This window comes from Anguilla rostrata, chromosome 9 (assembly GCF_018555375.3).
Source record: "Anguilla rostrata isolate EN2019 chromosome 9, ASM1855537v3, whole genome shotgun sequence".
Classification (NCBI taxonomy): domain Eukaryota; kingdom Metazoa; phylum Chordata; class Actinopteri; order Anguilliformes; family Anguillidae; genus Anguilla; species Anguilla rostrata.
In genome coordinates this window covers 27,072,295-27,201,488 of record NC_057941.1, presented here as the reverse complement: position 1 = coordinate 27,201,488, position 129,194 = coordinate 27,072,295, and the positions used below count along the sequence as shown (strand labels likewise).

The following is a 129,194-nucleotide window of genomic DNA, read 5'->3' as shown; positions in this document are numbered from 1 at the left end:
TTAATTGTATAGTTTCTATTTTCCTTTTGAATGTGCCTGTCATGGGTTAACGGTAAAAGTAAAAATATCTTTTAAAACAAACACTTTGCATTTTGTTAAAGGCCACATTTAAGTGAAAATGTTTCCCACTTTCCCTCTGTTTCTTTTTGCTTTCCCTCATCTTTCCTTCCTCTTTCCCCCTTCCCTCTCTGTGATACCTATCTCTATCTTCTTCCCCACCCTCCTGACTTTCACTCTTTCCTTCTCTCCTCTCCATTTCAAAATCAGCATGCTTTATTGGCAGGACTGCAGGTTCACATAGTATTGTCAAAAAAAACAAGCATTTACCATTTCATCAGACCATGTCTCTGCCCCCCCCCCACCCCCCCATCCATCTGTCTCTCTCCAGGTATCTCTGTTAGCTCCCTGAGTGATGGGCTCTTCGTCCTGCACGTGCCCTGTGAGGACAACAAGCAGAAGGTGGGGGCAGGCTTGTTTGGAAGGTTACCAGGGTGACACCATGACCGCTCCATGATAGTTGTTCAAGGAGAACTTTCGTGACCAACCCGATTTCCTAGTGATACTGCTGAGAAAAGTCTAGATTCTATTTTTTTTTTGCCGTTGCCATTGATTGAATTTAGATTGACGTGGCTGATATTATCGAATGTTTGTGGCAAACAGGAAAAAATGAATATGTTTTCGAACATTCTTAGTAATCACAATTCACAATAGTTGTGTGACGTTTCCTTCTTGCCTTCTGACCCCTGGTTTCCAGGGTGATGTGGTTCTGCAGTGCGATCACCTGATTGAGGCCCTGACGAAACTGGCAATCTGTGCCGAGAAAATCAACAATATCAACATAAACCAGGGGAGGTAAGGGATGGGGAGGAAGTGTGCCGATGCGTTGCTTAGAGTCGTCTTAATCGTGTTTATGGAAAAGCAACCTGAGACAATCTCGCTTTTAAACTGAATCCATCCCTCCATTCCTTTTTCATCCCTATGCTGCCTGTCTTTACTCCTCCTTCCACTCTCCTTCCCTTTCATCTCTCTGTTTCTCCTTCCGCCCCTCCTCTCCATCCCTCCCTGCTCCGCCTTTTCCCTTTCTTCGTCTCTTTCGTTCCCCTCTCCCTCCCTTGGCAGTATAAAGTTCACCGTGGGCCAGGGGAAGGAAGGGATCATCGACTTCACAGCCGGCTCCGAGCTGCTGGTTGCCAAGGCGAAGAACGGACACCTGTCAGTGGTGAGTGAAGGTGGAGAAAGAGGGCGGAGCCACAGGACAGGGGCTCCAAGCTCCAGATCAGTCCCCGTTGAAATGGTGCCCGTAGAGACAGTGGTATTCAGCATTCCTGTCCTTGGAATTTAGAGCCATCAGTGGCTACATTCAATGAGTGCAGAGATCCTGAGGATGTTCAAATCACTGCTTCGTACTTTGAGAGGTGCATTCTAGACTTGGTAAATGACTTGATAGTCCACACATACCCTTTTTTATTAGACTCTTGTTGACACACACACACATACGCATGCAGACCCTCACCTCCTCTCCGTGATGCCATGATGGCTGAGTGCTTTGAAGCCTCCCAGGGCTGAGACCAAGTCAAATGGAGAATCTGATGTTTAGAAACAGTGGCGTTTGAGAGATTATTAGTTCTGAAGGGCATTGGTTGATATTTCTGTCATTCAGGGCCGGTGACATGATGTATAAATACTGAGAGGGGTTAGAGGCAGACTGAGGGTTAGTAGGGGGTAGAGTGGGTTTGATGGGAGAAAGAATGGATGATAAACTTTGTTTTTTCTCTCTCTTTTCCCCAGACTGCTCCCCGACTCAATTCTAGATGATGATGTGGGTCGACCAATCCAGGCCTGCAAACTACAGATGGTTCCTCCCCGCTCACTGGAGCGATAACAGCAGATCACCCAATCCTCCTCACTCTTGCAGCTCCTCAGCCAATCACATCCCGGCTCTAGTCATGCCAAAGGCCTGCACAAGTCATATTTTTGCTTATGTTAATAATACAATTATTATTCTGCTGTTATAATTCCACGCTTTATATTCACCAAATAGACACATGCATAGACAAAAACCAAACGGGCACATTTGTCCAGAACCTACTGATATATGCCTGTCCATTTGACAATAGTGTACCATTGATAGGACATGGAGGTATGGGAGGGGGGCCAGTTGAATTCATGGCCAGCTATATTCCATGGCTTTCTTTACACCAGTCCGTTGTCCTCTGTCATCTACTCTGCAGTGTGACTTCCTTTCCTGGTAATTGGAACGTTCTAGAAAACTGCCACAAGTCTGGGGATTTTTGTAAAATGTGAAGCTTTAATGACTGCCCCCCCCCCTTACATGCACACACACATATACATATATACACACCATAGCAATGCTTTTATGATGCTATTGCAAATTTTCTCATTTTTATTGTGCTGCAAGTTGAAGTCTACATTGTCGTGCAGAGGTTTAGAGACAAATCGAATTGGTTGAGAGATTGTGACTTTTTTATTTTGCATTGCCCTTCCCCTTTCAAATAATGTGCCTTAGATAAAGTGATTCCATTTGTTTATTGTATTTAGATTTTGTTCATATCTATAGAGACATATTTGTCTTATCAGTGAGTAGATATGTTTTTGTGGAAGACAGAGAAATCAACTCGTCTCATCTCTTTCTCAGGTGTCTTGGAAATGTGTATACGGGCACAGGCATAGATACACACGCGCACACACACACACACACATACACACAGAGGAACACACAGACAACCTCTCTCTGCTCTAGTCTTCTAGTCAGAGGACTGAACACCATCTAAAATGGGGTCCCCTAGCCCTGGAGAGCCGCAGAGCGTGACAAGTTTCGTTGCTTCTCTGCCCGTAATTGACCACTTAAAGCTGTCAATTACACACCAACAGAATTTGAACAACTCACCTCACCTGGTTTCCGAGTGAAAATAGTTATGAGGTGTGAACCAGAAGCAGCAGACTGCTCTGCTCTCCAGGACCAAAGTTGGCCGCACCCGATCTACCGCAAAACAACCATTCCTGAAGCTTCAGCCACATCCCTCTTTTAAAGAATCTGCATCTATGACTGTGGTGCACGAGCAGCAGCCATTTTGTTTCCGCATTATTTTAATGTTACCGTATTTCTCAGGCATGTTAATTGTGCGCGTTCTGCCTATAAGGAATTTTTCACTGCTTCGTAACCTAGAAACGGAAAAGCAGGAAAGACATGCGCTGACTAAAATCCGCCACTGAAACCCGCTATTGACGCAGACTGCATATATGCAGATATGTTTCTAATATCCGTGTAAGATAACCAAAAAAAAAAAAAAAGAATCGATTTGCACTTTTTCTTCCAAAAGCCACAATTCTTCCTGCAATTAAAATGATTATAATTAATTGTATTTTTTTTATATTTCTAGTACTGTAGTTTTTTGTTTTTTAGTGGTTTGGTTTAAGAACAGTTATGCCATTATGCGCACCTTTTCTCAGTGTCTGTTGGATTATCAGGAAGACAGCGGAGTAAGAGTATCGTGTAGACTAGGGTCACTGGGACGGTAGAGCGTGTAAGATGGAGAGGATCGCTGTGGAAGCTGCCGCAGTCGTCTTGTGTCCTCTCCAGCGATGTGCAGTGATCACCGTGCAAACCGCAGCTTTATTACAATTTCAACAGCACATCGACTTTTCCCCATTCGGTTCCTCCAAAATGTTTTTCTTTGTTACTCCTCGTGTAATTTTTTAACTGTCCTTTTTTCGCCTTTATTTTTTTGGCAAGGGGAGGGCATGTAGGCAAGGCACTCTACACCCTAACAGCCTTTATAAAAGTGCCCCTCCTCCCTTCTCTGTCCTTCAGCTGTTTGAACTCACCCAGCTCATCACAAACCAAATTCTTTTACCATGGTTCTCAAAAGCAGTTGACTCATTAACATAGGACATTTTACTTTGGCCTCTATTAATTTCTCCCCACAAGTTTTGATTCTTAGTTTGGCCATCAGTTCTCATAAGCGGAGTGCACTTTACTCGTATTTCGTCATCATTTGGCCTGGTCCAGCAGCCTTCCGTCCCACCTTTGCCCTATGACCTATGACCTGTTCCTCAGAGAAAAAGCCATTGAAGAGTGTGACGCATGGCCAGGATATGTCTTGCAGTGCATCCTGCATAACTACCAAAAGTAAGAAAAAAACTACAAGAGCTCAAAGCTGATTCGCTTTTACTATTATTTATTGTTAAGTATATTTACTCGTATTCTGCATTTATTTGATTGGAGACGGTTTGAAAATAATGAAAGTGGAGCCAACAGAAAATGCCAAGTGTGTGCTGTTGCTATAGTAGGCATATTGTCCCCCCTAGATATAAAGATATAAAAATACATGTAAATGAAATTTTTTTACTAAGTGATGCAGATTACTTCCTAAAACTACATCTTGTTGACGATGCCTTTTTTTTGCAGTTTTATTAGTTAAAGGGATATCACAGTGCCATCTGATAGTTTGCTAAAATTAATACTTTGCTGATATCACTTGTTTTGGGAATAGCTGGTTTGATAGTCTGATGGCTACAAAGTAAACATACATAAATAAACAAAATATGATTACATGTATGGATATATGCATACAGTGTATATGACATGTAGCAACCAGCAACAAATTTCTCTGCTCATTTTAATGTTTTCTTTGAAGTCTTTATTGTACCAAATTGTATGCTAAATGATTTTAATAATGAAAACACTTGGTATCTGTTCAGTTGTTATTGTATACACTTTATTGTATCAGATAATCAGATTAACACACTAAGATTTAAACAAATGGTAATTTTCAAAATAAAAAGTGAAACTTGACATTTGCCTTCATCGTCATGATTCTGAATGATGAGCTTTGAGTTTTCTTGTGTCATTAATGTTTTCACCATTGAAATCAGCCAATAACACTGTAGGGAGTTATAAATCTGAAGTTGTGCGCTGTAGGAGGTTGTAGATCAAGGCCCCGAATTTGGTCGAACCAAATACGTATGGGTGCTTTTGGAATTTCATATTTCTTCCTGCACATAATATTTTTGCCTCCAATAACTTTTTGGGCTTCATGGGTTTGCAATCAACCCGTTTGTGTCAACATTGGTTTGTGACCAACGTATCAACAAGCACGAAACCGTCCAGACCCACGGCCGCAACTTGAATTCTGACTGATATAGCCAGGGCAATATTTTCACTGGAGAATTGATACCGCCTTATGACTTCAAAGTCCCAGGTCTTTTGTGAATGGTTGAAATGGATTTTGAAAAGAGACACTTCATGCGACAAGCATGATAACGGCAATGACTGTGCTGTGAAGTTTAGGTAGCAAACAACAAGGCTGAATCATTTTGACGGAATGTACAAAGAAACTATACGGCCAGATTGTGTAATTTCACTCACTGTGGCCTAGCGGAATCGATAACGTTAAAAGATTTAATGCAATGTTCTACTGGGAGTTTTGCCGTTTATTGAGGGTGTGACAGAAAACTGTAAACGAAAGTTTTCACATTTACTGTTTGATTGAGCAAGTACCATGCGCAGTACATTTTTGTGGGTTAGTGCTGTCAGATTGTGCTAGCTACTTTACATGAACCTTGTACGACGATCAATAAAGGCTAACAGCACAGTAGCATTTACTGCTTGTCACTTGTACCACCACAGTAATGAACCAAAAAAAGGCTACAAACTACCTTTTCTATGAAAAATGTGTTGTCGAGCTCACGCACATACACTGCTGCGACATTGTAAAGCTCCATTTTGCCCTCCGTACTACATAGGTAGCTAGCTATGGCATATGTAATGTTATTTGTTGTCTTCCGTGTGTTCATACATCTGTATCGGTGGTTGTAGCTGCGTGTCCTTAGCTCCTACTGATGCATGCAGGATAGCATCCATATGCACTAACTAGGTTAACTAAAGTAGGCAAAACGCGAGTAAAGCACAGCTTCATCGCCTAAGGTTACTTTAGCTCACTTTAGCTTTAACATGTTCGCGTTTTATGGCAAGCCGTTTTAGCTTTAATTAATTTCTAGAGGATATCGCAAATACAATTCTAACTAGTTAGAATGCAAATTCTTGATATCAGAAATTCAATTGTAACTAGTTATAATTCAAGCATTTTCCCCATTCATTTCAATGGGACCTTTCATTTTTGATATCAAGAATTGTATTTTAACTAGTTAAAATTGAATTCATGATATCAGAAATGGGTATTTTAACTAGTTGAAATAATATTGTTGATATCAGTAAATGATTTTCTGATATCAGAAATTAGCATTTTAACTAGGTCAAATTCCAACTCCCATTGAAATGAATGAGAAAAACGTTTTAAATCTGACTAGTTAAAATAGAATTTCCAATATCAAGAATTGGCATTTTAACTAGTTAAAATTTAATTTCTGATATCAATAATATTCATTTTAACTAGTTACAATTCAATTTCTGATATCAACAATTTGCATTCTAACTAGTTAGAATTTGAATTTGCGATATCCTCTATATATCATAACTCTTTAATGTACTATTAATTACCCTCAAATTAAAGCTGACAGTCTGCACTTCAACCTCATTGTCATTGTATCCTTTCAAACTCAAAGTGCTAGAGTACAGAACCAAAATAACAAATAATGTGTCACTGTCCAATGAATTATGGTGCTCACTATAAACAGTATGTGTTGCCAAATCTTCATAAAACAAAGCACAATGCATATAAACTATAGTGCAATGTCATGAATTATAAAACAGTAAACACAACAAATACATACAAATACATATACTAATGATTATTGGATGAAGATAATAAAATAAGACAATTCATCATTATGAATATCACAACTGTCCCTTAGACTGTGGCAGGTAGCAACATATTGTGCAGCCAAATTTTGGCAGCACCTTTCCTCTCCCAGGAGAATTTGATTTTTTTGAGATTCAGGTAGGTTTGGGAGGTTGGGACTTTTTCTGTGAGTTTAGGGAGTAATTCTTTCACTCGCTCTCTCATACACACTTACACACACACACACACACAAAGATCCCAGTGTAGCATTTATTTTATTTTATTTTTTTATTATTTTTTTATTGAGTGAGCAAGGGTCTGAATACAATATAAACAAAATATTTGAACATGTTACATAATCATAATTTCTTGAAGAAATCAAGTTACATGATTTGACCCTGTTTGAGTTGTTCATCCACAAGTACCCTACAGTCACATACAGTTGTCACCACAAGTAATATTGCATCCCCACCCACACAAACATATGGTGCTTATCACCACCACTTATCACTCTCACACACACACAGACATATGGACAAAACAGAACAAATTAAAGATGAAACACAGGGTTCCTTAAAATTTATGGATGCTGGGTGATTTTGCAGCTCCACTCAATCTACAGAGCTTCATGAATTGAGCTCCATATCTTATGAAATTGTTTCTCTTTGTTACTGTCCTCTGACATTGTCCTTTCAATACTCAAGTAATATTTCATTAATGTTTTCCATTTTTGAAGTGTAGGTGCTTCTTTATTTTTCCAGTTTTGCAATATTAGCTTCTTATAAACTAATGACGAAAAAAGAATTTGCCATCCAGTTGGGTATCTTATTTTCCAAACATTTTTAAGGAGACAGATCATTGGTGAGAACACAATTTTACAATTACAAGTTCCTGAAATCCGTCTTTCAATGTTCTCCCAAGTCTTTCTAATTTTCTCACAATACCAAAAGGCATGTATGAGTGCCACATTTTAAACATCTATCAGAGGAGCTGGTGTCGAACTTATGAATTCTGTCTCTACTATAGTATATTCTTGTCATTAATTTATACTGAATTAGACATAAATTTTCATTAGTGGTAATTTTATATGTGAGTTGTAAACATTCCTTCAATTTTTTTTTGCATGTACCATACCAAGATCTTTATTCCATTTGTTATACGTGTTTTGTAGTCATTCTTCATTGCCCTCAGCTTTGGTAAGGATATTGTATACAGCACCTAATAATTGTCTCTTTTTATCCCTTTTATTTAGAATTTCCCCTATCTCAGTTAAAACTCTATTTCCAAGGTCAAATTTTCTGTTATCCAGTTTTTCAACTGCAAATACTTAAAAAATTATGTCTTTTAGTTTATATTTATTCTTTAGTTCCTGAAATGAAAGTACTGAGTAGCCTAATGGTTTATAATATCTGATCATTTCTGAATTCCACAGTTTATCCACGTCTCCCAGTGTAGTTGGGCGTTTTGAATAGCTATTGATGGGTCATTCCAAATTTGTATATGTTTGGGTATATGTATTTCTTGATCTAGTATTTTTTTTCTTTTTTTTCCAAGCATTTAATGTACTATTAATTATAAAATGTACTGTTTTAATTTTTTGCTAGGAAAAAAGAGCTAGAAGTAAACTATTAGGCTGTAACTGATGATTTTCAATATCTATCCACGGTTCCTCATTTGTATTGTTAATTATATGGTCAATATAAATAATTTGAGCGTTGTGATAAAGTTCCAAATTGGGGAGATTTAGACCTCCCTCCTCTTGAGGATAATGCAATAATTTTCTCCTTAATCTGTGAGCTATATTAGACCATATAAATGAAGAAAGAAGTGAGTTCACTTCTTTAAAAAAATATTTTGGTGGGGTAATAGAAATAGTCTGAAATATGTATAGAAATTTTGGCAGCCACATCATCTTGAAAAGGTTTATTCTACCTATTAAATTAATCTTCAAATCAGACCACCTTTCAATGTCTTGCTTAAGGTGTTCAATTAATGGGAGAAATTTGTCTTTATACAGCTGTACCTTATCTGCACTAATATAGCAACCAAGGTATTTAATACTCCTTGTTTGCGCTTTGTTTTGTTTTAGATTTTCCAAATTATTTATACTTTTGTCTATTACGATTAATTCTGTTTTTCCTTCATTCATTTTATAACCTGATAGCTTCGAAAAGCTTGTCATAATGTCTATTACATATGGAATGGAAGTGTTTACATTACTTAGAGTAATAAATCATCAGTGAATAAATTAAGTTTGTATTGTTTCTTACCAATTGTAATGCCACTTATTTTTTCTGTCTGTCTAATTTTTTGAGCCAAAGGTTCGATTGCTAATGCAAACAGGGAGGGCGATAAGGGGCATCCTTGAGCTGTGCCTCTACTCAAAGGAAAGGGTTCAGAAAGAATTCCATTTGTATATACTTGTGTCTTTGGAAATTTGTAAATTGTTCTTACCATATTAACAAATTTCACTGGAAAGTCATGAACCTCAAGCACTTTATACGGACAAGACCATTCAAGTCGGACAAAAGCTTTTTCTGCATCAACCGGCATTAGTGTTATATCTTTCTTATACTTCTTTGCATACTGTATTAAGTATAGACATGTTCTAGTGTTGGTTTTTAAATCTCTGTTTTGTATAAATCCGGTTTGATTGTGATGGATAATATTTGGTAAGATTTGTGCTAGTCTGTTATTTATGACTTTAGTAATAATTTTTTTTTATCACAGTTGATTAAACTAATAGATCTGAAGTCAGAAGGCCTATCATAATCTCTGCCTGACTTTGGCATTACAGAGATTGTTGCTAGGTACATTGTTTGTGGGAGCGTGTGATTTCTTTTGGGCAGAATTTACTTCTATAAGACTTCTATAAAAAGAGAATTTATGCTTGACCAAAATGTTGAATAAAATTCTATTGGGAGGCCATCCATTCCTGGAGCTTTTTTAAAGGAAAATTGTTAATAGCATATTTAATTTCTGTACAGGTAAATTCCTTATTAAGTGATTTAAGGAAGGGAAGAGGGTCATTTTCTTTTATTTCTGATGTATATAGGTTCTCATAAAACAACTTAAACTCTTCATTAATGATCTGATTATTTCTATAGACTAAATCTAATGTTATATTTTTAAGAGATACGGGTTGTCTCTTTATAACCTTCTTGAATAATGAGGTTAGATGTTTGAGTTATGTCTAAAGTCATTAGCTTTCTTGAGTAATAAGCTGTCCAGTTTTAATTTCAGTTGCTGTAATTCAGTTAACGTTCTACTATTGACTTGTATCGTATGTTTTTTTTCTAACATATTTATGTGTTCCCTCGATTTATTTATTTCATTATCCAGGCCTGCTTTCCTTTTTGCTGCAAACCCTAACATTATTTCTCTTATGCGAATGCATCCCAAACTATACCAATTTCTGGCCTGTCTTGAGGGTCCCCCCATCTACATTTGTTTGGATAAATAAATCAATATGCTTCAAAAAATTCAGTATCCATTAAATATTTCCTATTCATTCTCTATATCCTATGAGACAATGTTTTTTGTTTCGGGGACATAACTATGGCATGATCCGATATTATAATGTCATTAATTTTTACTCGATAGTACCCTGTCCAGGCCTGTCTTAGATATAAATAAGTAATCTATTCGACTATAACTATTCTGAGGGTATGAAAAATGTTTAATATATTGTATTAGGATGTAAAGTTCTCCATATATCCTGCAGTTTGTTAACAGAAAGGAGTTTCAAGAGTTTTTTTGGTGGATTAATTTTCCTGTTTTTGGTTGAGCTATCATAGGAACTAAATATGTTGTTCAGGTCGCCCCCTAATATGATCACTCCTGTTGGTGAACTGTCTAACACAGTTTGAATTTTACTTAAAGAACACATATCTGAGATGGGAGGTTTGTAGACATTAATAAGGGTGTAGAGTTCTCCAAACATTTCACATTTAACTATTAGGAATCTACCATAGATATCTGTGTGCTGGGAGACCAACTTAAATGGTATCCTCTTGTAAATGAATATTCCCACACCCCTACTCCTAGAAGTAAATGTTGCTGCAAAGGACTCCCCCACCCATTGCCACTTAAGGTATTCTATTTGCCCTTCTTTGAAGTGGAGTTCCTGTAGAAAAACTATATCGGAGGACAGTTTCCCCAAATGATATAAGAATTTATGTTTTTTTATGCCTTCCTGTAATCCATTCACATTCCAGGTTGCAACTTGGAAAGTAATCGGAAGAGTTTGTATGGGATTTTTATAAGCCCTATTTTATATCAGGGTCAAGAGTGATAGCTTTAGAGATAGAGCTGCAGAGATGACACCAGCTGAAAACAAGAGAACCTAACACAAACTTATAAGGGAACACCTTAGAACTTAAGCACACACGAAAAGACACCCACATATACAAACATATAAACACATAATATACACACAAAACACCACAACCCCATACATATTCCCCCTTATCTATCTTTTAGGAACATGCTTTGTTAGAGCTATAAACACCTACTCTATCTTGTCGTGCAAAACAATGGTCCAGGTACATGCTCTCCCACATGCTCCAACCTACAGGTACCCACATACACACGTACAAGCACCCCTGCCTCTCTATATAGATAGAACAATACCTCTTCACTCATACAGATTCGTCGACAACACGTGTTTGCACATCTTCCACATATTTTGAGTAATAACCTTAAATTGTAGCCCCGCATATCACAGAATTAACAGAAAATGTACCATGACTAATTAAAGACACTACTGGTCTTATACTACTAGTCTTATAGGGACAATTAAGACAATAAATAAACAGAGAGAGAGAGAGAGAGAGAGAGAGTGAGAGAGAAAGTCCCACTAAGAGGGTTATATCTGTTTATCTTAAGACAATAAAAAATCTATCTACTTCTCAGCTATTCTTATTTGTCATCTGAGAGATTTAAGCCAAAAGTGTAGCCCAGTGTAGCATTTAGGAATACTGTTCTGTTGAAATGTGAAAAGTTTCACCTGAGAACAATCATAAAATGTTCCATTTATTCATTGTGAAAAATCTATGTTTTATTCTCTTCAAAAACACAAACTTCTTTGTATGGAAATAAATAAAACAGTATCCCAAACCATAAAATTAACATCCTTTAAGTATTTCAAAGTATTATCGTACCTTACAGAAAGTAACAAAACATTTTGAGTTTGACTACTCAATATTTAACTTAGGCACAAACTTACTGTACATGAATTTTGAATGTAAGAAGGAAAACTCACAATAGGAAAGACTTTGAAACAACAGATTATGAACAACAGAAACCCATTATTTTTATGACACTTCAACTTCAACAGTTTGTAGTGTTTTTCTTTTTTTGAAAACGCCAGACAGGAACATGTTTTTAGCCAACTCATTAAGGCTATTTTTCTTTTCTTATGAGGTGTCTTCTGGAAAGTTTCTAATTAGATGCCAAAAATGGAAGGTGTGTGGTGACGTAGCCTGAAGTTTTTCAGAAAGTTGTAAATCACTCCATGCTGGATAAAGCTATCGTAGGTATAGCTTTGACTGTTAGCATGGCATGAACATTTTAATGATCATTTACAAGTATGTGTTTTTACTCCTACTGGATACTTACACACTGCAATCATTTTTGTGAATATATCTCAGATACTCAAATACTATAAAATCTTTCGTTACAAAGGAAAGAAAAGTGGAAAGAAGAAGTGTGTGTGCTTGTGCACGTGACACCTAAAGTGAATTCATAATGAATACAAGGATAAATAATGACTGGATTTGGAAAGTTATTTCCTTGCTCTAAAAATGTGTTACCCACCTAATAATGTAATAATCACCTGGTAATATGATGATATTACATTATCTGATAAGTTATTATATACATGTCAAAACGTCAGTAGTATTGAAAAAGCAGCACTGGTTTATCTGTCTGTGTGATGTACATGTGTGTTTGTGTGCATACGCTCATGCGCGTGTGTGTGAGCGCATGCTTGTGGGTGCATGCAAGGTGTGCATTTGTGTGGGTGTTTCTTTGTTGAGGTGTAACATGTTTTTGACTATTTCTCCAGGTATTCACTTGGTATGGCTGTGTATTCGGCCAGCAGGGCTACCCCTGTGCTTGGCCTTCAGAAAGATGAAGTCTCGAGCTAGCTTTCCCAGGTAGTGCTCCAGGTCCCGCAAAACGATGTAACCCCCCTTCCAGCTGACCCAGAGGTCCTGCGTGCGAAGCAGGTAGGTAGGAGGGGTCAGTACCTGGGGGGTGGGGCTGGGAGATGCTTGTGGGAAGGATGCACCATTCAGGCTCCCCAGCTACAAAGACAAGAGGGAGATTTTATTTGCCGTTCCAAATTTCACCCACGATGATTGACGCTAAAACACTAACCTGTTTGTTACAAAACAAATGAGAGCTATTTAAAGAGGGGGGAAATGGTAGCATGTGTAGAAACAGTGAGGCTGAGAAAAGGAGATGCTAAGAAATTTAAGAACAATTGAACTAGCTAAGGCAAGATGCCTCAAGAGCATGGAATATGATCAGTAAGACAAAGAGAGTAAGCAGTTAGCGTAACGCACATCTCGTCAAATTTCGTTAGTAGCACTTTGGTATCTACAGTCAGAAAGGATCCATACGCAGCTTTTAGTTGAGCTGAAGCTATTTCAAATGTTTCCTTCACTAGTAAAATGGTATTATGAATTACTTAGATCTACACCCCTCTGTTTTAACCCAAAGTAAAATAAATCAATTTATTTTTAAAACAAGTAGCATATAGTTGCCAGATTTGAGCTTTAGTAATGAGTTAAACACAGTATAATTTAGGGTGTATATAGTTACCTGTGAGGTGACTTTTCCAATAAGATCTTGGAGGTGTTCTTGAATTCTAGACATAGCCTGAATTAGTTGTTTAGCCTTATTCTCTCCTGCGCGATTCTTCCAGAATTCTTTCATTTGTTGTCTCCTTATTTCAAGATGAACCCAGAATGTGTGCAGGTATTTAGGTGCTGTGCTCAGGCGTTCCCAGTCCTGTAGAAACCGATATATGCACACACACAAACAATGACTTTAGCGAATAGTAAGGCTTCCTGTTTTAATAGATTTTTAGCCTAATACACTACCTTAACTCCAACACACAAATACGCTACACACTTGTAGCATTAGTTACTTTGGTGATGACTTTCTGTTCTTACCTGCATGCTGATCCACTGAGAGTATTTCATGTCTAAGGAGGAGGGCAGAATCTTCAGCACTGTATGATCCTCATACAACCGGTCACCAAACTGCTGTTCTTTCTGGTACAGAAGTACACAAAGGATTTCAAGTTTTTAAGAATTTGATCATTTTAAGTCCACTTTTGTCCACTCATGGGATGTGTATGTGTGTGCGTGTGTGTGTGCGTGTGTGTGTATGTACGAATGCATGTATATGCATGCGTGTGTGTGTGTGTGTGTGTGTGTGTGTGTTTGCCTGTGTGTGAATAAATGCCTGAACGGATGAGTGGCTAATTATGTTGGCTAATGATGGTCTTTGCAGTGTCTGATGAGGACCCTTACATATTGTGGCAGCAAGCCTTGGACACAGGCACGAATCTTCTGGGTGAGACGCAGAGACTGTGAAAAATTTAGCACCCCCCTTTGGTGAGGCGAGGCAGGGCAGCATAGGGGCAGTAGGAGCAGCAGACACAACACCGACCAACCAGTAGTCATCCTGTTAGAGAGTGTATAGACAAGGCCAGTGTTAACGTCCCTATTTGAGGAGTACCATGCCTCATAAGAGGGTCAAATACATTTAAAAAATTAAGAAATAAAAATGATAAATAAAAATTAAGTGCACAAAATGTAGATAATAATTAGAAGAATTGAGACTGTTCCAAGCTATGTCATAGTCATCTTTGACATTGATTTACATACCAAATAAGAGGTAAACACTTTTTTTTTGGCCATGATTTTTTTCCACCATGAAGATTGATAATGACAACAAGCAAGGTTTAAACACATGCTGTGCTAGTTGTTCTGCATTTTTTATGATACATTGACATTGACACAAACTTCAGTACATAGTGCCTGTAATTACACAATTTACTATTCTAAACTGCAGAATTCCTTGTTGTTGTTGTTGTTGTTGTTGTTGTTATTAGTATTGTGTTTTTAATCATTATGTTTATTCTACCATTAAGCTACCATACATTTTTAAAGTAAATTGTAAGAGTTTACCAGTGTACTTTCATGCACTGTCTGAAGAGACAGAAAATCTTGGCATACCTTTGTGTGGATTCACAGCAGTGTTCCTCCTGTATCTCTGTCTCTTGGGACTGATGGCAAACAACATGTTGCTTCTTTATCCTATATAGCATAACTATATTCTCTTTTTTCGGTTTCATTTTTATGTGGTTTCGGAGTTTTTTCTTCAAGCCAGATTCAGTCTGTAGTAAAACTCATGAGGCAACCACTGGAAGTTCCCCTATTTTACCCATTACAGTTGCAAGCACGTGTTGACTTGAGTTGTAGCTTACTTTTCTTGGGTCTGCTTTTTTTGTGGGCAAATACTTTGTATGTAAATTTAGGCACTTCTTGTCTTGAGGGGAATTGCCGAAATCACTTGGTGAAAAATTGTCACCAATCAGGGCACTCTCCCATCATCTCATCTGATTTTTTATTTTAACTGCCCTCAGACATTTCAGTAATTGTACCAACAAAAGTTCTGAAAAATTTCAAAATGTTTAAAAAATGTGTACAGCTATTTGTATTTCTTCTTTTCGGGTTTCATGCTACCTATACCACGTTCAGCGACATAGGGGGCGACATAGCTCCAGAGGTAAGACCGATTGTCTAGCAGTCGGAGGGTTGCCGGTTCAAACCCTGCTCTGGGCGTATCGGCGTGTCAGCGTGTCAGCATGTCGAAGTGTCCTTGAGCAAGACACCTAACCCCTAACTGCTCTGGCGAATGAGCGGCATCAATTGTAAAAGCGCTTTGGATAAAAGCGCTATATAAATGCAGTCCATTTAAACACACACACTGAATTTTCACTGGGGTGAATCTTTAAATACCAGAATTATTGGTTACATTTTGAAACTAATTTCTGAAACTTGTCTATTCTATGTTTGCTTTCCTATTTCAGTTCATCAAGTGAAAGCAGATGGCCATTAAACACTAACAAACAAATCAAAACACTGATGTGTTGTAAGCTGTCCCAAATAAATAAATATTAAAGTGAGGTACCTGTATGTGGTTATAACAGTCTTGTAAAGGATTATGATGCTAACTAGATTTATAAATTTTATTTTTAAAATTTTGTCAGCAGTTAAAAACACCAAGAGCAAGCCATGAACATTTTTTTTTAAACTGAAAAAAGATGTGTTGTGGTCTTGTGTTCTTCCTTATATAAAAATAACTGCAGTGACTCACTGTACTCTTACACTCACCCCAGTTCTAGAAGTCCTGACCTCAGGGAACTCACCAGAAGAAACCTAGACCACATCCTAGGATTCCCTGGCTGACGCACTACTCTTGGTTGCATCACAGAAACAGCGACAAAGAAAAAAAAATGAAGCAAAAGTGTCAATGTAGGATGACTAGATGAGTCAAAAATCTATGACATAAGCTTCTGTTTAGAAACATCAGGTGGTCTTTGTGAAAATCATATTACCCGTTGCTCTCTATATTGCACAGGACTGTGACACACAATATAAAATGTGAATGTGTTATGATCTTACGTATAAAACATTATTCTTATCATTAAATGGTTAAATTAATTGTAATATAGTTCTGATATAGTTTCAGTTCAGTGTTTTGCCAATCTATTGTAAGAATTATGGTGCAACGTAATGTTTTCTTTTTTTGCTCATTCTTTGGCATGATGTAAAGGCAGTTACGTACAGTGAGATTGGTTTAATACATAATTGTTGGGCTCTGTATTCAGTAGTATGACATGCTGATGGGTACTGAACAGAAAGCTTATATTTATGCTGAGGTTTTTTTATTTTGTAAAACTGTCATCCACATTAATGCTGCTCTACTGAAATTCTGGTGGCTTCCACCTGAACTGGCACTTCATTGAATTCCGGAAGCTCTTCTCTGCTGTTTACAGAGATTAATGTTGCATAGTACTTCTCATTCTTTTCTCTCTTTCTTTTTATCTCTCTCATACACAGGTCCACATATGTTTTGGGGACCTTTTGGGAGCTTTTGCTTTGGCACAAGGGGGGGAGGGGTGGCCCTGGCCATGGCTCCAACCTACTTTTGGAGTATGCCATGTTAGCGAGCAATAAAGCGTACAGAATGCAAGATAACAACAACAACAACAACAATAATAATAATGTGCCCTGCAATACATTAGTGACCGGTCCTGGGTATATTCCTGCCTCTTGCCCAATGCGTGCTGGGATAGGCTCCAGCACCCCCCATGACCCTGACCAGAATAAGTGGGTATAGATAATGGATGGATGGATAATACTAATAATAATAATAATAATAATAATGATGATGATGATGAAGGGGCCAAGCAATACAGTCCCTCCATGCTACAAATTCTGTTGGTTGCCCAATTTGGGCCCATTACCATTAGCCTGTGTACTGGCTTTGATGCCAAAAGAGAAAATAGTTGCAGATATATGGCCACTCTTCCTTTTTGGAGCCTTCATTGCCAAATTCATTGGTATATTGTGGCTATATTGTTTGACTGCACTATGGGGTCCCGTTTGTGAGTCTGAACAGGAACATTTTCACATTCCCATAGCAAATTTCTAAATGTGGCAAAGTGTTTAATTAATATGTAGATTTAACTTAAATATTTAATCTAAAAGTCCCTGATTTAAGATAAATATTTGTTTTTCAACTACATACTGTATCTGTTTTATCATTGAAGTTTGTTTTAATGGAAATATTTCAAAAGTTATTAAATATTTATTTAGCAGTAAAGTATATATACATATACAGAAATTATTCATACCCATGCCAAATTTTGAGTTACAGTGAATTGTTATTTGATGAATAGGTTTCTTCTGGCTGGAAATGACATAAGGTAACAAAAGACGGTAAGACATTGTGTTAGAGATATTAATGAAAAATGTTATCTATTTCTATGTTTTTTTTTAAAACATTTTTACAAAAAATGCCATGCCATTATTCATACCCCTTGAAATTGTCGCAAATTTTTTGAGGAAATGCAAGCTTCTATACCATTCCAAATGGTCCTGGTCATTTCTACCATGTTCTAGAGCATTCTAATCAACTATAAATTGAGAACAGCTGATGCAGTTGTTGTCTAGTCAGTTTCTAGTCAATTGCAAGTCTTGGCTAAAACCAAAGAGCTTAGTGAGGACCTCCGGTTGCACCTTGTGGCTGCTCACAAGAAGAGGAAAGGCTACAAAGCCATATCCGAATGTTTTCAAGTGCCAGTGGCCACAGGGCAAAGCATCATCAAAAAGTACAAGAAGTTCCACACTGTGAAAAATCTCAAAGGGCGTGGAAGGAAGTCAAAAGTTACCCCTGTACTGGACCTTCCAACAAGACAATGATCCGAAACATACAGCCAAAGTGGTCAAGAAATGGTTAACAGAAAACAATATCAACATTTTGGAGTGACCCAGCCAGAGTTCAGACCTGAATCCCATCGAGAATCTGTAGAGGGAACTAAAGACCAGAGTGATGGCAAGGAAGCCTTCCAACCTCAAGGACCTGGAGATCTTCGCAAAAGAGGAGTGGTCCAAAATCCCAGTGGAGACGTACAAAAAGCTTGTTGGCAATTATAAGAACCGTTTGACTGCTGTGATGGCAAATAAATCCTTTGCCATTGATTACTGAGAAAGGGTATGAATAATTTTGGACATGGAATGTTTTGTCAAAATGTTTAAAAAAAACATAAAAATAGGTAATATTGTCAATTAATATCTCTAACACAACGTCTTACCATCTTTTGTCACCTTCCTATGTCATTTCCAGCCAGAAGAAAACTATTTGTCAAATAAAAATTCACTATAACTCAAAATCTGGTATGGGTATGATGAATAATTTTGGACTTAACTGTATATATATGTGTGTGTGTATATATGTATTACTAAATATTTAATTAGTAGTAATTTTTATCACAATTGTGCATTTTATAATGAACGCACCAAATTTGATGTTTTCCAGCTCCTGCTCTCCCACCGCCCTACCACCTGTGCTCTCGACCCTATCCCCTCATTTCTCCTCCAGGCAATCACACCAAATATCCTCCCATTTGTCACCTCCCTTGTGAACTCCTCCCTGTCTTCCAGATGTTTCCCCTCATCCTTCAAGAGGGCCCACATCACCTCGCTGCTGAAGAACCCCACATTAGACCCGTCCGTCATCCAGAACTACCGACCGGTATCTCTCCTTCCTTTTCTATCCAAAACACTTGAACGAGCTGCATCTAACCAACTCTCTGCTTTCTTCTCTCAGAATAACCTGCTCGACCCCCACCAGTCCGGCTTCAGGCCTGGCCACTAGACAGAGACTGCATTCCTCGCTGTCAGTGAGTCACTTCATGCCGCACAAGCAGCCTCCCTCTCCTCTGTCCTGATTCTGATAGATCTCTCAGCTGCTTTCGACACTGTGGAGCACTCCATCCTCCTGTCCTCCCTGGCAGCAACAGGGATCTGCGACACAGCCCTTGACTGGATTGAGTCCTATCTCTATGATCATTCCTGCTCTAACCTCTCCCCTCCTTGATTTTTCCATTTCCCTAGGGGACACCTTAGTGACGTCATCACCCTGTGCCAAGAATCTCAGAGTGGTGATGGACAACAAGCTGTCTCTCTCCAAGAACATCGCAGTGGTAAGCCGGGCGTGCAGATTCTTCCTGTACAGCATCCGGAGAATTCGCCCCTCTCTCACCACCTATTCAACCCAGCTGCTGATCCAAGCAATGGTACTGTCCCACCTGGACTACTGCCACTCTCTTCTGGCTGGCGTTCTGGCATCTGCCATCAGACCCCTGCAACTCATCCAGAATGCTGCAGCTCGTCAACCTTCCCAGACACTCCCACGTCACCCCCCTGCTCACTACCCTCCACTAGCTGCTCGTTATGGCTCACATCAAATTTAAAACATTGGTCCTAGCATACCAGGCAGTCAAGGGATCAGCCCCAGCATACCTCCACAAGATCTTCAAACCCTACATGCCAGCCAGACCCCTCCGTTCCGCTACCTCAGGACGCCTGGCCCTGCCCTCTTCGCACTTGCACTTCCCAGTCATGTCTCCTGTCTGTCTTGGCTCCATGATGGTGGAATGACCTTCCCGTGGAAGTCAGAACAGCTGAGACCCTGACCACCTTCAAATGACGACTGAAGACACCTCTTCAGGCTACACCTCTCCCCATCCCTCCATACCTCCCTGTAGTCTCTAATTTTACGATGTAATCTTAGGGTTGTAGCTAGGTAAGCTGTTTATCTTCGTTGACTTAGTTGAGTAGGCACTAGTGCAATAACTATTGCTTGTTTTATTTGCATAGACTGCTTTGTTGCTGTTTTTTGTTGTGTTAATCAGATTAACCTACAGGGTCCAAGTTAAACTATGCGGTCGTTCCCTGCACTTGGAACTGTACTTCCCTCTAGAGTTTTCAACATGCTTGTTCCTGGTTTTGGTTATACACTTTGTTGTACGTCGCTCTGGATAAAATCATCTGCCAAATGCCTGTAATGTAATGTAATGCAACGTTTAGAACCATTATGCTCATGGTTAGCTACACTATCTACACATGTATCTGTCCGAGTCTGCTAAATACATGTACATGTAACGAGTTAGTTCTGCCTGAGATGAGATTTCAACCAGGGCCACCCACTCGCCCAAAGACTCCAAAGACCAATGGGTTACCAATCATATTAAGGCAAAATCACCCCTGCCGAACTAGCAGAAATACACACACTACATATGCATAATCATAATTGCATGGAATCATAACATATAACAAGTTGTCATCATAATTGGCAAACCACCCAGTCCATAGCCAATTTTTTTTTTTTACAGTCTCTGGGAAAAACCCATCAACCTGAACGAACTTGAGGCGAGCTGACTGTCTGGCGTTATGTTTTAAAATATATTATCAAATTTTTACAGAGTTTAATTTCCATCTGTGACTGTTCTGTGTCATGTAATCACATTATATGTATGACATTAATAATACAATTATGTTCAGTTATTTTCAATTTATGTTTCTCAGCAAAACGAATATGCTTAGCTAGCATATCAGCTTGCCAGTGAGCTAGGTAGGCTATCCATGGTTAGGTCACGCTATTTTTTTTTCTTGTAGATCATCAAAACCAATGAAGAAAAGCCAATATACGCAAGGAGCCCCCAGGACCGATTCTGAGAACCACTGTCTTAAATGCTCTTGTCGGTCTCTTAAATGCTAAAAACATGTTCCTTTCTAAATGCCAATCTTACAAAGATGGTTAATTTCGTTAAATTCTGTGTGTGTGATTTCATTGTGTGTTTTATGTTATCCAGCAACTAAACCTTAAGACTCTAAATTCGCTTCGTGAAACTGAAATTTTTGCAGTGTTTATCCCAAAATCGTGATTATAGTAGCTTTGTCACATGCGTGAAGCATGGCCCAGGTAGACATTTAAGGAATGTACACGACTGACAAGTTTGAAAAATTGAATATTTGCCGGTTAGGGTTAGCTGGCTAGTCAAATGGCTTGGTAGCCGAAGTTTCGAACTGTTTTAGCATAGGCTACTGGACTACCAAATATAGCAAGCTGATTATGCTTTCTGCCAACTAATTATTTGGTTAAGTAGGCTAAAGGAAATTACATTACAGGCATTTAGCAGACGCTCTTATCCAGAGCGACTTACACAACTTTTACATAGCATTTTACATTGTATCCATTTATACAGCTGGATATATACTGAAGCATATATACTGAATTTCGGTTAAGTACCTTGCTCAAGGGTACAACGGAAGTGTCTTACCCGGGAATCGAACCTGCGACCTTTCGGTTACAAGTCCAGTTCCTTACCCACTGTGCTACACTCCGTCCCATTTATGATGCAGGAACTAGATTTTCATTAAAAATATATACTTATATATACACTACAGTGACTTCTGGACTCGTTTTTGTGAGAGAATTTTACTTCCGCATCCGCAAAAAAATCCCGCCAAAACCGGAAGTGACGTAACAAAAAGAGCGCAGTCAAGTTTTACATTAAGAAGAATGGGTACCATGTCATTCTACAATCAATATCTGGAAATAAATATTGAATAAATATACAACATTGCCATTGGTTTTACGCGTAGAGATGTCCCTTTTGAGTCTGAGTGGTCATATATTGTCTTGGACAATCTGTTTGTGAAATATACGTGCATTTGTGACACCTGGGTACCTTGCAAAATAGATGTGCGTAATATCACACCTGTTGTTTACGGCGTTGTTGCCCTTTTTAGTATAGTCTGGCTTGATTGACACTTCATTGATTCAGTAGGTGAGAGTATAAGCTTTCTAACGATGTATAACATGTCTATTTTTTCTTTTGGAATAGCGTTTTATAGGTCAGTAACCGAAATTTCTACATCGCATTCCCTTAGCATTCACTCTTGGTAGGCTACTCAGAGCTGAACCTGACGTCCGTTGTCAACGATGTTGTAATTTCTTGGAGAATACTATTATTATTGAGGACTTTGCATAACTGCAATGTTTTTTTGGAGAAAAAAACACTTGAACAACATCTTGTGTCCAGTAATGAATTCTCAATAACGCTGTTTATTCCAATACCAAAATAGCAATTCATTGTTGAGTCACAGTAGACAGAGCTGGGATTGAACTTGAAATGACCCAAAGTGAGATGCACTTTTGCGATTGACTAGGCTATTTGTTGTTTACAACCAGTAAGACCTAATGAAATGAAACCATATTTTGCCCTCAACACCACTTCAGCTCCCACCCCTGGACATTTTCAGCAGGGTACTGCTTCACTGTAGTTACCAATGGCCACACCTTTAAACCTGGACATCACCTTAAGTCAACAGCAACTCACAGAGCGTTCAATGTTCTGAGTATTAAGCAAACGGTTTGCGCGAATTACACGTAGGCCTAAATACGATCTCAAACTGTCAACTGATTCTTCTCATTTTATATGAAATGTCTATAGATTTTGCTGGTTTTATTAGGATTATATTTTATGGCTCGTATTTTACTATAGGATATTTTAGTGTACATTATAATGTTATTACAACCCTGACCCTTTTTGTAACAGCAGTTTCAGCGACATCTGGATCTGGTTCATTGTAGTGAACGCCATCTGCTTCATCGCTGCGTTGAGACATGGATGGAAGGAAAAGGTCTCACAGCCACCCGAATAGGGAAACTTTTCATTAACGGATATGTGTTTGTTTTATGTTTGCCTATATTTTAATGAATTGGAAGGAGTACTCTAGTGGGGAAAGCAACTAAAGTAATTGGGTGTGGACTAGTGATAGGGGTAGCATAAGGGGTTTGAAGTGAACAGAACTTGTATGGGAACATGTGTAGATTATGGTAAAAGCTACAGTACCTATTTTTAACTATAGCCTGATTGCTTTCTTGATGAAAAGGTTATTGCCCCTTGATTGCAAGTTTTTAAACTATTGTTAAAGTAATAATCTCGAAGATTTTCATGAAAATAAATGTCTGTTAAGTCACTATCTATCGCCGAATTAGTTAACACAATGGCGATTGAGTCTATTATATTAATTTATATTATTAATATAATTTATGATTAAAGAACTGGATGTCTGTGGTGACATTCCCGGGAAAAAATCACAAGCGGCGCATGGTTAGTGACCCGTTTTCCATCACCCATCAGTGGTTGGTCCGCCAGAGAGCGTAGGCGAAGCTAACGCAACAGGCTCGCTCTTCAACACACTTGTGTGTGAGCGGTGTACTGTTTTTTTCTGGTGTCTACTGGCGTTACAATAATTATTATTAATCATATTATTTGTTGATGTAGATTTCGTATTACATTTGGTGACAATGTAACGTTACTAAATTACGTAGCCTAACTATTTGCACAGCTAACTCTAGCTACCGGACCATGTCAAGAAAGGCAACATTAGTTCATACAACGTTGCGCACAGTATCCATCTCTCATATCAGGTAACGTTGCGTTAGCTAGCTAGCTAATGTAATTAACACAATTTAATGTCAGCTAACAATTAGAAAAAACGCTAGCTAATGCTACCGACTGGTACCGACCTCGCAAAACGTCTCTCGAATGCAATGCTACCTTGTAACAACGTTGCAATGTAGCTAACTAAAGGTCAGTTCAGATCAATGATTCTTAACGAGACTGGATGCAACTTGCAAAATTCCAAGACGTCTGATTTTAAACGTTCTAACTGCACTTGGCAATTTGGCATATACTCTCTAAAGCTGCCTATTTGGGGAGAGCTGGCTATATGTGATAGTATTTAGTAGCCTTTTGTGGATTAATTGTATTGATACAGTAGCCTTTTGTGGATTAATTGTATTGATACTCAAGGAAAATCGGGAAGATTCCGCCACTGCTTAGCGATTAAAACGTATTTTTCTAAATCTCATTTATCATTTAATCTCCCTGACACAATGCGAAGAAGCTGTGTCCGTTTCCATTTGATTAGTCAGATGTTTGAATGCTTGTTAATCACTGAAAATTAATTAAAACAGTTTAAGATAAATTATTAGTTTAAAGGAAAGTTTTGCGCCTCACCAGTTTAAGAAAGATGGATAAAGGAGGAAAAAAGTGAGGACAAGAGGAGGATGACCGATTATTTTCGTGGGTAAAAAAAAAATTCTCAGCATTAATGACACTCAATAAACTTGAAATATATTATGTAAAAGCTTGCATCAATAGTATACATTCTTTTTAAACCATTGTTTTCCTTAATTACAATTATGTGCACAATACATTACAGATACAACTATTTTGAGCTGAGACATTCATTGGTTTGTACCTTTTTTCACCCACCTCCCACATCCCAAATTAAACCCCTGTCTATCATGTGTTGCTATCTCATAACCGTAAAAATGCATCGTAGAAACAATACAACAGTGTGTGTGCATTAAAAATAAAATGTACTTTTTAATACTTAAGTATTTTTAAAAATAAGTACTCTAGTACTTTAACTCAAGTAAAAATTTGACTGAACAACTTTCATTTGTAGTGGAGTAATATTTGACCAGGTGTATCTATACTTTGACTCAAGTAATGGAGTTGTGTACTTTGTCCACCACTGTGTATATCTACAAATAAATTTGATGTAAAAATGATTTTACTTTTCACAAAGCAAAGCAAAGTAAATCCCAACAGCTTCTAAAAAAAAGTATTAAATATTGAATGAATGTCTTAATGCATGCATGCTAGTCCGACGATTGCCGCAGGGACATTTCTGTCCTCCCAAAATATTGGTAGGGACTTGTCCTTACCGTCTATATGCAAACCTTGGATTTCCGACACACTGTGGTAAAACCGACTACTTTAAATTCAGGACAGTTGCATTTTACCATTACAATAATGTCACATGCATGTTTCTTCCAGTACATTTGATTGCTTTTAATTTAATACTCTGCGCATATGGACTAATATCATACTCATACTTTTATTGACGATTAATCCCTTACAAAAAAAATCCTGCAGGAATTTAAGTTTTTTTGTAAGGGATGTTACCAACACAGCCTTATAACTAAGGGTGCGTGCACCTAACTACAGTGAGTAGTGTTAATTTAGTTAAAGTTCGCTACAAGAATTTACAGTACATAAAAGTAGAAAGTGGAAGTTTTTTTATAATATGCTTTTGTTCATCTATCTTTCGTCGTGTGTTTATGTATTCTGTTCAATGATTATTTATCCCCAAAATAATATGAATAGAAACCATACTTAGCACAATCAACTGTACATTTGGCGTGCTTACCTAGCTTGTAGGAATGGAGAGTGCTTGTCTTTCTGATTATGCCCAGACACACGTGGGTTCATGTTATTACATGTGCACACATACTAACATGGGAACATAGGCACACCCCTTTCACCACTCTGTTCTCTCTATCTCTCTCCTTTCCACCCTATATAAGGAAAAATCTCTCCTTTCCACCCCTCACCAATATATCTCGAATATGGAGGTTAGTTTGTTTATGTGGGATAAGGCTGTTTAAGATGACCTTTGAAGTTTAATGACTCCTGATGGGCCTCAAAAGAGCTGTAATTAAAAGTGTGTGAATGTTCGTTAACAGCCCAAGGGACAGATCTGTGCGATAGCGTAATGACAAATGTACGAATGCAAAATGGATGAATGTGTAAAACTAGTGAAGTAGGAAAGATCCTTTAATGCTTCATTTTCTCAGTAACTATGTCACGATATTTTTAATGCACATTAACATTGGTATTATAAAAACCTTTATCTTCAGCTTCTCAGTTCTGGTTTCTCCTTCAGGGACCCACATAATATTTGGGTGTAAAGTCCACAACTAAGCTGTGACATAAGCCGCGTTTCCACCGCAGGAACTTTCCCCAGGAACTAGGAACCTTTTGAGGAACTCGGGGCGTTTAAAGGCAGGGACCAGGGTCTAAATTAAGTTACGGGGACTTTATTTTACCCCCAAAAAAGTCCCTGCCCGGGGGGTATTAGCCTACTTTCCAGAAGTACCAGAACTTTTGGGGTGGGGCGCAAGTGCTGAATATTTCTGATTGGTCGACTACTCACAGTATTATTTCAACCGCCCTTTTTAAAAATCTGCGGCCGCAAACCGATTTATTTTCATACAAGTCTGAGTCTAATTCAAGTTATTATTATGTTATGCGGCGCAGTAGCCTACTTTTGGTTATAGCCTGCCAACGTCTTGGAACAGATGAGAAATTAAGATTATAACATGTGCTCTTCTGTTCTTTTCTTGCTTTAGTATTTGTTTTATAAAATGTTAAGCATTCGTGCTGGGACAGCATATTAGGTACCAAAACATTCAAACGGTTTAATTCGGTTGATTAATATTTTCTTCCGGATTTTCTTTGTTAGCCCGTTATAATTGACTCAAAAGGTTTGATACAGTTATGTGAGGTATGCGGTAGTTCTGCGTAATTTACATTGGGGATACAGTAAAAGCAAACTGGAAATAACCTTCCGCACTTTTTGTCAGTGTAAAATAACATGTTAATTCTAGTAATCGTCCCTTTGCTTTTTCAGACTGCCATAATTTTACGATTCTTCAGTTTCCACAAAAAGACCAGGAAGACTAGGGACTAATTCCCTACAAACACACTATGTAATGACAACGTTGCACTTTGGTCGTAATTTGGTAAGTCGCAACATTACCAACAGGTGACGTTGTGACAACATTGCTCTATGGTCGCAAAATAACCAGTCCTCATGGAGACTGTTCTGCAACGTTGCAGTAACGTTATAGAATTACGTAAATACGATGTAATTTAATAACGTAACAATTACGTTAGGCTATATCAGTGCTCATCCTTACTTCATTTGAAACGTTACTGGTAGGTTGTCAGAACGTTTGTAAATGACGTATTGGCTTACAGTAAAATATCTGTCTGTCTGCGCGTTTACGCTTGGACTGCTAACACGTTATATCCAATGCAGGGTTTATTATTATTATTTTATTTTTAAATATAGGATATGATGGATAAGCAGGTATAGGGTTCTAGGGTGGCTGACATGGATAGGGATTTTATAGTAGGACTAGGTGTAAAGCATGGAGGATAAAATAGTAAATATAAAAATAAGTCTGACGATAAAACCACTGTTACGTTCAGCAAAATGAAATTAAATAAGGAAAAATCGGACTGCAGTTGTCCTAAAGTATAAACTATTCGTTTTCTATTTGTACAATATTAAAACAACTTCGATTTTAAACACAGACATTGTAAAACTATTCACAACACTAATATTAATTACAAACAAATCTGTCTTAATTTTTTCTATTTTTTTCCCTACATTTTTAACAATGACAATGCAAAATTTTAAATGGAGAATTAAAGATAAAATACACCCATTACTTTTAATTATTGCAATATCCAATACAACATTACATCAGTGCATGAGTTTAACTGAATGGTAAGGGAAGAATTAGAGTAATTTAAAAAGCATTACTTCAACATTCTGTGCTACCTTGTAACATCAACTATGCGCTGCTGCCTCCCCTGGACATCTCAATGATATGGGGGTGTTTTGAAAACCTTGGACCCTCCACTCTTCAGATATGGTGTCACATATAAAATAAGCGTCATAGAAAATGTGGCTGGGGTTTGAACATGCAGTACATAGGCGAATTTCATTCACGGTATTTCACGGTAATCATGGTATTTCATATTTAGACTTACTGCACTTCCAAGCATCAACATGGCGGAAATATTTTAAAAAAGCTTTATAAAAATACACTGCCTTTTTAATTGGCATTATAATTATAACGAAGGAGTATTTTTACATATCAAAACGTCGCTAGTTTAGAAAATAAATTTTGAGATACGCGTTTCTCGCTTTCGCGCAGGCAGACTCATTTTGAACGATTTCCGACGAATCTGCCGTCTTACTGTTGCTCACGGTACTATTTTTGAGTGTAAATCTATTGTCTGATACACACTCCGGAGCAGAAGGTGGCGGCAATTCACCAATAAGCTGTACACCACCCGCTGTAAAACAAGAAGACGTTGTATCCAATCACATGCGCATATTGCTGTGACGTGCTCTTGGAAGAAGGTCGCTGTGACCTCGCAAAACGTCTCTCGAATGCAATGCTACCTTGTTGCAACGTTGCAGTGTGGCTAACTAAAGGCCAGTTCAGATCAATGATTCGCAAAGAGACTGGATGCAACTTGCAAAATTCCAAGACGTCTGATTGTAAACGTTCTAAAACTGCACTTAGCTATTTGACAAGGTGGGTCTTTTGAGACCCCGGGCAACGGCTTAAGACGCTCTGCAGCTAACCAATTCACACCGCTGCAATTTTCTCTGCAACATTCTAAAACCGTGTCGTCTGGTTGCGAATCATTGATCCGAACTCGCCTTAACGATACTGTTATTTACATTGCCATCAAGTTTAATGATCGGAATAAAGCCGAGGTATAGGTGGAGCAGAGCCGGGTCTGATTTCTGTGTAAAGATGTCAAGCCGGAGAAGACTAAATAACAGTAACGTATACTGCCGTATTCTTTTATTTTATTACGCTTCCTCATATGTTCCTTCAGCCCGGATGCCCTTTTTTTTGATGAAATCTCCTTTGTTTTTGTTTTATTCTTCTTGTTCTGATTGCTAATTTAACACCCAGCTCAGCTTTATCCTCGAACAGTTTAGCTAGCAAAACCAGAAACACCAAGGGTAACATTTTGCAAGGCAGTTGTTTCAAAAATATCACGCAACAACAACGTTACTTTTATAACAACCATTTTTTATTCAGTAAATAGTAACTGTTATAGTTCGCGTGGCCCAGGTGCCAACTGACTGACGTCACACAGGCGACACTGGTTAGATCCGGTTGGATCTCTGGGAAGTGAGGTCCAAAAACACACCTGCAATTACTGCTTTTCGCCATTGGTGCCGCCAAAGAGAACGAAACGGAAATCTTCGAGATTGTAACTTTAAGATTAAATTAGTATTTGGGAAAAATGATGCCTTAATACCAGCTGATATTGGGCTGGTATCACCATAGAAGCCATTCAAATATTTTTATGGATCTGGTAACTCTCTTTTTTTATATTATTACAACAGTTTGCAACATAAAACTTGCAAAGCCCTATTCGCACGGGACTAGTATTACCCAGAGCCATAGAAAGAGAGAGTCGCGTCAAAAGAGGGTCAAAACGCTGGACGGTCACGTGTTTCATGTAGGCTTCAGATAGTTCCAAACAAATCGTGGCGGGCAATCGTTTTCAATAGGAAAGATAACAGCAATAGAGAGAACAGCGATTTATGGTAATTAGTAAACAATATATGCATTAATATACTATATATTACATATATTGTATGTGAGTGTAGTTACATGAATATGGTTTTTAAAAAATGAAGGTAAAAATTACCTCATTAGAGGATTAGTGTGACCAGCTTTGTCGACATATCTCTTGGCTAACCAACGAGTTGCTTGCTACTGTACTGCATTGCTTTTTTGTTTATATTATGTTCTTAACTTCTATGGTAGTCACGAGTAATCACATCCTAATGTAATCTTTATGACTTTCAGATACGACAGAATCAGGCAGCAAGTACGAGAGGTGAATATCAGTGAATGTCAACAACTGACAGCAGTACGGGTCAAATGGACTGGGGCAGCAAGCATATCATAATGTTCAACGTGTTGTCATTGGAAATCCACTTGCAAATAAGCGTTTCATTGTTCTGTATATGTAGCTCCCTCCAGTAATCACAAGCAGGGGTTCTTTAATTCAACTGGCAGTTTATTCCGATTGCACCAATCATGGATTCATCCAGAATCACCATGCCGTGAGAACTTAAAGAAAATAAAACACAAAATAAACATCTTGCAATGCACTTTGTATTCTTAGTCCTTTCTTACAGATTACTCTTGACTTTAAATTAAATTCGCCATAGACTCTTTCATGTAGGCCTAAACATTAGCCTATACATGAAATGTGAAATATTTAAGAATGAAATATGAAATGCTTCACATAAATATTACAACATGAAAATGGCAAGTAAATCACATACACATTCGTTGTGTCTTAGCAAACACGAAGATTTCAAGCCACACCATCCTCCCTTCTGTATTAGCAGCCAATGAGGTGTGTTTTGAAGTATTTCTATCGTTTTTACAAGGTGTATTATGTGTTTAGGTAAACGGTAACGTTGGCGAATTTTGGGAGAATTACTAGCTCACGATGTGAGAGCATGAGACATGTTAACACGTCTCATGCTCTAATTCTCCCAAACAACGTTACCGTGAATAATTACGAGGCATCTATTAACTGGAATCTCAACCAGACCTCAGTCTCGCGGCTACGCCGTGGATGTATAAAGAGAAGGGCTACGCGAGATCACAACACAAAACAAAAAGTTTAAAGTGGCTGTAGTTTATCTAGCTATGCAAACGAAGAAAAAAGGCGAAGAAGATGGTACGTTCGCCCTCTAAATCAGAGTAGGACGGAGAATGGAGAGTTTTGCCTGTACATTCGGCAAATGCGAGTTTAGACGAGGGGTCCACTTTCTCTTATTTCCGAATGTGTGCTAGGCGTTTTGATGACTTGCTGAGACGAGTACCACCATTCATCAATCAAGCTCACAGAATTCCCATCTCCACAGAAGAGAGATTGGCGTTGACTCACCGTACATTAGCATGTGAATTCAGCCCTCTGAACTCTCAATCGTGACGTAACCAACTATGTGATATTTGGACCAATAGCTGAGAGGGGGAGGTCGGAGAACAAGAAAGAACTTTTCGAAAAGTTGTGGCCGTCGCACATTGCACCGTACGAAAACACAACACCGCGTCTTTTTGTTCGTCCGTTGTTCTGATTGCTTCGTTTTGCTCAAAAAGTTCTACTTCGTACGAAGTATACTGCCTACTTAACCGTAAAATACGACCCCAAATCACCGAGATGCCGATTCCCACGGGACTAATATTATCACATGACCTCTGTGTTTGGATGGGCTTTCTGTGAGTTTTCGCATGTTTGATGAACGGTGCTACTCATTTCAGCAAGTCATCAAAACGCATAGCACACTTTCGGAAATAAGAGAAGCGGACCCCCTTGTCTAAACTCCGCATTTGCCGAATGTAGCCTACAGACAAAGCTCTCCATTCTCAGTCCTACTCTGATTTACAGCGCGAACTTACCATCTCCTTCGCCTTTTTTTTTCTTTTGCATATCTAGATAAAAACTAAAGGCATTTTAAACACTTTGAACTTTTTGTTTTGTGATCTCGCGTAACTCTTCCCTTTATACATCCACGGCGTAGCCGCGAGACGGAGGTCTGGGCGAGATTCCAGCCCCAGTTAATAGCTGCCTCGTAATTATTCACACCCCAGCGGAACAGTGTGGGGTGTTCTCACTGAGTAGGCTATACCGACAACAGTGTTCGTGGACATCTTCGCCGGTGGTTCTCAATCCAGAAGTTCTTCTTACCGAGTATACTGCCAGCTTTACGGTTAGCTAAAGTAATGTGACGAGATAAAGCTGTGCTTAAAATCTCGTGCCGTGAGTGACCACCTGCGCATGCGTCCTTCTACAGCGTTTGAATAAACGCCCTAAGTGATTCTCTGTGGAGTAACCACAAAAAAGTTGAATAGCCTATTTCAAAAATCTGAATACAAGCAACAGTGTCTGGAACTAGCTGGTCATTTTGGTGTAAGCAGTTTGAATGTAGTGCAAAAACTGTAGGACTAGTTAGAGCTTGAAAAATCGGGCAGAAAGTGCAGATAATAAAATAAAAAAATATGCAAGATAGCAAGATTGGACTTGCCGGAAGCAAGCCCACTAATTATTATTATTATTAGGGGTCCAAGCAGTGAAGCTGGTGGAACCCTATTGTATCTGTTAGGATTATTTGGGGTCCAAGCAGCGAAGCTGGTGGAACCCTATCGTATTTGTAAGGATTATTATTCTTATTTTTCTCCGCTAAAAGTGTCGGAGGTTCAGCAAACAGAAGTCCTAGACCAACCAAATTTGGTAGGTGGGTTCCTATGGCTCCCCACTACTCAGACACTACAAATCACATATGTCGGCAAGATGGTGGCGCTATAACAAAGGGTCATATTTAAAAGGCCATTACTCCCACACCATAAGTGTTAGCGAACATTCACACACTTTAAATTACAGCTCTTTTGAGGCCCATCAGGAGTCATTAAACTTAAAAAGGTCATCTTAAACAGCCTTATCCCACATAAACTAACTAACCTCTATATTTGAGAAATATATTGGTGAGGGGTGGAAAGGAGAGAGAGAGAGAGATAACAGAGTGGTGAAAGGGGGGTGCCTATGTATGTGTGCCCCATGCATACATGTACCGACACACACCCACATACATGTGTCTGGGCATAAGCAGACAAAGACAAGCACTCCCCCTGCCTACAAAAGAAGCACAGCTAGGTAAGCATGTCAAAGTTCCAAAGTACTACAGTTGATTGTGCTGAGTAGGTTGACTATTCATATTATTTTGGGCAAATAATCATTGAACAGATTACATACAAAAGAATACATACAAACACATGACAAAAGACGGAACAAATGCATATCAGAAAAAAACTTTCACTTTCTACTTTTATATATAGCTATGTATGCAAAATAAGCACTCAACCTTCTGCTTTTTCAAAATTTGTCAGGCACTCTAATGGTTACATTGGCTATTTCTATTTTCCTTGAAACACAAAAAAACAAGGAATACAAAGATCAATTAACATGCACTGCTTTCTTTAAATAAAAACGCTGTGGAACTGCACAGGTAAAGTTTCTGTGAGTGCTATGGAGGTGGATCAGTGCCAAAAGTTTAACGTCTTGAAAGAAAGAAACATAACTGAAAAAGAACGCGCTGAAAGTAAAACATCTCATAAAAAACACGTTTTCAACGTACAAAAATGCCAAGTTACTCACACATACAAGACATACACTGTCTATAACTCATTCATTCAAACTGGCAAAATCTATGCCTGCCATTAAAAGTATTGATATAAAAATGACGCCAAGTTACTGTACTACAAACAATATAGGCTATCTTGCCTCACCAAAATTAAATAATCTGTATTGCAAAGCAATGCTATACCCAATGTTTCCTCTATAGGTATGGGGCATGCCGCCCCACCAAGGCGTAACTTGGCGGGATGGCATACCTGCCATCCCAATACCTGCCATCCCAATGTATGATTTATCCAACTGCAAACTGCTGTAAGTGGCTAAATTACAATGCACTTTTTAAGTTGCCTCAATTTAGGTCTTTGGATTAGAAATTCTAAGCTCTGGTAATAAGTGAGACAGATAGTGGTGCTGTCACCTCACAGCAAGAAGGTGTGTTGCAATCGCAGACCTCTTGTGCTCCTAAAAGCATTTTGGTCCTCCTCCACCCCTCCATCATTATCACCACCTTCATCACCATTATCCTAATCATCATCATTATTCCCATTATCATCTTCATGATAATCATCATTATCACCATTATCATACTATTGGAACAATGCATTTGTAATTATTTATCTTCTAACTTCGCACAAGGCACTGTACAAGCTTCATATCCTGGTATTCAAAATGGCAGCCATTCATTGCAGAGGCATATTCGATAGATGCAAAAAGTTTTTTCTGTCCCTGCGTAGCATTTTTACTTTGAGTTGGCCTGAGCTGTACACTAGCCTGATTCAGTTTCTCTTCCTTTTCCATGTTTCTTTGCTGGGGGCCCCCTGAATGTCAAGGAGTAAAGGAGTTGCCTGTAAACCTCAGGCCGGTTGGGAAACACCTTCGTAGCGGGGGCGGCTAATCCGCACGTCTCAGCTCTTCCCCGAAAGAGAAGCCACGACCAGAGAGCGATGCGGAATGGGGTACGTACAGTATTGTTTCACTGCGTTTGTTTCAGGGGATTCTATGAGAACACGCATTCAAAAAAAAAAAAAAAAGCACTTCCCATTTTTTATTTGTCACATGCTTCTTAAGGCGTTCTCTTGCTGTTACAGTAAAATCGTTACCGCTTTCTCTTTTCCTCTTTGGTCCTCTCTCTTTTCTGTATCACTACTACTTGTCAGTCATACTAAACTACAGGTTTCACTTTCTTTCTTTTCATTCCTTCAGGAGCACTGATTCATCCAAACTTTCTTTTATAATTTTGCCCAAACTTACACTCTCTTCTGGTTGGTCCCACGTTTTGTATTGACAGTGACTCCAAAATGAATTCTCCTGTCCAAGGATAGGATTGAGACACTCTGCAGAAGGGGTTCTCAAATTGGGGTCTGCGGTTACTCAAGAAGTTCCAGGAGTCCTCGCCAAAAATATTTGTAATTTCAAAGATATTTTTGATTTTATGCTTTACAAAAACAAACTTCTGGTTAAACATACATAATGAGGTACAGACCACCATATATACCCCATTCAATATGAAAATATATTGAATATATTACAATAAATTGAATAATAGGATCACACCAAATACATCATGTACTAATGTACTAAATGCATCACATGCATACATACTTTAAGATGATCTGTATTATACTTCTATACTAGCATGGAAAACAGCTACTCTATTGGAGCCTGTAGTGGGTGGTGAAAGTATCAACAGCTACTAATTGTATTGAGATGGACTTCCCACCAGAGAAGTCCTTTAATTTAGGAGATATTGGAGTCAACAAATTAGGAACCCATCTTCAATAGCCCTACACAGAAAATAATTTTTCAGGTCAACTTACTTTTGCTCAGCCCATCTTTTTATTTTTTCCTGCGTTTGGGTGCGCATTTAAATATTCCTCTCTAAAACCTTTTGATGTACGAAAACAACAGTAATGAAGCTGCCTTTAATTTGGAGGGGGCACTAGACTGCTGGGGCATGTGCCATTGTTTAGCTGGGTCATTGGAGAGCCTTCCACAATGCACATTCCCTTTTGCAACACAATATAATTACGCTAATACCTATCTAATATCTAATACCTTATTGGATTATGGCTGTGCTGCACATGTCTGTATTTGTATGAAACTTGGAGTGCGCAAACTTTTCCAAGATTACAATCAAGGCTGCTCAAGAAGAAGATTTCATTGCAGAATTCACACTTTATTGTACAAACTAAACCCATACAGAAAATAAATAAATTTGAAATACTGTATATGGTGGGAAATTCAAAATCTCTTTAAATATATTGTTTTTGGGCAAATAATATATAATATATGTATGAAATACATTAATAAACCACATGTATTTAAATATATGAGTTATTAACACTCTCTGTGTACACATTTCAAAATATTAGTATATTATTATATTTAAATATTTGTTAGTATATGTAAAAAAAAATATGGAAGAGAAGCCCATTTTGAGTATTTAAATATATTTTCACAATATATTTGAAATGTATATAAATATATGATGTGAAAATGTGTCGTAAATACATTTAAAATATATATGTGCAGATATTGAATGCACGTATTTCCCCTATAGTTCAATATATCATGTTTCCATATGGGAACATCCAGTGACCTTACATTGGTGTATTTAGTGGATTTTATTTATGTAGTAGTAGCCATGTTTTGGTATTTTAGTATTAAATAGCACTTCCTGTTCTTTCCTCTGCAGGAGTGGACGCAGTTGCAGAAGGCAGACGGAGGAAGGAGGAAGGGAAGCTGGGACAGGAGCGTTGGCAAGCGTCCGTCTGTCCGTCTGTTCCCCGGTCTGCGCGTCCGTCTGCGTGCTCACTGCTGCTGCTGCTGGCTGCGCAGCCGGGTGTAGTCCCGCACCACCTTCTGCACGCACTTCTCCAGGCCCCTCAGCACAATGTAGCCCTGCATTCGGCTGACCCACAGCGACTCGCGGTTGCACAGGGGGGCCGGAGGTGAGGCTGCCGTATAGACTGCTGGCTGCTGCAGTAACTTCAGCTGTGTGAGAGAGAGAGAGATTATTATTATTTTTTTCTTTTTTTCTTTAAATGCTTGTGTTGATTGAACATTAGTATTCTTGTTCTGTTTTTTGTTTATAGAATGTTCACTATTATTAGTAGAGAGAGAGAGACCTTTAAAAATACTAAGTTGTATTTTACTTTTTTGAGGGGTGGAGGGGGTCAGATTCATTGATATTTTTCAACAAAACAACTGGAATGACTCCATACCCAGATAAAATGTTTCCCAGTGGTAGTGATACGGGATTGGTTTTATTGATTGTGGATTACTATAAGTAGTCATCTGCAGGCGCCCAATCAACTGGATTGGATTCTGTCGAGCGAGGTGGGGGAGGGGGGGGCTTGGTAAATTACATTACATTGGTACGAAATGTTCTGTTGCCATTCCGTTTAAAATTTATACCGCTAGTTCTGCGATAGGGGATGAATAACGTAATTACGAAAATAACGTTATTTATCTTAACATTGGATCGTGTGGCCCCCCCAGCGGTTGTGGCCCTAAACAGCCGCATAGAGTGTTTATGCCACAGGGCGGGCCCTGGAGAAGAGAATATCTACAGAACCGCCCAGCATGAACTTCTTGCAATGATTTCCACAGATGTATACACCATTATTCTAAATTCACCATCCAAGACACAGCAAGGCAAATGCACAAGACATAGTAGCTTCCTCTGAAACAAGTGACATGTTTTTAACCTGGGTGAGATGGGCCCAAGGTCCTCGGTGTGTGACTGAGCCGAGCGCCATGTCTTACCTGCTCGGTGATCTGGACCTGCAGGTCGCGGATGTTGAGCTGCAGCAGCTCCAGGGGCAGGCTGTATTCTGCCCCCAGCTGGAGCTTCGAGGAACAGCAGGCGTCGATGTGGCGGTTGAACAGCTGCAGGTACTCGCTGTCCTGCTGCAGGCGAGCCGCATCCTGTGGGCAGAGGTGATGGAGACGGTGAAGGCAAAGTGCTGCTGGGAGGGTAAAAATTCCCTGCGGTTCTCTGACTTTCTTCTCTCACACACGTGTCCACACAAAGACACATGCACATGCATGCCTGCATGCCAATGTGTACACGCACACACACACACACACACGGAATTGCATCCACACACTGTTCCCATCATACATATGAAGGTAAGCAGGAAGCAGAGTTAGGCTTGGTTAGTACATGGGTGAGACACAGAACTTCTGGGAAACTAAGGCCCTGTTCAGACCTGGCATTAAAATGCGTCTTGGGTGATCCGATCACAAGTGGACAGCTCTAACTACAGGTGTGAATGCACCCAAGACGCATTGAGATCCGATCACTCAGACCACATTCGGAGGTAGTATGGGTCGCATATGGCCATATTCTTTTAGCAGTGTGTACACGAATACGTCCTGGCCCACATTGAAGGACTGCCTCGTCAACTGACGTCCTCTGCGTAAGCGGAAGTACGTACTCATTTGCACGCCAACGGTGTCATATTAAAGTGCTTTTGAAGGTCTTTGCAAACTTTTAATTTTCGGCAGACTAGGCACAGGTAGTGCATTGCTGCCTCCCGCCGGTTAAAAACAACAACACATTTTGGTCTTTACAAACGGAAATGATGTACGTGTTTATTTGCATAATGAGCAGGGATGTGAGATCTGATCACAAGTGGTCACTCGAGACGCATGTGGAGACGCATTCTGATGCCAGGTGTGAACTGATATCTGTCTCGACTGAATCTAGACACAATTTGGATATATCTGGATACAAAGTACAGGTCTGAACAGGGCCTAAGTAGCAGCTAGAAGTGAGGTTTCTGAGCCAGCATGGGGTGGTCTTCCCTCTATCCAAAACAAACACTCAATGCCCCAGCGCAAATGATGGGGACGCCATGCTGTGGGAGACGCTGTCTTTTGGATGAAACATTAGTCTGAGGGCCTGACAGTGGTAAAGATGCCACACATGGACAATAGAGGACCCGCAGCCCAGGGCTTATCTGATACCTCAAGTGAAAGCCAGTCAATGTAGTTGACAGCACAGGACGGCAGACCGCTCATGAATAGGTTGGGCACCTGTGAACCATTGATGCCAAGCTGCTCCTCCTATACAACAAAATTCCAATGTTTTACATGACATTCATTTTCCAATTTTCTGCCCTTCACTTAACCTGTGCTATGTCACAGTCTTAGCATAGAACATGTATAATAGTGTAAATGCATGGGCACAGAACTAACCATATAAAGGACCTGTGCAGTCACTTTCTGTTGCAATTAAACTAAATGTGCGTTGAACCACAATATTAAGATGTATGGCTAATGAACAATTAAAAAATGTGGTGAATAACAGTGTATTTAAGACATTGATATTTTGATTAAACTTAAAATCATACATAAAATAATGCACAGTTTTAATTAAATAAAGCATGAATATGTGCTGGCTCACGTATGGCGCCAGCAGGTTTAGCACATCCTGGTGTATCGCGTGAGCCAGCATCAGGCTGCGGGAGTAGGTCTCGTGAAGGCCGTGGAGCTCGTTTGGTTTGATGCAGGGAACCGCAGAGGCGAGAGTGCACGAACACAGGAGGAACAAAGTGCGCAGCATGGTCAAAAGAAAGTTGCAGGAGGTGAATCTGAAAAGAAGGGAGAAACAGAAAGGAAATGAGTTGAATATTATCTTGGCTAAAAAAAAATTGACCAATGAAACAACTGCAAAGATATCGGCGAACCACTCAAACAACAAGGACATAAAATACACAAGAAATGGCCCAAACAAGGACACCTTTCAAAGAACCGACATGCAAACAGAGGAAAAGCTCACATGCTGCTGCTATGCTGCTGGCAACTACTAGTCCCAATCAGCTACCGTTTTATCTCAGAAACAGGACTAAATCAACCCTTATTGCTTGTTCTTATGATTCATATTTATATTGTACTTCATTTCTACCAATTCTTGTGTATGTGTTCCACAGGATAGTCTGTATATTTTTGTCATTGTTATTTTTATTTATCATTATATTATTTATTTTTTTTTTCTTGTTATTTCTTCTCATCATTACATACTTCCTTGTGGGAATTTTCCTGGCATCGTGTGCATGTTTATTGGAAAATTGATCATTTGCATAATCAATTCCCTATAAAGATAACCTCATGTTGACAGTCATTCATGCCCTGATGAAGGCTGATGTGGCCGAAACGCATTGGCGTTAGACTGGTTTTTCAAAAATTCCTCATGCCAGTTTAATAAAGGCTTTTTAAAACTCATTCCTTCCTCCAACGAGAGTGCCTTGAACTACATTGAAGTAAGCCCAGTTCTATACTTTTTGCACCAAGGCACCTTCTTTGCTCCCTTCGAACTTAAAAATATTGTTGTTGATGGTACAGTAAGGTTGTTTTTTGCACTACTTAAGACAATTTAAAAAATATTGTTGTCTTTTACAGCAAGGTTTATTTTGCACAAACTCAGACAACTTTAAAATATTTTTTCCATGTTTATTACGGTATTAGAGTCATTATAATAGGTTGTTCTGAGCACTGTAAAGGGGTGATCTGGACTGATTGCCTTAAAGCTAGGATCCTGCCATGACAGACATACCGGCCCAGGAGCACAGACCCTGGAGACTGGTCCGCCACAGATGGTCTTTTCTTCTAACAAGAGTCATATTCATTAACCAAAACTTCCATTGTGGAAACAGCATCAATTAAGGGGCCCCCGATTTCTAATAAACTTATCTGCTATATCTGTATTTAAACGAATGAATAATAGCAGATCGCTGACATGGTACTCACATGTTGGTTCCTTCAGTGTGCTTTCCAGTTTTCTCTCAGGGCCCTGGGTCTCTGAACCGGTCTGCGTCTCTGGTCGTGCTTCAGCGAAGACTCAGTCCGTCTCAGCCGTCCAGTGTTTACTGGTGTACTGCTCTCTCCCCCCAGCATCTGTGCTCCTCTATTTAAACCAGTGGACAGGGCCGAGGTGAGTTTCCTCAGATATACTGAAAGAAGAAGTAACAACTTTAAACACGGTACCGTCATTACCTCAACAGGAGTATTACCCATCTGTCCCTGCAGAAAATGATTTTGAAACACACATTAGCAAAGTGAAAATGATAGATAACTGTTGAAACTGTTGTGTTTTGATTTGGGGGGTGGCACACATTTTTTTATTTTTTGTCTTTTTGTGCTCCTGGGAATGTATGTACACAGTTTTGTATTGATATATTTAAAATGTATTGAATGATAATGAAATGACTGGGGCCGAGGTGGGAGTTTTGGTGGGGATTTCTTGTAAGGCACCTTGGAATTATGTTTAAAATGGGTAAAGGAGCCTAGACCACAAAACATCTGAAAGTTCATATTTTGGTTCATAAAAAATATACAAATTGTTCATGGTAATTGAAACTATATCCATCCATCCATTCCAAATGTGTAACAGCTTGGGCTGTAATGAACAGACTATATATAATTACTACAATTATACCACTGCCGCCATGAAAAATAATGCTATTAACAAAAACATCACGTTCTTAAATATTACAGTGTTTTCAGTAAACAGTTAAAATATAAGGATCTGTTACATATATGAAACAACTGACACATTACATTTGAAATATGGGGTAGTAAGCCATTAATAATTGTACATGTATGGTAGGAGTACAAAGATATACTACTTTAATGTATAAAACACACAGCATATAATTACACAATTACTGGTCAGCCTCAAAAATACTTTCATCCCTGTTATTTGCTAAATTCATGTACCAAAATGCAACATTAAAAGTGTAACATTTTAGGAATCCCAGTTTGAGATGGGGCTGATTTCTCCTTTCTTGTAGGTTTTTGTTTGGTCTTTAAGCCAATTTTGCAGTACCAGAACCGCTTAAAGGCGTCCCAGTGCACTTTCTCCGGCTTTACTTCAAATAGAACAACGGGACAGGTCAGGCTTTTCTTCAGGCCCGGAGGCCGGTCGGGGCAGCAGGTGGTTCCAGAGCACTTGGTTACTGCAGACAGCAACGGCAGAAGTACGGTATGATAATTTTCATTCAGAAACTGTTGAAAACCAAGGCTATAGCAAAAAGCAGCAAGCTACTTTTAGTCTTCCTGGTGCAAGGAAGGTTAGTCCGTAGGGATATGCAGTGAAGTCAATGCAAAAAATAAAGACTCATTTTATGTAGCCTAAATTCCGTTTGATTTGTAGATTAATTAAAAGTGAATAAACGCCCTACATGTCTATTCGTCTCCTTTCCTATAATTATTTGGCTTTAATAGACAGGCTCGACAAAGTTTAGTTGAAGACGTAACAATAGATTAAGCACTTCATTAGCAGGGCACGGAGGACAACAGCGACAAATATGAGTCATTGTGCGAAATAAATGCGCTAAATTAAGTTACAATTAGCCCTATCTTGTGTTCCGTTTGGACCAGTACGATTTTAGTAAAAGTGGAATGATGCTTTTGATAAATGTTTTTTATTGCCATGACTATGAACCAGTGCACATTTGGTCCTTGTTTTGTATTTGTATTTCTTATTCATCATCTGATTTGTGGCTTTTTGCCTATATGGCATCTTTGAATATAGGCTTATAAGATAAAGATAAAAAGTAGTTGAGAATGTCAGTTCAAAACAATAAATATGAATAATCTATTGCATGAAAACATAGTTCCATTACATTTTTTCATAGATAAGCATGATTTATTAGATCTTTATCACAAAAAATGAACTAGCCTAGAGTGATCTCCACCATGCTTTCCAAACGGAAGCAGTTGTTGATCACTTGCGGCCCCTAGCGGCCTGTTAGGAGTTAGCACTCAATCTATTTCAATGGACCACAATGATGGAAATTAATTGAAATAAAATACTTGTTGTTGACCGATTTGCAAAATATTAGAGAAATCGGGTCCTTGGCCTGCTGTGAGCATGCACAACAAATATTAGGCTGGTCGGCCCAGTAGTATGCGAGATTAGCTGCGGACAGAGACACAAACACACACGCACAAACACACGCGACCAAACGCATGATCCCTTCCAGGCTCCGCCAGGCAGAGATAATAATAATAACAATAATGACACTTTTATCGTTAAATGTGAACTAGCAGAGATAAATGGTAAACATTAAACGTATATTTTTATATTGTATCGAACTAATATAAAGATAAAGATAATACATATTGAGTATTTTTGCATTTTTTCTGTATTTCTTTTAAATGCCAATGATGTCCTGTGTTTAAATGACCCAGGCTAACAGTTTCACAGTTGCTAATGAGTAAGCAGAACACAAGCATTAAGTTATCCATCTCTTGGACAGTGGTTCCAAGCCCAGACAATAGAGAGGGTGACAACTGATAACACTGTGTGACGCTTGTGGTTGAAAATGTTGAAAAAGCACCATACATGACTTTTCCATTTGCTCTGATCTGCCATATTGGCGAATAGCGCAACATGCCGGATTTACATGCTTTGAGCCCTCGCTATGCCAATTAGTTTTGGCAGAGGCAAAAAAAAAAAAAATTTAATTTCCGACTTATGAAACGATTATGAATCTGTTGGTTAGTACCCATTTACTTTGAGTAAATTGTATCTCCCCTAATCTCCATGCACCATGTTGCACAGATTATCTGTATCTGCCACAAAACAAGACACTAGTAATGTCAACATCCTAATTTAAACTTCTCAAAAAAGATACATCTTTTATGTATCTTGTATGAAATGGGCTAGAAATAAGTCATACATTTTTCGTGTAGGATAGACCAATGGGCTTAGCAAGAAAAAGACTACTATATTAGAATGCATATAACATACACTATGCAAGACACAATTAATATTCTGTATCCATGTATTGGGCTTGTGTGTACATGGCTTGTGTATGTATGTGTGTGTGTGTCTGTGCATCTGTGCATGTGTGTGTGTGTGTATGAATCCACATATTACTTCCAAAGAACACCTGAGATCTTTTTGGTATATGGATGTCAGTTTGAAAGTATACTCCTGGTTTCGTTTTTAGACCTCCATGATTTGCAGTGATTTCCCAAAAATATCTTCCCTAAAATATCTTTGAGTTCCAGCTTATTTTGTGGGCAGTGGTCGTGTGGTTTGATATGGAATAACCCCAAGCCATATCCCCTTTCTGTGGAACCATCCATAAGTACTATGAAACAATAAAATGACTGATATGAATGATGTCATTTCAGGCATTCTTCTATTGTCATTACATGTCTTCAACTACATCATATAATAGAGATACAAAAGCCACCTGTGACTGAGCATCATGGGCATCTCGGCTTTGAGCATTCATTTCAACAACAAGATGGCGACTTCGTTTCTTTGGTTTATGTAATTTCTACAGCCTATTACAGTATTATCCTGATATGACCATACAGTGGCTAATGCCAATGTTCCAAAGCTGAAATAGTAGAATAAACACTGGCGTTTAGAATTATCGAAATGAGCATGGGAAATATTAATGAATCTGACAAATCCATAATTGTAGTATCAATATCGAACTTGGTGCATTTCCAGAGTTAAACCGTATCTATCATTCCACCTTGTTTTGGCTATGAAATTTTCCTGTGAAAAGCTGGTACACCAAGACGAGACTTAGAGCACTTACAGTAATAATTTCAATTAAAGCCGCAAGCGGCGTTGGGAGGGGTCCAAGCATTGGTACTATTGCGCCCCCCTATGGAGCAATTTTAAAATGGTTTTGTCCTCATGATCATGTACCTTCATCCAACATATCTACTGAATATCATGATGATTGTATAAAATATTGATGACTTACGGCCAATTTTGTGCTAAGAGACGCTGTCAGATTACTTAGTTGCGTCGCCATGGATGTGTCGCTTGCCGTAAAGGCCTTAACTATGTCGTAACACTTAGATGGCCTGGCACGTATGTAGAGCTGCAATGCTTCAGCACTGCAACTAAAAAAGGCTTCAGACTAGTGTTGTCACGATACCTAAATTTTGACTTTGATACCCAGGGTTTCCGCCAGTGTATTCCAAGCCCGGCGGCCCGCCGGGCCTAAGTTGACCCCCCGCCAGGCCTAAGCATCGGGGAATTAAAAAAAAAAAAAAAAAATGTATGTATTTTTAAGATGTTTTTTAAAGTACAGTTACAGTGGGGCGGCTCGGTTGAAAAGCTCACCAGCGACATCTGTTGGTTAAAACGTGAACGCACTGCAGGAAAGCAGGTTTGAGATCAGTGTTTTTTTTTTATTTTTTATTTTTTATTGGTAGAAATTACAAAGTACAGGTTGAAGCAGGAAAGTACAGCAATATGTAAATTCAAATGTTACAGTATCTTATTGAAACACAGAAGACATGGTACAATATATAAAATAATAGGAAAAAATATAAATAAATTACCAAAGATCAAAAGGTTACAGTCAATTTAGAGATTAAATTGAGAAAACGATTTCTCTCAGCATAATGACGGATTCAAAGACTAAACAAACTCACCCGATATTGTCTTCAAATGGACCCATGTCAAAGAAAAATAATGATTCATCCTCTCAAAAAGCTTTTACTAACAAACTTTTAGTAGCAAAAAACGAAATATTAACTTGCCATCCCTGCTACCTGCGTAGCCTACTGCGCTCAGAGTACCGTATTATTTATTTAAGTAGTATTATTTACTACAGCATAAATTGCGTCTTTTGTTTATATTCAATACTAGTAATTGCAGCGAGAAACTGCAGCTGTAGACACAAGATAGTTTGTTATGTTATGGTAGCAATGGAACGAAGCGGACTATATATGTATTACCGTCATTGTTTTATATACCAGCGTGTTTTCGCGCGTTTGCACAGAAACTCAAAACCTATCAATAAAATGGTTTAGCTATTTCTCAGCATAAGGACAGATTCAAAGACTAAACGAACTCAACCGATACTGTCTTCAAATGGATCCATGCCAAAGAAAAGTAATTATTCATCCTCTTAAAAAGCTTTTACTAACACACTTTTAGTAGCCTAGCATGCACTCTGGCTGGCACTGTCTTCCATTGCTTCCCCGACATTCAGACCCTCCCCTCACTGATAAAAACTAGACCCTATGGTGTTGGATTACTTGCGTCGCCATGGATGTCTTCTAGCCGCTTGCCGTAAAGAAGATGTCGTAACACTTTAGATTTGGAGCTACAGCTCTTCCGCACCCCAACTAATAAAAACATCCAAATGGCGGGCAAACAATATGGCGGGCATAAGTGGACCCAATGGCAAAGTTGTAGAGCACGTTCAGATGCATAGGTCGATGAAGTTTTGTGTTGATCTAACTTATGGTGTGGGAGTTATGGCCTTTTACGCTTGACCCTTTGTTACAGCGCCACCATCTGGCCGACATAGGTGATTTGTAGTGCCTGAGTAGTGGGGCGCCATAGGAACCCACCTACCAAATTTGGTTGGTCTACAACTTATGGTTGCTGAGCCTCAGACATTTTAGCGGAGAAAACTTCCACGTCCCAACTAAAAAGTCAAAATGGCGGGCAAACAATATAGCGGACATAGGTGGTCCCAATGGCAAAGTTGTAGAGCATGTTCAGATGCATAGGTCGATGAAGTTTTGTGTTGATCTAACTTATGGTGTGGGAGTTATGGCCTTTTTTTACGCATGACCCTTTGTTATAGCGCCACCATCTGGCTGGCATAGGTGATTTTAGTGCCTGAGTAGTGGGGGGCCATAGGAACCCACCTGCCAATTTTGGTTGCTCTAGGACTTATGGTTGCTGAGCCTCAGACACTTTTAGCGGTCGCTGCTTGGACCCCTAATAATAATAACAATCATAACAGATACAATAGGGTTCCACCAGCTTCGCTGCTTGGACCCCTAAAAATGGGAAGTTTATCGGACCAAAGTTTACGTAAGAATATTATGAGAATCGATTAAACCTCCAAGAAGCTTAACATTTAAAAATGAATGGTAAGCCGTTTAAAACGCAAACAAGAGGCAATAGCCTATACAGAGAAGTGGAAACAATGGTGTATGTAAAATTTATTTTTATCTACTAAGGTTTTAAACCTGAGACTAATTCGATTGAATGTAAAATGTGTGTGAAGAATATTTTGAACCTGAAACGGAAAACAAAAATTGAACTTTAAAAATTGAGTGGTCAGTCTTGCATCAATTTGAAAAATTACAGGGTTTATGCCATAACTATTCTGGTATGAATTTGACAGGTCTAACTCTAACGTGTTATGTATTTTCAAAAGTTTAAAAAAAAAAAAAACTGTTAGTGAAAATGAGGGATTATAGGTGTTTGGCAAGCTGTAATCTTGCCTGGATTTAAGGAAACAGTTAATAATTTAATTAGTTCAAATGTTCAAACTGAATGCAAGTCAATAACCCAGAGTATAATAGAACTATTACCTTCATGTACCATTGTGAACTTGATATAGACTATTTAACGTTTGTATGGGGGGAATATGATTAAAGTTTTTTGTTAATTTAATTTTTTAATGGTAGGGGAAATAGATTTTGATACGGTTCAACCGTCAATAAGAAGAGCCCTACATGTCCGTTTTCCACATGTGCCTTCCCTGCAAGCGCTCTTGATCAGCAATTCCGTTTGGCAATGATAATGCTTTATGCTTTCGCATGTTACAGTGTGACTCAGAACTGAAACGCTTCTGCACTTGTATGCTAGCTGTGGCTTAATCAAATACTAACCATACACTTATATTTTCAAACTGATCAACTGCTAATAAATGTGAGACTAATATTTTACAGTGACCCCTATGTAACCTGAATACAATGGAAAATTACAGGTGGCTGTGACTTATATTCTTAATGGAAAATTACAGAATAAAGACTAATATTTTTTAAGGGAAAGTTATGACACAATGACGTTATCACCCAAGAACAGAAAATCATTGTGGTGCCAAGAAGGACAGATGGTATTTTGTGTTAGGGGGAGTTGTGGGATGCACAGTGTATAAAATGAATGTAAAACTGACAATCGAGGTTCAATTCTGCAGAATTGATCCGGCTTTGTGCGCCTGCGCAAATAAAGTCTAACTTTTCTGAAGAGCTTGCTGCTGTGGTATCTTTTCCCTCGTGAAGTTGTTTTATACAAATTAATGATTGGACTTTGAATTCTGTCGGTTCCTAGACACGACAGCACAACTGCGCAAGAGGAACAGAAGTCCTCTGGCGCAATGGCTAACCACCTCAGTTGGTGGGCCAAGCCCAGGGACTGCAGGCTGGAAATACGCCACGGTTGGCTGTTAGTGTTGCGAATGTGAGTCTGCTTCCGTGCCCTTTATACAAAATATTGACCGGGTTTCCAAATCGAGAGAACGACTAAAATAGGCTGTTCAAATGAGGCACAGATTCCACTGTAGCGACTCTGGCGCTACGATTTCCTACTTTTGCACGCACCGGTTGCCTTTCCTTATGGAATTCATGTTGAGACGTGGGTTACACTGTTTCCCCTTTGCCTTTAAAAAACATACTATTTCTGAAGTAGCCAACAAGAACGCGACGAAATACAAAGCAGCTTTCTAACAGAGTGACCTTGTAACTGACTTGCGCATTTTACAGCAGGCCTGTAGGAGGCATTGTTCACTTAATACGGCCAATTCACTCCGCTTACGCTTTTCTTTTTTCTTTTTTTTTTTACCGCTTACGCTTCTCATTGATGGTATGTAGCCGGTTTCATCTCTCTGCCTTCAAAAATAAAAAAAAGTTTAAAAAAAAAGTGCAGTGATTGTCCTTTGATTTTATGACGTTAACACAAAAATTGTAGATGAAACATTCCCCATCATAAATGTCCTGCGCAACACCACATGACTATCTGTAATATTGCCTCATCTACCACTTGGAGCACTTCAGTCTACATTCTTCGGGATTTTGGCTTTAACGCAGGTTTTTAAAAAACTTTCATTTTTCTTTTTTGGACATGTCATTCTTTTTCTTGGAATGTCTGTTGTCTCCGATAGGGTGGCAGTCTGCTTTAATAGGTTTTTGCGTGTAGTTGCACGGACACCTACTTGCCAGGACATTCCGAGTTCACACACGCACATAGACTGTCTTACTGCAGCTAGTGAAGCGGTTCGAGCTGTCTCGTGTGAGTAATTACCTCAATCTGTCGTCACCAAGGAGACCTGGTGGCAATGCTGGAGACCGCCTCGCGTGCTCTTCATTAAATGAGAGAATAACTTATGTCTCAGCTAAATGGTCACAGGAGCTGTAGAGTGAAGAGGAAACATTGAAACTGATTTTATTGAAACTACAAAAATTCTTCATGTCATTTCATTGAAGTAAGAGGATTAATTAAAGTTTGCATACACTGAGCGTTTATTTTTTATTTTATTTTTTTATTTTAGAGTTTTGGACAGGAAGCGCAAAACATGTTATTTCTATATGTCAGAACGACTTTTCATCGAAAAAGGCGAATTATTAAAATATTGTGGGACCTCTTATTTCCTTTACCCGTGCAGCAACCGGTTAAACGCTTGAAATTGCCAGTGTTGCACAACCAAGTAATAAGACACGGGAATGATAGAATGATCATTAAGTAATAAAAACGCAATAGAAGTTCTGTAATACATACATAGGCTATATAACACACACACACACACACACACACCCATATATATATATATATATATATATATATATGTGTGTGTGTGTGTGATTGTGCTCTTAAGCTATCACACTTCATTGCTGTTTTCTACACAATGTAATAGATGGAATACATTATTTTTAATAGACGATTTAATCATTGCGACGTGTGGGATAAAATGTGGAGTAAGATTAGACGAAATTGACGTAATTCATAGTCTGTTAGAAAATAGATGTATTTTAATTTACTTTAATCTGTTTTATTGCGGTCTTTGGCCTCCTAGCGTCATTTTTCTACACTTTCTACACATACTTTCTGTTGAACAGCTAAAAAGCTGTGCCTGTACCAGTTATTAATGAGATCTCAGCACATACAAGAGATTTTATTCGGCTCTGATTGGATGTAGATAGTTATAGCTCCTCAACTGACCAATGGCAGTGCAGTATTGTTTGTTCAGAGGTCTGCGTAAATATAAAACCGACCACCTTTAGCTGAGGGAGAAGTACTGATGCGGAGTTATACGAGAAGTGAGGTCATCTCCACGAAAGTGTCAACCAAAGCCAACTGGTCACAGTGACGGGAATCGGAAGAGCTCTTATTTTTTATATTCTCTGAGGTATGATACGTTTTATATGAACTATGTTAACAAGACTGAGAAGGCTGTGACTTATGGTGCTACTGGACAAACTATAATGTCATTTGTTTGTTTGTCTTTGAGGTTTATAAAGGGCAATGAAATTCAGGATATTCACACGATGTGTATCATTAATATGCTGAACCAGTACATGCTATACGCCTACCTGGTTAAACCGGATGGCTATGAGCACAGTGTGTGCTTCACGTGAGCTCAGCGCTGTTTAGTTTGGTTTCGGTTTTAAATTTAGAAATCCAAGATGCAGAGAAACTCCGAACCGGTGTGCTTGTATTGACTTTAGCAGTTTCCTGGACTCTTGAAATAAATGTTGTCCCCTACGGGTAGGGGGAGGGTGGGGATAGCTACCTGAGTTTATGGGTTCTAATACCACCGTGAATACTGGGAGTGATGAGATGAATGTCCACCTTTCAAATACAGTGCCTGCCACGGGGCTGCGCTCGTGCACAGATATAAAGTACAACGGAGTGCTGTAGGTCGACACCTGAGTCATTTTATTTCACTATTGAAAGCATGATCTATAGCCTACGACACATTTACAGGGATTACCGCCAAATGCTGGGATAGTGTGTTCTGGGATGACGGGAAGCGTACTTGCAGGTGCTGCGAGATGTGTCATGAAAGTAAAATGCACCTGATTACTTGCAGTTGAAGCTTTATGCAAAAGAATGAATGAGCCGTGTGAACCCGTTAGTCAAGGGAACGGTGATAGGCGGAATACAACGGTGGTTATCTCATGTAGTTCACCAATTAACACAGACACAATAAAACAGGAACCGTCCTTTAGTGATCACAAACACTTGAATCAAAGAATATGCGGAGCTGTCAGCGGTCTAATAAAAAATAAGTGCCCAGTAAGTGCATTGTGCATACATCTATATAATGCCTATTACAAAGGCTGATGTAAACAATTATTGTAGATGACTAATGTCTTGTAATCTTTCAAAATCATAAAACGATTGCCAATTTTTTTGTCCCTCAGCCAACTGTTATTCTCAACATACTGGTTGTTTTCAAATAATTAAAAACCTGATTTATACAGTTAAATAATTATTATATTGCTTGCATGGACAGCATGATGAAACAGTCGTGAATATATTATATGACCTGAAATATAAGTGGCCTGAAATCATGACCCCGCACTTTTCAACATCAACTGGAACTTGCCCTTAGATGGAGTAAAGTGAAGAAAAAAAGAAAAAAGTTTCCAGCACTAAAGAGCAGCATGGGGCATCAATAATGTCATGCACCGTTAAGCGGTGTTTCTAGAATAGCACGAGATTAGTGACTCTCAGCGGCGAATGGACATACCGAAAACAACGAAACAGCAAGCTTTTTTTATGAAAGCAAATGTGTCGATTAGCTGCTAATATGTGTCAGATGGTTTTTAGTTTACTATGCCCATAATAAAATATAATTTTATTGTAAGGACTTAAATCACAATTATCAGGGCCGCCTGGGCCCTGTTTCATTTCAGTTCAATAAATTCAGAAAATGAGTTGACATTCAATTAATTAATTGTAAATCTTCATTGAACATAATCATTCTTTTCCATTCCTGAATTCAATTTCCTGAATTGACTGAATTAAAATGGAATTGACCTTGACCCTGATGATTATCGCATGTTCCCTTGCCAGGCTCTACATTACTTGAAGGTAATTATACCATCTGACTATTTCAAATAGCCAGATCTGTAGGCTATGCTATTTCTTCATACTATTAAAAACTGATAAATAATCTTAAACAGTACACTTCTAAAATAATTCCAGTCAGTCAGCAATGGCATAACTCTTTGTTAATATTTTAATGCAGGGAGTTTTCCATTAAATTACAGTTTGCCTCATGAACCAGTACCTGAACCCTAAACCTACTATTATACCAACAAAGCCAGAACACAGGCCTATCTTCACGTGCGATTGTACTCATCCTTTTTCACATAAAAGCACCCTTCAGTGAAGCCATTCCTGTCTGCTTGTGAGACACTTTCAGTTCCCTTAAAAGAGAACATGACCAAATAAGCAGTTGAACGCCTGTTTTGCGTGATTCATACCTCTGCACCATTTCGCAAATCAACCAGCTCCTCCACCTTTTTGGTTGTGCTAACACGCATATGGGTTTCCCTTGTGTGACTGATGTCTGTTATTGTATAATTCTCTATGTATATTGGCTAGGTCCTCATTGTAAGAGAGATCATGTGTCTCGATCAGTTATCTGGTTAAAATGGCTATAATCTATTCTATTCTATTTTTTAAAAGGCTGTATTCTAATCCACAGATTTGATTTTTGGTGCCTTTACTATTGCTTTTTGTAGTCCCCTGTGGACAAATAGTACGCTAAAGTATTCTTGAAGATAACTATTTCATAAGTTTTTTTTTGTTATTCTTCATGTATGCGAGAGTACATATTTTCATATGAGTTGTCTTTTTTACTCCACTGTGAATTGCTTTGAACTGCTTGTTTCCTTGAATGTAAGGGGCTCTGTGAATGGTTTATTATAATTTTTCTCCCTTTCTCTCAACAGAGTCCCCAGGAGCATTCCCACTGCCACCTCCCCATCATCAGCAGTGACAGAAGCACCCCCGCTCATTGGCCAACGAGCTTTGTGTCTCTTTCTGTCTGTCTGTCACGCCCACCTTGCTGCCATGGCACCCACGCTGGCCACGGCCTTCGCCCGCCGGTGGTGGATGGCGATCACTGCCGTTGTGGAGAACCTGCTGTTCTCCGCCGTGCTCCTGGGCTGGGGCTCCCTGCTCATCATGCTGAAGTCTGAGGGCTTCTACTCCTACCTCTGCGAAGAGCCCGGTAAGACCGTAGCCCAATAAGACCAGAGTCAAGTAAGACCAGAGCCCAATAAGACCAGAGCCTGGTAAGACCAGAGCCCAATAAGACCAGAGCCTGGTAAGACCAGAGCCCAGTAAGACCAGAACCCAATAAAGCCAGAGCCCAATAAGAACAGAACCCAATAAAGCCAGAGCTCAATAAGACCAGAATCCATTAAGACCAGAGCCCAGTAAAGCCAAGCCCAATAAGAGCCTGGTAAGACCAGAGCCCAGTAAGACCAGAGCCCAATAAGGCCAGAGCCCAGTAAAGCCAGAGCTCAATAAGACCAGAATCCATTAAGACCAGAGCCCAATAAGAGCCCGGTAAGGCCAGACCCCAGTAAGACCAGAGCCCAATAAAGCCAGAGCCCAATAAGAGCCCGGTAAGGCCAGACCCCAGTAAGACCAGAGCCCAATAAAGCCAGAGCCCAATAAGAGCCCGGTAAGGCCAGACCCCAGTAAGACCAGAGCCCAATAAGAGCCCGGTAAGACCAGAGCCCAGTAAAGCCAGAGCCCAATAAGAGCCCGGTAAGACCAGAGCCCAGTAAAGCCAGAGCCCAATAAGAGCCCGGTAAGGCCAGACCCCAGTAAGACCAGAGCCCAATAAGAGCCCGGTAAGACCAGAGCCCAGTAAAGCCAGAGCCCAATAAGAGCCCGGTAAGGCCAGAGCCCAGTAAGACCAGAGCCCGGTAAGGCTATAGCCTGGTAAGGACAGCCACTGGGACATTTCTGTACACATTATCTGCTCTCAGGTACTGTAATTGCTGTAAATAAGAAATAAATAATATTATTGGTGTTTTGCATAGTCCAGAAGGAGGTCTGACTGAAGATGTAGATTCAGTTTAAATGAGTAGTCAGGCATTTAAAACTCCTTATTTAATCTGCAGTAGACAGTTTCTACTCCCACTTTTGTCTGGAGGAAGAACATTGTCAGCTGAAATGAAGACTGAGTGTACAGCTAGCTGTGAGTGTGCCATTAGCAGCAAGATTAATCACAGGTTGTGCGGAGCCATGACTGTGCTCAGGACCTGGAGGTGAAGGTGCGCAACTGTTCCACTTACCTAAAAATCTCTCTTACCAAACGTGTTAAATGAAATTAAACAGCTTCATGATGAATGAATCACAGACAGCTTCAATTAAGTAGGTTTGATTTAAAAAGGTAATCGGAAATAAGCTAATTCTGAGGAGAATAAAAGGTTCTTATGCTTTAATAAGACATTGCCTTCCCTCAAGGAGACAGAAGGGAAAACTGATTTACAGTTGCGATTATGTAGAATGACCCTGCAGTGTGATGTATTTAGTGAAATAGAATGCATTCCTTTCTCTTCTGCCGGGCTACACCTCTTTGGGAAGGCCTGAGTTGGGCAGAGGACCTCCATTTTGAATTTGAATTGCCAGTCAGGCCTCCATTAGCACAAAAGAGGAATTGATCTATGTGGTTCTCACCAGCAAAACCCAGAAAGAGAGGCTCTGTGCACAGGGGAGACTAAAGAATGGGCAGTAGAAGGGAGCAGCTAATCTCACTGGGAGATCTGCACCTCTCCCAGAATACCTGAATACCTGGTTGCTTGAGTGCCAGAGGTTTGTGTTTGTGTACCTCTGCTACCTTCCTCCATTACATTGAGTCTTTGGCCTCAGGCAGTCCGTTATGCGTTGTGTTAGATCTCAAGGAGGGTTCAACTGTTGTCTCCAGCTGAAGGTGCGGTGGATGTGTCCATGCGTTATAAAACGATTTATCGGGAGGCTAGCTTGCTGGGCAAAGTCCATGTAGATATCTCCTGTCTCTTATGGAGTTGCATCTCTGCAGCTGAACAAGCATTTTATTTTTCCCGTAATAATTACTGTGAACCTCTGGGTAGGGTTTCATGAGAGAGTGGGGCACATTCGTCCTGGCTCACACCTCTCGTCTGATCTCACCAAACAGTTTTTGATCCTCGGAACATTTCCGGAAATTTAGGGTCAGTGTTCACAGGGTGCCAATTGTTCCCTTGTCCTTGGTGTCCCTTGAATATAATCTCTTTATCACAAGTAGTACTGCAGGGATAGCTCTGGAATTTTAAAGTAAATAAAATTTTATTTCAATTATGGATGGTAATTTGTGTTACTTTTTATCAGGAATGGTAACAGTGTTGCGCATATCTGCCATTTCAGTACTTAGAATGTATTTGCTTGTATGCTGCATTGTTTTCTCATGTACAAATGATAACCACGAGGGCATGTTGCTAGTAAGATTGTCTGGGACATGCCTGGAATGTTTTTCTGTGACTTTAACAGAACATTTTGGAAGACCATATGTTCTAAGACTGTTTGGAGATTGTTGTCATCATTCAGCTGACGCTGGACTGCAAGCACCAAATAACCAAACAGTAATTAACGCTTTTTGAAAGACGATGTTTATAAATGTCTGCATTCAACCTGGCTAAAAGTTCAAAGTGTGCCGAATGTTTGGGACCCACTGCTCTCCACCCCCCTTGGCAAGAACTGAGACCCAGTCCAACAGACTTTCAGATCGACACAATGAGACAGAGGTGCTCTTGTTCAGAGATCTCTGATTCTCTGACACCACAAACAGCCCAAAGTAAGGGATGAGATAAACAGACACTCAGGTGCTGTCCCTTTCAGAGTAGTAGAAGGGGGTAGAGAGGTGAGGGGTGGCTTATACAACAGCAAATAGGCCATGAATCTATTTGAGATTCAACTGCTTTTGTTCACGACCGGTGCATATCAGATTAAAAAAATGATAAAGTGTATCTTATGCTAATGCATTTTTCAAACAATTTCCAATCCATTCCCAAGGCTACGCAACAGGATTGCATTACAGTTTGCCGTCCAATACTTAATACAGACAATACATCAAAAAGCAGATATGAAATCTATTTTGAAAGCGGATTCACAGAAGAATGGGAATACAGAGATGTTGAAACCACACAGTTCATTTCAGGTTAAAGAAAGCTGTTGCTGAAATGTTTTTAAATGTTATTATGCAATATGTGAACCGTTAAGGGAGTTGTTTGTGGTAGTCATGGCCTGTGGCAGAGGAGGGGGAGGGGCGGGGTTTCCATGGTTGCTATGCAAGGAACAACTCATTGGCTGCTCCTGAGAACAGAAATTGGTCAGTCATTCATTTCAAATCCTTTTTTTTTTTGGGAACTTTTCCCTTTCACTTTTTTACCTGCTTTTCCTCACTATTTTGGAATAGGCAGTTGTGTCTGTTGGGTATTATTGTGCTTTATTAAAACAATGCAATTCCATGAGTCAAGTCCCTCTATTTCAAGTCAGCATATGTATTGGGACAAATGACTATCAACAATTTCAAATTTCAGTTTTACCATATTACTGTTTATAAATGGAAAGCTGTGAGTGTCAGGGCATGGGTTATCCTTTTTAAGCATTTGTAGATTCTGAGGGCCAGAGAACTGAGTATGACTACCAAAAAAGCTATTGTGAGGATGACATCCAAAAAAATCAATTGAAGCTATTGCAGAATGTTTGCATATTCCAAAGTCAACAGTATGGAATGTTCTAAAGAGGATCTAGCTACTGATCACACGACTAATCAGGCCATCTGTAAAAGACATCAGAAAGTGATGACAGGATGATTATAAGAGCTGTGAATGCAAAATGGAGCGAGGGAAAAGTGGAAGTGTGGATGAAGGCACTGCTCTGGACCCTCAATGTACTATTTCATCTGCCAAGCATGGTGGAGGCATTGTGATTGCTTGGGCCTGTATGGCTGCACCTGGACCCGGTTCAGGGGTCTTTATTGATGATGAAACCAGTGATGGCAGCAATAGACTAACAGATAAAATGTAAGGAAAAATATTGTCCACCACTATTGAGAGAAATGCTACCAAGCTCTTTGGATGGAAATTTATCGTGCTGCAAGACAACCACCAAAGACATTTACCCAATGAGCTTATGAGGAAGACAAGGTGGAATTGTGTGACGTGACCCAGTCTGTCACCAGATCTAAACCCCAATGAACTTGCTTTTCACTTGCTCAAGGGGCAACTGAAGGTTCAAAACTCCAGCAAACACACAATAACTGAAAGGCAGCGATAGATGCTTTTCAGAACATTGCAGAGGATATCATCATGAACCCTAATGACGTCCATGAGTCACATACTCGATGTAGTCATCAAATGTTACAACAACTCTCCCCATACTTTCGCATTTAACTGTAGTGTATAAAGCTTTCAGTGATTTTTTTGTCCAGCAATTCGGCCTTTCCTTCATCGGTACGTTGCTGCATTTTACTTATGTATAATATCTGATTCTCGAAGCTGAAAGGCTGATGTTACATCACTGAAGTCACAGCTGCTTCCAGGACCGGAGCAGTGAGTGCTTTGGCAGTACAGGGAGGTGTTCTCACCTGAGGCGTAATGGCGTGGACTTTGCGTTTTAAAGCCGGCTGATAAAGCAGCAGTTCAGCTGAGGGCGCATAACTGACGGGACAGATAAAGGAGGTGGGCGGAGGCGCGCACACGCGTGACCGAAACGAGACTCGGAGGAGTCACGTGTGCTTGCAGCGTAATTACTTTTAATGAATGCCGATTGCTCATAATTTCCATGACAACCCCCTGCATGGGGGAAGGAAGTCAGTCTTATGTGTTTTGTGTGTGGTTTGTGTGTAGCTACGCGGGGTTTACGTAAGGGTGGATAAAGTGCTCTTGTTATCAGCGTCACTTGACTGAGGGAAAGTAATTGGCTCAGCAGAAAGAGCGGAACCTTGTGTTCCACTGTGTTCCTCGGTGCAGCACGGTCTTGTCCTGTTCCGCTGGCTTTATCAGATCTGGCAAGCTCAAAATGGGCACGAATGGGCAAGCCAGCACACAGAACTTTGATCACCTCTCCCGTTTTTACTTCTTGCTTTCTTATTTCCCGTATCAGAAAACATCTCTTCTGTCAATCTCTTTTCACCGTTTTCTCCCTTTTCCCCCACCTCCTCATTATCAGTTAAATTACCTAACTGCACCTGGGAAACTCACAATCTGATGCCTAATTGACTGGAGCATCACCCAGGGTAACCCCCCTCCAGTCCCCACCCCTCTCTGCCTCCAAACTTGCACTCGAGATTCCTTTGGTAGATTGACACAGCTTTTTTGAACTACCTGCTGCTAGTGCACAAGCTGCGTAACATGTGCAGTTCTTCCCCACGGCTGCGCAGCTCAGTGGCAGTTGGAAGCGTGCATTTCAGAGGGCACCCCTTCCTGCTCTGTGCTTCCCAAAACTGACAGAGGACGCAGCAGCACATGGGACAGGCGTTTGGTTGCTACTGGGAATTATGCATTGGCAAATTAAGGACAAATGGGCTATAATGCCATTCATTCATGTTGCCAAAGAAAGTATGTACAGGAACATACTTTACTGACTTAGCCTATGCTTACTGCATGAACTAGACTTGATGTTCATGGCTATGGATAACTGGTACTTAATGAGAATTGTACCTTATCAGACGTGTGTTCTGTAGTTGTTCCAATGACCTTTGGTATGCACTTATTGTACTTCGCTTTGGATTAAAGCGTCTGCCAAATAAAATGTAGTATAATGGAATGACCATGTTGAGCGATAACACAGCAATGAAAGGACATAGTAATAGTAATACCTAATTAACAAAAAATGTTTGGTGTTAATTTAACTTTAGTGGGGTTGATATGATTCGAAGTGGTTGGGAGCACATGCACTCTATCAGAGTAAAGTGTACTCTACCTGAGTTTATTCAACACTGAACACCCCACATTACTATGTAATAAACATTGGTTGGGATAGAAGTATACAATGCATGAGTAGTTAAATGAAGTTTCTGAGACAGTGCCTACAGGGGCTACCAGTTCTGCCAGAGACAGCTGCTGGCATAAACACTCTTTGCAGTCATTCTAGGCCACAACCATCCCTGGGCCAACATTTTTTCTTGTTTAGGGCCACCAAGACCATAGGGCCAGCTCTGAGTGCTCTTTACCTCTATTTGCCCCGTCAGTGGTCCTGTCATCTCCTGCCAAGTGGGGTATTATGAGTCCGTAGTTATTTCTTGGAGGTGTGCTTCTTATTTCCCAGTACTTTCTATGTGTTGTGCTGAAGCATGGGTCTGCCTGTGCCTTACTCTGCCTGTGATATGGGCACGGCCAGTTCCCTCCAGGATACCTCAATCTCCCTGTAAGAACACTTTCACATATGCCGCTTGAATTCCAGCCTATCGCCTTCTGATATGTCGCTGAGGTGTGAGAAAAGATGCAAAAAGTTTGTTTAGTGTCACGGTGGTTGAACGTCAGTCCCGTTGGGACACACACTGCAGCCTTCCTTCTTGAACTACATTTCCCAATGTGCAAATACAGCAGTCGGAATTCTGTAAATCCCCGACCCCATTTAATCGAAGGAAATGGACCACCAACGCATAAAATCAGAGATCGCAGCCAAAGCAAGCTTAGTGCTCATTCGTTTTGATGAGTGTGTGAGACAGCCCAGTGCTGACAGGTCCGGTCACAGCCCTACCCAGCTAATTACCTGGAACTATATAAACAAATTCATTAGTGTACAATTTACAAATCCTCAATACCACAAAAACCATCTGAACAGGTACACATTAATAAAGCAAGACGGGAGGCGTTCCGCGGCTGTATTTTTTCTGTTGATTACTGGGAGATCTGAGACGTATCTCTTAAGGAGTGTGGACTCTTCTTACATGTTAGCTAAGGTAGGCTGCTTGCAATCGGAGGGCATCCTGACGCTTGCTCAGTGTTACACGTGAGCGCGCTCGGAAAACTTTGCACCTCGTTATTTTATTTTTGTGTGAGGTCGTCGACAGCGCCAAATCGCTGGTAAGCTTTTTAATCAGTATAGCTACAAGGTAGCACTATTTGACTCCTGCATGAGGATTGCGGTACCAGGAGCTGGTGGTGTTTCTTTGCGCCGTGGCTGTGGACTTGGTTTCACTCATTATGGTGATTTCGCCTCGGGAATGGGGTTAGTATACGGTAAAGCACTACAGCTCTCTGCTTTGGCATTCTCCGCCATCACGGAGCCGCAGGATGCCCCGCCTTGCAGCCCTTTCGCCAGTCCACCGCCAAACACGTCACGGAATTCCACAGCGTGGCACCACCGCGCACACCAGTCGCTGACACCATTCCGATGGACGGAGTACGTGTGTCACATAGCTGAGGGGTTGGCATTGGTCGCTCAAGATCGGATTGTGAGTGTGCGGAAGTACTGAGTGCTGTGTCAAAATCCCTACCCCAATAAAGCAGAGGTCCGGTCGCAGTAATTTGTGTCTAGGCCTATTTTTTACATTTTTCTATTTTTTACATTCTCTGGACTAGGCGCGAATGGTGCTACATTTGACACGCATTATCACCTCTCACTTTCTGTTGCTCTCAGTTTGTATTTCTTTTTCTCTCTGTATTTATTATTCTATGCTGCAGTAATTGTCGTAATAAACTAAAAAAAATTGTGCATTGTGTTTGACACATTTTTACCATCAAACTCAATAAACTATTAGTTAGTACGTATTTATATAAAACTCTAAACTGATTTATTTCATTTTTAATACAGCACCAAGGATACAGGCCAGAGGACAGTAGAGCCCACACGCACAAATTACAACTCTGTCTCTTCGTAAGCACAATATTTACCCCAAAATATATACCAAAAAGACCTTAGTTAAGATAGCAAACTGTTTGTGCTGACAAAACAGGTTGTACCTGAACCACACCGAAAACAAAATAGATTTAAAAGAGCAAAATGACAATAGAAGTCCTCACAAAACCGTGAAAATGAAATCCCTCCCAGTTGCCCTGAGGAAGTCTCGCAAGAAAGAGTTTTCTAAGTTTATTAAAAGTAATTTTCGGTATAACACTTGCATAGTACCCGCAGCATAAATTGCTGTGTTTAACAGTTGATTTACAGAAGGTTGATTACATAAAAACACATTAAATTTGTGTCAAGAAAAAAGACATTTAAAAAAACTAGACAGTGAAGGATTAATTTATAATTTAGATTAAGTGTTTCTTAGAAAATTGAATACATTTATTTCTTTTCAGCATCATTTTTTTCTGCATGAGTCAGCTGATTTCATTTTTCTGGAGTGGTCAAATATATCAAGCTTGAATATCCAAACATTACATTATGAAAAATAATAATAATAATAATAATCATGAAAACAGTATTGCAAGATCTTATTTTGCATTTGTGAGCAGTCGGCAAGATGATTTTGCGACAAGAAAGCACGCTCGCACATTACAGTGTAAAATCGCTGGGAAAGACCTTGTTACAGAATTTCCTGTAAATAATTGTTTTCACCACAAAGTATTGCATTTTTTTTTCTTTAGAGAGGCCAGGAATAAAATGAAATTATTTCTGCGAATCACTACTCACATTAGGGGCGACATAGCTCAGGAGGTAAGACCGATTGTCTGGCAGTCGGAGGGTTGCTGGTTCAAACCCCGCCCTGGGCGTGTCGAAGTGTCCTTGAGCAAGACACCTAACCCCTAACTGCTCTGGCGAATGAGAGGCATCAATTGTAAAGCGCTTTGGATAAAAGCGCTATATAAATGCAGTCCATTTACCATTTACCATTCCAAACACAGAGTGCGCCGGGGGGGAGTACTCTGGAGAAAGCTGAACTCCCAGGTGACCCTACCAGCCACAGATTTTTGCTGACATAGCTCACCTGTGGCTGTATTTTTACCCACGATTCTTTGCATCTGCAGTTAAACATGCTACAATCTCCTGAAAGAAGTCCAGGTAGAGGACTATGTAAGTGCTTATGTACATGGTCTGATAACAGGTGTTCCAAAAGGGGCAATAAAAGTTGATAAACTGTACTGGACTATCTCTTATCCTCAGCCCTAAGCTATATGAACAGACTTTTTATGCTGAAGTCAGTAAGTCTAAGGAGCTTTTTTTAAAAATACTCTCAGTGCAGCGTCAGAGGATGGGCAAAGGTCGAATTTCTCCTATCATGGCAGAATGATGCGTTTGATGTCTGTGCGGCAGGACAAGTCATATTCCCCACTTCCTCATTCTCTTTGTCCCCCCCACCCACCAGCCCCCCCTCCAGCGTGTGCGCGAGATCAAGGCTGGTCAACACATTCAAAGCACAGTTCAATGGCACAGTTCCAGGAACCGCTGGGGGAGGTGGGGCGGGATGGGGCTAGTCATGTACGCGTACCCATTGTGTCAGGCAGCCGCGAATACCAGGAATAAGGAGTGGGTGTTACTTCACCAGGGAAGTGCGGCCAGGATTTATGCTAACGTCACCCTTTCCCCAGGGGCCTCACGTGTCCCCTGGTTCCCCCCCAACCCCCCCACCCCCCCACCGCCAATCCTTCTTTACTTTCTTTACTTTGTCTCCCTCCTGCTACAGTAAAGGGTGAGCAGAAGCATATTTGGCGAGCCGGTGTCAGCAGAAATGGCGAGCGCTCGTCAGCACGTGGAGCAGAGCGCGCTGACATTCTGACACCCCTGTTAAGTGGGGCTCCAAACTGACGGCTCCTGCCCGGGCCCTCTGCTGGAGAGATGTGAATTGGGCCGCCAGACGTGCCTGTCATCGCACTGAAAGCTTTATGTATGATAGGCCTGTCGCATACTGAAATGACTGCCAGTCAGCATACGACGGACCAGCGCTAGTGTTCTGCTGATGGGCAGGACCGTGGCCCGCTAAGCGTGTGCTGTGCTTTTGTGAGCCCTGTGTTAAGCGTGTGGAGCAGTGCGGCGCAGTGTTCAGCTGGTCTGGAGCATTTTCCCATTGACTCAGCACTGCTTAGAGGAGCAGTGTTACTCATGGAGTCCGGTGACTCACCCTAACGCGCCTCATTCAGACGAACAGCGCGCAGGGCCTCGCCGTGCCAGGAAAGAAGATGAGAGCATTGTGGGATTTGCTTTGTGAGAGCATATCAGCGCACAGAGCAGGGGGTGGGATTCAGGAATTGGCGAGAGGAACTTTAAGAGCGGTGTGTAAATTTGCTGACTATGTGGAAGGTGCATTTACAGCAAAGAAAACGTGAACACTGAGTGACACTGCACAGTCAGATGCTCGGCGTGAATTATGTTCTAACTTAATTTATTTGAATTCAGATGGGCTTATTTGTACTTGGCACTCCCTGTTTATGCAGATTTTTGTTCTGACGACAACTAGCTTCTGAATTATGACAAGATGTTAATTGTTCTTAATTTGACACTTTTGAATATTGAGGGAAGTGAGGAATGATTTTCCCCCCGATTTACTCTTTATGTCAGTGAAAGCAATGCATGCCTCTACTGCCAGGGTGGCAGTGTAGTAGTATGACGGTTAAGGAACTGGGCTTGTAGGCTTGCTTCCCAGGTAGGGCACTGCCGTTGTATGCTTGAGCAAGGTGCTTAACCTTAACTACTTACAGTACATACCCAGCCGTGTAAAGAGTGTTTAAATGTTTTTTAAAACACAAAAGAGCATAAGAGCATCTGTTGAGTGTCTGTGATGTACTGTAGTGTATGACAATGAAAGTCTTTAGGACTTATAATCAGTCAGATCCGTTCTCAGGCAACTAATGCTTTCGTTTTCTGTGATGTGCTGTAAGGCAAATTGTTGCATTATGTGGTTGCTGGGCTGCAATGTCCTAGTTTCACCTTTCAGGTAAACTCAGCGGTGCTCTAAACGCTGAAATTGTTGGCCACTGAAACGAAATCATTCGTGTAACATTGCGGAGTTTCTAGACAAAGCAAATAGCAACTAGCCAAATAAGTGTGAGAAAAAATATGGAAGTTAAATTTAAACGTATGTTCTCAGCAAACATAAATGAATCAAGAGACAAGCTGTAACATAGATGCCAGTGTACATAAAAGGGGCCCTCAGGGCTGAGTCTGGGAAGTCCTGACGTACATCCATATTTGAAGGGCTAGCATTGATTGCATATTGCCTTTGCTCTCAGACAAAATAGCGTTTTCACCTATGTGAAAGTAGGTCCTGACCTGGCCCAAGGTATATCAGGAGGTAGTGTAAACCTGACAAATTCCCTGGATGTGCTGACATATAGCTTCAATCGGGCTTGAGTCACAAGCCAGTAACGCAGCTGCAAAAGAGAATGTACAGTACATATGTATCAGCTTTACTGTACTCTAATTCTATTGCTGTTACATTTTGTAAGTGACTAATACATTTTTTAAATCTTTCACATCTTTCTATCTGAAAGTATTATTTACACAAGTGTGATGACGTTGATGGAGATCTGATTCAATTAGATGACGATCTAATTGAATCAGATCTCCTAGCAATATGAAAACTAACGTCTATAAATGCAGGTGCACGCTGAAACATTACACGAAGGATTCAGTGGAAGAATTGCGATCGTTATTATTCTAAAATTAATCATTCTGACCGGTCACAAAGTCTTCCAGAGAGAAGAGGGAAGAATTGACTGTCAAATGATGTGTTCACCCTCTGTCCAACTGCTCCCATCAACTATCAGCTCCACCCACTGCTCCAGTAACTGCTGTATTGTCAGTAGCATTGTTGAGTGGATGTCCTTTGAAGAACTGAAAATGCACTTAGATGACTGAAGATGACAGTGCTGTTGCACTCTCTCTCTCTTTCTCTCTGTTTGCCTCTCCTTCAGTCAACACGTTCTTCTGTATTTTGAATTGTACATAAATAAAATTATGAATACTATGGAGTATAATTAATAAAACTTTTATTAAAGTTCTCTCTCTTTCAATTTGTTGTATGTCGAACATACATTGGTTATCTAAGCTTATATTCTCTCTCTCTCTTTCTCTTTCACTGTCTCTGTGTCCTCCAGGGAACAGCTCGGTTCAGAACCACACCCAGCCGAAGCCTTCCGCAGTGACCGTGGATCCGGAATACCAGGACTACTACGCTGAGGAGACGGAGGCCACGCCCGGCCACGCCGACGAGGTCCTGCGCATGAACGGCTGGCTCATCTGCAAGGAGCAGGACGAGATTCTGAACCTGGCCTTCACCATGGGCTCCTTCCTGCTCAGCGCCATCACCCTGCCCCTGGGCATCGTCATGGACAAATACGGGCCCCGCATGCTCAGGCTGCTCGGGAGGTGAGCCGCCGTGGGGTCGGGCGCGGAGCAGCGTTGTGTCACGCTGTCAAGTTGTGTTATGTTGTGGTGTGCTAGGCTGTGAAGTTGTGTTATGTTGTGGTGTGTTAGGCTGTGAAGTTGTGTTATGTTGTGGTGTGTTAGGCTGTGAAGTTGTGTTATGTTGTGGTGTGGTGTGTCACGCTGTGAAGTTGTGTTATGTTGTGGTGTGTTAGGCTGTGAAGTTGTGTTATGTTGTGGTGTGTTAGGCTGTGAAGTTGTGTTATGTTGTGGTGTGGTGTGTTAGGCTATGAAGTTGTGTTATGCTGTGGTGTGTTAGGCTGTGAAGTTGTGTTATGTTGTGGTGTGTTAGGCTGTGAAGTTGTGTTATGTTGTGGTGTGGTGTGTTAGGCTGTGAAGTTGTGTTATGCTGTGGTGTGTTAGGCTGTGAAGTTGTGTTTTGTTGTGGTGTGTTAGGTTGTGAAGTTGTGTTTTGTTGTGGTGTGGTGTGTTAGGCTGTGAAGTTGTGTTTTGTTGTGGTGTGTTAGGTTGTGAAGTTGTGTTTTGTTGTGGTGTGGTGTGTTAGGCTGTGAAATTGTATTTTGCTGAGGTGTGTTAGGTTGTGAAATTGTATTTTGCTGAGGTGTGTTAGGTTGTGAAGTTGTGTTATGTTGTGGTGTGTTAGGTTGTGAAGTTGTGTTTTGTTGTGGTGTGTTAGTTGTGAAGTTGTGTTTTGTTGTGGTGTGTTAGTTGTGAAGTTGTGTTTTGTTGTGGTGTGGTGTGTGAGGCTGTGAAGTTGTGTTTTGTTGTGGTGTGGTGTGTTAGGTTGTGAAGTTGTGTTTTGCTGTGGTGTGCTGTGTTAGGTTGTGAAGTTGTGTTTTGTTGTGGTGTGGTGTGTTAGGTTGTGAAGTTGTGTTTTGCTGTGGTGTGCTGTGTTAGGTTGTGAAGTTGTGTTTTGCTGTGGTGTGCTATGTTAGGTTGTGAAGTTGTGTTTTGCTGTGGTGTGTTAGTTTGTGAAGTTGTGTTGCTGTCCATGGTGTGGTGTGTTACGGTCTGAGGTTGTGTTTTGTGTGGCATGGAGTTGTGTAGTGGTTGTGCTTCAGAAAAAGGTGCACCAACCTCCTAAAGCATCATTATCAGACAGGTATAGATTGTGGGCAGCGGACCCCTTGGTCATTGGAGTCATCCTTAGTCTATATTTACAATACGTTGTAGACAAAGGGAAAAAAGTATAGCCATTGCAGATAAATTGGGATTTTAAATAAATTTCTTTAAAATAAATTAATTGCATTTCATGAGCTGGGGCTGACATTAGTGGTACAAAGCAGCATGCACAGAAAAAAGATTAAAATTTTGCATCGTAATGAGAAGCTATCTAAAAATATACGTACCTAAAAATAGATACAGTAAAATTGTAGCTAATTTTTGTCTTTTTCCCTTGCATGCTTCCTTGTGTACTGCTTATGTCAGCCACTGTTCATGAGATAATTAGTTTCCATTTACATCTACATTCAGGCATTTAGCAGATGCTCTTATCCAGAGACCCGTAGGGTTGCCTGAATATGACAAAATGACCCTAGTGTTAATTTCACTGTTACTGTATGTGATTACAGTGCCTGTTTTGGCCTCTCCTGCCTGTTGATTGCCTATGGAGCCAATGACCCAGACAGTAAGTGCTCTTACGCTCCTCTTTGTGTGGTTAACCTCATTCAGTGTGGCCTCTCTGTCATTATCTCTCTCTTTCAAACCACTTTTGACCTCTATGGCCCTGCTTCCTGTTTTCTTCATCTGTTTTCACCACCTCTATCTGTCTGTCTGCCTGCCAGCCTGTCTGGCTGTCTGTCTGCCTACCAGCCTGTCTGGCTGTCTGTCTGCCTGCCTGCCTGCCTGTCCTCCAAATCTCCGCACCAGGCGCTTTCCCTGTTTGTCTTTCTCTCTGACACTCTGTCTTTTTTGGTCCTTCACAGATATGTCCGTCCTCATCTTCATCGCTCTGGCCCTGAATGGCTTCGGAGGCATGTGCCTGACCTTCACATCTCTGACGGTGAGTGGAGTGGGGGGGGGGAGCATACGTGCTGTTGCCAACTCACCAGCTTTGTCCCCAGATCCAACAACACGTACGAACCCCCTAAAAGCAACTGCAGTGAAAATGAGTTCTTTTTTACGAGTAATAATCTCGAAGATTTTCATTAAAATAAATGTCTGTTAAGTCACTATCTATCGCTGAATTAGGTAACACAATGGTGATTGAGCCTATTATTATATTAATTTATATAATTATTATTATTATTATAATAATTATAATTTATGATTAAAGAACTGGGTTTCTGTGGCGACATTCCCGGGAAAAAATCACAAGCGGCGCATAGATAATGACGCGTTTTCCATCACCCATCAGTGGTTGGTCCATCAGTGGTTAGCTCCGCCTACCCTCTCCAGAGAGGGTAGGCGGAGCTAACGCAACAGCCTTGCTCTTCAACTCAGTTGTGTGTGAGCAGCGTACTGTCTTTTCCGGTGTCTGCTAGCATTAAAAATGGGGGGGGGGGGTTATAGGGTTATTTTATTATGCTTCCTCATATGTTCCTTCAGCCTTGATGCCCTTTTTGATGAAATCTCCTTTGTTTTTGTTTTATTCTTCTTATTCTGATTGCTAATTTAGCACCCAGCTCAGCTTTATTCTAGAACAGTTTAGCTAGCAAAACCAGAAACAAGGCAGTTGTTTCAAAAATATCACACAACAGTCATTCACGATGATGATGCACGAGATACATAATTGCACGAGCCACAGCGAATCCCGCAAATTCTTCTCTGCAGTGTAAAGATGTTCATACTGAGCAAAAGGGGGATAAAGAACGTTTGTGGAAATTGATCATCACTAATTCTACCCCAGGTCTGCTACAGCATTTTAACCCGGCTCGGCAGTGTAAAGACAGCTTAAGTTAGCCTAATGTTAGACAATGAATGAGTATGTACATAACGTTACTTGTATAACAACCATTTTTTATTCAGTAAATAATAAGTCTAACAGTTGGCGTGGCCCAGGTGACTGACTGCCAACTGACTGACGTCACACAGGCGACACTGGTTGGATCCGGTTGGATCTATGGAAAGTGAGGTCCAAAAACACACCTGCAATTACCGCTTCTCGCCATTGGTACCGCCAAAGAGAACGAAACTGAAATCTTTGAGATTGTAACTTTAAAGGAGTACCATGGTGGTTGAACGTGACACTTCCCAGTTGTCTTCAGGCAACAACAAAACAAATGTGCATAATTTTTTTATTCTTCAGTCATTTCAATGTACTTTAAAGCGTATTTTTCTAAGCCTAAATTTCCCACTATAAAAATTCACCCGAACCGTCTGGGCGTGGTAATGAGAACTGTCAGTTAGCTATGATTGACAGACCGTGCCCGGTTACCATAGCTACCCCCATGATATGCGCTCACTTTGGGAGACTGAATTTTCACAAGCTAGCTAGCTTAGTAGTATATCAAGTATCGATAGATAGCTAAGGTAAGAACGTTGACTTATATCCAGTTATAATTTTTGCTATCTAGCTAGCCAAGTTAAGATGAAAGCACAACTATAACGTCCTCATAAAAGCAAACTAGCAAGCTAACGTTATCGATAGCATTGCCTTATGAAAGCAAACCTCCTAGCTAGCTAACGTTAGCTAGCTAGCTAAATGAATATAACCAGAAATAATCTAAAGGCACTCTAATTTAAGTGAACCTAACGTTAGTCAAATATTTACATTGTCTGAACAGCAGGACGGTGTGTCCTGTCAGATTTCTTTACGGGGCGTGGAAATAGGAGTGGTTACTGTATTCGTGACGTAGAAAAATGACAACTTTCTCAACCGGTTGAAAATAGGATGATGAATTTAAAACGCATATTTCTCCAAAAATACAGAACGGACATATTTAATACTTTGCTCATTGTGTTTCTTCAATGCCTCTTGTGCAAATAGCACATAAAACCGAGAAAGTGTGAAAATCACCATGGTACTCCTTTAAGTAAATACTAAACACTCTGTATTTACTCTCCTTAAATTTGAAAATGGTTGCGTACATGCATGAATGCAATCACATTGTTGCGTAATGACATCATTGCATCAATATGTCATCATGTTTGGCATGGCAACATCACCTAATGGCTTCTAGTGACAAATAGACCAATCATTAACCACATTCCTCGAAAAAAAAGTTGGCGACACCACAGGGGTGGATCGGGGGACGGGGTGCTACACAGGCACACATTGGTGTGCTGACATTGGACTGAACCTGTCTGACCTGAGGCAAGGTTATGTAACCTGGCTGGAGAATAATAGCATTAATAATGAGCATGTGAGGCGGGTGGTCTGAAAACCCTGGTCTGCTGCCTTTTGTTCTCACCTTGAAAACAGAAACCAGTTTACACTAAAGACTCCAGGTGTGGTGTCTTGACTGTGGAGTCAAACTGATCAGTTAAGTGCTGACTACCAATAAGAAAGCAGTGCGCCCTGGCCGAGGGCTGAAGACCTGTGATGTAAGCGTTAAAATCCCACTTCCTTTCTCTTCTCTCTTGCTTGGGAGTCAGCATTATTTGTCGTTTTTTCAGACACTAAATCCTGCTTAGCCGTGAGTGTGACTTGTGTTGTAACTTCCTGCCCTAGCGTTTTAAGGTCACGCACACATAGCCCTGCGTCTGTGAGCAGGCTCGAGTGCCGTCACATGACCCACCACTTCTCCTTTGTTTTTGTCATTTTCTTTTGTTCCCTTTTGGAACAGGGAGATTCTTTGGGTCTCTGGTTGCTTTTGCAGTTCTGCCATGTGTGAAGGAGAGAGAGAGAGAGAGAGAGAGAGAGCTGTTAGCCGAAGCAGTGGCTATTGGCACCGTCGCGTATTGTAAAGTTTTCTGCTCTGGCCATAGCTGGCGACCAGCGGTGAAATGAAGTGAGACCAGAGCCTGTGACGTCACAGCGCTCCCTTCACGGTCGCTGCCCAGTGGCAGATTGTGCTGTATGAAATTGTGCTGCCTCTGTGTGTGCGTGTGGACACAAACCGGTCACAGCCGGCTTGTGTCAGCTGCTGTTAAACTGTAACCTGTTTACTGCAGTTTTTTCCACCGCCCAGCTTCTCTTCCTCTCTCCGTTATCTCTCCTCCCTCCTCTCACCGTTTCCTCCCCTCCCTTGCTTCATTCTCATTTGCCTGTCAGTGAGCCTCACTCTGTTTTTTTGCACTCTCTGTCTGTTTTTCTCTCTCTCTCTCGTGCATACTCTTTCTCTCTTTCTCTTTTTCTTTTTGTCAGCAAACTACACAGGATTTGGTGGACTTGCCTATAGAACAGGCAAATATACCATTGCAGTTTTCCAATGAATTGTCACTGAATCCATTCATATACGGGATGTTCTCTATAGGTCCCTTCTTTCTGAGCTCTTTTTCTTCCTCCCTGTGTCCCGTTCCTCATTATGTAAGAGCCACAGTTGTTTAAATGATCCGTGAAAATGGCCTATATTGGCTGAAAGTCAAGCCGGTGAACTCCAGCCCAGATCCGCGTGCAGCGTGTGACAGCAGGTTGTGTGGTGTGTCAGGTGAACATTCTCTCTGTTCTGTATCCTCCTGGGAAGGACAAGGCTGGTTACTGATTAGCCCAATCAGCAGGCCTCATTACACGTCTGTTCAACCTCATGAAGTCACACCTGGAAAAAACACACTGCATAGCACAACGTGCACTCAACGCACATTCACATACACGCGCACATACAGACAGACGCACGCTCACATACACGCGCACATACAGACAGACGCACATTCACATACACGCGCACATACAGACAGACGCACGCTCACATACACGCGCACATACAGACAGACGCACATTCACATACACGCGCACATACAGACAGACGCACGCTCACATACACGCGCACATACAGACAGACGCACATTCACATACACGCGCACATACAGACAGACGCACGCTCACATACACGCGCACATACAGACAGACGCACATTCACATACACGCGCACATACAGACAGACGCACTTTCACATACACGCGCACATACAGACAGACGCACATTCACATACACGCGCACATACAGACAGACGCACATTCACATACACGCGCACATACAGACAGACGCACGCTCGCATACACGCGCACATACAGACAGACGCACTTTCACATACACGCGCACATACAGACAGACGCACATTCACATACACGCGCACATACAGACAGACGCACGCTCGCATACACGCGCACATACAGACAGACGCACTTTCACATACACGCGCACATACAGACAGACGCACATTCACATACACGCGCACATACAGACAGACGCACTTTCACATACACGCGCACATACAGACAGACGCACTTTCACATACACGCGCACATACAGACAGACGCACTTTCACATACACGCGCACATACAGACAGACGCACTTTCACATACACGCGCACATACAGACAGACAGCACTTTCACATACACGCGCACATACAGACAGACGCACTTCTCATACACGCGCACATACAGACAGACGCACGCTCGCATACACGCGCACATACAGACAGACGCACTTTCACATACACGCGCACATACAGACAGACGCACTTTCACATACACGCGCACATACAGACAGACGCACATTCACATACACGCGCACATACAGACAGACGCACTTCCATACACGCGCACATACAGACAGACGCACTTTCACATACACGCGCACATACAGACAGACGCACATTCACATACACGCGCACATACAGACAGACGCACTTTCACATACACGCGCACATACAGACAGACGCACTTTCACATACACCCCGCACATACAGACAGACGCACTTCACATACACGCGCACATACAGACAGACGCACATTCACATACACGCGCACATACAGACAGACGCACACTCGCATACACGCGCACATACAGACAGACGCACATTCACATACACGCGCACATACAGACAGACGCACGCTCGCATGCACACGTACTGTATGCTTACACACTCACGTAGAAACGCAAACATGCAGACTCACACGCAGACAAAGGCACACGTGCACACATACGTACATGCACACACATATGCTAACACACTCTCGTAGAAACTCGAACATGCACACTCACACTCAGACAAATGCGCACATGCACACACTCACATACAGACAAACACACACAAGAACACACACTGAAATGAGAGACTCTGCCATTGTGCCGTAGGCCAAAGCTCTGGGAGTGAAATACACAAACAGACAAGGCCCTAGCAAAGTTAGCAGCATGCGTTTGCCGAGTGGATGCATACGAAGTAGATGCAAGGAGGAAGAGGTGGGAACAGAGAAAATGGTGGCTACTAAAAAACCCAAACAGTCATTGTTCTGGTCGTTTAAAGGTTGAGCAGCGTTGTGTTCTTCCTGTTCCACCCCCGTATGTCCACAGTGGCGTCTGGTTTCAAGGTGAACAGAGCAGCAACTTTCAAAACCTCCTTATGCGAGCTCTGCCTTGTTTTTAAAAAAAAACTATGAATCATCTTGTAGCGTTTAAAATTCAATTAAAAACATTTTGCATTTAATTATTTTTTTAATTAGTGTCTGCTGGTCGTATAAATGCGTCATTCTCATTTAGATGATTGACATTTTACCAGTTTAAGAAAGTCACATGTTACTTGATACATTTAACTGAATGTAATTCATTTCCTAAAATTCAATAGAAAATATGAATTAAATTATTTCAAATTATATGTAAAGAATTTAAATTTCATCATGATTTGGTTCTCCTAATCATGTGCTCAGCCTCACATTCTCTTATGTAATGAAGTGCTTGTAGTTGCCCAGCCATTCATAAACAGAGCGTTCCAGATCAGCTCCTGTTGAGGCAGAAATGGGGGGGGGGGAGGGGTCGGGGAGTTTGGTATTGTTATTATTGTAATTGCCATTTTGGTTGCTTGTCTCTCCAGGCGACCTCTGTCCCAATTAGGAAAATAACGAGCCTGAAATATACAGGGCTGAAGGGGGAAGAATGAGGCGAGGGAGGAAAATAAGAGGGATGGATGGAGAGGGCAGACAGGAGGGTAATGCGTGGGGGGGGGGTTGGTGGTTCTGATGAAAGGGACACGTGTGAGCACATTGAAACTGCCGCCAGTTCCAGTTTTGTTTCCCCATTAATGGATACTACTGCTTAGGGAAGCTTAATAGTGCCAGCAAGACAAAGTTGGGAAGCTGCTGAGATTCCATTGCTCCTTCTTTCTGTGAATTCTGTCTGCGTGCGTTGACTGATTTATTCAGACTTAAAGAGGCACGTGTTACCTGGTTAATACTGTTTACATTCACCCCTCCCCTCACATACACACACACATACACACACAAACACTCATGCCCTTTAATGAAAGCTGTTTGCTTTAGTATTGGGTACAGGCTGTGCTCTGTCTTTGAGATCAAAACAGCGACGTTGTTCCACACTCTTGTTTTGGTTGTCCTTTTGTAACACCGCTGACCTCTCACACACGTAAGCCCTGCCTACACAATCCAGCACACAGCTGCATTTTTAATTGGTGCCTTCAAAGAGCCTTGTTGCACCAGGCTCCACGGCTTGTCGCTGGAGGGACCCAGTCGCACCCCTGCATTGGGTGTCCTCTGTACTGGACACTTCTCACGTCACAAGGTTCAGGCAGGGTACCCAAACCTGCTGTTACTGAACACATTTAATGATGACCTTATTGCATCAGTATAATCAGGTCCCTCTCTCTCTCTCTGCATATAGAACATGTGTATTTTTGTTGGACTAGTAATGTAAGTGTTTTTCAGAAAATCTTGTAGATTGAAGGTCATTGTTTCTGTAAATATTTTTGTTCAAGTAAACGGTATGTAAAGATAAAATCTCTCTCTCTATCTCTCCCTCTCTGTTCCTCCCTCTCCCTCCCTCTCCAGCTACCCAACATGTTTGGTGACCTCCGGTCCACTTTCATCGCTCTGATGATCGGTTCTTACGCCTCCTCCGCTGTCACCTTCCCTGGCGTCAAGGTACTGAGCATGCTCTGTCTGCTCCCCCTCCAGCGCTGGCGTGAGAACATCCAGTTCCCAGCCGCGAGGCCGCGGCCTTATCGCCTCGCCCCTGAGGGGAAGTGTGTGGGTTATGACTAACCCCAGTCACGGGGCCCGAGGGTTTCAATGTCGTCTTCACGCCTCTCAGGTGATCTACGACCTTGGCGTGAGCTTCATCACCATCCTGGTCGTCTGGACAGGCGGTGCCGGCCTCGTCTTCATCAACTGCTTCCTCAATTGGCCATTGGAGCCTTTCCCAGGACCCGAGGACATGGACTACACGTGAGAGACGAGCGCACACGCTCACACACGCACATGCTTAGGCTCACATGCACACGTAAACGTCTGCACAAACATGCTCAGATTATACACACGCTCACACACGCACATGCTCAGGCTCACATGCACACGTAAACGTCTGCACAAACATGCTCAGATTATACACACGCTCACACACGCACATGCTTAGGTTCACATGCACACGTAAACGTCTGCACAAACATGCTCAGATTATACACACGCTCACACACACACATGCTCAGGCTCACATGCACACGTAAACGTCTGCACAAACATGCTCAGATTATACACACGCTCACACACACACATGCTCAGGCTCACATGCACACGTAAACGTCTGCACAAACATGCTCAGATTATACACACGCTCACACACACACATGCTCAGGCTCACATGCACACGTAAACGTCTGTACAAACATGCTCAGATTATACACACGCTCACACACACACATGCTCAGGCTCACATGCACACGTAAACGTCTGTACAAACATGCTCAGGTTATACACACGCTCACACACACACATGCTTAGGCTCACATGCACACGTAAACGTCTGCACAAACATGCTCAGATTATACACACGCTCACACACGCACATGCTCAGGCTCACATGCACACGTAAACGTCTGTACAAACATGCTCAGATTATACACACGCTCACACACGCACATGCTTAGGCTCACATGCACACGTAAACGTCTGTACAAACATGCTCAGATTATACACACGCTCACACACGCACATGCTTAGGCTCACATGCACACGTAAACGTCTGCACAAACATGCTCAGATTATACACACGCTCACACACACACATGCTCAGGCTCACATGCACACGTAAACGTCTGTACAAACATGCTCAGATTATACACACGCTCACACACACACATGCTTAGGCTCACATGCACACGTAAACGTCTGCACAAACATGCTCAGATTATACACACGCTCACACACACACATGCTCAGGCTCACATGCACACGTAAACGTCTGCACAAACATGCTCAGATTATACACACGCTGTCACACACACATGCTTAGGCTCACATGCACACGTAAACGTCTGCACAAACATGCTCAGATTATACACACGCTCACACACACATGCTTAGGCTCACATGCACACGTAAACGTCTGCACAAACATGCTCAGATTATACACACGCTCACACACACACATGCTCAGGCTCACATGCACACGTAAACGTCTGCACAAACATGCTCAGATTATACACACGCTCACACACACACATGCTCAGGCTCACATGCACACGTAAACGTCTGCACAAACATGCTCAGATTATACACACGCTCACACACACACATGCTCAGGCTCACATGCACACGTAAACGTCTGCACAAACATGCTCAGATTATACACACGCTCACACACACACATGCTTAGGCTCACATGCACACGTAAACGTCTGCACAAACATGCTCAGATTATACACACGCTCACACACACATGCTTAGGCTCACATGCACACGTAAACGTCTGTACAAACATGCTCAGATTATACACACGCTCACACACGCACATGCTCAGGCTCACATGCACACGTAAACGTCTGCACAAACATGCTCAGGTTATACACACGCTCACACACACACATGCTCAGGCTCACATGCACACGTAAACGTCTGCACAAACATGCTCAGATTATACACACGCTCACACACACACATGCTCAGGCTCACATGCACACGTAAACGTCTGTACAAACATGCTCAGATTATACACACGCTCACACACACACATGCTCAGGCTCACATGCACACGTAAACGTCTGCACAAACATGCTCAGATTATACACACGCTCACACACACACATGCTCAGGCTCACATGCACACGTAAACGTCTGTACAAACATGCTCAGATTATACACACGCTCACACACGCACATGCTCAGGCTCACATGCACACGTAAACGTCTGCACAAACATGCTCAGATTATACACACGCTCACACACACACATGCTCAGGCTCACATGCACACGTAAACGTCTGCACAAACATGCTCAGATTATACACACGCTCACACACACACATGCTTAGGCTCACGTGCACACGTAAACGTCTGTACAAACATGCTCAGATTATACACACGCTCACACACACACATGCTTAAACACAGACTTGCTTAAGCACACGCATACTGCACACACAGACACGTGTACACACGCAAACACACACACACACACACAATAATGCTGCACGTGTAGCAGACACACAGGCGAACACACACACACATGCATGCATACATACATCACACAGGCAGACAGGGAGACACTTGTTTTAACCGTTGATATTAAGTTACAACATCAGGCTGCATTCTGACCCAATCTTAAGTGCAGTTCAAGTTCCTGGTTGGCATGCTATGACATTCTGACCACCATGCTAATGAAATCTGCCTCTGTCATATATATCTGGTTTATTTCCGGCACAACACGGTTACTGGTCTGATTCCTCTTACACTTGAACTCAGATAGCTGCTATTTGCTGTTTATTAAATTGCAATATATCCCACTTGGACAAAAGCAGAAATAATTGACATATATAGGAGTATGATCAGAACAGCTTTCCATTGTCACAGAAAACAAATTAATATATTGCATTATATGTTTTAAATAAGGACATATATATTATTGTTTCATTAGGGGTGTTGTTTCAGTAATAGTGAGGAAAAAAAAAAATCCCGTCTTGATTTGAAAGGTCAGAGGTCAATGCTGGCATTCTTCCCAGCTCTAAATATGCTTTCCATATATTGCATGCCTTCCACAGATGCTCTGTACCCTGGTGTGGTGGAGCAGGTTGAGCTGAGGGGGTCACAGTGGAAAGGGCACACAGTAAAATGTCCAGGGTTAATTCAGCTCTAACGGTCTTAATTTAAATCTTGACAGATAACATTTGGTCCCACTCTGGAATGTGGGACCAAATGTTATCTGTTAAGAGCGGAATTAACACTGGACATTTGACTGTGCAGGAGTCTGACGGGTCCTGGTGTTGTGCAGAGTTTACGATTCTTACTGTAACTTTCAGGGCCCATCAGGAAGAATTAGCGCAACCTCTCTCTGTCGCTTCACGCATAATAAACTACAAACCTGACCCTTCTCCTTTATTCATTTCATTTTCATTTTGAGACATACATTGACATTGCTTGTGCTTATTTTCTCTCTCTACTTCTGTCTCAGTCCACTTCAGCTAATTTCAGTTCAATGATGCTACGTTGGGGGGAGAACCAGAGCAGTGTTGATAAAGCACATACAGAACACATGCAAATTAAATTAAAAAAAGGTCCAACTATACCAGTAACACTGGAAAGCCGACTTTAGGCTTGCAGCATAGTTTGCGTGGGTTATGTGAAATTAGCTATTATTTCGATCTGTGTGTCATAATATTTATCACTTCATGCATTGTGACAGTGTTATTTTACCTGTCACACGCTTTAAGAAACTGTCATGGCTAATTATGACATATGTAATACCATGCTTATGATAGTGTTATATAGGCTTTGTATCATATAGTTAAAGCTAAGTGTTGCCACTATGCTGCATTGTTTAGCATGCAAACATACTACTAACAAATAATCATGTAATATTGATAAAACGCAATAATGTAATATCTCTCTCCCTCCCTCTTGATCCACCTCTCCAGTGTGAAGATCAAGTTCAGCTGGCTGGGCTTTGACCACAAGATCACCGGGAAGCAGTTCTACCGGCAGGTGACCACCGTGGGGCAGCGTCTGAGTTCGGGGAACTCCATAAAGCACAAGGAGCTGACCTCACAGGACGGCAACAAGCTCTGCCTGTCCACCATGGACCTGGAGCTCAAGTGCAAGACCGACGAGCAATGTAAGAGTCAGCCTGCAGAACGCTGTCGGTACACGAGTCCACACCTGAACACACCTACACAGAGTCAGTATTCACCTGAACACACTACACAGAGTCAGTATTCACCTGAACACACCTACACAGAGTCAGTATTCACCTGAACACACCTACACAGAGTCAGTATTCACCTGAACACACCTACACAGTCAGTATTCACCTGAACACACCTACACAGAGTCAGTATTCACCTGAACACAGCATGAGTAAGCCTCCTGCACACACGGTCAGTTAACCCACAGCCACTACACTTTAATTTTTATTAGAATTCATTCAAATTGAAATGAATCTTTATCTGTATTTTGCTGGCCACTCAGATAACAGCAGGGTGAAATGCACTGGCTGCAGTTGTTGGTGTTTTTTTTTAGTTTTTTGTTAACTATAAAGAGAAGTAATTCATAGTTTGGGAATATGTACTGAAATATGCTTTTTATATATGCAAATGTAATGTTTCAATACTTTCTCTTTCTCTTTTTCTCTCCATCGCTCCTTCTCTCCCCTCAGCTCCCTCCTTCATGCAGAGTGCCCTAAGCCCTCTGTACCTGCTGTGTTTGCTCACCATGTCCATCACCCAGCTCCGCCTCATCTTCTACATGGGAGCCATGAACAGCATCCTGGAGTCCCTGTCAGACGGAGACCTCGACACAGGTGTGTGTGTGTGCATCTCCAGGGGGGAGAGGAGTGGGTGGGTGGGAGGTGGGGGAGGGGGGGTGATGTGTTGAGATTCTGCTACTTTGCAAGCAATGCTGGTTGCAGCTAATGAGGATCCGATCAAAATATTGTGTGTGTGTGTGTGTGTGTGTGTGTGTGTGTGTGTATATGAGAGAGAGAATGGGAGAGAGAGATTGATGGATAGAGAATGAGAGAGATGAAGAGAGACTGAGCGTAGGTAATACCAATGTGTATAAGGAAGGGTCAGGTTGATGTGCCAATTCAAAAACAGAAAACTGCTTGCTTATCTCTTTTCTTTGAAAATTAGGATGCTCAGTGCCTCTGGCTGTGTTTTTATTTTAGTTTTTTGTTCTAGAAGCAAACGAGGGACCATTTTTTCTCTGCTATTCTGTCTTCTGTTTTTTCCATAAATTTGTCAATAAAGGAGAACTGTCATAATGTATGGTCAATCTCAGTATCTTGAAGCTGCTGCACTGTGTTCTAAAATTTTTCCTCTCAGTGCTGAATTAGGGTGTCCACCACTCTGCCTGCAACAGCAAGGCAACCTTTTTTAAATTTGTCTTGGTCTCTTTCTCCCTTCCACTCCCCCCTTCCTTGTTTATGCATTACCAGTGGAGAAAATGGAAGTGGGTAAGGCAGTATTTCGATATGATGGAGTGACCTTAGCTTTAGTGCCACAAACTAAACCATGACCCCTTTTGGTTTGACTCATTGCTCCGTGCTTTTGTTGGTAGTGTTCCTGATAACCTGTGAACCATCTTTAACCATCTAACCTCCATTTCACTTTACTCTTGCCTCATCATTAATCAATATATATTTATATTGGTTTATAAATATATAGATCGATAGATATTTTCAAATATATGGAGACCAGTATACACGTATTCTGATTATCATTTGTTTTGCCAATTGAAGTCTATTCTGATTATATTTTCCGTCTTCACACACCAATGGCATCAACACCGAACCTATTATAGTATTACTATATTTACACTGTAATGAGAAAATTGTTGAAAAAATGCTGAAATAAATGACAAAATATTACATTTATTGCCGATATGGTCTTGTATTATTAGGCAAACATATCACAATATGTTGGTATTCAATGAAAATATATTTGGAGTGCCTCATTATTCAAGTGTATTATATAATATTTTTCTAAATATATAGCAGTATATTTTTGTAATTAAGGGGTTGTCTTACTAACCTGAGCTACTGAGTAATCCCCTGGCTGTCTCTCTCTCTCTCTCTCTCTCTCTCTCTCTCTCTCAGTGAGTCTGTACTCCTCCATCTTTGGAATTCTGCAGCTCCTCTGTCTCATGACCACCCCAGCGATTGGCTGCATCATGGACTGGAAGCTGAAGGACTGTGATGATGGGGAAGCGAATGAGAAGGAAGTCAAACCGTGAGTCTCTCTCTCTCTCTCTCTCACTTTTTACATTCAAATGGAGCTTTATCGGCATGACACGTACGTGCGTGTGCATGTGCAAGTTCATTTACGAACCTAAGGACATAGACACAGGAAATAGGCGCAATAACAAGGATCTCATTAACAAAGATAAGCACGGGCATAAAAATAAGCACAGTTAGCATCAAATAAACCGGGTACAAGGACAACTAAAAACTGGAACTCGAGACACAAATTACAAGAGCCACTGCCACCCAGACAGACAGGTAGTTAGATAGACAGAAAGACCGAGCATCTAAGGAGGGAACAAGGGCAACCTGAATACACAAACAAACAAGGAACAAGTGAAATTAATAATTACACAATCACAGATGCAAAATCAGTTCTTTGTCGCCCTCTGGTGACGAACAGAAACAACAACAGTATCACCTATGAAAGGCATCAATAAGAATACAGTACAGTACCTATATATTGGTACAGGGCTAGATCCAAACAGGCTTACATTTTCTCATTTTTCATACTGTTTCATGATAGGCAGACAGAGGTAAGAGCTGTAGGTTTATTGGACAGTCAGCTGACTCTGACTGATAAAACTACGATCAGAAGGGTTGGGCCTTAGGTTGCTTTGCAGGTGGAACCATATAAGGTATAAGCCAGATAAGGTCTAAACACATATGAGGTATAAACTATATAAAGCATTTGTGCTTCAGATATACATGCCCTGGAAGTGCTTTCCTCCATCTTTCCACAGGGGTCAGCCACCGCCCAAGCGCAGAGACCGTCAGGTCCAGAAGGTCACCAACGCCACTCGGGCGTTTTTCCTCACCAACCTGCTGCTGGTCGGCTTTGGGATCACCTGCCTGGTGCCCAACCTTCCCCTTCAGGTGAGCAGGGGGGGCGCGTACCTGGTGCCGTGCCAGGGAAACTGCCCGGGCAGCGACCGTATTGGCGTTCTGCCAATCAGCACCCACAGCAGTCCGGTGAAAGTGAGGCGGCGGAGGTGAGGGGCCGCTGTTAGATGAAGGCAGAGCAGCATGCTGCTGGCGGGCCGCTGTAGTGCCGATGTGTAAAATGCTGGCAGAACCACAGCTGCTACTCATAATAGGCCAGAAGGGTTTCACTTGCTGGCTGTGTTGGGTGCGGTGGGGAGGGGGGCAAAAATACACAGAAATGTATTTTCGTTAAGAGATGCCTCCCAAATAAATGTATCTGTAAATTGCACCATTATAACCAAAAAATGGAACGAGTAACCTGTATCGCATTTGCAATGCATGCATGCAAATGCGCGTTTCCAGTGAAGTCCATGTATTGGAAATGCTCACATCTCTCCTTGCCCTCCAGTGCTTAGAAAGCCACTGCCTGCGAGAGACACATGAGTATTGCTTTGGCTGAAGCACAGAGACTCTAGGCTCATTTCCCATTCACTCTGGCTCCACATGTCTGAGGAATGCACATTAATCCCGGCGAGGGGCCGACAGCCTCTCTCTCTCTCTTTCTCGCGGCGCGGAGACAGAAGGGACAGAGGCGTTCTTCCTCGTCCCTGAGGTTAAATGCGTACATGGTGAAAAGTCCTGGGGGGGGGGGAGATGTTTAAAACAGGAGGAACACAGAGTCAGCTGAGCTGTCAAACTCAACTCAAGGTCACGCTGAGGGGGGAGGGCAAAGGTTTCTCAATCGGAACAGGCATAGACAGGTCTGGTGTTCCTTTGTTATTCCAGCATTGAAAGAGAGTAAACATGTATGATCTCCTTTGTGGGAGACAGAAGCTTGGTTGTTTCTTTCGACTTTGTGCCTGTGATTCTTACTGTTTCACTTTATCATACTCAGGACAGCATACAAGCTCAAAAGGCCAGTATGCTGGCAGCAGTGTAGTGTAATGGGTAAGGAGTTGGTCTTGTAACTTGAAGGTAATAGGTTTGATTCCCAGGTAGGACACACTCTTGAGCAAGGTACTTAACCTGCAATGCTTCAGTACATATCCAGCTGTATAAATGGATGAAATGTAAATGCTACGTAAAAATAGCTGTGTAAGTCACTCTGGATAAGAGCGTCTGCTAAATGCCTATAATGTAATGTAATATAAGGCCAGATTCAGAATCTGAACTAGCTTAGCTACAGAAAAAAATGGCCACCGAAAATCTCTCTACAAGCAAATGCCTGTTCCAGCTGTCCTGAAAGGTGCAGGAAGACTGATGATCATTTTGCTCACACACATGCGCTTGCCTTCAGTCTCATAGTAGACCGTTACCTACTCAGTTTGTAAATGTGAACTGGGCAACTGTTGCTATGGGGTCTTGCTTCAGTACAAGGCCCCTCGGTTGTGAAGTGACAGTGCTTCCCCCCAGTGGTCATATCTGGTCCCTGCAGTATAGAAACAGCAGCACAAATGGATTTGGGTCAGCGCTCTTCTCATTTAACAGGGAACTCCCTACGGGACAAAAGAAAACACACAAAGCCACAGAGAGGGCTCTGAAACAGGGGTTGCACAGGGACACAGCCCCTGAGGTAAATGGGTTCTCTTCCTTGTTTTTTTCTCCCCCCCAGATTCTGTCTTTCATCCTGCACACGATTGTTCGAGGGTTCCTCCACTCCGCCGCCGGCGGGCTGTATGCTGCTGTGTAAGTGTGATCCCTAAGTCCAGGAAACAATACACGTCCGATTGGCAGTTACATGGTCCTGTATTCTCAAGAATTACCCTACATGTATCTGCCCGTTCTACTTTTTGTAAGTTGCATTGTTGGCTGTTTATGTGTCATTGTTTGTTACAATGGAAGGCTGTTCTGTTCAGCATCTACCTACACATTCCAAAAATGTCAAGATGTATTTCTAACCTGACATAAGAATCTGTTACTGTACATGTACAATATATTATAGTATATAACAAAATGTGTATTCACTTATAGAAATATATTAATAGTTAATACCACTCGCTGCTTTGGTTGGACATATTTGAATAGGACAAACAGAATGCATTTTTCAAGCAAAACTAACAATGTTTTGGAATGTATTTGAAAATGTATTTGGAGTACCTTGATATATTCCTTTCTAATGGATATTTGTATTTATGTCTAGTCGTGTTTAAATATCTTGTATCTTGATACTTACTTTGTACAGAAGAGGGAGCTCTCCCTTCTGCAACACATTGAATCATTAAATAGCGCATATTTTATAGTTGCAGTGCTAGATATTGAGTTTATGCATAATTGTTTGCATAGGCAATGTATATTGCAAGAGTACTGACCCTGCAAACATCCGGTTATGAGCCTAGTTCCTTAACAACCTGATCGCACTGCCTTCTCAGAAATAGAACTTGTAGTGCTACCCATGCCCAGCTGAAGGTTTGAAATATAGCGATGTTTTTACATTCAGGGTTGAAATGTAAATGAAATGTGATGTTTCTGTGCTCTCCCCAGGTACCCGTCCTCCCAGTTCGGCAGTCTGACAGGACTGCACTCTCTGGTCAGCGCCCTCTTTGCTCTGCTGCAGCAGCCTCTCTTCATGGCCATGATGGGCCCACTGAAGGGAGACCCACTCTGGGTAGGCCTGCTCATGTACACACACACACAGGAGTGCGCAACACACACACACACACACACAGGAGTGCGCAACACAACACACACACACACACACACACACACAGGAGTGCGCAACACAAACACACACGCACACACACACACACACACAGAGTGCGCAACACAAACACACACGCACACACACACACACACACACGAGTGCGCAACACAAACACACACGCACACACACACACACACACAAGAGTGCGCAACACAAACACACACGCACACACACACACACACACACAGGAGTGCCAACACAAACACACACCACACACACACACACACACACAGGAGTGCACAACACAAACACACACACACACACACACACACACACAGGAGTGCACAACACAAACACACACGCACACACACACACACACACAGAGTGCCAACACAAACACACGACACACACACACACACAACACACACACAGAGTGCACACACACACACACACACATACAACACACAACACACACAGGAGTGCGCAACACAAACACACACGCACACAACACACACACAACACAGTGGCAAACAAACACACACGCACACACACACACACACAGGAGTGCACAACACAAACACACACGCGCACACACACACACACACACACACACAAGAGTGCGCACACACACACACACATACACACACAACTTCACACACAGACTTATACACAAACGCTCACAGATGCATAACTGGACACACATTTGCGGAACACAGACATGTACATATATTCATAGACACACACGTCTGTGTACACACACATACAGTACACTTGTGCTCACACACACACACACAGGATACACAAAGAATATTCTGACTTTCTCAGCGTGCAACTAATATCGAAATGTACATTAATACATTAACATAGTGCAGTACTGTACAGAGAACGTGTGTTTGAAGTCCCATGACCCTCCTCTCTCTTGCGCAGGTGGATGTGGGCCTGCTTGGGCTCAGTTTATTTGGCTTCTGCCTGCCCCTCTACTTGATCTGCTTCCGCAACCAGCTCGTCCGCAAGAGGCACCAGCAGGACGAGGATGCCAAGATCTACCTGAAGATCAACGGCAGCAGCAGTCCAGAGGCCTTCATATAGAGAGGAGGAAAGAGAGGGGGGGAGAGAGAGAGGGAGGAGGATGGGGGAGAGTAGCTCTAACTGTGACTTTATGTCCTTTCTCAGATTTTTTTAGCCTTATTCAATTGTAGATGTGCATCACCTCTCGTAGAACAAAACTACTGAGAAACAAATGTTTGTGTTCACATGCACACATACTGACATGAACACGTACACATGCACACACACATACACGCACATGTACACACTCGCACACGCACACACTCACACAGGAGCTCACACAGTCCCCATAACGCAGTCTGCATTTATCCTGCTCATCCTGAGAACTCAAAAAGTCACACTTACACACACTCATACGCGCCACATATTCATGCGCAGACACGCACGCACACACACACACACACACACACACACACACACACATACCAGCCTGCCTGGCGTGAGGCAGCAGAAGGACTGATAATGCTGTTGTCATGGAGACTGACACTTAAGATGTGGGATGGAGAGGAGAAGAGAGACTTTTTCTCTTCTCACCTCCGTGCATTTCTTTGTCGAGCTGTTCCATGCCACCAAGACTACTGAAGAACCAGCAGAGCATTTCCTCAAAAGGCCTGAAAAGGAAAAAACCAGAGAATGCCTTCAATTATATCCCTTTTTGAGGATTCAGGAGTATTCTTCACTGCCAGTGTTTTTAAAGGTCCAATGTCTTTATTTTCATAGTTTTTTTTATTTATTTTTTTTGCTTCTTCTAGTTTGTAATGCTCACTAGTGTTCACCAGCCACACACAACGCTGTGACCCCTGCTGTCATTATGGGAGACGGACTGGCATGCGCTCTCCTCTGAAACTTGAGGTCAAGCCACTGCTTCTTATCACACCGCAGTCCCAAAGCTGAAGAGGCAGGAGCGGGGGAAAGACGCTTAACGTGCAGCTTGAGCGATCACACTGTGGGTGCCTGATTGACCAGCAGGGGTCGCTGGTGAGCAACGAACCACCATCATCTTGACCGACTGAATCCCTCCCTACCCCCCCCGTGGACCACTGGCCCCCAGTCAGCACTGGCACCGTCCTGATTTGATACCAGGCTGCATGGCTCCTCCACACACCGGAACAGTGCCTTAACAGGATGAGCTACCTGGCAACCATGTTTTTTCCTGCCATTTTAACCCAAGATAAAGAAGACTAATGGAGAGACTGAACCGTCCTGTGAGGATGATCCTCATTTCAATGTCATTTCACTCAATGCTTACTAGCATTTTTTTTTACTAGTGGTGATCTGTTAAAGGGGTTTTCTAAAATTATTTATTTTCATGGTCACAAGTCACATGGCACTCATTTTGTCTCACAGATTAGGTTAAATGAATCAATGTGTAATACAGTGGTTATGTTTGGGGTTTTTTTTTGATGCCCCAAACATAAAAAAACTATCTTATCACTTTTAATGGTGCTAAATAATTGTAACAATTAAAAATAATAATGAATTAGATGTAGATGATGGTTTTTCTAAGGAGTTGATGAATGAGATCCCCAGCCATGGAGATGGAGTGAGTTTGTGAGTCCTGAGTCCAACCAGCTGTCAGTTTAAACCAGTTTAAACTCACCATGACACACAGGGGTGCCGTCCACCACCTCCTGACGGAGACCAATTGGCCGCACACATGCAGTAAAGTGCCAACTTGGTGCCTGCTTGTCAACCACTGTTGTGCCTGTTTGTAAAATGCTGCCAGGCAGACAGCTGGCACCGGCTGCGGTGCAATAGTTGCCTGGTTGCTGGGGAGAGAAGCCGTCCCGAAGGTGTGAACTGGTGAATCCAGATGAAGGCCTCACACACAAAGATTTCAGGTATGGCGTAATGTCTGGTTGGAGTGGCAATTCCCTGTAATAGCGTCCGTGTGTTCAGTCCACACGTACCCCCTTGCACGCACTGCCAGGTTCCCATCCAGCCAGTGAAAGCACGATGCCCAGCAGCTACCCGCTGGCAGCCCGCCATTGGCGCAGCTGTGCCACCCCCAGTGTCTGACAAACGGGCACTATGCGGTCTGTTAACGAGGCAGTCGCCATGACGGTCCGCTGTTAAAAGAACAGACAATGATTACAGAGCGGACCTGCCGCCAGAGCGCTGCTATTGCACCGATTTGCGAAACACTGGTGGACCAGAAGCTGGTGCTGCCAGTGGGCCGACAGGTACTGCTGGCTCATACTCTTGCCGGGCAGTGTTCCAGCTCTAGCATCTCTTCCTACACTTAATTTGTGGATAGTGAACGAGAAAGGGATGGGGGGGGGGGGAGAAGAGAAAAAAAGAAAAATAAAGCAGAAGGACAGAAAGAGAGAGGGACAGGTGTACGTGTACCCATTCCTCATGGAACTGACCCTGTGTATGTCATTTTGCTCGCCCCCCATGCTGATGACTGTCATAACTCATGCAAGCTGCCGTCAATGGCACCACAAGGTGAGCTGGTGATGGAGGCAGCATAGGCTCATAATTACAGAGTCCTGGCCTCTTAAAGAGAGATGAATGGGTGCATATACACCTGGATGTTTTGTACACAGTCTGCCCCTCCTCTGGAGAAAAGGGGGTCAGAGTAATCTAGCGCACCTTTTCTTGTTGGTGTGCATTTGCCCCTCCCCCCCTTCACCTTCCTCTTCGACCTCCTCCTCCTCCCATGTCCCTGCATCCCAGCCATCCTTTCACATGACGTTCCCTTGTTCTGGTTCAAGGCCTCCCTCCAGGGCAGCCCAGAATTCTGCTGAGAAAAGTTTGGGGGTTGCAGGGGGATGCTAGTGTTAATGATTTAGTATGGAGCCAAAAGTGCCTGTCAGTAAATTAATTGGTTAACCAGTAACTTATTTCTGGGCCGAGGGACTTCTAGATTTCTGCCCAGGTGCCTTTGGCCAGGCAAATCTGCTCATTATTGGAGCAGAGGTCTATAGGTGAGATTCCCTGCTGCTTGGGAAAAAAATGCAACTTATTCTGTCCCAGAATTTCAAAGCGATCATACAAACTCACGAGGATTAAAGCAGAGGAGAAGATGGGAAAATATCTGGGATAATGCAGGAGGTTGTGAAAGGTGGGTGTGTGTGTGTGTGTGCCTGCACGCGCGCTAGTGCATGTGTGCAAGTGTGTGAGTGTGTGTTTGCACAAGTGAGAGAAATGGGCTGAGGTACTCCGACCATCAGTAATGTGAACCCAGAAAGGCAATGCAGTGGACTAGATTATTCTGCACCTCTGTGATGCTGAACATTGCTGAACCAATCACAGAACTCCACACATTACACTACATTACATTACATTACAGGAATTTGGCAGACGCTTTTATCCAGAGCGACGTACAACAAAGTGTGTAACCATAACCAGGAACAAGTATGACGAAAACTCTAGAGAGAAGTACCGGTCCAAGTGCAGGTAACAACCGCATAGTTCAACTTGGACCCTGAAGGTTAACTGTTTAACACTAACACAAACGAGAACAGCAACAATGCAGTCTATGCAAAAATACAAGCAGTAGTTAAGACAGGTGCATTAACTAAGTCACCTACAAGCACAGCTACCTAGTTACAACCCTAAGCTTACAGTCATTTACAGGGAGGTAGGGAGAGATGGGGAGAGGTGCAGCCTGAAGAGGTGAGTCTTCAGTCGTCGCTTGAAGTGGGTCAGTGTCTCAGCTGTTCTTCCACCATCGTGGGGCCAGAACAGACAGGAGACGTGTTCGGGAAGCGCAGGTGCGAAGAGGGGGAGGTGCCAGGCGTCCTGAGGTAGCAGAACGGAGGGGTCTGGCTGGCATGTAGGGTTTGAATATCTTGTGGAGGTATGCTGGGGCTGATCCCTTGACTGCCTGGTATGCTAGGACCAATGTTTTAAATTTGATGGGGGCTATAACAGGCAGCCAGTGGAGGGTAGTGAACAGGAGAGTGACGTGGGAGTGTCTGGGGAGGTTGAAGACCAGACGAGCTGCAGCATTCTGAATGAGTTGCAGGGGTCTGATGGCAGATGCCGGTAGTCCAGCCAGAAGAGAGTTTCAGTAGTCCAGGCGGGATAGTACCATTGATTGGACCAGGAGCTGGGTTGAGTAGGTGATGAGAAAGGGGCGGATTCTCCGCGCTCACTCCACACTCTCCTCTGAGCCATCTGTAGTTTTTTTTTAATTTTTATTTCTTTTCCTTTTTACTAATATGATTCTTTGTATGTGTTCACTGAAGTGAACCGATATGCACCTGTAAAACCTAATCTAATCTGTAAAAGCAATAATTTAATGTGTTAATGTACTTGTGGTATGATACTGACCAGGTTCTGCTCTATCCAGTGTTTCCCGTAATATAACTTAATATTAAGTTTAAAGAATATTTTTATTTATATATTAAATACAGAAAGGTAAGCAGTATGCATGAGCAGTGCGTACCAGTGCAATGTAGTCTGTAAAGTGGAGTTGTGGGTTTGAATCCCAGGAGAGGAACTGTGTTCTTATGCAAGGTGCCTGAGGGGAATTTTGTCTGTAAATATCTAGCTGAAACAGTCAATAACACTGTATGTATTATATGTGCGAAATAAGTCACATTTAATAAGTGTCTGCTCAAAAATAAATAATGCCAAAATATATGTGATGTATTTCATATATATCAATTATTGCAAGTTATTTTATGCATATTGAAATATAATATTTTTGTATATTGTGGATTATATTCCTACTCAGATAAGTAGCAATAATTGATTGATATATTAGTTTTAAAATAAAGGCTTGCAAACATACTCCTTTGGACCTGGGTTCCTTGAATCTTTAAGAGGTTTGTGCTTTTCTGTCTTTAAAACAGTAAATGAAAGCTTTAAATTATTTTTTGCTAAAATGGCTTGATTGGCCTACCAGGAAAATAGATCATTTATTGTATTCAAGTGTTCCTTACAACACCCTGCCAACTTCCTTGCACGCAAGTCTGTCTGTCTGTGGGTGCATGTGTGTGTGTCTTTTTTACTGATTTTGCATAAAAAGAACTTGTCTTCAAAGAAAGATATTTGTTTTTTTCTTAGCACACTAATTAGCCACATACCTTCCAGCAAACCTGAAGACTTCAGTCTCTGTGGAACACAAGACCAGGTCAAAACCTAGTATATGGCTGGACCGGCCGACCAACCTAACTTCATAACTCGGCTGACCAATGGTGTAACTTAATCACTCAGCGACTCACAGACATTCGCATTTGTAGGGCTGGCCCCGCTGTTGCGGTCCAGCCAAACATTAACCCAGCAAGCTTGAATTCTCATTTTATATTTTACAAAGGGTCTCGTAAGAAAAGATCTGTCGAATGAAGACTAATATCCCTTGTGCACATTCCTCTGCCACATTTAATTTTGTGTGTGTGTGTGTATGCATGTGTTCGTTCCTGCCCCTAACAGTTTCAACAAGATTATTACTAGAATAATTACAATCACTGTTAGGAAACCACAGGAACTTGTTTAACACTGCAGGGTGTGATTCTTGCATCTGACAAAATTGCCACTACGAGCATGTTTTGTCTGGGCATGTCTCTGAATAATGAAATGTTTGGAAAATCGACAAGAGCTGCCCATTATGGCTGAAAGGGTAATGAATAATGGGTAATCCATTGATTGACCCAGGGAAGAAAATATCCATATTGTCATGTTAACCTGTCCATCCACATGTGATTCTGTCACCAAAATATGAGTATAGCAGTGTAAATGTAAGAAATCTCTAATTATACCCTGCAGGACAATGAAATGAGCAGGACTTCATGCAAGTGCTCTATCTGGCATTCACTCTTTCCTCTGGATGGATGACCCACTCTGGGGCAACTGGTTTAAACCCCTATACCACAAAGTAAAATGCTCAGTGTTAAATCAACTCTTACAGAGTACATATGGTCCCTGTTGGGCTTACATGAACTGAGTTAGAGAACTACACTGCAACTGGAAGAAGCGCATCTTATCTCATAGACAATTCAGGACTAGCTGTTCCAGTTACCACTCTGTTCTGTTTCTTCTTCTTTCCCGAGTATGCCTTTGCACAGAATGCGATTCACAGCCTACAACTCCATGCCTGATGAGAGACTACAATGCCAGCTCATTCTGAATCACATTCACCTAGAAATGCTGTGAGACATGCATTCCCTGCACATAATTGTTTTATTATTTATTAGTTTAAGACTGCTAAGGTAAAGCATACATGTGGCCTGGATGTCAGCGCAGCCATGATTTTATCCTGGGTAAAGTTTGGAGTTTGAATGCAAAAATAATGTCAATCCAGCCAACACTAGCATGTTAAATGTGGAATTAAAGTGTCCATTCTCTCCATGGAAGAATCAATACTTTTATACTGCCCTACCTTAGAATCTGCTTCAGTTTCGAAATAAGATTACTAATCTATCTTTTTCTCTCTTATAATTATCTGTTTAATCATATTATACAAAATAGCAAATATTATTTATTTAAGAAAACATTAACATTTGGTGGCAGTGACAAAGGTTTTTAATCAAAGAAGTGCCATATTACTGAGCTGTAATGCTAGATAGCAATTGATGGTAATCGTTTTTGTAATTTTTCCCTCCTTTATGCAATTGTTTTGCATAACAAAACGCATTATACTTGTCAGGATCAAGCATTGAGAGACCGTAAGCATTCTGACAGTGCGGTGGGAAAACAAACCAAAAATAGGCCATATTCCATGGTTTGCATTTAATTACTACTCAAGATGTAGGCTACATTGTATTCATTTTACTCTGTTAGTCTTATATTAGCGAACTATCATTTCCCGTGTGTCACTCTACACATAGCCTATATCTTATTTTAAAAATAAAAATAAAACAAAAGCAAAAAGGCAATGCAAATTTGGTGAGACTCATCCATGGTTCAGTAAATCTATTCACCGATGACCATTTTTAAAACAGCTGGAATGTCTGTAACGAGCGGAACAATAACCAGCTTGATTATAATGGTACTGTCTGTCTTCACGTTAAATTAGTCGTGTAAAAAAGACAACATGTTGCAATGGAAGTTATACTGTTTGCAAGCTGGTCTAGTAATCGGAATCCCCGTGATTTTAGCCATTATACTGGATTATACTGCCATTATACATTTGAATTTAAATATGAGTGAGGAAGGAATTAAATAACATGCTGTCTTGAAGAGCAGCATCAAAATGGATAACATACTTCACGGTAGAATATAGGCCTACAGATGTGCTTTTTGTACAGGCTTGATTATCGTCACTTTACGCGACTCAGTGGCACAATAAGAATGTCCCTTGAAAGCAAAGATGTAGCCTAGTTCTCTAATCCCAGATTTATTCTGCAATCTAATTTAATCTTGAGGAAAGAGTCATTTTATTGACGTGGTACATCAATGTCATATTATGAGGAACTCCGGTCGGTGGCCGGTGTCTGCAGATGGTCTTTCCCAAGATTTTGTGAGACGATCAACCCGTTACTTGACGTCACACTCACCATGTCATGACACAGTGGTCGTGGTTGCCGCGACGACGCCGCGCCCCCTTCGGCCCCGATCAGGAAGTGAATTTAAGGAAAATAGAAAACCCGACCGAGAATGTGACAGAAGGGAGATAGGAGGGAGAGAGATAGACAGACGGAGGGGTTGCCGCCTGTTTGGATCCTTATTGCCGTATATTTGAACTAGCAGTAAATTACGACAGATCTGCAAGAATGCTCATTAAAGAATTGTAAGTATTCTACCAGATTATTATTTTGCATTATTTTAATTGAAATCAATTTTATGAGAAACAAGCAACATAACATTAGCTAGCATTATTGACATTTATGCAGCTCGACAGATTGCAATCCAGAAAACTGAAAACGAATACAGCTTGGTAAAGCTATGGCGACATTATAAACTTGACCTGGCTAGTGGCTGTGCGTGTTTCCAGAAATGGTCTGTGCTGATGTCATTCAAGGATTCTCGCGCAAAACCGTTAGCTTACCGGCGAGTTAAGTGTCATTGTTGTCTAATTATCGTGTATAATGATATGTACATTCGTCTCATCTGTTTCACAAACGGCTTTCAACTTGAGGTAAAGAGATAAGCATTGCGTGCCGACATCCATCCTCACTGCGACGCATCAGTGTTATTGTAGCACCGCGGTGAAGGTGAACCCCAACTGGATAAAGCCCGTGGAACGTTTTGAAATGAAATGGCGCTCGTGTGTTCTTGTTTCACATTCCTCTGGATTTTTGTGTTCGTGCATTAAAAAGCAATTCTTGTGTCATTAAGAAATGACAGCGAAAACGAGACGCATTTCAGCGACTCAACATGTTTTAGTGTAGGCTATACGTGTGTAATTTGAACGCGTGTTTGATTGGTCAGCCAATAACCAAGCAATGATACGCCTGTAATACCAACGCAGGACTTGCTTGGTGACTAACAAGCTGTTGTCTTTGCTAGCTATATTTGTCGAACATTTTTTGCATTGCATTGTATATTTCTTGATTTGTATCACCTACAACGACTGTGGCAGGCGTAATAACATACTCACTGCATAGCCTGAACATGGTTGCAGGCAACGAAGGGCATTGCTTACGGTTTAGTACAGGTTGTGAATTTAATGACAGCTCCCGTATAGGCCTCGTAAATTGGGTACGAAAAAGGAGTAGCTTACAGCTGGCAGATGAATGTTGGCCACACAACGTCAACTGAGCCGTCGCCGATCTTATGTAACCGTTCACCGGGAGCGCAGAAATGCTGGCTTTGAGCCGGTGCCTGGTGAATTAGATTTTTCTTGGTCTTATTATCGCCATAGTGATGGCGAGGATAGCTCTAATAAATGCACACTCATCTCTCCCCTGGCGTTTTTAATGCATGAGTCAGACCGTTAAAAACGGGTATATCGGGAAATCATAGACCTGCACTTAAAAAAAAATCTATTTATATAATCATTCATACCATGGCTATCATTATCAGTAATTTACACCTATCCGATAGTTTCTCCCGTTTCACGCTGAAATTAGATGACAAGGAAATGGGTATTAGGCTGCCTGTTTGTTTTCTTTCTTTTGTTGTTTTACTTTGTGAAGTGAAACATCGCATAACATGATAATCTGTATACTGGACTATTAGTGGGAGATTAAAATGATGAAATACACAAGATTGCAATAATCCAATCATTTCAATTAGTCCAATTATACAATCGTTCGTCGCGCAGATAAGGACTATCAATACACATAGGTTTGTTTACTCGACCCCTTCGTATTACATGCACTGCCTGTGTGAAAAACCAGTTACAATGAGGAGCGCGTAAAAACAGGTGATGAGTTTAGACTTTTTGAGTTAAAAACATTTCTTTAAAGATCACATTTAAAGGATCAGCCTGTTCCTGCACAATGTATTATTATTTAAGCCCGTTGTACCTACTTGAGCTTAAACATACAATTACATATTTCAACAAACCAGAAGCATTTATATATAATTTATATATGTATGTATGTTAAACAGAGAGAGAGACATCTCAGAGCAATTTTATTCACTTTGAACTGTTTTAACTGTCTTCACTTATACTATTGTGCATTTATTGTTTTTGCACATATTGTTTTTACATCTTATGATGCAATTACACAAAATTCTGTACAATTCTACCCTCACTTAGAGCAATTATGCCTGAAAAGAAATAATCTAATTAGTATAAAATAAAATATAAAGTTATACAGTTTTTTTTTTGCCAGATCTTGTTCCTTCCAATAGCCATAAGGTTTTGAAATGAGAGTTACATTTGTGTTCATGTGGTATATTTTATGTTTTGTATTGTGAATGGTTTTAAGGAATGAAAGCAGCAACCAAATGAATTTCCCTATATGGAAAATGAAGTAGCCTATGAATTCACATCATTGTTAAGAAAAACCCTTGTATGCTATGTACTATAGTATGTAATACATACATGCATAGAATATGCACAAAAAATGAGAGAATTTTCCAAATTAAATGCAAGAAGTAATATACATGTGGAGCCTTCCCAAAGGGGAGGAGCCTAATTGGACTACACTGGCCCCTGTTTACTCAGGGGAAAAGCCTCTGAAACTATTGCTGCGTTCCAGACAAAGTCGGATGTGGGAAGTTCCGACCTGATTTTTCCTACTTCCGACCGCAAAGCGTTCCAGTAACCTGAGCTCGGAAAGATGGCGTTTAAGGAAAAAAATGGCTGAATCGGAGAAGCTAATGCTTGTTAGTGATTAACCGTGTGGTTACACACCAATTTTACTCAGCTGTGTATTTTAATATCTTAAAACTGTCTTGAGACAATTGTTTACCATTCACAATGTAGTTCGCCATGCATGCCACCATGTCTGCGTGAAGTCATGTGACACCTCAGAAGTCTGGGTTTTTGAATTCTGCACAATTTTCCTAGTTAGAAATGTTTTCACAAACGATTCTGCACAAATACTGTCTCCTGAAATAAACCAGGCGACCGACACGGATGTGGATTATAACCTCACTATACATGGATCCAAAGAGACCCAGAATAACACACCATCATAAGAAACAGAGAATTTTTAGTATGAACTAGACTGTTGGTTGTACGTAGGAATATTTTAAATGTTTGTCCAACATGTTACGGTGACCTAAGATCCTTCACTGAAAAACCGAAAGCACCGCTCGGTTACAGCCTGCTGTTGGAGCTTCCCTGGAGCATACTGCTTGTGGCTGCTTAAATTCTGTTCACTGCACCTTTTTGGTCTAATGTGTTGAGCTTTGCCATGTCCTAGTGTTCACCGCAAAGAGTTAACACGTGAATGTTCAGCACAGGCTGCGATATCACTCCTGGAAAAGCGATAAGAGCGTGGTTACTTCCCTTGGCTGCCAGACCGTGGCAAATTGTAAATCATAAGGAGAGGCCATGGAAGGTCATTGTTTGAAACCTACAGAGGGCCTAAGCCAGATGCACCCGCAGACAGGATGGTGCCAGTTGCCATGCTAAATCAGACTAACATTGCAACATTGGATTTCCACTCAGGAAAATTCACACGTTTAATGCTGAAGTTGAATTTGTATTGTGGTCTCCTTTTTGCTCTTCAATTCAACTTGTCTGGTAATTGATACAATACTCCACTCAGTGGACTCAAATAACCTTTTCCTGATTGGATCTTGAACCTCAACCACAAGACTACAGAGTCAAACCCCAGATAGTGAAATAATGCATAAATATCTGAAGGTCACCGTTGGTGCCAGGAAAGAAGTGAATCGTAAAAGCGAAAATGACCCAACAAACAGTTTGATGATCCCAGATGAACTTTATTTTTTACATGAGGAAGGTAATATTTCAGTCAGGTGAAGTTCTGAATCACAGGTAAAATGCTGCTGGGTCTTGACTTGGCATAATATCACTTGCAAAAATGTATATGCTAAATGTCAGCTCGTCAAGTTATTGTGGATGCAAGCAAATAGTAGGATAATAATGAATGCTGAACTAAAAACACTATTGCCTCCTCCTACTGAATGGTCATGCTTGGAAACACTCTAAATCCCTCATCCTTAGGGAAGAATTATGGAAAATATATTGAAATAAAATATATTAAGAAGACGTTGACATTATATAATCCAGTGATGGTGAAATGCATTTATCACTATATTTTCAAAACAGCCCACACATTCACAGTATATTCTGGGACACACTATGTTTCATTTCCATAAAGCCTCTGCTAACCAATTGCACCCTGGTGTGTTTTCTTTCCAGCCTGTACCATTAAATGTCCTGAAAAGTTTGCATACAGTACATGCTTTAAAATGTTTGTTGAGCAGGTAGCTTGGTTTTTGTGTTCAGAGATGCATTTTTGCAACATGACTGTGTGTAAGCATGGCTTCAGCAAGGAAGTCATCTCATTGTCATATGGCAAGCCCTGAGTTAACATTCACAAGCATGTAAAAAGGCCTTGTTTGGAGGGCTAACAAGAAAACAACTGAAAACAGTGAACGTGGATACAGTAGAAGATGTAATCTAGGACAGGGGTGTCAAACTCCAGTCTTGGAGAGCTGCAGTACAGTTTCTCTGGATTTTTGTGGTTTCTCTTCAATCGAAAGCCAGTGTAGGCCTCGGAAACATCCTGTGTGGACACTTTAGCAAATCAGATATTCAAATACCTCACTTGAGTATTGAAGCATGCCAAAAATCAACAGACTTCGTGGCTCTCCCTGACTGGAGTTAGACACCGCTGTTCTGAGTAATTTATTCTGATTTATTTTACTTCTGCGCCTTTCCCAAAGACAAACTGTCCTGTTGTCCCTAAATATCCCTAAATGTCCTGTCTCAGTCATTCAGCGTGATTATTAGTTTGACTGAGAGCCTGCAGATTGCTTGTGGTTCGGAGCAGCATTCCACTGATTGATGTGACCGTGACGTGAGAACACTCAACCTTGGGTCGGGTTCTTGGGTTCCTACATAGTGACAGAAGTACTGCAGATGTTATATGTTTAAAGGGTAGACTGTTGCTGGTATTGTCCTGGGGGGAGGGGCTGTGGATAGACCTGTTGTGTATGCACAGTTCACTGGCGTGACGAATGGAGATTTGCGGAGGAGAAGTAATCCTGTCAGAATGCAGCCTGTAGGCATGGTGGGGGAATGGGATATCGACAAACCAGTCAGTCGGTATCAAATGCTTAAGTAGAAGAAACAACTGTATTAGGCCGAGATTCTAGCACAGAGTTCTGGGAGGACGAATGGGGCAAGCTAGGCTGTTGTTTATCTTAAGCAAATATACAACCCAAAGGCAGATAAAAGAAAAATAACGTGCAATTTTGTGTAATTTTATTATGTGAGAGTGATTGTCTGTATATTAAGGTTCAATATATATATATATATATATATATATATATATATCAGTGTCAATGCATATATATCAGGAAAAATGTATACAATGCTATCATAAGTATTTGGACAGTGACACAGTTTTTATTTATTTGGCTCTGTAGTCCAGCACATTGGATTTAAAATAAAACAATGAATATGAGATTAAAGTGCAGACTGTCAGCTTTAATTTGCAGGCATTTACATCCATATCAACCCCTCTGTTTTTGGAGGACCAAAGGTAATTGGACAATTGGCTGCTCACAAGATGGCTGCTGTTTCTTGACAAGCTGTGTGTTGTTGCATCATTATTGACATTTGTGGTCTGTTGTGGCTGTCTCTTGACATGAGGACAAGATAAGTGTCAGTGCTAGTAAAGCAGGCCATAATGGGGTGGAAAAATCGGAATAAAATGATCAGTGATGTAGCTGAAACATTTGTAATGTCAAAATGAACAGTGTGGTACATTGCTAAGAAGCAAGAATGCACTGGTGAGCTCCACAATAGCAAACAACCTGTTACACCACAGAAGACCACTGTAGTGGATGACACAAAAATGCTTTCAGTTTTTCTTTTCAACTGTTGAAAAGATCAAGAACACTCTCCAGAATGTAGGCATAGATGTCTCAAATACAAAAATAAAGAGAAGACTATACAAGCATAACCTCAGAGGGTTGACTACAAGATGCGAACCACTGGAAAGCCTCAGGAACTGAATGGTCAGGTTAAAGTTAGAAAAAAGTACAAAGACTACCATTCTGGAACAAACTCTTATGGACAGAAGAGATGAGTATTAACGCGTACCAAAGAGATGGAAAGAGAGAAGTGTGAAAAAAGAAAGGAACTGCCCATGATACAAATACCCCCCCCCCGCCCCCGCCCCTGCCATCTGTGAATTATTGTAGAGGAAGTGTTATGGCTTGGGCATGTATGGCTGTCACAGGAACTGGTTCGCTTGTCTTTATTGATGATGTGATTGCTGATGGCAGCAGAAAGATGGATTCCATAGTGAACAAAATTGCAGCAGGTCAATTACCCCACACTGTTAAAGCAACCAAGGAGATTTAAAAAATATAAACAAATCTGAAATTGTGGAGTACAGAGCCTAATCAACAAAAAATGTATTTGTCCCAAGTATTATGGTGCTCACTATATATATATATATATATATATATATATTATATATATATATATATATACACACACACATACATACAAGATTCAATGTATATATATTGAAAATGATGTATATACATATGTATATACAGTGAGCTCCATAATGTTTGGGACGAAGACATTTTTTTTGATTGGGCTCTGTACTCCACAGTTCTAGATTTGTAATCGAAAGAAGAAAAGATTTGCTGCGACCCTGCTTGTAATGATGCTTCTGTGTTGCATGAATGCAGTGCTGCAACAAATCCTTTCTTCTTTGGATTCTTAGCTTTCACGCTCAATTTGTTAGCAGCTGCAAAGATGCTTCTCAGGTCTGTAGATACCATTTGTAAGCATTACAAGATTTGTAATAAAACAATTCACGTGATTAAAGTGCACATTCTCAGCTTTTATTTAAGGTATTTTTATAAACTTTGCTTTAGAGAAGTAGGTGTGAGATCATTGTCTTGCTGTAGGATGAAGTGCTGTCCAATGAGTTTGGAGGAATTTACTTGAACTTGAGAAGATGCTTCTGTGCAATTCAGAATTCGCTGGTGTCTCTCCAGCTTCTTCCACTGCCTCTCTCTTCCTGCACGAGGCCTGCAGTCAGCACTGACGCAGCAGGCAGGCCTCCGGGCTCCTCTTACACCAATATCTGTTTTAATAAAATATTCAGGGCGGTGAGAATGGGAGCGGGCACAGATTAATTACCCCGTGTGTGGCAGCTCAAAGGGGGAACTGAACAACGGCTTTAATTGGTTTCTGGGGTGCGGGGCTTTTCAGGATGTGCCCTCCGCCTCGGCGTGGGCTTTCACGGTAATGACATCGAGCCCGCCTCCCCGCCGCTGTTCGGCGATCAGACCGCCAAGGTCGGCTTCACGCGGTTTACACTTCACAGTATTCTGAAGCTGAAATAAGTCCAGAAAATTGGACCTGATAACACACATTGCAGGGTCAATGAAATAGTGAAACAGTTGAGTGATTTTTTTCATTCCTGTCCTTGATTGGAAGGGCGGTTTCCTTATTTATTTGTCTTCTTGAATGCTCCAGACTAGCTTAGAAGCAGTCGAAACCTATTCTTGCCCTGCTTCTCAGAGGCTTCTGAGATGCCCTGTTATCCTGTGTTTGGAACTAGTGTTATCTGGCTCTGGGTTACACAGATGACAAAAATTTGGTTATGGTGCTGTAATTCATGGTTGCATTTTAGGCAGTTACCCGACACTCTTATCCTGAGTGCCTTAAACAACTTATATTCTTTCCACTTACAGTGTGTTTATACAGCCAGATATATACGGAAGCATTTCAGGTTAAATACTGTGATTCAGGGTACTATGGCAGGGCCCCAGCATGGGGTTGAACCTGCTGTCGCAGAGTTACAAGCCTTGTTGTCTAACCATCATGCATCTGTGCCGCCTTAATGATGGAAATGCTGCACGCTGGTCCTGGAAGTGGAGATTGCCCTGCCCTGCCCCTGCTCTGTGTGTTTCTGATTGGCTGTGTGATAATAGGTTGTTGTCTGTAATCTCTCCCTCTCTGTCTCTCTCTCTTCCAGTCGAGTGATCCTGCCCATTTCGGTGGAGGAGGTAAGTGCTGATTTTGTGTTTCTCTGTGTCCTCCTTGGTCGTGTTATTCACGTCAGTCACTTCATCTTTATGGCTGCAGGGCTGAATTCCTACTCTCACAATCCACAGGCTAGACTAGCTTTTTTTGTGGTTTCAATACAAAGGCACAATGCATTCTTAATGCTTAGAATAATTTGTCCATTTATATTATATTTGTAGTAAACTCATGTGTTTTGGTGTTGTTTCCTAATGTTACAGCAGACTGGAATAGGCTGTGGGATTGAATGTGGGTTTGAGTGTATGTGTGTGTGCGCGTGTGGGGGTGCATATAAATACATATATGTAAATGTATATGTGTGGATGTTTGTAAGTGCAAGTACATATGATTGTACCTATAAGCACAAGTTTGTGTGTGTGTGTGTGCACATATGCATATGAAAATGTGTGTTATCTTTTTAGGTGCAAGAACATATGATTGTGCCTGTAAGCGCAAGTGTATGTGTGTGTGTGTGTGTATGTGTGTGTATGTGTTTGTAAGCCCAGTCGAGTCTGTAGGTGTGTTTGTTTGCCTGTGTGTGTGTGGGGTACTGGCAGCTAGGACTGCGCTGACTCACTCTATTCCGTGCTACATTTAGTGCCCTCACCCTGGGCTCTGCGTGTGCTGCCTTCTCTCAACTATGCAACCCAAGGTCTCCAGAGAACCTGTCCCTGGAAGGCTGTGTAATGTCTGGTGACACTGTCAGCTGCCTTTGTGGAGATGTATTTGTGACATGGACAGACAGTAATGACACTGATGGGCAACATTAATGGCACCCGGTGCCGTTAACTAGTGCTCTGTACTGTAGTTGCATCGCATTCACGGATTGGCTGCAAAATCTGCTTACTGTAAATGTTCAACAATAAAATGTGCAACCCAAAACAAACCCAATTAGGTGCTTAGAAGTCATTATCTGATACAGTATAAAAACCTAATACGGCACAATGCCACAGATATTCTGTGGAGGAAATATGCTTAAATATATAATTTAATGTACAGACAAAATACTGGCAAAATAACATGAGTAGTTTATCGTGAGACAGGTATTTAGAAATAATAAGCTAATGCCGCGTAAGAACATAGCACTGGAAAAATACCACAAATGTTACTGAGTGAAAGAGGTGCTCGGAAATCTGCCACAGAGTTACACAGTGGTTATTTGGTGAATAACTTTAAACAGTTAAAGTAGCAAACTAGTAATCGTATTACCTTTAAGCTACATTGGTAAGCAAGCTTGCTGGTAACCTAATAATAATCAGTCATCAAATATAATTTGTATTACTTACGTAATTATGACTGATGATGTTTATTTAAGGACCTGCTAATGACAACCGTTATAATGAAAAATATCAGGATGAAATGCGAATTATAGAGGCAAGAGCTTGCTGTTGTCTTGTTGTCTTGTGTGCTGAGTAAAAACAGTAGATGATCTTCTTTGGTTTTTCAGCAGAGAACTGGTAAATTTACACACCATGTACTTTCCCCTTCTAATCATGTACTATCAGCGCTCCCAAAAGCACATTAATTAATTAGCATCTTCTTGAGTATTCTTGTAGTATAGACAATACTGTGTAATAATGCCAAATATTTATCTTTGAGAGTTAAACAGGAAGAAAATCCAAGTCCTTTTTCGGCAGCTAAGAGGTTTCAGGTGTGATTCCCAGTGGTGGCACTCTAATTGTAACCTCAAGCAAGGATTTCACCTGAATTGCTTCAGTCAAGAACAGCTGTACACATGGACAGCTATACTCTTTGCATCAAAACCATAGAAATTACAATATACTGCTAAACTGCATTTTCTGAAGAAAATCAGGTGCAAGTGTATCCAACCAGCAATTCAAGTTGAGCCTACTGGCTCTGAGCAGCTTTGTCACCAACCTTTCCACAACAAATCCTCAGCATTTGTTATTTTCTTTGGTAACAATGAAAATCTGTGCTTCTTCCAGCACGTCTTTTCACCGACCCCCACGTGTACAGAAATCTTAAAGACGTATTTAACTTGGCCGGTGCTTTTATGCAGCACACACTATTTTTACTGCCCGTTCAAACGCTCGGTCTCAGCTGGGGCATTGTGGGAACAGAGCCTAGGGCAGCTCCAGGGAATTGCTGCTCTTTCGTACCCATAACTAAAAATCCCCTTAACCCCGAGTCCTCACCACAAATTTACCAACCACCAATCTATAATCTATAAGTCATTGTCTGCAGTTCTTGCAGTTGATTAAAGTAATATGCTTGATTAAGCATGCACTAAATTTGATTAGTTTCTGTTGCCAGTTTCCCAAAGTACAAACAATAAATTAGAAATAAAATAGAAATTTAGCAGATGCTGTTATTCAGACAGACTTGCACAGCTTACTCATTTTTACTTGCAATCCATTTATACAGTCCATTTATATACCCAAGTAATTCAGGTTAAATGCTATGCTCAAGGGTACAATGGCAGGAATCAAACTTGCAACCTCTGAGTTACAAGCCTAATGCTGCACATGCTGCTCTCAAAAAGAGATATCCCAAAATAAAACTGCTGATGAAAATAATCTATTGTGGTGTATCCAAATATTTTATGGAAGTTGTCTTAGAGGATCACATTAAGACATGTACTGCGGTGTCACTGTCGGTTCCTCAGTGGAAGAACAGTTGGGAGAAGCCATTGGAAGCATCTAATGCTTCCTGTCGTGAATCAGCCTTTCAGGCAGCCAGTTAGCTGGCCAGCTTTTCACATTGCTGGCAAGTCAGGCTGTCAGGCATCAGCTCCGAATGCCTGTAAATTAGGGAGTCGTCTGGCTGCTAAATGAGTCAAATAATCAGCCAGTCAGTCACCCAGTCATTCAGCAAGCCAACCTGCCAGTAAATCAGTCAGACAGCTGGTGAGTTAACCATCCGCCCAGCCAGTTCACCAGCCAGTTCACCAGTCATTCAGGCAGCATGGTCAGTGCAGAGGAAATGAGCAGAACTGGCTTAAACGCTAGTGAGTGGCAGCCTGGCTGTTGCCTGACAGGGCAGCTTCAGGGCAGGCACTGGGGAGGTGGAAGATGACAGACCGCAGCGATGTGCAGGAGAGATAAGCTGGACTCTAATCCCTCCCACAGTCCCTCTGCAGACCGATAGCTGTCAGATGGCTGTGCTCCAGATTCCAGCCCTCCCTCCACACGACGCCTGCAACGATGCCCTGCTCGGAAAGCAGAATTCACCATCTCGCAGAGACGTAGGCAGACTACTGAACAGAGGGAATGCAAAAAGCTGCAGCAGTGCATGATGTGTGTGTCTGTGTGTGTGTGCCTGTGTGTGTTTGTGTGGAGGACTGTGGAGGAGAGGTGAAAGACCATAGGTTCCTGCCCTGGCTGGTCCTGAGGAGATTTGGTGTGTGAGTTCCTCTGATTTCCTCTCCGCTCTCCTCCTCCTCTCTCTGCTCGCTCGCGCACAGCGGCGAGCTCTGCTGCATTAGCGCTAGCGTGCCATTGTGACGCGAGGAGGCGGGTTTTCCCCACAGCTTGCGTGACGCGTGAGGGTAGTCGTGAGCGGCTCTGAGCACTCTGAATTACCGCCACCACTTTCATTTCCGCTGTCCTGTGCCGCCCATGCCCTCCAGCGTAACCTGCCCGCGACCCCACGCAACCCTGGGCTGAGGGCGGGGAGGCAGGGAGGCAGGGAGTGTGTGTCCACGGGTGTGTTTGCTTGTTTGTGTGTGTGTGTGTGTGTGTGTGTGCGTAGCAGTATGTGGGGGTGGAGCCATGGGGGACAGTGTAGGCAGGGCCCGGTTCTTTTTTGCAAAGCTGGTTCAGGCGCTAGAGGTTTTCTGGCAGGATAATGGGAGTGCTGTTGCATGAGACACGGGGGTCTTGGGCGTGGCATTGAGCCGTAGCTAAGTGTTGAAACGTTGCAGTGGGAGCGGAGGGCTGTCTGATCTTAGCCTCCAACCTCGTTACAACTAAACTGCTTCTTTTCTTTCTCACTTCTCTCCCGTTCTGTGAATCTCTTTTTCTCTCCGCTCTTCCTCTGTCTCTTCTGTCCATGTTCTCGTTTCTCCCTACGTCTCGTCTGGCACCACATTCCCTGCTGCTTCATCGTTTCTGTCACCGGATCGGTGATGCTGCTCTATAAATACAGCGGTTGCTTCCTGCTTCCTGTTCTATGCCCACCCTCCTCCCGGCTCTGCATCTAAGTACTAAAGATGAGATGTACATACAGCTAAAAATACTCTTCCCTGCATCCAGTGGTTTCGTCTCGCTCTCGTGCGTGCCGCAGATGCGCGCACACGCTCGTGAAACACGCAGACAAGCGTGCGCGCGGGCCACGCGACGCCGGCAGACGACCATGTTCCGAGACACGAGAGAGAGAGGGAGAGAGGGAGAGAGAGACAGAGAGGGAGAGGGAGAGAGAGGGAGAGAGACAGAGAGGGAGAGCAAGAGAGAGAGAGAGGGAGAGAGCGAGAGAGAGAGAGAGAGACAGAGAGGGAGCGCAAGAGAGAGAGAGAGGGAGAGCGAGAGAGAGAGAGAGAGAGAGCGAGAGAGAGAGGGGGGAGGGAGAGAGAGAGAGAGATTTGAGCCAATTTGGACTAAGCTGAAAGAAGGAGAGCTGCAGGAAGGGCTTGAGGGACAGAAAACGCAACTGGGGAGAGAGCGAACGAGGGAGAAAGAGACTCGTGGAACGGGGTGAAATGTGATGTCAAACGTGTACCGCTTCCCCCACCCTGCTTGCACCGTTCAGCACCGCGCCGTGTTTATCGTTGGTGCGGTGGCGATGCCAGAGCCGGAGGAGGTGCTGACAGTCTGCCAGAGCATCTTGCTGATGGGTAGAGTGGCAGGGAAATGCGGCCGCTCTGCCAAACGGTGATGTAGGTGCAGCCGCGCTGACCTTGTGGCCCTCGTGCACTAGAATTCCACAGCTCATATCTATGCCGCTCGATGACGGTTGGGCACTGAGCTGCAGCTCATGCCGATACCCTGATTTCTTGGGTGAAAGTGTAATGTAATGATAAGAGATACTGGGCAAAGTGGTTGCAGGTTTGATTCCCAAGTGGGACAAATTAACTGTATGTGACAAAAAAATCAAGATGGATAAGACCATATGCTAAATTCACTGTGGAGTATGCGGTGACTTTCCTCCTAAACTCCTTTAAATGGGGTGATTGGAAGGCACATTAGTGTTGCCACTGCCGACTGTGGCCTGCAGCCCTGCAAAGCGATGCATAAGTTTCCATATAGCGCTCCATGGTGTTTTTCCTTCTCTTTCTCTCCCTGTCATTCCTACAATGAAGCTCTTGACAAAGTCTTATCACATGGTTTAGCATGGTCCTTATAATTTCTCATATGTTGAAACTTAACTTTTATTCCTGCTGTTATAATTGTATATATAAAACTACCATGAGTATGATTTCAGAAAACAATAACATAACCTTAGAGGAGCATTACTAAAGGGATACGCAACACTGTGACGTATCTGTGCAAGTGAGCATGAGTGAGAGTGATAGAATATGTGTGTGTTTGTGTGTGCGTTTGCCTTTATGATTGCCCGGCTGTATGTACTGTGACATAGTAGTATAAAGTGTGTGTGTGTGTGTGTGCGTGTGTGTGCATGCTTGCGTGTGTGTGTGTATGTATGTGTACTGTAAGTGGATGAATGGCCTTTGTGTGTGGTGGATAAATGGTCTTTGAGTGTGGATGTGGGTGCGTTTGGGGGGGAGTGGGGAAGTGATTGTGAGTGTGTAGTACACAGTACATAGTGGATTAAAGGTGATTATGACAGAAATCATTGTGCTGTGGGATGTCGAGTGACAGGAGAGGAGGATGAGGGAAAATAGGAGAAGAATAGCTGGTGAATGAGGAAAGGGAGGATGAATATGGCAGGGGAGCAAGGAAAGCATTTTTATAGCCTACATAAAGACATTGCTAGGCTCCATAAAGATATTTTGGTAGCTTGCATGAATACATTTTGTAGCCTACATAAAGACACTCTGCTAGCCTTCATAAATACATTTTACTAGCCTACATACATGTAAAGCTATTTTGGTAACCTACATACAGTAAGTACATGTTTGTAGCCTACATAAAGACATTTTGCTAGCCTACATAAAGACATTTTGCTAGCCTACATAAATACATTTTGCTAGTCTACATAAAGGCATTTTTCTAGCCTACATAAAGACATTTTGGTAGCCTACAGGAAGACATTTTGCTAGCCTACATGGAGACATTTTTGTAGGCTACATAAAGGCATTTTGCTAGCCTACATAAGACATTTTGCAGTGTAATGGTGTGTGCTGATTGCTCTGACGTTGGTAGGAAGAAAGGATGGAGGCATGATTTCCCCCTGTCCTTTCTCTCCTGTCCCAACCTGTCTCAGTACCAAGTGGGGCAGCTGTACTCTGTGGCAGAGGCCAGTAAGAATGAGACGGGGGGTGGAGAGGGGGTGGAGGTGCTGAAGAACGAACCCTATGAGAAAGATGGGGAGAGGGGCCAGTATACACACAAGATCTATCACCTGCAGAGGTAAGTCCTGCACCACTACCTCCATAGGCCACGGTCTCTTGAGCTGTCATGCTCATTACAGTATGTAACGGTTCCTGTTGGTACTTATAATCATGCTGCCAGCTCTTATAATCATGCTGCCAGTGTCTACTTTAAATGGGATCTTCCCCACCCGCCAAAAAAAAGAAAACGGATTAATTCATTTCACAATTTCTCCATCTCTTCTCTTCCCTTCAGCAAAGTGCCGACCTTCGTGCGCATGCTGGCGCCTGCATCAGCCCTCAACATCCACGAGAAGGCCTGGAATGCCTACCCTTACTGTCGCACCGGTGCGTACACACCCCACACCTTATTCCCCAAAACATACACCTCGTACCCAAAACCCGCTCCCTACACCCAAAACGTACACCTCGCACCCAAAACCCACTCCCTACACCCAAAACGTACACCTCGCACCCAAAACCCGCTCCCTACACCCAAAACCCACACCCTACACTCCCAAACCTATACCCTACATCCCAGTGCACACAACCTACATCTCCATAGGAGAGGACAAACAGGGGACAGGGATCAATAGATTAGGTGAGGAGAGAGAGAAAGCAAGAGATAGAAAGAGAGAACATGAGAGTGACAGAAAAAAGAGAAAAGGTAAAAGATGGAGAGAGCAAATGCTGTCACTCTACACCCCCCCCCCTTCTCTCTCTTTCCCTCCCTCTTTCTCAGTCTCTCTCTCCAGTGTGGGAGACTGTTGAATAATTGACTGTGGCTGTGGGGATAGGAGGAGTGGAGTTACAGCAGAGGGCAGGGCCGTGCTATATAAGGACGCAGTCTGAACACACAGCGCCACTGCTGCACAAGCAGCCAGGCAGAGTTTCAGATTGATGACTGGAGAGATCGATTCAAAGACAGACCAGTTCATGCATGTCCTTTTACTGTTTATGAATATGTATCTGATGATGATATCTATATGTGCTGGGAAAATGCAGTTTGTTACTTGAATGTTTATAACACTGCTAATCATAAACTGAATAAGTACATAGCATGGTAATACTTCATAAAAGCACTCTGAAGGTTGATGATGTGAAACAGATGATCTGAATGATCTTTCTCTCTCTCGCTCTCTCTCTCTCTCTCTTCCCCCCATTCCTTACAGTAATCACCGTAAGTACCCCTCTATTTGTGTATTTTGGCAGACACGTTCATGCATGTGTACACACACACACACACGCACACACAAATGCACATCTGCACCCAAAGTGGCGCTGACATTCTCTTCTTTCAGAAACACTCTCATAAGAACGCATATCCTCATTCATATTCTGTCTTTCTGTCAAACGTGCACACACACACACACACACACACACACACACACACACACACACACACACACAGTCAGTCACAAAGGCTGCCTTGCAAACACATGGGCCTCTGAGAAAGAGAAGGAGGTAACTGTACCTGTGCAGGAGAAAGGAGAGAGGGGGGCAGTCACCGGTGGTACAAATGCAGATTTACTGTGTACACAAGCACATACATGTTTGCATGTGTGTGTGTGTGTGCACATGTGCATAGACTCTGTGTCATATGTGCCTGCCTATAGGCTTTGACTGATTGAGGTTTACTTCTATTCTAGAATATTCCAGAGCACTGTTACCAGAAAAAACGTCCTGTAAACATAAACGCTTCATGGGATTTCCCCTGTAATGAAACATACTTTGCTCAAGGCCTGTGATGATATGTGTTTTGTGTTTTCTCCAGGGAAGCAGGGGCCCTGTGCAGGTGCCTGTACGCAAAAATCCTCATTAATGATCCAGCTGTTCTCTTGGTCTCCGCCCTCTTCCTGCAGAATGAGTACATGAAGGACAACTTCCTGATCAAGATAGAGACGTGGCACAAACCTGACATGGGCCATCAGGAGAACGTGAGTGAAAACATGAATGGAAAAAAATTTAATAAAATCTGAACCCACCCCCCCATACCCCCCTCAGCTTTAGTGCCCAGACTTCAAATTCTCACATATCCATATTAGACTATGTTTTGCAAATTTCATATAACACATTGCTAGTTTCATTCATTCCAACTGCACATCTGTGAATGTGCCTTTTATTTGAACTCTCCATTTTATTATTTTTCATTTTAAAACATATTTAAGATATATATTTGCTCAGGTGTGTTCATTGAGAGCTCAGTTCTCATATTCAGAAACAACCTGGCCGCATACCTTGACTGCAGGGTGAACTGTTGTTCACTTTACGTTCTCTCTGTCCTCCTCCTTTTGTGAAGTGCTGAGCGATTGTTGTGCACAGTTTGTTTGACCACTTTGTTCGATTTTTAATTGGGTCTGAGTGAGTTGATTGCATTTTCTGAAAGCATTGTTTTTTCACTGAATTATTTATGGTTTGTGTAATTGCCTGACAAGGCCAATTAGGCTCATTAACAAGAGTTATGCTAGCTCTGTGTCTTCATCTCCTGCTGTGTCTAGAATAGTGTATTTGAACCTGTGTTCAAAATTGTGTGTGTCAGCCTGTGTTCAGCATTGTGTGTGCCTCAGGTTGCATTCAGCACTGTGTGTGTCAGCCTGTTATTGGCTTTGTGTGTATCAGCCTGTGTTCAGCATTGTGCTTGCCTCAGCCTGGGTTCGGCATTGTGTCTCAGCCTGTGCTTGGCACTGTGCGTGTCTCAGCCTGTGTTCAGCATTGTGTGTGTCTCAGCCTGTGCTTGGAATCTTGTGTGCCTCAGCCTGTGTTTGGCATTGCGTTTGTCTCAGCCTGTGCTCAGCATTGTGTCTGTCTCAGCCTGTGTTCGGTGTTGTGTGTCTCAGCCTGCGTTCAGCATTGTCTCACCTTGCGTTCAGCATTGTGTGTCTCAGCCTGTGCTCAACCTGTATTTTTTCCTTGATGTGTGTCTAAAGCTTACGCTTGACCACACTCTGTTCTTGCCTGTGCAGGTGCACGGTCTGGACCCTGACACTTGGAAGAAGGTGGATGTGGTCTACATTGACATTGGAGACAGAAGCCAGGTGGAAACAAAGGTGGGCCATTAATCTTACACCTGCAATGATATTGCAGGGAAACAAGGCTCACAAGTACAGTGCATAAATGCCTGTAATGCATCATTGACACAGAGAGCAGAAATAATACAGTGGGAATGAGACAGTTGTGATGTCATCCTACTTAAAGAAAAACAAAGAGCAACTCCACCAATCACAGAATGTTTTGGTAACAACCAGCAAAACATCAACACTGGCAATTGGTGGATATTCTGCTCTAATTACCAGGACATAACCAGAAAGTACCCACCACTCACCATTGGCACTGTTGTACTCCTTGTTACCTATTTAGTCTGTGATTAGTGGAGCTGTGCTGCTGGTGGATTGGTGGCTTGCGGGCATCTGATCGACCAGCAAGTGTCACCGGGGCACAATGAGACGCCGTCATCCCAACCTGCTAAAACCCTCCCATTCCTGTGCAATTGACTTTAACATCACCCTGTAGGGCAGTTGGCCACTTTCAGCACTGGTGTGGCCCAGATGCCATACCAGACTATTGGGCCTATTTGTGCACTGAAAATGTGCCTTAACAGGATGTACCACCCAGCAGTCCCCTCTCTGTTCTTCCTATGAGTGAGATGACATCACAATCATCTTACCCCAAGGTTATTATTCCTGAGGGTACCCTGCATATTCGGCCACAGGACAGCTTTTAGGTGATGCAGTGCCGCCCACTGTTGATCTCTCCTCCCCCTTTTCTTCTTTCCCTTTAGGACTACAAGCCAGAGGAGGACCCCTCCAAGTTTAAGTCTGTAAAGACTGGCCGAGGGCCCCTGGGCCCTGACTGGAAGGTATAGAACGCAGTGTATCATTCTTACCTCTTTTATATTTCTCTGCAGTTCATATGGTCTGTATTTCTGGTGTTCATGTAACTTCATAGTAATCTAATACCTGGGGGAATGCCAGACTTAAGACATCTTTGTTTTTTTGGTATTTTAGTCTGAAATTCCCCATGTTGCCTTGCTGTTTTTCCGCTGTTTGCACTGTACAGTAGTACTTTTACCACTGAATGAAATGTGAACTCGCTGCATTCTTTTTATGTGTCTATGCCTCACTGTCCTCCTCTGTCTCTCCCATTCCCTTCTGTGCAGAAAGACCTTCCTAAGAAGACAGATTGCCCACACATGTGTGCCTATAAGCTGGTCACTGTCAAGTTTAAATGGTGGGGCTTACAGAACAAAGTGGAGAACTTCATTCAGAAGGCAAGGAAAGGGCGGGCCCTCTGTGTGTCTGTCGTGTTGATGCGTGTGCAGCGTTTCCTGTATGAGAACAGACCAAGACCTGCGTTTGTAAAGGTCCTCTGAGTGGGAGTACTGATCCAGGAGGGGTTTTGCCTTTTAGCTCACATTGGATATGGTTAGGATATGGCCCAGGGAAGCCTGATGCTAGATCAGTGATCTTACGCTAAGATACCTTATGAACATGAGCCTACGTATGTACTGTCCTGTACCTGGAGTTCAGCTGAGGAGTTCCTGTCTTACTGTTCCTCTCTTACAATACCGCTCAGTAGACAGGGCTGTTGAAGAAACAGATCTCTTTTCTTTCACAGTCCCCCTTTCTCTCTCCCCCACCGCCATCCCAGCCTGTGGGATTTACAGAGCATGAACAGGCATGCAGTACTGCCAACCCGTTTCCAGCATTGTAACCCAAAATTGGAGAACCCTGAAACTGGACTGCAGTCATCAATTTTTGTAGAGTGTACTGACTCGCCTGTAGATTGCGTTAATAAGGAAAGCCTAGCTAAACTGTCCACCTTTCTGGTGTTAATTACGTTAATTAACTGTTCGCATGATGTCATTTGTGACATTTTGACCACATGCTTTGTCTGGCCTCTAGTGGGCAACTGTTTGTATTGCAGTGTGATTTTTATTTATTTATTTTTTTGTGTCAATGTTCTCGTATAGCATGAGTCCTCAATCTTATCCAGAAAGGGCCAGTGTGGGTGCAAACTTTTGTTTCAGCCAAGCAGTAATACACCTGATTCTACTAATCAAGGTCCGTAGCAAAGAACAAAAGCCTGCAGCCACACCGGCTCTTTCTGGATAAGATTGAGAACCCCTGCCTTGTAGTATGTAGGGTACTTCTGGGTTTTCATGGCCCATCTGACTTTGGGCTTTCATTTTCTATTCGCATTTCTCTTTGCAGCAAGAGAAGCGCTTGTTCACCAATTTCCACCGGCAACTGTTCTGTTGGATTGATAAGTGGATTGAATTGACAATGGAAGACATTCGACGCATGGAGGAGGAAACTAGGAAGGAACTAGATGAGGTCTGTGAGTGTGCCCGCGTGTGTTTGTGAGCGTGTGAGAGAGAAAGAATGTGAGAAGACAAAGACAGCTTTATGTTTTATGCACATATAATAGATAAAACGAGATTCCATGGATAGCTACACACACACACACAATTCTTACCCCCCCCAAAAAAAAAAGTATATGCATACATCATTTGTACATCACATGTATTGCTACATCTGTTTTATTTGTAATGCAAGTAATACAAGAAACTATTCTCACAAAAATGTAATCTTTCTATTTTTTAATCTGTTCACGCTGCTTTTCATAATTATGGCTGTGAAGAGCTGGGGTTCTCTTTTGTGTCCCTAGATGCGGGTGAAGGATCCGGTGAAAGGAATGGTGGCCTTGGAAGACTGAGGCTGTCCCCTTGTGACTGTGAGTGCTGCCGCTCGGACTGGTAATCAATGGGGGTTCTGGGAGTTCTGGGGATTGATGGTACACCATTAAGAGTTTGTTTCAAAGTTCAGACGCATCGGCGGTTCAGAAGATTGGGAGTGTTTTTTATGGCTGAGTAATATCCAATTACACACAGACGCACAGATCCAAACACACACGTACAAACAGCGCTGCGCAAACACACACATGCAGCAACAGTTGTGAAGATTGGGGCTGATTTAATGGCTGGATCTGATCCAATAATACTCACACAAGCACACACACACGTACGCGCGTGAGCGTGCAAACAGACGCACACAAAGGCGCATTTGAAATCTGTGACTCAAATGATATATTATGTGTTAAATTTTTAATTTGTGTTATATTTAAATATTTATAATGGTAAAAGTCTGTCTGTCTGTCTGTCTATCTGTCTGTCTGTCTCCCAAACCAGTACCCTAAACACCAGCGGCATTGCCTCAACCACTTTTATTGGCACACCATCTCTGTGAACTTGGTCCCCCCTCTCCCTCTCCTGTGTGGTACAGTCCTCTGTGAGCTGCCTGTCTCCTCTCCTCTCAGCTCAGTGGGTGGAGCCAGGGGTGGGGGGACCACCGACATGGCAAGAGCAAGTGCAAAATAACATACTAAATATGGACTATCACCTGTAATAACTCCTATATATTATCCAAGATGTCAGTTGTTTTAAAAAGAATAGGTTGGCGGAGTCTAAAAATTATTTTGTTTTCACTTAATGGAATATAAATATGTATATGTATGTTGAGAGACAAATTATTATGGGAAATTAATATCAGGGTTTTAAGATTCTTTTCTGTACGTTCCTGTGTGTTATGGACCAAGCTGAATCTTATCAGTGTTTAATTTGAATCATGTTGTGATTTTTCCCCTTGTAGTTTCATTTTTTGCTGTAATACTAATGTAGTCCCACACTCCCACACAATTTTCGGATTTGAGTTTGTATTTTTTGTTGTTCATTGTCTATCGGAGATAAGCTAATATCCCATGTTTAACGGAATGCCCTCTTTATCTAACTTCTCTCTCCACTGCCCTGCCCTGCCCCCTTAAATTTGCCCTCAGGGGTAACAAGGGGTAGATACAAGTTTTTGGGCCAGGGATATGATGTGTGCTCTGTCTTTTGGTGAAAGAGGTTAGAGAGTGGTCACATCCCTGATTTCGCTCTGTTTTTACAGGGTACTGTTTGCAGTATTGTGAAAGACTTCTCTTCGGATACAAGGAAACACTGTGTGTTGTGTTGTGCTGACCTGCACTCTAATGCTTACTACAGGGTCACTACTGTCCTGCTCTTAATTTTAAAAAAGAAATGTATATCTTGATTGTAATTTTTATTTGGCTGTTTGTGTTTTTGAATTTGTGTAAAGTTTTTGGATTTTTAGTTTCCGTGTTTAGTCCTTTTTGTGATGAACCGTTGCAGTCGTTCAGACTGCCTTACCGACTCCTCTTTCACTTTTTCACCTGTCTTTGTTGACCTCTCCTAATTTAATTTAATTTTTATTTAGCTACAACACATGCAATAAGTGTCTCTATGAATATAACATTCACAGTCCTAAAAGCTTTTTTCCCTCTGCATTTAAAAACATGTGGAAACGATTCTCTCTCTTCATGTGCGATTCCCAGATCCATTTCTCCCCCTCACTCTCTTAGCCTTTTGGGAACAGATATGTATCTCCCACTCACCTCTCCAGGGGCAGCTGACGTGAATCTGTGAAAGATTACAAGAATATCCTATGCAGCAGGACCACAGAAAATCCCAAAATCAGTTGGCCTTAGTGCTACAGGTTTGCTCAACTTACCTTCTATTACAAGACTCCATAACGCATTCTGATTGTATGAGAAAATTAAGTTGAGGTTTCTTCTGACCAACTACCATATAGGGCCTATAGTCTGATAATACTTATGCTGTATGGAGTATATTGACAGTTGAAACCATTTATGCTCCAACAGTTGTGACCACTGGGGCTGCAAAGTGGCCCTAAACGCCTTTATACAACTCTGAAGTATAAAGGATTATTTTATTCCACCATAAGCAATAACTCGTCCTCTTATCTTTGGATCTCTTTGGTCTAATATATAACCACATATATTAAAAATATTGTGCATATGTATTAAATAGACCAGCATGCTACACTATCAATCCAGAAAGGCTGGACTGATGAAAACTTCACTCAGAGATATATTTATTTTCAGAACCGACTGCTTTTCTCAGTTTTTTAAACTGTCAGGCACTGAGCTCAGCGTGAAACTGTTCCCATATTGTAATGGTGTAGAGTAGGGGAGTTTGGGTCTGGGTTCATGGCTTGTTGTGTGCGCATGCACGTGTGTTCATGTGTGTGAGAGAGTGCATGGATTACCAGTTCTATGGCTGTGGATTTATTGAAAAGACAGAGGTGAATGGGTGTATCTGTCAGTCGGTCAGTCTGTACACGTGTCCACAGTGGAATGGTGGGATGTTCACACCGCAAATCCAAGATTTCTGTCATTAATCCCCATCCCTCCTCTTCCTCTCAGCTCTGCGCAAATCCATTAGCAATACAATACTGCGATGTCCCCAAAAGCTTACAACCCCAAATTGTCTCACAATGTTGTAAAGAGTAGAAAGTCTATTTATGTAATGATATGGATCCTTTATGAAAAATCTAATAATGGAGATGTATGTACTGAAATGTATATAGTCTATAAATATATGTAGATGAACACATATATAGGTAAAACTGTCCTGCCAAATGAAGAGCACACCTGACACCCAAAAATCCGCCATTCACAATTTTCTCACAGCCATGTTCGGCAGGGACTTTGTGTGAAATGAATTCTGGGAAGGCTGTGTAGCTTTCAGCTTGCTACTCTCAATCCAGATAGGCTGGGCTGATCCAAGCTTCACACAGAGATATATTTCTTTCCAGAGCCGACTGCTTTTTCTTGCCGTTGATCTTCACAAATACTAATTGGTCTTTCTACCATTTACTGCTTCATTTTGTCGATTTTTCTGTTGATTTCTGTCTTCTGCTGCTCCTCTCTTCCTCTTCCAACACAGTGATGATGAAGGAGGGATGGAGGATGACAGGCCAGATGAAGAGATAGGGCTCCACTGATAGGTGTACCCAATTATACACATGATGCTTTTGGCTATTGATACTCTTTGATAACTCATGAAAGCAGGAAAAAATAGTATTAAGTTGCGATGCTGCAAATAAGACATTTTAATGTCTCTGAAGTATTTTTATTTCTGATGTTAGCCTATCCAAACAAGTTGTCACCTTTAGAACTCTCATTGCATTAGTTTAACAAGAGCTGTTGCACACTGAGAGCTAGAGGCAGAGCTTATTTGGAGAGCAGGCTTTTGCCTTGCTGCAGCCCACACGTTATGCAGGGCACCAAGTTCACTTGCGCTGGCTTCACCCTCACCCAGCCGTGATGTCAGCCTCCCAGCAGGCACTCTGGCGAATGTTTTTGGCAGGACAGTGCATAAATATATTTTTGTTCTGAATGCCGTAGTTACGTCGTCTGACTCTGAACCATTCTGATCTCTCGTATAAAAGGCAGCTCAACCCCCCCTCCAAACCACTTCCTCTGGAAGTGGGTGGGGAAATCACAGAACGGAGGGGGAATTGATACGATTTGAACACTGGATCTACAGTAGGAAGGTGACAGGTGGATATGGTGCATTCTGCACTGCCGGAACTTGTGGAGAAACGTGTGCCGTTCCAGGAAAACACTGTCATTGTCATGAGAAGTATGGCACATTCAGTAACATGGAAAGAATGGTTCAGATGATTCTATAGATGTTGTTGTTAGATTCCCATGCTTTCTAGCTAGGATGATGAATTCCATGATTTTAGAATTCCAAATCATTTTTAAAAATTTTGTTCTTGTGTCATCTGTTTTGTTTTTGTTTCTTTTACTGTGAATTTGTGCCTTTTTGTCATCTTATCTTCCAATAAAGTTATATTGGAGATGTGAAAAAATTAAGAAAATAAAAACAAGTAAAGTCTGATTTTCTGGGATTCTGTTTTGTTGGCTTACACTATATGACCAAAAGTATGTGGATACCCCTTGGTCTGGGGTTTTTTATGGTTTGGTCTCAGCCCATAATTCCCAGGAAAGGCAAATCCTAATGCTATAGCATACAATGACATTCGAGACGATTCGGTGCTTCCCCAATAGTTTGGGGAAGGCCCTTTCCTGTTTCAGCATGGCAGTGCCCCCGAGCACACAGTGAGGTCCATATAGAAATGGTTTTGTTGAGGTCGGTGTGGAAGAACTTTACTGGCCTGCACAGGACCCTGACCTCAACCCCATGCAACATTTTGGGATCAATTGGAAAGCCAACTGCAAGCCAGGCCTAATCGCCCAATCATTGCCCAACCTCACTAATGCTCTTCTGCATGAATGTAAGAAAATTCCTGCAGCAATGCTCCAACATCTAGTATAAAGCCTTCTCAGAAGAGTTGTGATAGGCACAAATGGTGGACCAGCTCCATATTAATGCCCATAATTTTGGATGAGATGTTGGATGTCAGGTGTCCACATACTTTCAGCCATGTCTTGTATGTCCATTTTATTCAATTGAACATATGTAATGTATTCTTGATGGAGTAGTGTTTACTTGCTTATAGTATTTATACATGTATTTACATTTTCTTGGCTTGAACATGTCCAACTCCCACCCTAATTTAGAATGTCCAGTTATCTACAACCGCAGCTGCATTCAAGAGTGAACCCCATTGCTGATTAGGGAGAGAGCAGAATCTGCAATTCTCCTCTGAAAAATGTTGCCAGATGCTTTTTTAACACCCCAGACTACAGCTAAGCTCGATTAGAGTGGAGGAAGACCTTTCAGTAGTCCAAGGACTCCTGATCGACCACAGGGGTCGCTGGAGAGTGATGAAATGTGGACCCCAAACTAACCCCCCATACCCTGGGCAATGCTATGGGCTAATACTGGTGTAGTCTGGACTTGATTCAAATCCATGGGTTTCATCCTTGCACCACAGCGTGTTGCATTAACTGAATAAGCCACCCAAAAGCCCTCCTTTTCCAGATGATATGAATTTTCAGTGCTGTTGGCTTGATTCATTGACTAGAAGAGTCAGCTTTCACTTTAAAAAAGATTTCTGAAAAATTATTTACTCCTCAAAGGTTATTATTTTCCAGTATATTGTGAAATAATTACATGTATTCATTATATGTATATGTGCCTTTTATACATTCTTCATACATTTACAGGGATAGTTCACTTTCTTTTTTATATTTCATTTTGAAAATGCAGTTTTCTAAAAGCGAGAACTTCTTGTCAGTTTGTTGCTTTCAGGTCTCTCATGCAGTAATCTTATTTTCATGTGTCATATTCTGATGTTTCAAAAGGAAGCTATGCCTTCTCAATTAATGTACAGCATAGGAAATCATGCCAAATGAAAGCAAGTTTAAACTCGTTATATACTCATGTGCCTCCTCTGGAAACATAATGCCTCTACAAGCTGCACAAGTGTATTTTCTTGCTCTACACCATATCCAAAGTGCCCCTATACCAGCCATTTTAAAGCCAGCAGGTTCTCAGGAACTTAAAATATTTAAAACATGGGTGTCCAATCTTAACCGAAAGGGCAATGTGGGTTCAGGTAATTTCTAGCCCAACATGAAGACATCACTGGTCTAAAATTTCCTTGATTGTAGGCCTATTAAAAAATGTCTGCGGCAATCAAAAACATTAAACATTATGCATTCAAATTTTAATAATATTTTTAAAAATAAAACTTCAGAAAGTGAACTTTTTCTTCAAGTTTTCCACTTTGTCATAATCCCATTTCTTGCCTCATCATTGTTCAGAATCTCCCAAAACAATATTTTCACAGTGTAATTTGACGTCATCAGGGTGCCTAACTGTCACATGCATGCTGAGGTCCAAACCGTTGATCCTTCATCTCCCCCTCCCCCTCAGCCTCCCCAGCCTTCAAGGACTGCGGCTTTGTTATCTAACCTGATCAACAAAGGAGCCAAAAGCCCTCATCCAATCAGATGGTCGAAGCAAAGTTGGCAATCAGAGAAGAGAAGAAGTGAGCCATTCTTGTTGTCGGATAACTGGATAACTGCGTATGCAGCAAGAACTCCTAAATCTAATCTGGATTTGCATAGCAGAAGGGAGATTGCAACATGAAATCCTATGTTTCTTTTTTAAAATAACAACCACAATTTTGCTTTCTGTAGCTAAACATCACATCACCATAGGCAGCTGCTTAGGGCCTGGTGACTATAGCCGCGTTTCCACCGCAGGAACTATACCCCGGAACTAGGAACCTTTTGAGGAACTCAGTGCGTTTCCACCGCAGGAACTAGGGTCTAAATTTAGTTCTGGGGGCTTTGTTTTACCCCCCAAAACGTTCCTGCTCGGGGGGTAGTACTTTCCGAAAGTACAGGAACCTTTTGGGTGGAGCTTGCAGCGCTGAACATTTCTGATTGGTCGAGTACTCGTAGCGTTTGTGTTGTATTTATTTTCCGCCATTACCCGCCATGTTTGAAAATATGCAGCGGCAAACCAATTTATTTTCATAATAACTTCAAATCAAACTTGTATGTTATGCGGCGCAGTAGCCAACGTTTGGTTATAGCCTATCAACGTCTTGGAATTATAACGTGTGCTCTTCTGTTCTTTTCTTGCTTTAGTATTCGTTTTATAAAATGCTAAGCATTCGTGCTGGGACAGCATATTACGTAGGCTACCAAAACATTCAAACGGATTAATTCGGTTGCTGAATATTTTCTTCCGGATTTTCTTTGTTAGCCCGTTGTAATTGACTCAAAACGTTTGATACAGTTATGTGAGGTATGCGGTAGTTCTGCATAATTAACATTGGTGATACAGTACAAGCAAACTGGAAATCACCTTCCGCACTTTTTATCCGGGTAAAATAACAGGTTAATTCTAGTAATCTTCCCTTTAGCTTTTTCAGACTGCCGTAATTTTACTCAATTTTACTGCCATTTTTCAATTCCACGAAAAGACCAGGAAGACTATGGACTCATTTATGGTGCATGGTTCGCATCTGGAGGGCACACTTCGCTGCTCGGCTAGCAGTAACTTCGAAGGAAATCAAACGGTGGCTGTACCACTACTAATTTACATTTTCACGCAAGTCCGAGTTTTCGTTCGTTTTTATTCTTGTCATTTTGCGATTAGCCTATATGGAATTGACGACGAGAAAGTAATAAAACAGCTAATTGTTTACAACGTGTGCATGTTTTCTGCTGTTAATGAATGTGTTTGAGAGGATATATGAAAATCAATAAATACAAAAGTAACCATATATAGTCATTGTTGGTAACCCGTTATATAAGTGGAATAAACCCCTCCGGGCTGTCCCGGTTATTAGAAAATAATGTAGGCTACTTCGGTGGTAGTATGGGGTTACAGAAGAACTCGTATGACAGATGGACCGACGACAACGTCAGTGGGCTAATTTGCCTAATCTTCGCGGTACTTTAGACCCCGGTGGAAACGCAGACAACCATTGGCTGAAGGAACCTTTTAGTTCCTGGTAAAGTAGTTCCTGGGACTGAAAGTTCCGGGTAATTTCGGTGGAAACGCGGCTTATGAGGAGATTCCCTAATTATGCTAATATAAAGATATATAGTATAACATTGATATTAGCATAATAATACATTATATAGGATCGGATCAGCACTGATAAGGGTTAAGGAGTCCAGGTAAAATAAGATTTATTCGTTTTAAAAATTGTAAGTGATATGACAAACCCAATCACAATAGTTTGGTCGTTTTTAAATAGTGCTTTAAAACTTGAATACTTTACAACACAGTGTGACTTCAGTAACAACATTGCCAAATAAGAAACTTATTACCGGTACATAAGGTCATCTGAAGGTTACCATAGGCCTTTTTAAAAGGATGAGCTGAGCAGTCTTCTGTGCCATTACATAGCCTATGTTATCTGCATCAACATGTTGAACTTTGGTTGCTTTGGAAATTAACTTGGGTGATGGTGATTCACTGCATGATTAAAGTACCTCAGCAATGAATGTTGGTAAGGAAATCAGTTGAAAACTTAAACATCCTAACTTGACAATCCTACAAAAGATTCATAAGAAATCATTAAATGTTATGGCCATATCTCCGATTGTCACATTCTGATCAATATCCAGGGATTTGTTTGTGACAATCACATCATTCATTACCCTCTTAAGACATATTGCCGTATTTTTTTTTTTGTAGGCCTATTGTACAACGTTATGCTTGTCGCTGATTCGTCGAATTGCCGCTGTAAACCGAGGTCGCTGCTGGGTTGGATAAGAGGAGGAAGTGGAAACAAGGAGCATTAAGGGGGAGTGAATGGGCAAAACAAGCCAGAGCGCGCTACTACAGTTTACACTTGCGTTCTCGCTCGATTGCCTGGAACACCGAACCTGCTTTTTGTGAGTACGGAATACGCGCTTACTGAATCAGATAAGCGGGAATGCACTGATAAGGAGAACTTTGCAAGGGTATGCGCGTGGTGCAAATATGACTAATTTAGCCGTGGGAAGAGGATGTAATCTATGACAGCTAGCATGCTAGCAGGATATTTTGCTTGTTAGTTAACTATCTTTTCATTTTTACCACTTTTAGCTAACTGTGACTAAATAGTTGCAGTCAAGCTATGAATACATTTACTTGGCTACTTAATCAGTTCAGTGACTGCAAGACTACAGTTAAGTTAGCTGGTCTAATGTAAGCTATAAGGTGTTTCTCTTCCCCAAAATATAATTGGCTAAATCAGCTAGCTAACTAATTTGTTCATGGTGTGGATGCCCTGATGATGGGTGGAGTATAGATTGACCGGTTTCATTGATGCGTGCTGTCATAGCGAAAACAAATATTTAATGACAGCAACCGGACTTCAGCACTTTGCGCTAGCTAACGCTAGCTAACACCATCTCTGCAATTTAAACTTCCTTGCTAGCTTGCTAGTATAGCAGCAGCTTAATTTAGCTCTCTGTTCATGCCTGATTTCGCTGCTTTGTAATTTGTCTTTATTTTTAGGCTACTATTTGTCGTCAACTAGCAGCTGACGTGGATCATAGTTTGCTTGCGAAATTGTTGGCACTTGAGAGCCGGTTATGCTATGTGGTAAACAGCAAAATATTATGTCATCGCTCGGTGACAGCTGGAAGTTGCAGTAGGTTACAGTACACAAGACTGATACTTTAGCTAGCTAGAAGTTAAATAGCTACTGACCAGTCAGGCTGTTGCACATTGTCTTTCACGGGCATTGTGTTATCGATACTTACTCACAAGTTTGTGTCACACTTATCACCGTTAGTGCGTAAAATAATAATGAAAATCTGATGATGTTTCCTCTATTACTAGTCTAATTGGCGATAACGAAGGAGCATTTTCATTGGTTTCTCCGTACAAATTTACATTAGCACATAAACAGCAGGCGGTAGCGAAATTAGTCCAATAAAAAAGAAACGCTTAATTTTGGTGTGCGTATATGTGGTTTATTCACGCTGATTCCGGTCTGGACTTACTGGAATCAGTCTTAAAGTAACCCATTGGAACCCAATAACGTAGACATGAAGACAATCTCGTTTTAGACCTAAATTTCAAGAATACTGTGCTGGTCTAATTATCAGCAACTGTAACTGGGTAATTAGCTCGCAAAAACTCGCTGCCTATCCTCATATAAAACCTGGACATAGCCTGATTGACTATACACTGTGAATACTGGTTACAGTCTGTAATTAAAGCCTTACATCTTTGAAATGATATGAAGCAAATCATTGACGTACTCAAAATGACTTGAAAATGCTAGCTGTGTGCGTTCAAGGATTCTCCAAAGATTAAATTCTCAAGGGTAAGTGAGCATCAGGGCAGTGTTCACAAGGGTGCATGGAACTCAGAATTATTGGTGCTTTCTGTTTCATCTATGCCGGGGGCCACCTATTGCAAGAAAATCGGTGCAAACGTAGAAGTGATCAATTTGACAGTTTCTACTGGATTAGCTCAAAGCCAGGAACTAACAACCCTAATTTCTGAAAGTATCCCGTGACCAAAAACACATTTTCGTTTTACCCCCAGCAATTGCAGGAGAGGGATAGGACCATGGCTCGTTCTGACTCCCTGGATGTGTGTTGTGGCCATGTAAACAACAAGCTCAGAAACCTCTTTAATTTAGATTGTTCACTTCAGGCCTGCCTGTGAGCATTCATAATGGATTATACTGTATTAAAGGGTATGAAAAAATAATGCTTGGTAAATAACTTTAATATATTGAGGGCCTGCATATTTAGTGGGTGTGAGTGCGAGAGAGAGAGAGTGTGTGTGTGTGTGTATGTGTGAGTGATTGAGAGAGTGAGAGAGTGTGTGTGTTTGTGTGTGGGAGAGAGAGACAGCATGTGTACGACACAGAGTGTGTTTCTGATGCTCTTTGTCTTTCTAGGTGTGAGCATGCAGGCAGGGAGGAGCAGCAGCCAGGGGGCTTCCAAGGAGAATTTCAGGTATCCACCTGCTCAGCCTTCTGAGGCCTGTCGCCTTTGTGCTGTTTCCCGCAGTTCTCCTCAATCTATGTTTACTATCCTCATCCCATCCCTTCCCCTCTTACTGTCCCTGCTGATGTGAATGACGTAGTATGAGCGTGTGCAGCTGCAACCTCGTCCAGGCTCACAGGGCTCAAACAAGGGAGTCTATTGAAGGGAGCCTTACACCATGCGAATGGTGTATTATGTTGCGATTGCTTACTCGCACCAGTATTATGCTTCTAGGTTGGTAGAAGTTAGCTTATGTTTAGTGTATTATTGATGATGCGCTCACATGCTGGTTTGGGAATGTTATTAGCCAGGTCTGGCACTGTTGTTCTCATGACTCTGGACATTATCTTCTTTTGTGAGCTGCTCTGGATAAGAGTGTATGCTAAATGATGGTTGTGTAATGCAGTGTTAGAAACTCACAAGCCGTGCAGTGATATAAGGACTCTTTGAGAAAGGCTTTAAGTTAGTCCTGCAGAGTGGGGTGGTTCCAGTAGGGGGCACCCTACAAAGAGAAGTTTAAAGAGCCTGCATGCGAATCATAATTTTTAAAATTGTTATTACCAAAGAAAACAAATACTGTGATAATGAAAGTGGTTTATTTGAGATTTAGATTTTTTTAAAACCCTGACAGTTCTAATGCTGCCTGCTACAGGAGGATTTGGCATTCATAATTATGAGAGCGTGTTTATTGAATTTTATTATCAGTGGTTAAATCGTTTCATGGGCTGCAGTCGCAAGTGAACTTAAAGTGAATATCTATACAGACCAGACATACCGTAGACCGGGAGCGCTTGGGCTAAAAATGACATGCATAACATTGAAAGGAAATGATATTGTTTTCCTGTTTATAAATTTGAGAAAAAGCAATTATACATGTTTTGTGGCTTAATGGTTAACACCCAAAAAGTGATTACACGGAGTCTTTAATCTCTCACAAGACCAGGACAACAACCTCCCCCTTCCCTTTCGCTCTCCTCCCCATTTGTCCTCGCTTTCAGAGGAATGACTCTTAAGAATCTGCGTGTGACCGTATTACCCAGCGGCATTTAGGGATTAGCTAGTTTTTTTTGAAAGGGTGCATTTTGTCTTTTTTGTTCTTTCTTCTTGTGTAACAGGCCTTTTCTTCTTTCTTTTTTTTCCAAAATAGCCGCTGTCTTAATTTGTTACCCCAGAGTCTGTTCTACTAAATTGGGCTCCGCGCAGTCACGACACAGTCATTCTCAGGAAGATTTATTAAAATGTTCTGTCAGGCACTTGTTTATCCTGGGTTTTCTCCCTACAACCTCTGTATTGACATTTTGGGAAGGGAGATAGGCCTGTTCTGCCCTGCTTGTGTTTGCTTGTCTGTGGCCAGTTTCATAGTTGTGTGGGTTTTTTCGCACTAGTGTTTGGGAGGCAGCGCTAATTGGAATGCATTGTTTTCCTGGGAGACTCCGGAGATGAAAATCAGCTTTTGGCAGTGCCTTGTTCTGTCTTATTTTGCTAATCTGAACTGAAGTATTTGTCTTCCTAATTGTTGCTCAGTGCCACCGTCGTTAAGGTCTCTGAGCTTGTAACTGTAGCAGAAAATGCCAGAAAAAAACAAAACAGAATAGGAAACACAGGAAGTGGAAGGAAAAGGAATCCTGTGCTCAAATCAATCACAGTAAAATGTTCTGACAGATTACATTTCATTCCAGCTGGACTCATATAAAGTCTTACAGTTAACAATGGTCAATTTGCTGTGATGTGAAAGAGCTAGTCAGTGTGAACTTTGGGTAATGACTGGTTATTCCCAGGGTCGTTAAATCGGCTCTGTTTGCTGTATGAATGTGTGGTACTACATGTGTTGTAACATTGCGTATATCTTTGATTATGACTGTGATTATTATAATCTGATTGACTTCAGTTCTGTTAACCAATCACAATAATGAGGGCACACAAGTTTGTGAGATGGGGTATGGGGTATCATAAAGTGTGCCATCTCAACCTTAGATGCTTGACCTTTGTTCCTGTAAGCTTGAAACATTTAAAAATGACTAATTCACTGTGAACTCCTGAGTTAACCACATGTCTTTCTCACACGTGCACATACACATGCACACACACACATGCTCACGCATGCGTCTCTCACCCATGTGTGTCAGAGGTCTCCTTGTAGTGAATGTGTATCGAGTAAATGCGTAAATTAACCCGATTATAAACTCAGGCCATTTTCGACGCATTTCCCAACGCTGGCAACAACACTGGCAGTGATTTGGGGATCAGCCGCTCCCCTGTCTGGGTGAATGTTCCCCAACTCACGTGGGCAGCCCCCTGCTCCAGATTACCCTGGAAATCCAGCACCTTCCGCTGCACGTTCTTAAAAAAAGACCTGCCCACATCTCAGTCTCGCTCACTCTCAGCCGAAGGAAAGGTGGTGGAGCAGAAAGCGCTGGCTAGGTGGGGGCAGAAGAAATGGACAGGAGCCAGATTTAAAAGGCTGCTGTATGCCGAGCATTTCATTATTTTTTATCCGTTTTAATTTCAGACAGTTCTTGGCGCGCATTGTTAAGCATTTGAGATTTTTTTTAGCCTGCAGAGTTCAGAGTGTCCCTTATGGGTTGTGAGAGGTTCCTGAGCTCTAGAGGTGCTGTGAAAGGGTTTTTGCAGCCGGCTCTTTGCATTTGCGAAGTGGGAGCAGTCATATCACAAGAAGAAGAGACCAGGAAAGTTGCGTGAATGCAGAAGAGGCTGTTGAAATAACAGACGTGTGATTTCGTATAAACGGGAAATTGAAGAAGAACCCTTTTGAAAAATCTGAAAAGACATAACTAAAGGAGATAAGTGGGTAAAGAAGTTGCTGGACACTTGTTGGATTCTGGCTTTAGTTGGATACAGTTTTTTTTAAATTTCAGAATCCAGAATTTGACTAATTGACATGATTTTATAGTTTCCTTAATTAAATTAAAAACCTGCCTTACATAAATCTGTTTACAGAAACAAAATTTTACAGCTAAAGCCATTTCCTCCAAAGCCCAAGAAAGTGGAGAAAGATCCCAGAACCAAATTTAGCTGCTGATCCTTCCTTCCTGATTCCTGGTTCGAACTCCTCCCCTCCCCCTCCTGCTGATTGGCTGAGAGACGATGGACGAGGAGACGGACAGCCCGCGGAGCCGCTCAGACAGCACGGCCAGCACGGCCTCCCTGCCGGGGGCCGGCCGCCTCCTGCTGCGGCAGCGGGTCTCCCAGCTGCTGGCCTGTGTGGAGGACCTGAGCGCGGAGGAGTCTGAGATCCACGCCCAGGTGTCCCGCACGCTGGACGAGGCCTTCCTCCTCTGCGGCCTCTGGAGTGGGACCGACCCCTTCAGGTGGCCCCTCAGAGACGGCCGGCGTCCTACTGGGGCCGCTCCAAAATCTGCTACTCTAACTGATCTGCTGTACAGTAGAATCGCACCCTACGTTAAGCTAGGGTCATCCCGATCCATAGATTACAACTAGTTTCTTAACGATATAGGAGGATTTTAAAATTAGAATTTAGTATTTGCCTTGGAATTGCTTGCTGTGTGTGTACATTTGTGTGAATATTGATTGTTGTGTCTTGGGAGGGGAATGCTTTTTGCCCTCGTGTTCAGGGCTCTATTGAGGGAGGTTCAATGTCAGATTTGCACGTTGTGCAGCCTTAGATAGTAAACCCTCCCATTGGTTGTTTGTTTTAGCTGTGATTAGATCTGGTCAGATGAACACTACTTTGCACTTAGGGAAATGAATGGAGAGAAAGGTCATTGGCGCCGCACGTACGTCTGTGTGCTTGCGCTCTGATGTGGATTAAATTTGACTCGGAGGCACGTGATCAGGGAACAGACAGACATCCATTTTATTTACGTCAACCTCTGGTTTAATCCTATTCACAAGGTTGTGTTTATGTGGAGTTTTTCATTCCCACTCTCGTTTTTGCAGATTATAATATTTTTAGCCAGTCCTTGTTTTTAGTGTGGTCTTATAGTGCACACTTTTGGGAATTGAATGTACAAAAAATATATTGAAATAAAATATATTATCAATATATGGACACATTTTTGCAGCTTTCATGCATATGCAGTATATTTTACAAATGTGACACTGTGAAATATTTCAAGAAGTCCACATGCAATATGTTACCGTATATTATTTTTCAGTAAGGACAGAAACAAAACTGAATAGTACCCAAGATGTAAGTTTGAATTTTAGACAATCAAAATGGCTGCATTAAAATGACAGTGAGTGAGGGCAGATAACGAGCAAGTTGGTGGAAGCGTGGTTGGTCTTCTTTGGAGGAAATTCTTGGAAGTACATGGGCAATGATTCATCTGATGTTCTTTTCTCTCATCTGTTGTTTCCCAGGCTGCACGTGGTCACATGGAACGTGGGCACTGCGGAACCCCCCAGTGATGTCACCTCCCTGCTGGAGCTGGACTCCCAGGATGCAGTCGACCTCTACGCGATTGGGTGAGAAGCAGGGGTACTCTACTCTGATTGGGCTTGCCGTGACCACATTGTTTATAGCTTAAGGGATCGAACGAGAGGCTGCTTTTGGTTGAATGGCACACAAAAGCATCTCTCCATGTTAGGAGGGCCTGAGGTTTGATTCCTTGACTGTTGAGTGGGCTTTTTTATGACTGTTTTTGTAAGGGGTACTCTGAATATTTGTATCAGTACAGTTTTGTATTGGCTGTAGAAATTCTAAACAGGCTAGTCCTATGAATATATACAGTACTGTGCAAACAGAAAATGCAGAAATTAAACTTGTCATGGTTTTGACAGACATCATTAACATTATAACAATAGTGTGTTACACTTTTGAAAAATGGTGTGTCTGTGTGTGTGTCTGTTTGTGTGTGTGTGTGTGTGTGTGTGCTGTCTCTTAGTCTGCAGGAGGTGAATGCGGCTCCTGTGAGATTCATTGTGGATCTGGTCTACGAGGACTCCTGGAGTCAAGCATTTATGACTAGTCTGGCACCAATGGGCTATGTAAAGGTAAAGTGGGTCTCTGTTGTGTGTCTGCTTGAATGTGTGTGTGTGTGTGTGTGTGTGTGTGTATGTGTGCGCTCACGTGCGTGTGTCTGTGTGTATGTGTGTGTGTGTGTGGATTCAATGTCTGGAACAATGAGACTTTATGCAGGGTCCTCATTAGGACTGGACAAGGCTGAATAGCAAACACTCCTTTCTTTGTCTTCTTTGACTACATTTACATAACAATCATTTTTTAAAATTATTTCTTTGCGCTACATCAGACCTTTACCTTCTGAGATTCCATTGGCTGAGTATTCTTCTCAAGTCTTTGTATTCTGATCTCCTTCTGGTTTGCGTATCAAACCTCACTGAATGCATTATCAGAAACCATAATGAGGAAGTGGCTAGAGAATGAGGGCAGTGGGGCAGTGGTGTCTTTCCCATAGATCTAAATGCAGATGTCACTTTGTTCCTATTGAAACACTGTCCAGTTGACCATTCTTTGTGGCTGAAGCTCCTGCCATCCGTGCCCCAATAATGAACCCTCTTTTAAAGGAAAAGAGCTTTTCCTCTTGCCATCTTGATCCAAAATGGAGGTCAACTGGGCCTGCTCAGCATTTTTGTACAAGCCACAGAGCATGATAGAATGTTAATGGTTTAATTGTATCATGCAGTACACCTGGATGGAAGCATCTGCATTCGTTATGTTTCTCCACTCATTTATTCAGGTTTTTCCTTTAATTTGTCACCCATATATGCTGGATTATAGCCCCCTTCTCTTTCTTTCTCTTTATTGTTTTTATATTCAGTATGTGTTATATTCGTTATGATGTGTATGTAAAAGGGGTGCAAACGTAAATCTCTCCCTCTGTGTCTCCCCTCCCGCTCTCTATCCTTCCATCCCACTCTCTTTCTCTTCCTCCCTCTCTCTCTCATTCATTCCTCCCCCCCACTTCTTAGGTCTCCTCCATTAGAATGCAGGGACTCCTCCTGTTGATCTTTTCCAGGCTGACCCATGTCCCCTTCATTCAGGACATTCAGACCACTTTCACACGCACCGGCATCTTTGGCTACTGGGTAAGACTGAGCCTGGAGGCTGTGCTTCAGTATGCTTCAGTTGTGCTGGGAAGGCTGTGCTTTGGTATGCTTCAGTTGTGCTGGGGAGGCTGTGCTTTGGTATGGCACAGTTGTGCTGGGGAGGCTGTATTTTTGTATGGCACAGTTATGCTGGAGACACTGCTTCAGTATGGCTCCGCTGTGCTGGGGAGACTGCGCTTCAGTATGGCACAGCTGTGCTGGAGACACTGCTTCAGTATGGCACAGCTGTGCTTCAGTATGGCTCAGCTGTGCTGGAGACACTGTGCTTCAGTATTGCTCAGCTGTGCTGGGGAGGCTGTGCTTTTATATGGCACAGTTGTGCTGGGGAGGCTGTGCTTCAGTATGGCACAGCTGTGCTGGGGAGGCTGTGCTTTGGTATGGCACAGTTGTGCTGGGGAGGCTGTGCTTCAGTATGGCACAGCTGTGCTGGGGAGGCTGTGCTTTGGTATGGCACAGTTGTGCTGGGGAGGCTGTGCTTCAGTATGGCACAGCTGTGCTGGGGAGGCTGTGCTTTGGTATGGCACAGCTGTGCTGGGGACACAGTGCTTCAGTATGGCTCAGCTGTGCTCGGGACACAGTGCTTCAGTATGCATGGCTCACGTGCTGTGAGCTGCGGGACACAGTGCTGACTAGTTTCAAGGGCGCTCAGCAT

The 129,194-nt window shown here is 41.7% G+C and overlaps 6 protein-coding genes and 2 long non-coding RNA genes across 15 annotated transcripts in view; 5 read left to right on the top strand and 3 right to left on the bottom strand.

The window, feature by feature from the left end:
• The window catches only part of LOC135263443 (unconventional myosin-Ic-like), a 67,912-nt gene extending 63,096 nt beyond the window's left edge, over nt 1-4,816 (top strand). For all 4 annotated transcript variants that reach the window (XM_064351461.1, XM_064351462.1, XM_064351465.1 and 1 more), the window contains 4 exons: nt 389-459; nt 755-852; nt 1,120-1,219; nt 1,789-4,816. In XM_064351461.1, coding sequence (XP_064207531.1) covers nt 389-459; nt 755-852; nt 1,120-1,219; nt 1,789-1,815 — 296 coding nt within the window. In that variant the 3' untranslated portion in view covers nt 1,816-4,816. The remainder of the gene's footprint in view (nt 1-388; nt 460-754; nt 853-1,119; nt 1,220-1,788) is intronic.
• Nucleotides 4,817-11,804: 6,988 nt separating this feature from the next.
• On the bottom strand, nt 11,805-15,054 carry LOC135262401 (uncharacterized). Its single transcript, XM_064349435.1, has 5 exons — nt 15,014-15,054; nt 14,306-14,459; nt 13,943-14,044; nt 13,590-13,778; nt 11,805-13,069 (listed from the first exon to the last, which is right to left on the bottom strand). Exons 2-5 carry the CDS (start codon nt 14,456-14,458, stop codon nt 12,833-12,835), a joined length of 681 nt encoding a protein of 226 aa, XP_064205505.1. The 5' UTR covers nt 14,459; nt 15,014-15,054; the 3' UTR covers nt 11,805-12,832.
• A 14,619-nt stretch (nt 15,055-29,673) lies between these two features.
• Nucleotides 29,674-36,076, top strand: LOC135263441 (uncharacterized). The gene is made up of 3 exons (XR_010332462.1): nt 29,674-29,940; nt 34,083-34,208; nt 35,948-36,076. It is a non-coding gene; the product is annotated as an uncharacterized LOC135263441 (long non-coding RNA).
• LOC135263442 (uncharacterized) lies at nt 30,103-31,884 on the bottom strand. The gene is made up of 2 exons (XR_010332463.1): nt 31,810-31,884; nt 30,103-30,176 (listed from the first exon to the last, which is right to left on the bottom strand). It is a non-coding gene; the product is annotated as an uncharacterized LOC135263442 (long non-coding RNA).
• Nucleotides 36,064-38,824, bottom strand: LOC135263440 (cardiotrophin-2-like). The gene is made up of 4 exons (XM_064351460.1): nt 38,666-38,824; nt 38,227-38,325; nt 37,021-37,182; nt 36,064-36,246 (listed from the first exon to the last, which is right to left on the bottom strand). Exons 1-4 carry the CDS (start codon nt 38,822-38,824, stop codon nt 36,064-36,066), a joined length of 603 nt encoding a protein of 200 aa, XP_064207530.1.
• A 10,417-nt stretch (nt 38,825-49,241) lies between these two features.
• LOC135263439 (large neutral amino acids transporter small subunit 4-like) lies at nt 49,242-86,527 on the top strand. 2 transcript variants are annotated; one of them, XM_064351458.1, is made up of 15 exons: nt 49,242-49,391; nt 51,949-52,229; nt 64,015-64,285; nt 65,875-65,930; nt 66,229-66,305; nt 73,189-73,281; nt 73,451-73,584; nt 77,265-77,461; nt 78,002-78,145; nt 78,782-78,799; nt 79,442-79,574; nt 80,329-80,461; nt 82,122-82,195; nt 82,991-83,114; nt 84,078-86,527. In XM_064351458.1, exons 2-15 carry the CDS (start codon nt 52,070-52,072, stop codon nt 84,237-84,239), a joined length of 1,776 nt encoding a protein of 591 aa, XP_064207528.1. In that variant the 5' UTR covers nt 49,242-49,391; nt 51,949-52,069; the 3' UTR covers nt 84,240-86,527. The 2 variants fall into 2 exon arrangements, with proteins under 2 accessions (XP_064207528.1, XP_064207529.1); XM_064351459.1 differs by lacking the exon at nt 78,782-78,799.
• Nucleotides 86,528-91,749: 5,222 nt separating this feature from the next.
• LOC135263438 (phosphatidylinositol transfer protein alpha isoform) lies at nt 91,750-115,967 on the top strand. Its single transcript, XM_064351456.1, has 12 exons — nt 91,750-91,899; nt 99,710-99,740; nt 106,099-106,244; nt 106,461-106,552; nt 107,377-107,384; nt 108,067-108,141; nt 109,168-109,251; nt 109,983-110,060; nt 110,361-110,471; nt 111,415-111,537; nt 111,872-111,937; nt 112,392-115,967. The coding sequence occupies exons 1-11, from the start codon at nt 91,883-91,885 to the stop codon at nt 111,917-111,919; spliced, it is 813 nt and encodes a 270-aa protein (XP_064207526.1). The 5' UTR covers nt 91,750-91,882; the 3' UTR covers nt 111,920-111,937; nt 112,392-115,967.
• A 4,282-nt stretch (nt 115,968-120,249) lies between these two features.
• The window catches only part of inpp5kb (inositol polyphosphate-5-phosphatase Kb), a 20,685-nt gene continuing 11,740 nt past the window's right edge, over nt 120,250-129,194 (top strand). Inside the window, exons 1-5 of one of the 4 annotated variants that reach the window (XM_064351452.1) lie at nt 120,250-120,397; nt 122,407-122,464; nt 126,836-126,940; nt 127,360-127,468; nt 128,405-128,521. In XM_064351452.1, the coding sequence (XP_064207522.1) occupies nt 122,415-122,464; nt 126,836-126,940; nt 127,360-127,468; nt 128,405-128,521 (381 nt within the window). In that variant the 5' untranslated portion in view covers nt 120,250-120,397; nt 122,407-122,414. Of the gene's footprint in view, nt 120,467-122,406; nt 122,465-124,791; nt 125,824-126,835; nt 126,941-127,359; nt 127,469-128,404; nt 128,522-129,194 lie in introns of those variants that run through there. The other 3 variants (XM_064351454.1, XM_064351453.1, XM_064351455.1) reach the window with 3 other exon arrangements.

What these genes read in the sequence shown, in the direction of transcription:
- LOC135263438 (XM_064351456.1), top strand. An exon ending in TGCCCATTTCGGTGGAGGAG is followed by an intron (nt 99,741 to 106,098) that starts GTAAGTGCTGAT and finishes AACCTGTCTCAG; the next exon opens with TACCAAGTGGGGCAGCTGTA. An exon ending in CTAGGAAGGAACTAGATGAG is followed by an intron (nt 111,538 to 111,871) that starts GTCTGTGAGTGT and finishes TTGTGTCCCTAG; the next exon opens with ATGCGGGTGAAGGATCCGGT.
- LOC135262401 (XM_064349435.1), bottom strand. Translation starts at nt 14,458, where the DNA reads ATGACTACTGGTTGGTCGGTGTTGTGTCTGCTGCTCCTACTGCCCCTA. An exon ending in AAGGCTTGCTGCCACAATAT is followed by an intron (nt 14,045 to 14,305) that starts GTAAGGGTCCTC and finishes CTTCTGTACCAG; the next exon opens with AAAGAACAGCAGTTTGGTGA. An exon ending in CTCAGTGGATCAGCATGCAG is followed by an intron (nt 13,779 to 13,942) that starts GTAAGAACAGAA and finishes CGGTTTCTACAG; the next exon opens with GACTGGGAACGCCTGAGCAC.
- LOC135263439 (XM_064351458.1), top strand. Translation starts at nt 52,070, where the DNA reads ATGGCACCCACGCTGGCCACGGCCTTCGCCCGCCGGTGGTGGATGGCG. An exon ending in CCCGAGGACATGGACTACAC is followed by an intron (nt 73,585 to 77,264) that starts GTGAGAGACGAG and finishes CCACCTCTCCAG; the next exon opens with TGTGAAGATCAAGTTCAGCT. An exon ending in TGAAGGGAGACCCACTCTGG is followed by an intron (nt 83,115 to 84,077) that starts GTAGGCCTGCTC and finishes TCTCTTGCGCAG; the next exon opens with GTGGATGTGGGCCTGCTTGG.
- LOC135263440 (XM_064351460.1), bottom strand. Translation starts at nt 38,824, where the DNA reads ATGCTGCGCACTTTGTTCCTCCTGTGTTCGTGCACTCTCGCCTCTGCG. An exon ending in TAAACCTGCTGGCGCCATAC is followed by an intron (nt 38,326 to 38,665) that starts GTGAGCCAGCAC and finishes TTTGTTGTATAG; the next exon opens with GAGGAGCAGCTTGGCATCAA. An exon ending in AGGTCCAGATCACCGAGCAG is followed by an intron (nt 36,247 to 37,020) that starts GTAAGACATGGC and finishes TCTCTCACACAG; the next exon opens with CTGAAGTTACTGCAGCAGCC.